This window comes from Furipterus horrens, unplaced genomic scaffold, assembly GCF_987537825.1.
Source record: "Furipterus horrens unplaced genomic scaffold, mFurHor1.1.pri manual_scaffold_13, whole genome shotgun sequence".
Lineage (NCBI taxonomy): Eukaryota > Metazoa > Chordata > Mammalia > Chiroptera > Furipteridae > Furipterus > Furipterus horrens.
Window position 1 is genome coordinate 56,744,339 of NW_028327183.1, and position 143,178 is coordinate 56,887,516.

Here is a 143,178-nt window from a genome sequence, read left to right on the forward strand (position 1 = left end):
AGGGGAAGGGCCCTGCTGAGGACAGATGTCCACACAGGCTGTAGGTCCAGTCCTCACACATGCACTTTCCCCGTGTTTGCTGGCCCTACCCTGGGTGTCAATCACAGTTCTGGAAACTTCCCTGCACTAGGGGACCGGTTTGCTCTACGGTCACGGGATGTGGCCTTCTCCATACCCCCCACTTCTCAGAGCCCTTCCTTCCTACAGGGAGAGGCAAAGAGAGCTCTGCCCAGGCTGTCTGTAAGTCTGGGTGCAGGGAGGGGCTGTCTGGGACCCCGGGACAGTGGAGGCTGAAGCCTGTTGAGGGCTTACCGCCCCCTGCCCCAGCTCTGCTGTCGTGTTCTCCCCCAGGCAGCGACAGCCCTTGGAACTCCACTCTGCCCCTTGCAGCTATTCATGGTGAGACCCTGAGGGCAGGAAGGGGGGGCATTGGGCCTGAGGGGCACAGCTGGGTGTCGGGGACTCTCAGAGTGGGATGCCCTGAGCAGACGGGGGGCTGAGGGAGGATGAGCACTTCTGAAACTGACCTGGCTGTGTTCACGGTGACTTTCTCTCCCCGCGTGACGTCGCTGCTCTGTAGGGGACTTGGTGCTAAAGCTCATTCAAGCTGGGACTGAAGCATCCCTGACCGCTGTCTGCAACCGGCATCAGACCATCATGTGAGCAGGTGGTCACCAGGACCCCCTCCCCCAGGGACCTACTTATTAGTAGGGTGTGGGCAACCACTCCTCTGGTTTAGGGAATTGTAGATCCGGCCTGAGCATGACGAGCCGCCAGCGTCCTGGCCGCGCCTGCCTCTAAGTCTCAACATAAGGCTGCGTACGGAACATGACTGACAACCACTCGGAGGACTGCCGTGGGAATTGGATCAAAGGGCGCTTGTTAAGCTCATGGTGCTTTAGAGCTTGCTCTGCTTTCCTTATCAACAATGTGGTGTGAGCTGTCTCCAGCAGGGAGTGTATGGGACCCTGCACCTGGTCCGAATGTTTTATAGACATTGACTCTAATCAGTCAGTGTGACTGCCAGATTTTTGTACTTTAGTCAGTGTGACTCCCAGATTTTTGTATTTTACCTGTTACTGTCAAACCTCTGAATGCGATAGACGGTTTACGAATTCTGTATCTTGTATGTGTCCTCCTCAATAAAAGGCATGAGGGATGAAGGTTTGGCTGCTGGTCTGCACTAGAGAGGCAGTCACTTCCTTCCCCCAGACATAACAAAGTGTCCTGGGTAAGTTTGTTCCGCCGTGGTCACGAAGCCTCTGCTGGACAGAGCGGCTTCCAGCCGAGCCTGGGGTGTGTGTGGCCCTTCCGCCATAGTAGGTGCAGATAAAACACAGCTTAGGGAATATGATCAATAATGTTGTCGTGACTGTGTATGGTGTCGGATAGGTGCTATAGATCTGGGGAGATTACTTCATAAGGTGTACGAATGTTTCATCCCTGTGCTTTGCCGCTGAAACTAACATAATATTTGATGTTGACTATAATTAAAAATTAAAAAATTATAAACTCATAGACACAGACAACAGTGTGGTAATTGTGTGGGGGTGGGGAGGGTACGGGTGGATAAATGGTGATGGAAAAAATATAAAGAAATAAAAATAATTATTTTACATGAAAAAAAGTGATAACTTTGCTCTTCATGCCCAACATTCTGACAGCCGTTTGTGGAGAAATATGAGTGTTTTGTAGCCAGCCCACAAGCGATCCTGGTCTCAGACACATTCGGGACCACGTGGCTCAGTGACAGGATAGGGCCCAGGTGGGGAAAGGACTTAAATCCACACTTACATATTTTTTCTGGGGAAGGAGAGGTAGGTCACGTATTGTCATGAGATACAGAAGGTACCGCCATCTTCTCTCCCGTGAGGGGTAGTCAAGTAGAAGGTTCAGAAAGTGGGTCTCAGTTCGGCATAATGAAAATATCTGAACGTTAACTCTGCAATGATTCCCGAGTGATTTCTTGGAACAAATAATGGAACCCAAAACTGTATTGTTATTATTATTATTATTATTTTTTTTTTTGCTGCAAAAGCTGTATTGTTTCCATTTGGTCCGCTGTGTGGGAAAGAACTCCTGGGTGGTTCAAAGGGTGTCCCGTGGTTTCAGGGAGAGAGTCAGGGAAAAGGCAGACAACAGGGGGTGCAGAGGAGCCCCCCAAAGGCTCCTGGGATCCACAGGCCACTGGTCTGTGGGGGAGCCTTTAGAAGAGACACTGGCCCAGCCCAGCCCAGCCTCAGGGCGGCCAGCCTGGGAGGTGAGTCAGGTGTCCCCCATCTTGTTGATGAGCTTCACCTGCTCGTCCAGGACGTGCTTCTCCAGGGCGACCCGGGGCTGAGGGGCTGTGTGGGCAGAGTGGGGCCTGGTTCAGGGGCTTCTCCACGGCCAAGGCGGCTTCCCTGGCGTCCTGGGTTTGACCCCATCATCTTGGAAGGCTCCCGTGTGTCCTGGAAACGCGGCTCCCGCGCTGGTTTTGCAGCTTTAAGGGACGCTCAGCACCGTCACGCACTTCCCCGGCGAACTCTCAGAAGAAGTGGCCCACGCCCTGCAGAGCCACGCTGTCCCTTTCGAAACAAGAGCCCAGAGGGAGGGGGTGCGGGAGGCCCACAGGTGCAGGGGGGCCGGGCGGTGGACGGCGGCCTCCACCTTGTGGGATAGTTCTGACACATCTGGGAGCTCATGGTTGATCAGTAATGAGAATTATGGTAACAAAACTCTGTTGGCTGGTCTCGGAGGCTGAGGATGGCTGAGATGAGTCCTAAGGTGGTGAACGGAAAACAGTTTGAGGGTGGCTGGAGAGAAGGCGGGTCCATGTCGGTTCGTCCAAACCCCGCTGAAGCAGGAGACGGATCCCAGGACCGCAGAGGGGACTGTCAGAACCCAGACTTCTCTAATGTAAACGTAGAAGGATTTCTGTGTGGGATACTGGGGCCTTGTTTTATTTCAGCAAAAGCCACAGAACAGACCTGAGGCCGAGAGCAGCCAGGACTGTGGGACTAGACATTAGAACGTACGGGAAGACCAGCGAGGGTCACACAGGACGACAGTGTGAGACCTGGGGACAGAGCTCAGACAAGAGCAGGAGCTGAAGGAGAGGGTCCTGGTGGGAAACACAGTGACCGGAGCTCCTGGCGCAGAGTGTCCTCCACCCCAACAGCGATGTGACTAAGCTCAGCTGCTCCCCAAGGAACATGGGACACTTTCTCAGACTTCTGCCCTCTGCTCGCGAGGGGTGACTCAGTCATGGCCATCACTGTCACCAGGCGGGCCTGAGGGCGCCATCTTGTGGTCCATCTCTGGTGTCATGTTCATTGTCCCCACGGTCTGACCCAGTGTCTCCGCAGTGCGTCACCTGCACAGACACCCCCGGAGGCGGCAGCACGTCCACACCCCGCAGCCACCACCGAGCCCTCCAGTGACCAGAGCCGCCCACACCGTCTCGATGCTGGGCGTCCCCTGGGTTTTATTCGCTGTGTTCCAGTTTTGTTGTTTATGCCACTGCATTTGTATGTTCTCATCCATGGCTAGTGCAGACGGCTCATGCTTGTCTGCATGTTTTCCCACTTTTAGTCGCTTCCTACTGATCCTCAGGGATCCTAGGGCTCCCGCGTTGTTGAAATCACAGTTCAAATGCTAATATACAGACAGCAGGATCGTGCCCTGCCTGGTGGGGCTCAGGGACTGAGCGCCGGCCAGAAAAATGTCACTACACAGCGGGTGTAGAATTGATTCCATAGATGAAGATAAGGAACCTGGCAGATTTAAAAAGTGTTTTTCTACATTATTTTGTGTCTTTATTTCACTCATATTTCTCCAAAGTCCTGTCATGTTACACAGAATCTGGATATAGCCTTATGGGTAGTTTCTCTTTTATTTTAATTTAAAAAAGTTTTTATCCTCACCCAAGAACATAGGTCATCAAAAGTTTCTTTTAGTTGTAGTAGAGCATATGTCCAGGTGGGTGGAAGCCTTTCCACTTCCATCAGCCACAGCAAGCAAGGTGGTTAAAGTAATCCTTGAACAAATTACCCCCAGATTTGCCTTACTTGAAAATATTGACTCAAGATAATGAGAGTCATTTTACCTCCCAAGTGTTAAAGGGCATTATGAATTCTCTAGACATCAAATGGGAATATCATACCCCCTGGTACCCTCCTTTTTCAGGTTGAGTAGAATGCATGAACCACACCCTAAAGAAACAACTAACTAAATTGATCTTGGAGACCAAGTTACCATGGACCAAGTGTCTTCCATTGGCTCTCCTCAGGATAGGACAGCTTCTAGGAAGGATATTGGGATATCACCCTACGAGTTCCTATATGGACTCCCTTACCTAGGAGAGAGGACTGAGCTACCCACCCGAGTGACCAAGGATCAGTCCTTAAAGAATTATATATTGGCTCTTTCATCTACCCTTGCCTCTCTCAAAGCGAAAGGCCTCCTTGCCCAGACCCCACCGCTCAAGTTCCCAGTTCACCTCTTTCAGCCTGGTGACAAGGTCCTGATCAAGTCCTGGAGAGAAGAGAAACTTCTGCCCACGTGGGAAGGACCATTTCAGGTGCTCCTGACCAGTGAGACTGCCGTGAGAACTGCTGAAAAGGGGTGGACTCATTACACTGGGGTAAAGGGACCCCTTGAAGAAAAGGCAGAGGCTAAATGGGAAGTAACCTTGGAGCAGGGGAGGGACCCTCTGAAGTTAACTCTCAGGAAAAATTCATGTCCCCCAGGTGGGGGAGTGGGCTCTTTATAATGCTCTGCTGGATAACAGTCTTTTTCCAGGGCACTCTGGGCTGGGTCAGGCCAATAACCCTAATAATTAATGTAACTGAAAGTACAAATCCCCAAACTCTGAAGTTTGATGCATGCCAAGTTTTGTCTTGTGGGAACCTTACTTATCAACACTGGCTGCCGTCTCTGGAAAAATATCTCTGTCCCTATCTGGAAAATAATGAAATTTTTACATATTTAGGGAACAGCCCTTGTCCTACCTGGGATGATGTCTGGTGGACAACGAAACCCGGTGGGCAAACGGCCGCTCCCCCTGAGCCAGTAAAACTGCTCCTGCCTCAAATAACTTTAAGCAAAGGAGCTCCTCCCCCAAAACTGCAAGCCTCCCCAGTGCAGCCCTCTTCTAACACTTAACTAGCCACAGGCCTTAAGTCAGGAACCCCATGTGGCTACCAGAGTTTACGGCCTAGGAGCTGATGTATCTGGCATAGATCCAGTAGGGTGGCTAGGTCTTCACTTAGTGACAACTCCTCCTTCCCTAGAAAATTTAACTTCCCCCAGCCGGACCTCAGAAATACTTCAGAAAAGACCCCAGAATGATCCAGCCAAGGTGAAAGTCTTTGAGGTATTAGATCTCAGATGAACCTTAGAGATAGAGACTGGGTACGGGGACACAAATGCTTGGGTAGAATGGGTCAAGTTTACCGTTAAATCCCTGCATAAAAGCAACTGTTATGCTCGTGCCTCAGGGAGACCCCAGGCACAGGTTGTACCATCTCCACTAGGCTGGGACTCTGACCCCTCGGGAACGGCTTGTATGCTCGCTCTCTACCAGGATGAGAATGCATGGGGAAACGAGACTTGCAGAAGCTTGTCTCTCCTCTTTCCCTCTATAAGGAGTAATGGGACTCAATCACTCCCTTCATACTCAGTGGGGCCCATGAATCACTCTTCTTGCCTCTCTAGGTGGGAAGCGAATTCGGGTACCCCTGTGGGAGAACTCCTAACATGCACTCATACCAGAGATGCGAGCCGCCTTCACAGTGGGACCGGCGACTCTATTCCCCTCCAAATCCCCAGAACAGATGTCTGGTGGTATTGTGGGCAGAGGAGTCTCTGGAAAATCCTACCTGACAGGTGGAGTGGAACCTGTGCCCTGGTTCAATTGGCTGTCCCATTTACCCTAGCATTTCCAAAACCGGTCCAGACTGCCCCTGTTAGGAAAAAGAGGTCAATGGCACCTGGTGGATCCTTCGACCCTCATATTTACATTGATGCTATTGGGGTCCCTAGAGGAGTTCCAGATAAGTTTAAGGCTAGAAATCAGATAGCAGCAGGGTTTGAGTCAGTCCTCTTCTGGTGGTCAACCATTAGTAAAAATGTTGATTGGATAAACTATATTTATTATAACCAGCAGAGGTTTATCAATTATACTAGGAATGTTATATGAGGAATGGCTCAACAATTAGATGCCACCAGTCGAGTGGCCTGGGTTAACAGGATGGCACTGGGTATGATGCTGGCAGAGAAGGGAGGGGTATGTGTAATGCTTTGGGGGCAGTGTTGCACCTTCATTCCTAATAATATAGCTCCTGATAGATCTATTACTAAAGCTCTTCAGGGACTGACAGTCCTGCAAATGAATTAGCAGAAAACTCAGGTTCAGACAATCCTATAACAGGATGGTTAGAGAACTAGTTTGGCAATTGGAAAGGAATGATATCTTCAGTTATAGTATCTCTCACAGTGGTAGCCAGCGTCCTCATAGCTTTAGGCTGTTGTATTATTTTATGCATCAGAGGTTTAGTTCAAAGGCTAATTGAGACTTCTCTAACTAAACAAATGCTGGCCACATATAATAATCTCCTCCTCCTAGAGGCCAGAGGAAACCCTCACTATGAAAAAGAAAGTCCATAAATCCTCCTTAGGTTTGAGAGGGCAAATAGAAAGGTTTGAGTAGTCAATTTCCCAAAAGTAAAAGGGGGAATTGTGAAGGAGAAAGAAAGTGACACTCAAATCGATAAGAAATGATTAGCCGCAAAAGGGAAATATAAGCAGCTTAAGAAAACTTTCAAGAGGGGCTAGAGACACAGATGTTCAGAGTTAAGGAACATTTATTATCTGAGAAACAACCAGAGTTAACCCAGAGTGTAAAGATCATAATGTTTATAACCTGGGAGTTAACCGAGTGGGAGGGACACCCATCATGGGAGATTTATCACTGGGAAATCTGCATGGTCAGCGAGTTAAGGAAACTTATGCATGAGCTCATCGATACCCTTATTGAGTCAATCGCCCTAGAGTGTAAGTCCAAAGTATCCAGTAGGAAAAACGGAGAGGAAAGGGAGGGGGAGGAGTGGGGGAGGGTTACTCGCATTAGGAGAAAAGCGGCCTGCTCTTTGACCTGGCGCGCCCTTTGTTAGGCTGCGACCGCCAGCACAGACTTGCAAATCTGTGAATAAACAACTGCATTGTTAACTGCTTAAGTCCTGTGTCCCGGTGTCTTATAGTGAGCATTCCTCACAGTCTGGGGCAGACCTTCCCTGTCTTCTTCTGGTCCCCCTGTCACCTGTATCCCATAGGTCCCCCTCTTTTGGTTGACTCCCTCATTTCCCTCACTTGGCCTGGTAGTATTTTCCAAAAGAGAATGTGGAAGGTTAACTATTAAAATCCTAAGCACATGAAGAAACCTTAGACTATCCCAGCCCTTACTCACATCTTGACCTGATGTAGCATTTTGAGTTGGAAATATTTTTTTCTTCAGAAATTGGAAGGCATTGCTTCAATGTTGTCTAGTCTCCAGGACCGTATTTGCCGCCTCTTGAAGTTTTCAAGCTCTTTTCCACCCTTTTTCTCAAATTCTATTGTGATGTGGCATGGTGTGGGTTGTTTTCATCTGCTGTGGGAAGAATTAGATTAGGCCATTGAAAATGTTAATTTTAATTTGTAAACTTTGAGAAATATTATTGAACATGTAAAAAGCCACTTCCTACTCATCCTTATTTTTAGACAGATATTATAAACTTGTTGGAACCCCTGGATTGACAGACTGTTGTCTTTTCTCCAGCTTGTAACGGACCCCACAGGCTGTTCAGGTATGAGGGGTGCGATTGTCCGCTCCCATCAGCGTAACTCCCAATACCAGAGTTTGGTGAAAAGGGAAGGACTTATTTATTTAAAGGCTGTACGGACTTAGATTAATGGCAGATTTCTGCTGCTAAGTCTTACATTGTTTGAAATGCCCAGAATATGTAGTCCTTTCTCCCCCTGCCAAACCAGGCTAGTTTCAGAACAGAAAAACCAGGGGTACCGTTTCCCTCTAGGAGAATAGAAGTCCGTGGCTCTGTATTTCCCAGACGCAGTTCAGCTTTATCAGCTGCCATCCATTCGTGCCTGGTTGGGGAGGTTTTGTCTGTGTCTCCGGGTTTTTCAGCTCTTAATCCAGAACCATGTGGTTCTCTTTCAACCCACGTGGTTCTCTCCTTATACCTTCTTGTAAACCGCATGGAGTTCCCCCTGTTTAATGGCTGCTGCCTTATTTTTAAACACCTGACAGTGGGCAGTGACCAGTCATGTGTGGGGACCATCTGGGGCCACTTGTAGAATTTTGCAAAGACCCCATAAGCTTTCATCACCATTCTATGGTCAAAGCCCCTCCCATCTCCTTGATGCCTTGAAAGGACCAAAACCTTTTGCATAACCAAGACACTAGCTCCCTGCCATAGATATGCAAAAGCATCTCTCAAGAAAAGGAGCTGTGCTTCCCTGAGTCCCACCCCCAACTCCCTAAACCACAGCTCTGGGGAATTGTGGGGACCCACTCTGTAACAAGCTTGCCCACACTCTGCCATTTCTATGACTTAATAGGGGCATAACTTGAATCTTTATTTTACCAATTGAATATTTCACCTCTGTAATGATATTTTAATATCCAAGAGATCTTCCCTGTCCTATGATTGTGTATAATTGTTTTACTTCATAGGCCACTATCCTCTACATCTTTCAGGTAATACTGAGGCCAGTGGAAGGGGATACGTAGGTTTACTTATTCGCTTTCATGATATCAGGAACCTTTCCTCACAGCACATGGCCCTGATTTACATTTCCCTTTGTCACTTCTGCTAATTATTTATCTCCGTCATGAGACATTGCCAGAGTCCTACTTTGCTTTGTGTTCTGTCTCCAGATTCTAAGTAACCCTAATATTTCAGAAGCTTTGAAATACAGACGCTGGATGATGAGCTTGACTGTGGTTTGAATGGCTATGTTACGCTGCCCCTTGATGTCCTCCTGAGCTCTTGAGGTTTTCGGCTGGGGGAGCGGCATGCAGTGGCGGCTTGTCTCAGGCTCACCCCTGACCCCAACTGCACCACCATCCCAGTTCCAAGGCCCTCTTTGTCTTAGACTTCCCAGTGAGCTGACGGCAGCCCTCCTCGGCTCACTTCTTCCCTATAACGTTTCCAGGGCCAAACTAGCGCTGCCTACGCTCTCCTGTTAACTTCCTCCACCCTAGTCCTTCCTTAGTTTCACTCCTACCGTGGATGCCTGTTGTGAAACTTTTCCAGAGAAAGTCCCTTACAGGACGCACCACACACAATAGAGAGGCCTGAGGCAGAACCAGTCAGGCCTGGGTCCTTCTGTGACAACTGCTGTCAAGGGACCCAGTGGAAATGAGTCATCAAGGCTCTGAGGGGAAACACCCTGAGCTCAACCGCAGCTCTATCACCCGCTGAACCTCTGTGAGTCCCCTTTCCCCTGTCTCCCACAGGATCCCATATTGTGTGCCTCGTGGGTCTGTTCTGAAGCTCACACAGATCACATGGTATTGCTGCCTGGGACACGCTAACTTTCCTCTGTTCATAGTTACCATCATTCTATTGATTAGAGCATTTAGAGACATTCCATCAGTTTGATTTTATAAAACCACAATACAAACAACGTCCTTCAATATATATATTTAAGGACATGTGTGATTATCTTCTTAGGATAAATTCCCAAATAAGGAACTCAAGTTGCTGAGACCCTTTGCACAAGCACCTTTCAGAAACATTGCACAGGTTTTCGTACCTTCAGCCTTTACAACAGTGTGCTTTCCACACCCTCTGGCTGACGCACTCATCTATTTTCATCTTACCGAACTGATAGATTTTAATTTGTTCCCCTCTTTCTTATTCCACATTCTCATTCTTGTTTACATGTCTTTATGATGAATAGAATTGTTTAACATTTGTGTTTCTTCTTTCCTGAATGGTTTCTTAATATTATTTATTTTTTGACTGAGTTGTATATCTTTTCATACATTGAATTTAAGAATCAGAAAAAGTAGCCCCAACATCGGGAGTAGGTTTAGCACTTAGAGTGAGGCCTGTGACAAACGCTCACAATAAAAACACCGGGACACAGGACTTTGGCAGCAAACAGGGTGTCTGTTTATTCACGGGTCTGCAGAGCCAGGCACAGGCAGGCAGGGTCATGCACGCGGAAGCAGAAAAAGCAAACTGGTTTATCCTAATGAGAGTACCCCTGTACCCTTCATTCCTCCTTCATTTTTCCATCAACTGAATATTCTGGAGTTACAATCGAATGTGATTAACTAAGGATAGTGATTAACTAAGGGTAATCTTGTGACGGGTCTGACTCCAGCTTTCACCCGAAGATCCCCTGCCTTGTCTGCTGAGTTGTCAAGCGACATCTTCCCATCTTTCTGTGTTTGGTGATGAATATCTCTCCTCCTTTGATCTCATAGACATTTGTGATGAGCTGTGGAATGTCATTTCCTGATTTGTATTATATTTTCCCTTTGTTTTGCTGTTGACTCAGAGACGGACCACTCAATCACGATTCAATTACAGTTGCCGTATATATGTTAATGATTTCCTACTGGTTTGAGAGTCACTAGCTTCTTTGTGCCCTGCAGACCCAATGGTGTTGGGAGCTGGGCAGGTGCTCACTGCTAGGCTGTGCTATTCACGTGCTGGAGATAAGTCACCTCACAGAACATGAGCATCGGACAAGGACATCCTGAGACCAGGGCGAAGTGACACAGGACAGCACCACGTTGCATCTTGTCTAAGCACAGACAAAGACACGGCACCGTGCGACTCACAAACCACCAAGTAGCTCCCGGGGCCTGCTAGCAGGAGCGAAGGCAGCATCTTCTCTATCACACCTTCATCCTCGGTCCATAGATACTTACTGAGATGCCCGTCACAGAATCGCTCCCACTTCCTTACATGCCAATCTAGGCTGAGCCTCAGCATCCACGGATTCCCCTGATATCGCCCATCCACAGCCAACATCCTGTGCGTGTTCTGTCCCACACCTTTCCACGAGGATGCATGCCCCCCACGGTGTGTCCTGTCCCTCACAGCAGTGATGAGCAAATCCAGCCATTTGCCCACCGGTGGTCCTGGTGGTCTTTGGAGGAAGAACTCTGACACACATCATCTCTTCTCTGTCAACTTTTATGTGTGTTTGAGTTGGATTATGGGCATGGGATTGTGTCGCCAGAGCGTGTGGTTGACATAGAAAAATTTTGTTTTCCCTCATGGTTTTTCATCTTTGGGTCTTGCTTAGAGAATTTTTCATTTCGCAATTGTAAAAACTTTATCTATATTTTCTCCCTAAGGGAGAGGTGTCCAGGAGAGAAGGGAAACAGAACTGTGTGAATTCTGGAGGACATATTGGGTGGAGTAATATGAAGGAATTCTAAGGAGAACTGCAAAGTTCACATCTTCTGCTTTATACTTTATAAGTATGTATGGGCCTACATGTATTTGATATCTGTTGTGTTTAAGAAATGTTTTCTCTTCAACTAAAGACTTTTGTGCCTGCTCATGTTTATGAGAATAACAAAAACTGCACCACGAGTCCCAGAGTGATGTGACCAAGGACTAGCTCCACGGATGAGTGTTTGTGACCATTTACAACCTTAGGGCATTAAATCACACTTTGGTTAATATCTGTACGCTCTAGCTGTTAAATACATATTAAGTAAACTTCCTTGGGTATGCTATATGTCGAGGATATATCTAAGAGCCTCACAGATGAAGGAAGACAAATGACGTCCATGTGAAGATAATTTTAATATACAATAATGTATGAGTCATACAGTATCTTTGAGGGAGATGGGCAGAGACTGAAAACTAAATACATTCTAGATAGGTGCTCTCTGATATGGGAGCTACAAGATACATATCACTTTTAAATTAAAATTAAATCATATTAAAAGTTCAACTGCTCTGCACACTAGCCACACTTCCAGGGCTCAACAGCCAGCTGCAGACTGTGGTTGCCGTTTTGGAAGTGAGGATGCGCAACAATCCCTTGGTCCAGAATGTTCTATTGGAAAGAACTGCGCTTCATGTTGCCTGGGCCTCAGGTCACAGCACGAGACCCATGAAAAATGAGAGGGCCAATATCGTTTCTCTGACAGACGACATCAGGTTTCTGTCCGGGACATGAATACATATTAAGCTGGTGTATAGTGAACCTATCACAGGTAGGTTACTTGTGGGTCTAGTGCCTTCAGGCACAGACTGTTTCCAGTTCTAAACAGAAAACACCTGTCCCCCACTTCCTTTCGCCACCCGAGGACACTCTCTGAAATCACATTTCCAGGGGGTCAGCTTTCTTCCAGAATAACACAGGGGCAAAGAAGAGTTTGGGGATGCAGGGATCCCCTCGCAGGCATAGGGATTCTAGGATGTGAAGAGGAAGCAAGGGAAGGGGCCAGTGGGGAGACTCTCCCTGTTTTATTCAGAAGGACCATTCTCATAATATAGTCTGTGGAACTGAAGTTTCTAGGATGCTTTTCACGGGATCTATGAGGTCAAAACTATTTTCCTAAGATTAAGGGCATGATTTGCCTTTTCACTCTGCTGGCATTTGCATGGAGGTAAACTTAGCAAGAACAGAGGTGAGGATACCCAACTGCAATAGCAGGTATTCTTCACTACGGCTCACTCACAAACTCAAAAACAAGGCCAGTGTCACTTAACGACATGGTTAGAGGATTGAACATTATCATCATTACTGAATCATCGTCCTTAAATATAAAACTTAACATATCTTGGCTTCCAGGCGAGTTGGCTGTGTAAGTGAATGTAATATTCTCATCACCCCATGACCAGATAAAAATTACAATTACACTACACCCACCACTCAGAACTCCCCATATCTACTGAACAGAAGTCCTCCAACTACAAAATAAAGAAGCCATAGCCAGACTGGCAGGCAGGCCAGAGATGCAGACTGGGCTAGTCCAACACTCACATGTGGGGAGTAAAAATCAAGAGGGCTATCTTGGCTGTGGAGGTCCCCGCAGAGGAGTGAGGAATCCCAGCCCCATACAAGCTTCCTCAGCCCAGGGTCTCAGAGCAGGAAGTCAGGTCTCTGCAACTTCTAGTTGTGAAGAGCAGCAGTGGTTGCAGCTGAGTGAGACGGAAGCATCTGGAGTCCCAGGCAGTTCCTCTTAAAAGGCCCGCATGCACATGGACATACTCTGAGCTCCAGAACTAGGACAGGAGCTCAGAAGGCACCAGGAACATACGAGAAGGAACTGAATTGTCTGGAATGAGAGTGAGAGCTGAGGGGCAAATTTCTCCCAGCTGAAGTACTGCCAGAGACCATTGTTCCTTTTCTGAGCCCCCCTCCCCCACCTTAGAGCAGGCAGGCAGACACCATATCCGAGTTTCCATCAACCTGGCTCACACTCTGCCCCACTCTCCTGATTCCATGAATCCCACTCCACCCAAATTGCAGGTCCACCCTGACCCTTTCAGTGATATTTCCATACAAACAGCTTTTCTTCGCTCACGCTGCGGATTTTCCTGAAATGCCTCAAACAAGCAGCACCTGGCCTAGGCATGCCCTTTATTTCTAGCTCAATGGCCCCATGCCCAGCGCTAGTGGCAGCTGGCCTTTCTTTGTAGCTTGGCCTCTCCCAGGCACCTCCAAGCTCAACACAGGTAGCAGCGATCTGCAGATTGCTTTGTAGTTCACACTGGGTGCCCTGGGGAGGGCACAGGTGCTGGCTGGCCATGGTCTGCACTTCCCAAGAGGTCCTCGAACAAGCACACCTGATGGACAGCCTCAGACCACAAAAAGCATCACTCACCCACCTCCACAGCAACACACTAAAGGGCAGCCTCAGCAGGCACTGGGGCCTCCGCGGCGACTGCAGCCAGTCCTTGCAGCCAATCAGCAGGTGGATAAATCCCCTCCATTGCCAACAGCAATCATGACTCAACTGCAACAGGAGAGCGCACACTTCCCACAAGGGGGGGAGTGCACCTGGAGTGCCCAGGTTGGGTGACTAGGGAGGCTGCACCACTGGACCCTAAGGACACCTACTACATAAGGACACACTGCCAAGACCAGGAGACTTAGCAGTTCAACTTAACACATAGGAACAAACACAGGGAGGTTACCTAAACGAGAAGACAAAGAAACATGTCCCAAATGAAAGAACAGAACAGAACTCTAGAAAAAGATCTAAAAGGAACGGAGACGAGTGAGCTACCAGATACAGAGTTTAAAACACCACTTGTAAGCATGCTCAGTGAACTTGGGGAGAGTAAAGGAGGTTCGTGTGAACCAGAAGAAAGATATAGGATACATAAAACTGGAGAAAGAAAAAATAAAGAAAACATTAAAATGAAAAATTCAATTACTGAAATGAAGAAAACATTACAGAGAATCAACAGGACAGGAGTTAAAGCACAGGATAAAAAAATAAGTTGGGAAGATAAGAAAGGAGAAAACACCCAAACAGAATAGCAAAAGGAAAAATATATACCAAAAAAATGAGGATAGTAGGAGGCATATCTGGGAAAATTTCAGGTGCACAAATAGTCACACCAAGGGGCTGCGCTAAAGAGAAGAGACAGAGCAAGGAATTGAAATCCTATTTTAAAAAATAATGACAAAAACTTCCCTACCTGGTTAAAGAAGTAGAGCTACAAGTCCAGAAAGTTAAGAATCTCAAACAAGATGAACCCAAAAACGCCACACCAAGGAACATCCTAATTAAAATGCCAAAGATTAAACACAAAGAGAGAATTTTAAAAGCACCAAGGTAAAAGCAGTTAGTTACGTACAAGGGAGCTCCCATAAGTCTGTCAGCTGATTTCTCAACAGAAACTTTTCATGTGAAAAGAGACTGGCAAAGCTTTCATTTTTAATCAAATGATAGCTAAAGAACTTCCCAGGCAAGAAAAAGCTACAAGAGTTTATCACCACCAAATGAGTATTGTGAGAAATGTTAAAGGGTCTTCTTTAAGAAGAAGAAGAAAAATAAGAATATATGAATAATAAAATGGCTATAAACTCATATTTATAAAAATTACTTTAAATAAAAATAAGTTAATTGCTGTCATCAAAAGACATACGGTGGCTGAATGAAAAACAAAAGAACTCTTACATATGCTGTCTACTAGAGACTCAGTTCAGATCAAAAGACAAACAGACTGAAAGTAAAGGGATGGCAGAAGACATTTTATGAAAAGGAAAAGTAGCAAACAAAAAAAGCTGGGTTAGCAATACTTAAACTAGACAAAATAGACTTTAAACAAAGGCAATAAACCAAGAGAGAAAGAAGAAGCCAGTAGTTTCATTTCGTGGTATTTATCTGAAGAAACCCAAAGCACTAAATCAAAAAGGCATATACATCTGTTTGTGCATTGCACTATTATTTACAAAAGTCAAGATGTGGAAGCTACCTACGTGTTCGTCAGTAGACAACCTGATACAGCAGTGGTGCATGTACACAACACAATATAACTCAGCCCCATGAAGAACAGAATAGAATCTCGCCTTTGGCAACAACATGGATGGAGGGTGTTGTGCTGAATGAAATGAGTCAGTCAGAGAAAGATAAATGCCAGGTGATTGTACTTACATGTGGAATCTAAAGAACAAAATAAATGATTAGGCTGAGCAGACAGACTCATAGGTACAGGGAGCAGACTGACGGCTGCTAGATGGGCGGGGGTTAGTGGGATGGGTGAAAAGGTGAAGGGGTTAAGAAGTACTGATTCGTAGTCACAGAACAGTCACAGGGGTATGAAGTCCGGCACAGGGGGTAGAGTCAGTAATGTTTTAATAACTCTGTACGGTGTCAGATGGATGCTATATTTCTCAGGGTGAGTGGTTCGTAATTTATAGAAATATATAATCACAGAGTTGTACACCTGAAACTAATATAATATTGTCCATCAACTATAATTTAAAAATAAGAAATATTTTTTAAAAAGAAGATAAATATATGTTGAATTCCTTATATCTTGAATTCTTAACTGTCCTTAATGAACACAGAATAAAAAAATAAATATGGAATGTCATGTTCACTCAGAGCATGGGCGACACAGAAACTGGGATTCCCGAGGTTCGTTACCTGGCACACACGTTCCCAAACACGAGTGTGAGCTTCCCCTCAAGAAGAGTCAGCTGGCACTGACAGCTGAATGTACTTGTTGTCTTGATAAAATGGAAGCTCTGAGGAGGAAACCAGGGATTTGGAGAACCTGTCTCACTCTGGAAGCCGGACAGCTTCCCAGCACTGACAGTTTTCCACTGGGACCTGTGGTAAAACGAACAAAGGTGACTCTTTGATAACGTGTCACTAACCGCCCCAACACTGGGAGATGCCATCACCTGGGGAAACAAGGCACGACCCTTAGACAACCAGGTGTCAGTACAGGGGCCGCACAAGCAACGTCACAGAACAGGACGTTCTCACTGTCCGGCGTCGGGTCCGCTCTGCACGGAGCCTTTCAGGACCTCCCGCCTGCGCAGCTTCGGTGAACGATCGGGGATGAGGATCCGCGCTCATCTGAGAGGTCAGTACAGTGCTCTCCCTGCGTGTGTGTGTGAGGCTGTGCACTTTTCCACGCACGGTCACCAGAATAACCGGTTAAACGTAGACGCAGATGTGAAAGTCCATTGGTGTTCCAATGGTGCTGACAGGTGCTGGGACTTGTAAAAATGCAAAATGTAGCAGATCCACTGTTCTCACTACTTTGTGCATTTAAGGAATAGTTATTTTTCATAAAAAATATTTCTGTTAACATGTAGGTTATTAATATCCTAAATGAATTATTTTTTCTGTTTTATCCCTTGCATGGTAATTGATAGATACACGTCACAGACAATTACTTTCTAAGACTGTACAGATGATCTGAAACCAAATGTTAGACTCACTGAATGAAATACCCGCTGGGCCAGAACTCAGGGAGACAGGGAGGCAGACAGATCTCTGAACTGTTAATTATGGTCTCCGACGCTGAGCTAAATCCGGCCGGCAGGATGGTTGGGCAGTAATGGACGGAGGACTGTAGCTCACTCTAACAGCTGACAGTGGGAAGTCTCATCCTCCTTTTATTAGGATTTCAAAAGTTACTAGAACGGCGGGTGAGACATTCCAGCCAAGAACAGGAGAATTTTACAAGTGAAAGAATCCTTACACAGTATCATTAATATGTAAAATACGGCCAGGGTAACTCCTGGTTTAGCTAGCACCTGTCAGGGAAGCAAGGCAGACCCACTAATCCTCAAGGCCAGCTCCGTTGTGAGACTTTATTAACAAGGAGGCAGACGGAGTACTCAACAGAACCCGCTGTTCCCAGGATTCCACGACTCAGTGGCCTCCACGGCCTAGAGCTGAAGGCGGAGACAAGAGCTGCTCATCGTCTCCTGGGTCATGGGACCACACCTGGGCGGAGGGGCATGAGAGTTTCCCACCCAGAGACCTGTCTTCCTACAACAGATCTCTGTGCGGGAGGAGGGGTCAGGGCAGCGTCCGGGGTCCGCAGGCCTGGCTCCCAGGGTCTCAGCCAAAGGACCGGGTCTGCGGAGGAGACTCTCATTGTTGGGGTGTCCCTATATCCCCCGGGCTTCCCCTCTGCATCTCACGGGTCTTTCTGCCTGGAAACTTATGACGCTCACGCATCTCTCACTCCCATTGGCTGTCCGAACTCTCAGGAGCCAATCAGCGTCACCGTGGTTCCGGGTATAAAGGTCTCACCTAGAACCCGAATTCCTTCTCCCCAGACGCTCGGGGTGCGTCATGGCGCCCCGACTCCTGCTCCTGCTGCTCTCGGGGGCCCTGGTCCTGACCGAGAGCTGGGCCGGTGCGTGCGGGGTCGGGAGGGAACGGCCTCTGCGGGGCAGGATTGAGGGGACCCGGCGGGGGCACGGGAGCCGGGAAGGCGCGTCTCCAACACCCCGGGTCCGGACCAGGGACCCCCGACGCCCGCCGCGACCCCGCCCCACCCTTTCTCCCGCCCCCTCCTCTCAGCCATCGCCCCTTTTCCGTCCCCGGGCCCGATGCCCCTACGGCCGACCGGGACCCAGGACGCGCGTCCTCCCGCCCCCAGGCACCCACACCCTGAGCTATTTCGGCACCTTCGTGTGGGGACCGGGCCGCGGGAAGTCCCGGTACCTCGGCGTCGGCTACGTGGACGACACGGTGTTCCTGCGCTACGACAGCGGAGCCGCGGGGTCGGGGATGGAGCCGCGGGTACCGTGGCTGGAGCTGCAGTGGGTGCAGCAGAGGGACCCCCAGTTCTGGGATGAGTGGACGCGGTTCCTCAAGGGCAGACAACACATGTTCCGAGCGATACTGAACAGGCAGCGCGCGAAGAACCACCAGAGCGAGGACGGTGAGCCACGCGCGCCCCGGTCCCGTGCAGGACGCCCATCCCCACAGGCCGGCCCGGGTCTCCCCGAGGCTGCGGGACTAGTCGGTTAGGGGGCACACCTGTCCTGGGGGCGGGGCTAAGCGAGCGGGGCTGACCTAGGGGCGGGGTCAGGGTCGCACATCGTCCAGGAAATGAGTGGCTGCATCGTGGGGTCGGAACTGCGCCTCCGCCGCGGGGAGAGTCAGTTTGCCTACAACGGCACCGACCACATCGCCCTGAAAGTGGACCTGAGCTCCGGGACCACGGCCGACACGGCGATCCAGGTCCCCGTGGGTCGCAATTTGATGGATGACTCTGAGGTGAAGATCTGGAGGCTTCAGGTGGAGGAGTTTTGCAACTACTGGCTCCACATCGTCCTGGAGAAGGGAAAGGAGACGCTGCTGCGGGCAGGTACCGAGGCGGGGGCCTCGTCTGTGGGCTGGGGGCGGGGGGCTTCCCGCAGGGAAAGTTTGAAAGGGGGTCAGTGTCGGAACCCCCTCCTGGTGGGCACAGGGAAGGGACCCCGAGCTCTCCTTATGCTGTGACTCACCCACGCACCCCGCTTTCTCTGAAGGACAATAAGGGGCCTGTCCTCTCCCTGAAAGAGCGCACAGCGGGTCCCTCACACCCTGCGGCCCCCGGGTGACCCGCACGCTCTCCCTCGTTCTCGGACTGAGACGTGGCCGCCTGGTGCCGTCTTTGCGGAGTCATTCAGCCGCCACCTAAGTCTGCGTTCTCCCCGTAGAGCCTGGAGACGCCTAGTCTAGGTTCTCGCCCTGATTCTGGAACTTTCCAAGAAGTGGGAGACTATCCCAGGTGCCCCTGTGGAGGCTGGTGTCTGGGTTATGCGCTCCCTTCCCCCACCCCAGCTGTCCTGTCCTCGTTCAGGGTGGTCAGGTGAGCGCTGCTGGAGTGTCCCATGACCAACACAAAGTTCCCGAATGTCCTCACCTGCCCCTCAGAGCCCCCAAAGACACACGTGACCCGCCACCCCGTCTCTGACCGTGAGGTCACCCTGAGGTGCTGGGCCCTGGGCTTCTACCCCGCGGAGATCGCCCTGACGTGGCAGCGCGACGGGGAGGACCAGACCCAGGACACGGAGCTGGTGGAGACCAGGCCTGCGGGGGACGGGACCTTCCAGAAGTGGGCGGCCGTGGCGCTGCCCCCTGGGGAGGAGCAGCGATACACGTGCAGTGTGCAGCACGGGGCGCTGCCGGAGCCCCTGACCCTGCGATGGGGTGAGGAGGGGGCGTGGGCACAGCGCCTCGTCTCGGGGCGTCCCTGAGCGGGGTGAGGACTCGGGCCTGAGGCTGGCCTCTCTCCTGCCCCTCGCAGAGCCCCCTGCTCAGACCGGCGTCATCACTGCGGCCATCGCCACTCTCCTGGGTCTCCTTGGGGCGGCGGCCGCTGGAGCTGTGATGTGGAGGAGGAAGCGCTCAGGTGGGCGGGGCGGGCTGCGTGTCCTGTGTCCCTGGGGGTCAAGCCCCGGGGGACTGTGCTGTGCCTGGTCAGTGCCCCATGGCATCCCCACACGGGTGCGTGCCCATCGGTCCTATTCGCTGACACTTAGTCTTCAGTGAGGCCCGTGGGACAGTGGAGCACAAATCTATCCCTGATGACTAGCGATGGGACTGAGTCCCAGCTGTCACAGGTCAGAGGGGAAGGTCCCTGCTGAGGACAGACGTCCAGACAGGCTGTAGGTCCAGTCCCCACACATGCACTTTCCCCATGTTTCCTGGTCCTACCCTGGGTGTTCAGTCACAGTTCTGGAAACTTCCATGCACTTTAGGGGTACGGGGTTCCTCTAGGGTCACAATGCAGCCATCCCCCTGCCCCAACTTCTCACAGAGCCCTTTCTTCCTACAGGGAGAGGCAGGGAGAGCTACACCCAGGCTGCCTGTAAGTCTGTGTGCGGGCAGGGGCTGTCTGGGACCCCGGGAGAGTGGAGGCTGGAGCCTGTGAGGGGGACTTACCTGCCCACAGCTCTGCTGTCGTGTTCTCCCCCAGGCAGCGACAGCCCTTGGAACTCCACTGTGCCCCTCACAGCTCCTCACGGTGAGACCCTGAGGGCAGGAAGGGGGGGGCATTGGGCCTGAGGGGAACAGCTGGGTGTCGAGGACTCTCGGAGTGGGACACCCTGAGCACACGGGGGGCTGCGGGAGGAGGAGCGCCTCTGAGACTGACCTGAATGTGTTCACGGTGACTCTCTCCCAGCGTGACGTCGCTGCTCTGTAGGGGACTTGGTGCTGAAGCTCATTCAGGCCTCCCCTTGGGACTGAAGCATCCCTGACCGCTGTCTCTGCATCCGGCATCGGACCGCGGCTGCATCCTTATTAGCGTCGTGTGAGGAGCTGGTCACCAGGCCCCCCTCCCCCAGGGACCTACTTATTAGTAGGGTGTGGGCAGCCACTCCTCGTGGTTTAGGGAGTTGTAGCCCCGGCCTGAGCATGACCAGCCACCAGCGTCCTGGCCGCGCCTGCCTCTAAGTCTCAACATAAGGCTGCGGAACATGACTGACAGCCACTCAGAGGGTTGCCATGGGAATTGGATCAAAGGGCACTTGTTAAGCCCATGGTGCTTTAGAGCTTGCTCTGCTTTCCTTATCAGCAATGTGGTTTGAGCTGTCTCTAGCAGGGAGTGTATGGGACCCTGCACCTGGTCCGAATGTTTTATAGACCTTGATGCTAATCAGTCAGTGTAACTTTCACATTTTTGTATTTCAGTCAGTGTGACTGCCAGATTTTTGTACTTCAGTCTGTGTGACTCACAGATTTTTGTATTTTACCTGTTACTGTCAAACGCCTGAATGCGATAGACGGTTTATGAATTTTAACCTTGTATCTCTTGTATGTATCCTCCTCAATAAAAGGCATGAGGGATGAAGGTTTGGCTGCTGGTCTCCACTAGGGAGGCAGTCACTTCCTTCCCCCAGACGTAACAAAGTGTCCTGGGTAAAAGTTTGTTCCGCTGTGGTCACGAAGCCTCTGCTGGACAGAGCGGCTTCCAGCCGAGCCTGGGGTGTGTGTGGCCCTTCCACCATAGTAGGTGCAGATAAAACACAGCTTAGGGAATATGATCAATAATGTTGTCGTGACTGCGAATGGTGTCGGATGGGTACTAGAGATCTGGGGAGATTACTTCATAAGGTGTACGAATGTTTCATCACTGTGCTTTGCCGCTGAAACTAACATAATATTTGATGTTGACCAAAATTAAATTATAAACTCACAGACAACAGTGTGGTAATTGTGTGGGGGTGGGGAGGGTACAGGTGGATAAATGGTGATGGAAAAAATATAAAGAAATAAAAATAATTATTTTACATGAAAAAAAGTGATAACTTTGCTCTTCATGCCCAACATTCTGACAGCCATTTGTGGAGAAATATGAGTGTTTTGTAGCCAGCCCACAAGCCATCCTGGTCTCAGACACATTCGGGACCACGTGGCTCAGTGACAGGATAGGGCCCAGGTGGGGAAAGGACTTAAATCCACACTTACATATTTTTTCTGGGGAAGGAGAGGTAGGTCACGTATTGTCATGAGATACAGAAGGTACCGCCGTCTTCTCTCCCGTGAGGGGTAGTCAAGTAGAAGGTTCAGAAAGTGGGTCTCAGTTCAGCATAATGAAAATCTCTGAACGTTAACTCTGCAATGATTCCTGAGAGATTTCTTGGAACAAATAATGGAACCCAAAACTATTATTATTATTATTATTATTATTATTATTATTATTATTATTATTATTTGCTGCAACAGCTGTATTGTTTCCATTTGGTCCAATGCGTGGGAAAGAACTCCTGGGTGGTTCAAAGGGTGTCCCGTGGTTTCAGGGAGAGTCTCAGGCAAAAGGCAGACAACGGGGTGCAGAGGGGCCCCCCAAAGGCTCCTGGGATCCACAGGCTTCTGGTGGTGCTTGAGGGGGAGTCTTTAGAAGACACACTGGCCCGGCACAGCCCAGCCTGGGAGCAGCCAACCTGGGAGGTGAGCCAGGTGTCCCCCATCTTCCTGATGAGCTTCACCTGCTCGTCCAGGATGTGCTTCTCCAGGGCGACCCGGGCCTGAGGGGCTGTGTGGGCAGAGCGGGGCCTGGTTCAGGGGCTTCTCCACGGCCAAGGCGGCTTCCCTGGCGTCCTGGGTTTGACCCCATCATCTTGGAAGACTCCAGCGTGTCCTGGAAAAGAACGCGGCTCCCGCGCTGCTTTTGCAGCTTTAAGAGACGCTCAGCACCGTCATGCATTTCCCCGGCCAACTCTCAGAAATGGCTCACGCCCTGCAGAGCCACGCTGTCCCTTTCAAAACAGGAGCCCAGAGGGAGGGGGTGCGGGAGGCCTGCAGGTGCAGGGGGGCCGGGCGGTGGACGGCGGCCTCCACCTTGTGGGATAGTTCTGACACATCCGGGAGCTCATGGTTGATCAGCAATGAGAATTATGGTAACAAAACGCTGTTGGCTGGTCTCAGAGGCTGAGGATGGCTGAGGTGGGTCCGAAGGTGGGGAACGGAAAACAGTTTGAGGGTGGCTGGGGAGAAGGCGGGTCCGTGTCGGTTCGTCCAAACCCTGCTGAAGCAGCAGACGGATCCCAGGACCGCGGAGGGGACTGTCAGAACCCAGACTTCTCTAATGTAAACGTAGAAGGTTTTGTGTGTGGGATACTGGGGCCTCGTTTTATTTCAGGAAAAGCCATAGAACAGACCTGAGGCCAAGAGCAGCCAGGACTGTGGTACTAGACATTAGAACGTACGGGAAGACCAGCCGGGGTCACACGGGACGACAGTGTGAGAGACCTGGGAACAGAGCTCAGACAAGAGAAGGAGCTGAAGGAAGGGCCCAGCAGGAAACACGGTGACCAGCGCTCCTGGATGGGTCCCTCCACCCCAACAATGTCATGACTAAGCTCGGCTGCTCCTCAGGGGACATGGGACACTTTCTCAGACTCCTGCCCTCTGCTCGTGAGGGGTGACTCGGTAATGGCCATCACTGTCACCAGGCGGGCCTGAGGGCGCCATCTTGTGGTCGGTCTCTGATGTCACGTTCCTCGTCCCCATGGTCTGACCCAGCGTCTCCGCGGTGCGTCACCTGCCCAGACACCATCAGAGGCGGCAGCACATCCACGCCCCCCGCAGCCCCCACAGAGGCCTCCAGGGACCAGAGCCGCCCACACCGTCCCGATATTGGGGGTCCCCTTGGTCACCTTTTATTCACTGCATTCCATTTTTGTTTTTTATGTCAGTGCATTAGTATATTCTCATCCATGGCTAGTGCAGACCGCTCATGCTTGTCTGCATGTTTTCCCACTTTTAGTCCCGTCCTATTGATCCTCAGGGATCCTAGGGCTCCCGCGTTGTTGAATTCAGTTAAAATGCTAAATATATAGACAGCACAATCGTGCCCTACCTGGTGGGGCTCAGGGACTGAGCGCCGGCCAGAAAAATATTACTACACAGCAGGTGTAGATTTGATTTCATAGATGAAGATAAAAAACCTGGCAGATTTAAAAAGTGTTTTTCTACATTATTTTGTATCTTTATTTCACTCATATTTCTCCAAAATCCTGTCATGTTACACAGAATCTGGATATTGTCTAATTGGTAGTTTCTCTTTTATTTTTAATTTTTATTAAAAAAATTTTTTATCCTCATTCAAGGACATTTTTTCATCATTTTTAGGGAGAGAGGAAGGGAAATAGGAAAAGATCAATGGGAGAGAAGCATCAGCTGGTTGCCTCTCATTCTCACTCTGATGGGGGATTGAACCTGCAGCCCTTTGATTACAGGATGACACTCAATCAAGTGAGCCACACCGGCCAGGGCTAGATTCCCCTTCAACCTGGATTTTATTTGCACGGATGACCCTCAGTAAAGTCTGTGACTTGGGTGGGTGAAATCATATTAAGGAAGCTGTAGAAACCATCTTTGTATTTGTATCTCAGGTGTTTAGTGTTCACAATTGAAATACAGAGACTGAGGGCTTCATTTCTATTTGTTCTCTTAGCTTCTTTCTCTTTGTTACTCCTTTGGTCTTCCTTTAAGGCAGTCCAGCATTTTTTAATATTCTATTTTTAAAATTAATAGCATGGAGGTATACCAATGTTTATTGACTGTTGTAGCCATTATACTCTAGTTAGAACTACTGTTGTTGGTGGGAATGCATAATGGTCCAGCCACTCCAAAAATCAGTTAATTAACTTCTCAAAAAAATAAACAAAAACCTCACCGTGGCCAGGTGGCTCAATTGCTTGGAGTGTCCTCCTGTACACCAAAAGGCTGGGGGTTCGATTCCCGGTCAGGGCACATGCCTAGGTTGTGGGTTTGATCCCGTCAGGATGTGTACGGGAGGCACAGATTGATCTCTCTTTCTTTCCTCTCTCTCTCTCTCTCTCTCTCTCTCTCTTTCTCTCTCTCTCTCTCTCTCTCTCTCTCATCAATAAACATGTCCGTGGGTGAGGATTAAAGAAAAAGATGAAATGCTGCTATTTGTGACGACATGGATGGATCTTGAGAGTATCATGGTCAGTAGAGTAAGTCAGATGGAAAAGGACAAGAACTGTAGGATTTCACTCAGATGTGAGCTATGAAACAAAAGCATCAAAGGGAAAAACAAAACAAATGAACTCAAAGACACAGACAACAGTGTGGGGGTCACCAGAGGGAAGGGGGTGGGGGAGGAAGGAGAAGGTAAGGGGGTCAGATACATGGTGATGGAGGAGATGTGACTTGGGGTGGTGAGCACACAGAGGAGCGTAGAGAGCATGTGTTATAGAATCGTACCCTAGTTTATGTTACTAAGCAATGTCACTCCCACACATTTTTAGAAATTACAAAAATTAACCTTAATCCAGAAACTCTTACTGATCACCGAGAAAATGCAAACTACACATTAACTATAAAAAGTTGGAAATAGAGACAAGAAGTAACAAACGGCTAACACATGCATACTCAGAGTAGTGCCCCTTCTAGTTCAGAGGAAGACAGATTCAGGAAACCCATGAGAAAGCACTGCAGTGCGGCCAGATGGATTTGGAGTGGACGTTAAAGCAGTGATGTTTCCATGGGACAGTAAATAGTACTAAAACTTCTAATAAATTTACACATGTTAACTCAGCATTTCTATTATTTATTTTCATGCTGGTCAGAATGTCTGCCATCAATAAATCAACAAACAACAGGTGCTGGTGAGGATGCGGAGAAACGGGAACCCTAGTGCACTGTTGGTGGGAATGCAGATGGTGCAGCCACTGTGGAAACCAGTGTGGAATTTCCTCAAACAACTAAAAATGGAACTGCCTTATGACCCAGCGATTCCACTGCTAGGATTATACCTGAAAAATCTGAAACCCCAATTCTGAAGAACCTATGCACCCATATGTTCACAGCAGCACTGTTTACAATAGCCAAGTGCTGGAAACAGCCTAAGTGCCCATCAGTGGGTCGTCGTCGGCAGCCGTCCGTCTCGAGAGACGATGGTGTAGCTTCTTAAGAGTCTATCTGCACCGCCGAGAATGGCTGTGCAGTCCAACTCGGGAGTGACACGGTATCTGTCTCCTCCCCTGTTGAATCGACATCTTGTGATGACGCTGGAGTGTCCTCTCCAGTGAAGCTGAAGCTACAGAGCTTGGGCAGGGTGATATGGAGGGTCTGCTGTTGCCCATCAGTGGGTGAGTGGATAAAAAAACCCGGTGTCACATTTACACAGTGGAGTACTATGCAACTGTAAAAAGGAAGGAACGCTTTTGTGACAGCATGGATGGACCTGGAGATTATTATACTAAGTGAAATAAGCCAGTCAGAGAAAGACACATACCATTTAATCTCACTAATATGTGGAATCTAATGAACAAAATAAACTGAAAAACAAAATATAAACAGAGGCACGAATACATGGACCGGACTCACAGCTGTCAGAGGGGAAGGGGAAGGGAAGACTGGATGAAAGAAGGGGGCGGGATCAGCCAAAGGACGTACATGCATTACCCGTAGACACAGTCAACAGGGCTGTGATGGCCAGAAAGAAGGTTAGGGGATGAGGACGGGCTGCAGGTGGGCAAAGGGGGAGAAAATGGGGACATCCGTAATAGTATCAACAATAAAAATAAAGTTAAAAAAAGAAGATTTCCTGATACGAAACCATTTAAGCCATGTCAGCAAAACCCAGTCTACCTCACTCCACCAGCCTGAGCACAGGTCACTTCCTGTAAAATGCCTCTGGTAACCGTAAAGGAAACTTTAAGTCGTGTTCCTAAACATGGTATCAGGCACGCACTGTTAACCAAATGCCCCGCTATGGGACCTTGCCCCCCCCGTAGTGATCAGTCCCTGTAAAGAGTGAACAACATCCCCGTCTTCACCCTCTAAGCCGCCCTGTATTTTCATTGCCTCCCAGCCTCGCGTCGGTTTGGGATTTGAAAAGTTCCGGTGTGTGAAATGCTCCTATCTGCACAGTAAACACTTACTAAGTACTATTTCACTAATCTGGTGGTTTAAATTTTGCTGTTTTTGGATTTTTTAAAATAGTCCCAATGCCCAGAAATACCCACAGGTGTTAAGCTAGAAACTGGGTTTTTAGATTTATTTTTCTATTACAGTAGACAGTGAATCTTATGTCAGCTCCAGGTGTACAGCATAGTGATTAGACATATTTTTAATTTAAAAAGCGACGCCCCCTGAGAGGTCCAGCACCCACGTGGGCCGATCGTTAGTTATTACAATATTATTGACCGTGTTCCTTACACGGTACTTTGCTTCCCTGGGGCTGTTCTGCAGCTGCCAACCTGCACCGCTTAATCCCTCCACCTTTTCCCTCAGTCCCCCACCCCCTGTCCAGTCTGGCAGCCAAGAGTCTGTTCTCCGTGTCTATGAGTCTGTTTGTGTTTCGTTTGTTCATCTAGGAAACAGTGTTTTGTTAGAATTCCCCCCGAAAATCTCAACGAGCAGCCAAACTCAAGAACCAGGCCCTTAGAGCTCAAGTGAGCGTCCCTGGAAATACGAGAAGCTGTATCTGACTGTTTAAAATACCTCACCTCGCGCTCGCTTCGGCAGCACATACACTAAAGCTGGAATGACACAGAAGATTTGCATGGCCCCTGCACAAGGCTGACACGCAAATTCGCAAAGCGTTCCATATTTTTACTAAAGAGTCTCTGCTCAGCAGAAGAAAACATCAGCAAGATGAAAAGGGGACCAATCACATGGGAAAACATATTTGCCAATGGTACCTCACACAAGGGATTGATCTCCAAAATATATGAAGAACTTATAGGACTCAGCACCAAGAAAACAGACAGTCCAATTAAAAAATGGGCAAAGGGGGGGACCAAGATGGCCGCGGAGTAGGAACAGTGTTCTCAGCTCGCTCCTGTTAAGGAGACAATCCAGGAGGAACAAACTCGGGGAGGAATGACTGAGTGAGTGGGAATATCTGATAACGTGAATGGGGAGGAGATCATGGGAGCAGCGTGGAGGGGGGTGGAGGGGTTTATCACAAACTGCAGGCTGAGTCATTCTGAGACTCCGTGCGTTTGCAGTATCAAGCCGGAGAGCTCACTAGCCGGGAGGGAATTCTTGTAGGGAGTTAGGGAGAGGATTTGGCCGAAAAAGCCAGAGGAGGGAGAGAACAGTGAACAATCAGGACTGGGAGAAACTGTGTGATCTGAGTCTAGAGAGAAACATCCTCAGCTGCAACCTCCGACCGAAAGCTCGGCATCCCGGGCGCACCCAGCACTTGCGCTAGGGCCCTACAGAACAAAGGGACAGTTTGGGGGCAAGGAGAACGGCAGCACAGAAAAGCTGCTGCGGAACTCCGGACCGGGGGAGAACTGTGTCCTTGAAATCAGTGTTTGCTCTTTAGTCGCGCTAGAATCCCACAGAACAAAAGGCGGGTTTGGGGCTAAGAGAGAAATAGGGCGCGCAGGGTGTGTAGGTAGGGAAGAGGGCGGAGGCGGAGGTTCTGGAGTGGAGACAGTTTTAGGGCAAGGAGAAGGGCCCGCAGGGAAGGGCTGCTGCGGAGCTCCAGACCGGCAGAGAGCCCCGGGGCAGGAGAGTGCTGCGCTGACCAACCACACTAGAATCCCACAGAACAAAGGGACGGTGCTGTGGCGGGAAGAAAGATAGAGCGCGCAGGCCGATAGACAGGGAAGCCAGCGGAAGCGGTAGCTCGGAATAGAGACAGTTTTGGGGCAAGGAGAAGAGCACAGGCAGGAAAGCCACTGCAGAGCTCCAGACTAGGGGAGAGGCCCTGGGCAGGAAAGGGCCACTGGGCCCGGCACTTTCACCGACTGTGCCAGAGTCCTGCAGAACAAAAGGACGATCTTGAGACAGGGAGAGAGGTGGGGTGCGCAGGCATATAGACAGGGAAGAGAGCAGAAGCTGTAGCCGGGGAATAGAGACAGGACTGGAGGCAGGGCGGGGATTGCTGGCAGGCACAGGCTGGACCAACAGAGGGAAGGAGTAGCTGGACAAGCCTGAGGAGGGCTGAGGCTGCCTCAGGAGGGGACAACTAAAGGCAGCTCACAGCAGAGCGGTGGTAGGCCCAAGAAAAAAAGACTAGCAACCCCAGAATCAAGCAGAACCCTCCCACAGCCAGCCAACCAACCAGAAAAGATTTGAAACTCATGGAATTTTGAATAGGAGCAGACTCAGGAAGGAAGCAAGGAAAAACCAAAAAACAAACAAACCAAAAATACCCAGAGACTGTGCCTAAAAGTTGAATTGAGTTAAAATCCTCATTCTTTTATCTCTCACTCTCTCTCTAACTACCCCTACCGTCAGTCCCTTCTTATTCTCACTCCTTTTCTCCCCTCCCCTTCCCTCCCTTCTCTCCCCTTAGCATTCTCCCCTGCATCCTATTCTCAGTTAATTTTATAATTTTAAGTTCTCTCCCTTTCTCACCCTCTCCTTTCTCTGCGCTACGCATCTTCAACTTTATTAAATTTCTTTCTTTATTTTGTCCCCCTTCAGTCTACATTCATTTTTCTTTCATCTCTTGTCCTTATTTTCCTTCTCTCCCTATACATAATCTCTCTCTCTCCCTATTACACTTTATATTCTAATCTCTTAATATTCAAATTATAATTCTAATCTATCCCCCTCTCCCTTTACTCTCCCATTCTTACCCCTTCTCTTTTTCTACCCCATCCCCCCACTTCTTTCCCTACCTCTCGTATTTCTCTCCTTCATCCTATCTTTTGTCAACTCTTCAATTTCAATCCTCCCCTCCCTAATATCTCCTCTTCCTCCTGATTTCCTTCCCTCCTCTGAGCTCTTTTCCTCCCAAATCCTCTTGCTTTCCTATCTCCTATTCCTCTCTCTCTAAATTCACCTTTTCTCTCTATCTTGAAACTTTATATCATGTTTTAATCTCCTAATCTTTTTTATAATATATAATTTAAAAAAGAATTTTAATCCAGTCCCCTCTCTTCTACCTCCCCTTCTTCTTTCGTTCTCTCTCCTACCCTTCTCTTCTCTACTTTCTCTCTCTCTTTCCTCTCTCCCTTCCTGTCTTGCTATTTTATACTCTGTATTTTTATCCTTAAAAAATTCTCTCTCAATCTATTTCCTACCTTCTAACCTCCCCAGCCCTCTCTTTCAATTTCTGGCTGTCTGTCTACCTGGATGTCTGTTGTGTCTACCCTACCTCCCACGCTAATCATATAGTATATACCGATTATATAATCCTAATACTATACACTTCCACTTTCTCACTCCACACTGTAACCCTCCCCTCCTTTTCAAACATACAGTGTAAGTGTTAATTGCTCTCTTACATAACCTTGATCCCAATTGCTAATATTAATATTCTATCAACTTCCAGCTCAAAAATTACCCTTCCTTCATTTAAAACAACTCCTTTCTGTTTCTCCTACGAAATAAGAGTCCCAGTATCTCCACAAGTATATTAACACTGAAAAGCAATTCGCTTCGGTCTTGTGGAAAGATCCACTAACTAATTCCTGGCATGGCCCAGACCCAGTACTTATCTGGGGCCGAGGATCAGTGTGCATCTACTCTAAAGACATGAAGTCTGCCAGATGGTTACCGGAACGTCTGGTTAAACAAATAAATAACAAGCCTGACACAATAAATAACTGCATAACTAAACCCAGGGACAAGGATTTGCCCTGAGGAAAATTTCCCTATTTTCTATTTCAGGACATGTTCAAGAAGAACGTAATCCTGCTGCTCGGGATACTACTGCATTTTTGCCCGGACATAGAAGGTGGCCTTGGGGGGCCGCAACATGGAGAACCCTATCTTGCATTATTCGGGCCCCCCTGCAGCTGTGGGGGAGGTATTGCCACCAATTACGCCACACCCAGTCACTATACCAAAATTGTGGCACAAAAAAGGCCTATGTCATATATGACATGACCTTTGCAGGGGTCTCTGAACAGAGGTGGTATTGTGTAAATAAGACTCTTGTCATACCCGCTACCAATGGCAAACCAGGAGCATGTCCCTAGGAATGCACCACCATCTATAATCAGATGCATTCTACCTGTTATGAGTCAGTACAGGAATGTACCTCCTCTAATGTCATTTATTTTACTGCCATACTACAGAAAGTGCAAAATGCTATTGACCAAGGAGATTGGGGGTCCAACCCTTCACCAATTGGGTCTACTAAGTATCTGCAGGCCTCTTGCCAAGGCACTGTTGGAAAGCCAGTATGCTGGCATAAGAAGGCCCCTGTACATGTTTCTGATGGTGGTGGTCCTCAAGATAGAATAAGAGAAATTGAAGTGCAAAAACAAATAGAACACCTCATAAGAAGCCTGTATCCAAAAATCAATTACCACCCTCTGGCGTTACCTAAACCACGGGGTATAGATCTAGATACCCAGACCACTGACATCTTGACGGCCACCCACAGAGCTCTTATCATCTCCAACCCCCAACTAGCTGCAGACTGCTGGCTATGCATGACTTTAGGCACGCCTATGCCTCTAGCCGTTCCTGCGAATATCATCACCTTTAATAAGTCTCATCAAAATTGTAGCCCCAGCTTGCCCTTTAGAGTACAGCCCATGTATTTTCCTGCTTCCCTCTGCCTCCAAGGTAAGTCTCAAAATAATAGCTTTGATATTCATGTTGGATTTGTTGAATTTGCTAACTGTAGTAGCATCAGAGAAGGAAAACTCTGACTCCAAAAAACCTCCGCTGCCTTGCGGCATACCTCTTCTGGGGAAAGGCTAAGGGAGTAAACCCCGACAGAAAATCCGGAGCCGGAGTCCCTAAGGCGGTTTGACGTTGTAGTCAACACCGGCAACTCCTGCGGCGCACCTGAAGCCAAGCTGTATTGACTCCGTCTTTCCCTTGGACCCTTCAGCTGCGAAGAGAGGGGGTGGTCTGCTGCATGGGCAACAGCAGACCCTCCATATCACCCTGCCCAGGCTCTGTAGCTTCAGCTTCACTGGAGAGGACACTCCAGCGTCATCACAAGATGTCGATTCAACACGGGAGGAGACAGATACCGTGTCACTCCCGAGTCGGACTGCATAGCCATTCTCGGCGGTGCAGATAGACTCTTAAGAAGCTACACCATCGTCTCTCGAAACAGACGGCTGCCGACGACGACGATTAACACGGGCCCATTTGCAGCCTATAGTGGGATTGTATTTGGGGGAGACATTGGAGGGTGTGGGTTTCTTGCCTGGGTTGTGTAATTATGTTTTAGCAGCACCTTCACAAAAGATCTCAAGACAAGGTGGGCAGAGTGACTCTCAATCAACTAACCAGAGAAAAAGATCCACCAAAAAGTAGCTGAAATACAACCAGACAGATTAAAGAAATATCATCAAGGACAACACAGACGGAGATCCAGGAGGGTGGAGGAGTAAGTGGAAGCTACACTAACCCCCTCCCAGGACCAGCCAGTGCTGACTCAGCCCCAGTACAGCAGACAGACTATCCCCCTCCAAGTGGTGTCATACTAAGGGGAAATAAAAGCCCAGCCTACAGGAATTAAGTTGCCACACCCACGGTCCTTAAGCCTGACGGCTGATCACACATTGAGTATAGTAACAACTAAAGAGGAGAGACAAAGGCAGTAGATCCCTGGAAGTCTCCAACAGGCTGCCTAGGGCCAGTCTGGTACATGATCTGACGCTACCAGAGGCAGATCCAGGAAGAACTGATCATTCCAAGAAGCACCAACAAACAAAAGGAATCACAAAAATGGGGAGACAGAGAAACAACCCCCAATCAAAAGGAAAAGTAGAATCCCCAGAAAGAGTGCTAAATGAAATAGAGGGGAGCAAAATATCAGATACAGAATTTAAAACATGGATTATGGAGAAGCTAAATGAGATCAGTGGAAACTACAAAGAACTCCAGAAAAACTACAGTGAACTCCAGAAGAACTATAAAGAACTTACTGAGAATTATACCAGCATCAAAAAGGACATGGAAGCTATCAATAAGAGCCAGGAGGAAAGGAAGAATACGATATCTGAATTGAAGAACACAATAGAAGGAATTAAAAGCAGGCTAGAGGAAGCAGAAGATCGGATCAGCGAGCTGGAGGACAACGTACACAAAAACTCCCAGACAATGCAACAAAATGAAAAAAGACTGAACAAGACTGAAGAGGTTCTAAGACAGCTGCAGGACAACATGAAACGTAACAATATCCGTATCATTGGAATTCCAGAAGGAGAAGAAGAAGAGCAAGGGATAGAAAACCTCTTTGAAAAACTAATAACAGAAAACTTCCCTCACATGAGGAGAGAAAGAGTCACGCAAATCCAGGAGGCACAGAGGGTCCCAATGAAGATGAACCCCAACAGGCCCACCTCAAGACACATCATAATTAAAATGGCAACATTCAAAGACAAAGAGAGAATCCAAAAAGCAGCAAGAGGGAAACAACTAATAACATACAAGGGAGCCCCAATAAGGCTATCCTCAGATTTCTCAGCAGAAACACTACAAGCAAGAAGAGAATGGCAAAAAATATTCCAAGCAATGAAAAACAAAGGCCTACAACCAAGAATACTCTACCCAGCAAGGTTCTCATTCAAAATGGAAGGCGAAATAAGGAGTTTCTCAGACAAAGGAAGACTAAAAGAATACATCTCCACCAAACCAGCAATGCAAGAGATGCTAAAGGGTCTGCTCTAAGAAGATAAAGAAACAGAGAGAAACAGAGAAGAACACGAGTACAAAGGGGGAAAATGACAATGAATAAGTACTTATCAGTAATAACCTTAAACGTAAATGGATTAAACGCTCCAATTAAAAGACATAGGGTAGCTGAATGGATTAGAAAGAATGACCCACATATATGCTGTCTACAAGAGACCCACCTTAGAACAAAATATCTACACAGACTGAAAGTAAAGGGATGGAAAAATGTATTCCAAGCAAATGGACATGAAAAAAAAGCCGGGGTAGCAATACTTATATCAGACAAAACAGATTTCACAGCAAAGTCCATAAAAAGAGACAAAGAAGGGCATTTCATAATACTTAAGGGAAAAATCCATCAAGAAGATATAACCCTTATAAATATATATGCACCCAACTTAGGAGCACCCAAATATGTAAGGAAAATTTTGAAAGACTCCAAGAAAGATATAGACAGCAACACACTCATCGTAGGGGACTTTAACACCCCATTGTCAACAATGGACAGATCTTCGAAACAAAGAAACACCAAAGATATTGAGACACTGAACAACACTTTAGATCAAATGGACTTAGTCGATATATATAGAAGTTTACACCCCAAAGAAGCAAAATATACATATTTCTCAAGTGCACATGGAACATTTTCAAAGATAGACCACATGGTAGGACACAAAACAAGCCTCAACAAATTCAAGAAAATTGAAATTATATCAAGCATCTTCTCAGATCACAATGCCTTAAAATTGGAAATCAACCTCAAGGAAAAAACTCAAAAACATTCAAACTCATGGAGAATGAATAACATGCTATTAAATAATGAATGGGTTAACAATGACATCAAGGAAGAAATCAAAAAGTTCCTGGAAACCAATGATAATGAACACACAACAACCCAAAACCTATGGGATACAGCGAAAGCAGTCTTAAGAGGAAAGTTCATAGCAATACAAGCCTACCTAAAAAAGCTAGAAGAATCTCTAATAAAAAATTTAACCCTACAGCTACAAGAACTAGAGGAAGAACAACAAGCAAAACCCAGATCAAGTAGAAGGAAGGAAATCATCAAGATCAGAGCAGAATTAAATGACATAGAGTCTAAAGTAACAATTCAAAAGATCAACAAAAGTAGGAGCTGGTTCTTTGAAAAGATAAACAAAATTGACAAGCCTTTAGCCAGGCTCATCAAGAAAAAAAGAGAGAGAACCCAAATAAATAAAATCAGAAATGAAAGAGGAGAAATCACAACTGATACCACAGAAATACAAAGACTTATAAGAAATTATTACGAACAACTGTATGGCAAGAAATTTGACAACCTAGAGGAAATGGACAGATTCCTGGAAAACTATAGTCTGCCCAAACTGAATCAAGAAGAAGCAGAAAGTCTGAATAGACCAATAACAGGTAGCGAAATTGAAGTAGTAATCAAAAAACTCCCAGCACACAAAAGCCCAGGACCAGATGGCTTCACAAGTGAATTCTACAAAACATTTAGGAAAGAACTAACTCTTATCCTCCTCAGACTATTCCAAAAGATACAAGAAGAGGGAAGACTCCCAAAGTCGTTCTATGAAGCCAGTATAACCCTAATTCCAAAACCAGGTCAAGACACAACAAAGAAAGAAAACTACAGGCCAATATCGCTGATGAACATAGATGCTAAAATCCTCAACAAAATATGGGCAAACCGGATCCAGCAACACATTAGAAAGATCATACACCATGATCAAGTAGGATTCATCCCAGGGATGCAAGGATGGTTTAATATTCGCAAATCAATAAACGTGATACACCACATAAACAAAATGAAAGACAAAAACCACATGATCATATCAATAGATGGGGAAAAAGCATTTGATAAAGTACAACACCCATTTATGATAAAAACTCTCAGCAAAATGGGAATAGAGGGAGCATACCTCAACATAATAAAGGCCATATATGAGAAACCTGAAGCCAACATCATACTCAATGGGCAAAAACTGAGAGCATTCCCCCTGAGATCAGGAACAAGACAAGGATGTCCGCTCTCTCCACTCCTATTCAACATAGTCTTGGAAGTTCTAGCCACAGCAATCAGACAAGAAAGAGAAATAAAAGGCATCCAAATTGGAAAAGAGGAAGTAAAACTGTCATTATTTGCAGATGACATGATAGTGTACATAGAAAATCCTTTAGACTCCACAAAAAAACTACTCAATCTAATAAGTGAATTCGGCAAAATAGCAGGACACAAAGTCAATATTAAGAAATCGAAGGCATTTTTATACACCAACAATAAAAACTCAGAGATAGAAACTGAAAGAAAAATCCCATTTACCATAGCAACAAGAAAAATAAAATACCTAGGAATAAACTTAACCAAAGAGGTAAAAGACCTGTACACAGAAAACTACATAACACTGAAGAAAGAAATTAAAGAAGATACAAATAAATGGAAGCGTATACCATGCTCATGGATGGGAAGAATCAACATCATTAAAATGTCCATACTACCCAAAGCAATTTATAGATTCAATGCAATCCCTATTAAAATACCAGCAACATATTTCACAGACCTAGAACAAATACTTCAAAAATTTATATGGAACCAAAAAAGAGCCCGAATAGCCACAGCAATTTTGAGGCAGAACACAGTAGGAGGAATCACAATACCTGATATCAAACTATACTACAAGGCCACGGTAATCAAAACAGTCTGGTACTGGCATAAAAACAGACATATAGATCAATGGAACAGAATAGAGAGCCCAGAAATAAGCCCAGGTTCATATGGTCAACTAATATTTGACAAAGGGGGAAAGAACATCAAATGGAGTGAAAAGAGCCTCTTCAACAAATGGTGTTGGGAGAACTGGACAGGGACATGCAAAAAAATGAAACTAGACCACCAGCTCACACCATACACCAGAATAAACTCAAAATGGATCAAAGACTTAAATGTAAGCCGTGACACCATAAAAGTCCTAGAGGAAAAAATAGGCAGGAAAATTTCAGATATCCCACGTAGCAACATTTTCACTGATATATCTCCTAAGGCAAGGGAAATAAAGGAAAGAATAAACAAATGGGACTACATCAAACTAAAAAGTTTCTGCTCAGCTAAAGAAAACATCAGCAAGATGCAAAGGAAACCAACCATATGGGAAAATATATTCGCCAATGACATCTCAGACAAGGGATTGATCTCCAAAATATATAAAGAACTCATACGACTCAACACCAAGAAGACAGACAACCCAATTAAAAAATGGGCAAAGGACCTGAACAAACACTTCTCCAAAGAAGACATACAGAGGGCCCATAGACATATGAAAGTATGCTCAACATCACTAGCCATCAGAGAGATGCAAATTAAAACCACAATGAGATACCACCTCACACCAGTCAAAATGGCCAACATCAACAAATCAACAAACAACTTGTGCTGGAGAGGATGCGGAGAAACGGGAACCCTGGTGCATTGCTGGTGGGAATGCAGATTGGTGCAGCCACTGTGGAAAACAGTTTGGAATTTCCTTAAAAAACTAAAAATGGAACTGCCTTTTGAACCAGCAATTCCATTGCTAGGATTATATCCAAAAAATCCCGAAACACCAATTCAAAAGAACCTATGCACCCCTATGTTCATAGCAGCACTATTTACAATAGCCAAGTGCTGGAAACAACCTAAATGCCCATCTGTAGATGAGTGGATCAAAAAACTATGGTACATTTACACAATGGAATTCTATGTAGCAGAAAGAAAGAAGAAACTTCTACCATTTGCAACAACATGCATGGAACTAGAGAAAATTATGCTTAGTGAAATAAGCCAGGCAACAAAAGAAAAATACCTTATGCTGTCACCTATTACAGGAAACTAATGAACAACACAAACAAATGAGCAAAATTGAACCAGAGGTATGTAAACAAGAAGTAGACTAACAGTAACAAGGGGGGCGGGGGGGGGAGGAAAAGAAAGGTGTAAGGGGAAGGGTCAAGTTAAAAAATATATATATATATGAATGACCCACAGACAGGGGCAACTGAGTGGGGACTAAATGTGGTGGAAGGGAGGGACAGGGTGCAGGGAAACAAGAGGGCTAAAAATGTGAGACAACTGTAATGGAAAAACAAACAAAAAATTTTTTTAGTGGGGGAAAAATGAAAATATGAAGAATGGAAATGCCAGATCAATGAATATTAGGACAAAGATTTTCCTTCACGTTGTATATTTTTCTCCCTATTTGATCCCTCCAGAGTTTGGCATTCTAAACAAGTAAGTAATGACATAAGTTCCTTTGCATAGAACTAATAAGACCAGTTGTCAACAGAGGTTCCTTTTTTTTTTTTTTTTTTTTTTGACTAAGTCTTTGACTGGAATGTCAAGCCTAAAGGAAACATACTTGGGCTCAGATTGTTACCAGAAAGCCCTGAGGAACTGGGAATGACTTTCAAAGGTAATAAAAGCCCGTGAGATAAAAGGCCTGGTACCATGGTTGGTTGTGCGGTCCACAGCAATCTTTCCAGGGAAGGAACGAAGGTTGTTTTCCTGAAAGATGGCTAGAAGGGACCTTAAGGCACAAGGAAAAACCAAGAAGACTTGGAAAAAACAGGTGTGTACAGGCAAGGATGAATGCCAGATATGTGGCTCAGCTTCTGTGCCCTGAAGAACAAACTGAAGGTCACCCCAAATATTCCCTGGGTAAGTTCCAGCAAAGCAGAACTAAAGATCATAAGTGATCATTTGCTGCTCTTGTTATGTTTATGCAAACGAACAGGATAAATTAAAAATAGACTTAATGTAGTCCCTTTAAAGACAAGGAGGGTAACCTTAGGGAGAAAGATTATTATTCAAGGAAAATCACAATGATCAGTAGTAGAGTATAAAACAGGGCAACTAACCATCTTAAAAGTTTCTTCTCCAGATTTAGAGACTTGTTTGCGGGATATGTTACATAAATTAACACGCGTTTTTTGTTTTCAAAGGGCATAAGCCTATGACCGCATTACCTGAGTGATTGTCTGTATGCATAAGCCCCACTTAATCCTCTCTGCAGCGCTGCCTCCTGAGATGCAACGGTTTGGCTGAACTAAATGGCTGGGTTGGGGAAGAATGGGGTGGTCTGTGGGCTTCACTTTAAAACGGGTTTCTCTTTTCTATCCTAATGGCTTGGACAGAAAAGGCCCAGAGGTCTGAGAGGGGGAAAACCTAAACTATTTACCTCAGCCCAAACTAAGTATAATGGGCAAAAGGGTTTTGGACAGGTGAGATGTGCCTAGCACACCTTCTTACAAAGAAGCCCTTTTTTTTTTTTTTTTTTTTTTTTTCCTAATATGGAACATTGAAAAATTAATCCCTGCCTTTTGTCATCTAGTAGTTAAGGATTGAATGATGTCTTTTAACCCTTTTCGCCCAATCTGTTGCCCCAAGAACACAACAAGGACACCAGCCTGTTAAACCAAGCACGCCGTTGACCGGAGACAGCCTACTGACCTGGAGTCTGCACGATCCTTCCCCATGTGGGAAGGCCACCCTCCCCTCCACACCCCCACTCTTATTAGGGTTTTCTGGACCCAAGGGTAGGTAGGACGACGACCATGTCCAGCTTGAAGCAGCTAGAGGAGCCTGAGACCTTCGCCCATTGTCCTTTACAAGATTACAAAGGGTCCTAATATTTGAGAGGGGGGGGATAGTTAATTTTTATGAACCAGGGGTATGGACTTGGGGGGGATTGCTGGGGGAGGGAGGTGCTGGGTGGAGGGGAGCAAGGGGGAGAAAATTGGAACTGTTGTAACAATATAATCAATAAAAAACATTTAAAAAATGAATAAATAAATAAATAATGGGCAAAGGACCTGAACAAAGACCTCTCCAAAGAGGACATAGAGAGGGCACAAAGGCATATGAAAAGAAGCTCAACATCACTAGCCATCAGAGAGATGCAAATAAAAACCACAGTGAGATACCAGCTCACACCAGTAAGAATGGCCATCATCTACAAATCAATAAACAACTTGTGCTGGTGAGGATGCGGAGAAAAGGGAACACTAGTGCACTGTTGGTGGGAATGCAGACTGGTGCAGCCATTGTGGAAACCAGTATGGAATTTCCTGAAAAAACTAAAAATAGAACTGCCTTATGACCCAGCATTTCCACTGCTAGGATTATACCCAAAGAACCCTGAAGCACCAATTCAAAAGAACTTATGCACCCCTATGTTTATAACAGCGCTATTTACAATAGCCAAGTGCTGGAAATAGCCTAAGTGCCCATCAGTGGGTGAGTGGATAAAAAAACCCAGTGGTCCATTTACACAGTGGAGTACTATGCAGCAGAAAGAAAGAAGGAACTCCTGCCATTTGTGACAACATGGATGGAAGTAGAGAGAATTATGCTTCACGAAATAAGCCAGGCAGTGAAAGAAAAAATACCGTATGATATCACCTGATACAGGAGACTAATGAACATCACAAACAAATGAACAAAATTGAGCAAAGAACAAAGTAACTGTTATGAAGGGGGAGAGGAGTAAGTAGGGGAAGGGTTTAGTAAAGGAACTAATATAAATAACCCTCCTTTACCTCTAAAAATAAATAAAGTCTTTTGTTAAGTTGTTTTTTGTATTATACATGGCATTTTAAAGCTAATTTTTAGCTATTTTCAGTGGGAAGATTTGTCCATACAGTGAGCTGAGTTTTTCAGGAAGGGGATTTCTAAGGCAAAATGGTTCATCCTAGAGGACAAGGTTAGAATCTGAACCTTAAATTGCGATCTGAGGATGATCTGTGAGGAGGCATATGAGTGTAGGACTTTCAATAGAACTTGTTCTTTGAAAACATGATTCCTGCACATGCGAGAGAATTCGAAAGGCTCTCACGAACACACAAAATGAAATAGGTCACACGGTCCCCTTGCTTCTTCAGTCACTGAAGTCTTCTATCCACAAAACATCACCGTGAATCACTTCTGATTTCTCATCCCGGGAAAATATGTCCGTGCATTAACGGGTGCTGTTATGTCTGTAAGAGAAGCTCAGGCCACAGACTGGGAGAACACATTTGCAAACCACTTGTGTTAGATGATGCATAAGAATCCTCCTACTCAACAAATAACACAATAAAAATAGATCAAAATCCCAGACTCTTCACCAAAAGATCTATGCCAGCCCTGGCCAGGTGGCTCAGCTGGTTGGAGCATCATCCCATGCACCAAACGGTTGTGGGTTCGATCCCTGGTCAGGGCACAGACGTAGGTTTAGTGTACAATCCTTGGTCCAGGCACCCACAGGAGAAAACTAATCTATGTTTCTCTCGAACATCATTATTCCTCTCTATCCCCTCCCTGCTCTCTGAAAGCAATGGGGGAAAAAAAAATGTTCTTGGGTGAAAACCAAAAAATAAAAGAAAAGAAAAGAAAGGAAAACAAAAAAGAAAAAAAAAAGGAAAGGAAAGTTTATTTAAGGACGTGGCACTGTAAGGGACAGATAAAAGTGACTCTCAAACCCGTAAGAAATGGTTAGCAGCAAGAGAGTAATGTAATCTTGAGCAACTGTAATTTAGCAATAGAGGTTCTGGAGACATAAACAGTCAGAGTTAACCGAGTGTGAAAGGCACCCATCATGGAATATTTATCACTTGGGAATTATTCATGGTTAATGAGTTAAGGAAACTTATTTATGAGTTAATTACTACCCTTAGTTGATTTAGTCAATCGCATAGATTGTAACTCCCGAGTACCCAGTAGGAAAAAATGGAGAAGAAGGGGAGGGGGAGGAAGGGGGTGGTTTACTCGCGTTAGGATAAAAACGTCCAGCTCGGTTCTGGTGGCGCCCACCCTTCGATCTGGCTGCGCCCAGAGCTGCAGATCTGTGAGTAAACAACCGCCTCATTTACTGCTGAAGTCCTGTGTCCCGGTGTTTTCTTGTGAGCGTTTCCCACAGTTTGGGGGCTCGTCCTTGATCCTCCGCCTGTGTGCGGGAAGGGCTCTGAGCCAAGGCGGGGAGACGCGTCCTACCCGCTTTTGGGTCGCCCGCTTGACTCAGGGCCCACCCGCCTCAGTGTCTGGAAATGACCCGAGACTTCTTGTTGGGACAGCGGTGGACCGACGCAGGGGGGAAACAAAGGCAAGCACCGTGGCAACCAGGCAACCTCGTGCGCGGGACAAGGTACGAAAATTAAACTTAAGTACCGCCTCGGTGGTTGGGCAGCCTCGGGGAGCTACTTGTGTGTGTGAGGCTGAGACCTGTCTCAAGACACGAAGCGAGTGCCGAGTCCCGACCCGCGGTTCCGTTCTCCCGTGAGGGAAACAGCTGGAGACGGACAAAGTGACTCTCGGGCTGTGAGCAACGAGTCTCTGTAACGGGGGTTGGGTACATGGGGCGTGGGCAGAGGTTGTCCGGTACAGGGGGAATGAGCTCACGGGGTTTTCATCTAATAAGTCTCTGGCAGAGGAGGTTGAGAACACAACCAGATTCAGCCAAAGGAAGCAGCTGAGGATGGGAAATGGAAATTTTAGGCCTAGAGGTGGGGCCAACGAAGGCCCCACGGACATTCCACCCAACAGTCCATTAGGGAAAATGTTAGAGCACTGGGGAGAGGATCCCCGGACCAAAAGTAAGGAAAAACAGACAAGGGTAAAATATTGTTGTCTCATCTGGCCAAAGGAACCCATTAAGGGATAATCTCTTTTCTGGCCCCAACTTGGGTCTGATGAGTATTGGGTTTGTCAAGCCCTGGTCTTATATGTGAGTGATCAGGCCTCAGCTTCTAAGGAAGAGAAGGAATATGCTCTCTGCTGGTTACTACCAACCAGTAACTCCACAGGTCTCCTCCCTGTAAATGAAAAAGAAGATAAAGCCTGGGACCCTCTGTCCTGCCTCCCGCTGCCTTACGGCCCTGGCCAGCCGGCGGCCAACTGGGCAGAGGCACTGCGGACAGATAGTACAGACAGGACAGGACAGGGACACCTAGCAGATACTCCACCAGTACCCACCCCCATAACACCTACGGTGCTAGTGGGAACTTATTCTAGATTAAGAAAGGAATTAGAACAATGTAAGCAAGACCTAAAGAACTTCCACATTCCCTCAGAGCAGCCGATGTTTCCCCTCAGGGAGGTCCCCATAGGTTCACGGCAAATTGGACATGTCAGTGCTCCTTTAACCAGCACTGAAGTCAGAAATTTCAAGCGTGAGATGAAGTGCTTGATGGAGGACCCCCTCGGACTGACAGAACAACTAGACCAGTTCCTTGGACCCTGCATATACACCTGGATGGAGTTAATGTTCATCCTAGACATCCTTTTCAGTGGAGAAGAGGGGAATGAGCAGATGGGCTGCTATGAGGAAATGGGAAAGAGAACACCCTCCTGGTCCAGGAGTTGTCCCAGCTGAACAGAAGTTCCCCAGTGTAGATCCTGAGTGGGATCATCACAGGCCAGCAGATAGGACTCAGATGAGAGACATTAGGCATCTCATCATCCGGGGAATTAAAGAGTCCATCCCTAGAGCACAGAATGTCTCAAAGGCATTCGAGATACAGCAAGGAAGAGATGAGGCTCATCTGTGTTCCTACAGAGGCTCAGGGACCAGATGAGAAAGTGTTCCGGCCTAGATCCAGAGGACGCTGTAGGGCACGGACTCTTAAAGGTCACCTTTGTAATGAAAAGCTGGCCAGATATTAGTGAGAAATTACGGAAGGTAGACAGATGGGATGAAAGAACGATAGAGGAGCTCCTCAGGGAAGCTCAGAAAGTGTGAGTTAGGAGAGAGGAGGAGAAGCAGGAGCAGAAGGCCCGGATCAGGGTCTCAACTGCTGAGCAAGTCATCCAGGGGAAGCAAGGACTAGAAACGCCGAACAGAAGAGGGCACCAGAGGCCCAAACAAGGGAAGTTGCCAACTGGCAATGGGAAAAGAAAGTCTTTTACGCCTGGGAATTGTTACAGGTGTGGGAAACCAGCCATATCAGGCGGGAGTGTCCTGACCTCCAGGAAGAGACAGATCTTACAAACCTCATGACTTTTGATGAGGAGTAAGGGTGTCAGGGGCTCTTTTTAAGCAGGTCCCACCAAGAGCCCTTGATAAACTTAAAGGTGGGACCTCATAAGGAAGAAACTACATTTTTAATAGATACTGGGGCAGCCATATCATCTTTAACTTTTTGACCCCAAGGAATAGACTTCTCTGAGGAAAAGATATTAGTGTCAGGGGTAAAGGGGATGGATTTCACATGGCAGTTTTCTGGCAAATGCAACCACAGTTAGGAGAAGAATTAATTAAAGTGTCTTTTCTATGTGTCCCTGAGACAGGAATAAATTTGTTAGGCTGAGACTTAATTGTCAGGCTAGGCCTAGACTTAAGGTAGAAGAGGGACAAACTAAGGTCAAGCTACAGCTCTTAACTGAAGCAGAAAAACAGCAGATTGACTCTATAGTGTGGGCTAATGAAGGAAATCAAGGGGGGATGAAGATTGCTCCATTTGAAATTGAACTACAAAAACTGGGGGAAACTGAAGAACTAGAAATTGAAAAAACCTGTGAAAAGATAATGAAGCAGAACTTTCCTAACTTGGGGAAGGAAATAGACTTACAGGTCCAGGAAGCACAGAGAGTTCCACAAAAACTGGACCCAAGGAGAACCACTCCAAGACACATTATAATCAAAATGTCAACAATTAAGGATAAAGAGAGAATCTTCAAAGCAGCAAGAGAGAAGAAGAGAATTACAGACAAAGGGGTCCCAATAGGACTATCAGCTGATTTCTTAAAAGAAACTGCAGGCAAGAAGGGATTGGCAAGAAATATTCAAAGGAATGAAAAGCAAAAACCTACAACCATGAATACTCTATTCAGCAAAACTGTCATTCAGAATAGAAGGGCAGAGAAAGTGCTTCCAGGACAAAGTAAAACTGAAGGCGTTCATCAGATCCAAACCACAGTTACATGAGATGGTAAAAGGACTTGTATAGGAGAAGGAGGATAAAAACTATGAACATTAAAATGAAAACTGTGTCACAACCACCAACAACAGAAGCTAGAGAGGGGGAAGGGGGGATGGGGGGAGATGGTACAGGAATTGAGAAGCACAGTAGGAGGGAGTGGAGTAGATAGGAAGTTGTTGAGAAGAACTATATGCACAACCAATGGGCATGGACTAAGGGGGGGGGGACTGGAGGGAGGGGGGTAACTGGGTGGAGGGGAGCAAAGGGAAGAGAAATCGGGACAACTGTAACAGCATAAACAATAAAGCATATTAGAAAAAACAACAACAGAGGAAACTGCCTGCACATGCCAGTACCCCATTTCCAATGAGGGAAGAAAAGACTTACAGCCTGTTATTCCTAAGCTCCTGCAGGATGGGCTCTGGAGCCATGTATGTCCCCCTATAGTACCCCCATGCTCCCCATAAAGAAATCTGATGGCAGCTACCGGCTGGTAAAGGGCCTAAGAGCCATAAACCAACTCGTCTGGACCTGCCATCCTGTCATCCCTAACCCTTACAACCTCCTTAGAAAATCCCCTATGGACATAAGTGGTTTAGTGTGATAGATCTCAAAGATGCATTTTGGGCTTGCCCCCTCGCTCTAAAAAGCAGAGACTTGTTTGCCTTTGGATGGGATGATCCATCCATGGGAAGGAAACAGCAATATTACTGGACAGTCCTGCCCCGGGGCTTTACAGAAGCTCCAAATCTGTTTGGCCAAGCTCTTGAAGAAACCCTTACAGAATTCCTTCCTGTGGGACGCACTCAATTACTACAATATATGGATGACTTACTCCTCTCTGGTCCTGATCAAGAGGAGGTGAGACTCAATATTATTTCTCTTCAAAACTTCTTAGGTCAGAAGGGATTGCGTGTGTCTAAGGAGAAACTGCAATTTGTAGAACAAGAGGTAAAATATTTAGGCCGTCTAATAAGTGCAGGGAAGAGAAAAATCAGCCCTGAGAGGATAGCCGCTATGACTACACTTCCCTTACATCGGACTAAGCGAGAATTAAGGACATTTTTAGGGCTAACAGGATATTGCAGGCTCTGGACACAGTCATATGCTCAGAAAACCAGACTATTGCATTCAAAACGGTTAGAACAAGAACCAGATCCTCTTCAGTGGACGACTGAGGGGATAAATATGGTTAATGAGCTAAAACAAGCTCTAGTAACGGCCCCAGTTTTAGCCCTTCCTTCCTTAGAGAAAGCTTTCCACCTCTTTGTCACGGTGGATTGGGGCACGGCACTCGGGGTTCTGGCTCAGGAGTGGGCTGGAAAGAAACAACCTGTTGCCTATCTCTCCAAACTCCTTGATCCAGTTTATCGGAGTGGCCAGAGTGTATCCAGACGGCGGCCGCTACAGCTTTGTTAGTAAAAGAAAGCAGGAAATTAACTTTTGGAGGGCTTCTCACTGTAACCTTCGCTCATCAAGTCAGGACAATTCTAAACCAGAAGGCAGGGCGGTGGTGAACTGACTCAAGGATTCCTAAGTATGAGGCCATCCTCCTAGAAAAGGATGACTTATCTCTCTCTCAAAGCCCAAATGTGAACCCTGCTGGCTTCCTTTGGGCAGGAGAAGAGGGGACTCGGGAGGCTTTAGAGCATAACTGCCTTGATGTCATAGAATACCAGACTAAGGTCACACCGGATTTGAGAGAAAAGCCCTTACAGGGTGGACAGTCCCTTTTCATCGGTGGCTCTTCCCGAGTCATCATCGTCATCATCATCGGCAGCCGTCCGTCTCGAGAGACGATGGCGTAGCTTCCTGAGAGTCTATCTGCACCGCCGAGAATGGCTGTGCAGTCCGACTCGGGAGTGACAATCCCTGCCGCACTTGTTACAGGTGAAGGCAGATGGCCGTTGTTGCAGCTGTTGACGCTGCTTCCGCCTCGATCTTTTCTGGGCCGCCTCCTCGTTGCGCGCAGCCTCTGCGCGTGACGTACCTTGCCTGACCGCGAGCCTCCAGGCTAGGCGGTCGTCTGCTTGAACTTCCCATGTGTTGAGATTGATGGAGCATTGTGTCATGTCCTTTTTGCAGATGTCTCTGAACCGCAGTTTTGGGCGCCCTGTCATCCTCTGGCCTTCTGCTAGCTCGCCGTAGAGGAGGTCTTTGGGAATACGGCCTGCATCCATTCTTTTGACATGGCCGAGCCACCTGAGGCGTCTCTCACTAAGAACTGCATGCAAACTGCTCATGTTGGCTCGCTTCAGCACCTCGGTGTTGGGAACCTTATCCTGCCAGGCGACATGCAGGACGCGTCGCAGGCACCTCATGTGGAAGCTGTTGAGTTTCCTTTCGTGCCTTGCGTAGGTGGTCCACGTCTCGCTGCCATAGAGGAGAGTGCTGAGTATGCAGGCTTGGTAGATGCACAGTCTGGTTTTCTCATTGAGGCTGGAATTGTTCCACACTCGCCGGTTCAGTTTGGCCATAACTGTGGCTGCCCTGGCGATTCTCCGGTTGACCTCCAAGTCAACTGACAGAGAGCTCGAGATGGTGGACCCGAGGTAAGTGAAGTCGTTGACAACCTCCAGGGTGTATCCGTCGATGGTGATGCATGGGGGAGTCCCCGTGCCTTGAGCCATAACGTTCGTCTTCGTCAGGCTGATGGCTAGTCCGAACTCCTTGCATGCGTGGGAAAGGCAAGTGACTAGCTGCTGGAGTCCCTCTTCGGAGTGTGATGTCAAAGCTGCGTCGTCGGCGAAGAGCATCTCACGGATGAGCACCTCTTTGACTTTGGTCTTGGCTCGAAGATGGGCCAGGTTGTAGAGCTTGCCATCGGATCTGGTGTGAATGAAGACACCCTCGCTGCAGTCCTTAAAGGCGTATTGGAGGAGCATGGAGAAGAACATTCCGAACAGCGTAGGCGCGAGGACGCAGCCCTGCTTTACTCCGCTGCTGACTGGGAAGGCCTCAGAGGTTGCGCCGTTGTAGGACACCGTGCTGTGCATGTTGTCGTGAAAGGACATGACCACAGCAAGCAGATGTGGTGGACAGCCAATCTTCCGTAGCAAGCTGAAGAGTCCGCTTCGACTGACCAGATCAAACGCCTTCGTGAGGTCGATAAAGGCGAGGTAGAGTGGTTTATGCTGCTCGTGACACTTCTCCTGCAGCTGGCGTAGGGAGAAGATCATGTCCACTGTTGATCGGCCAGCTCTGAAGCCACACTGGGACTCTGGGTAGACGCGGGAAGCAAGGGTCTGCAGGCGGGCAAGAGCGACCCCGGCGAATACTTTGCCGACGACGCTGAGGAGAGAGATGCCCCGGTAGTTGTTGCAGTCGCTGCGGTCTCCTTTGTTCTTGTACATGGTGATAACGTTGGCGTCTCTCATATCCTGGGGGATGTAACCCTCCTTCCAGCAGAGACAGAGTAGATGGTGGAGCGGCTGTAGCAGGACTGGTTTCCCGCTCTTTAGGATTTCTGGAGGGATTCCGTCGCTTCCTGGTGCTTTCCCGCAAGCAAGGCGGTCGATGGCTTTGCCGAGCTCTGCCGCAGCAGGTGGGGTGTCTAGCTCCTCCATGACTGGTAGGTCTGGGATGGCGTTAAGAGCAGTGTCTGTTACGGTGTTCCTCGTTGCGTACAGCTCGAGGTAGTGCTCGGTCCACCGCCGCATTTGCTGTTCCTGGTCAGTGATGACCTCACCTGTCTTGGACTTAAGGGGGGCGATCTTGGAGGGGATTGGGCCTGTTGCCTTCTTGATACCCTCATACATTCCTCGTGCATTGCCTATATCGGCGGCTTCCTGAATGCTTCTGCACAGGTTTAGCCAATAGGTGTTGGCACAGTGGCGGGCGGTCTTCTGGACTTTGTTCCTGGCAGCCCGTAGAGCTTGAAGTGTACTGGGAGTGGGCGTGGCCTTGTAAGCCAGTAGGGCCTTCCTCTTAGCCTCGATCGCGAGTTCCATTTCTTCCCAGTGAGCCTCGTACCAGTCAGCGTTCTTCCGCTCTTTCTTCCCGTAAGCAATAATGGCGGAGTTGTATATGGCATCGCGGAGACATGACCAATTGGATTCGATAATGTCGTCTGCCGCCATTCCCTCGCCGAGTGCATCTTCCATCCTGTTGATGAATTGCTGGGTCTTAACTGGGTTGCTGGCACAACTGGTGTTGATGCGTGGGCGACCCTTCATCTTGGAGTGGTGCAACCTCTTCGGCATTATGCGCACCTTGCTTACCACGAGGGCATGGTCCGTGTCGCAGTCTGCACTGTGGTAGCTGCGGGTGAGGAGGGTGCTGCCAATATCCGTTCTTCTGGTGATGACGAGGTCAAGCTGGTGCTAGTGGCGGGAGCGGGGGTGCCTCCATGACACCTGGTGGATCTCTTTGCACTTGAAGAATGTGTTTGTCACGCACAGGCCGTGGTGACACGAAAGCTCAAGCAGTCGCTGACCATTCTCATTGATCTTTCCTCTCCCAAAGTTTCCGAGGCAGGTGGGCGAGGCCATGTGGTCGGCTCCTACTCTTGCGTTGAAGTCTCCAAGGAGATAAAGAGCGTTACTTCTGGGGATCTTGGATAATGCTTCGTCCAGTGCATGGTAGAACTGTTCTTTCTCTTCGGTGGTGGCGCAGAGGGTTGGGGCGTACGCGCTAAGAATGCTGACTGGGCCGAAAGTTGTTGACAATCGGAGGGTAAGTAATCTCTCTGTGCCTCCTGTGGGTGGCTCTATGGAGTTAACAAGCGTGTTCTTCACAGCGAACCCAACACCGTGCTGTCTTGGTTGGTCCGGAGACTTCCCTTGCCAGTAGAAGGTGTAGTTGGTTTCTCTGATAGTTACGTTGTCGGCCAACCGGGTCTCCTGTAGAGCCGCAATGTCGATGTTTAGTCGTGCCAGTTCCCTGTCGATGACGGCGGTTTTCCTGGCACCATTGATCCACGGAAGGTCTGCAGTAAGTCCGGGACACATGGTCCTGATGTTCCAGCTAGCGAGGCGAAGAGCTGGAGGCTTCTTTCTTGTTGTTTGCTTGGAATTACCTGGTGCGAGTGTTTGTGGCCCACTTTTCAAGAGACGCCTCTCTGATCCCCACGCACCCAGTGGGGCAGGTGAGCCATGGCGAGACGGCACCTAATTGGCTGGGGGCTGCCCAGCTTGAGGCGGGCGGTAGCTGTCCAGTGAGGTGCGATGACCTCTCCCACCGTCAGAGGAGACCCCTGGCGCTCGTTTCCTTCGCCAATCGGATGAGCTTATAACCGGTAACTGTCTCCTCCCGTGTTAAGTCAACATCTTGCGATGACGCTGGAGTGTCCTCTCCAGTGAAGCTACAAAGCCTGGGCAGGGTGATATGGAGGGCCAGCTGTTGCCCATGCAGCAGACCCCCCCTCTCTTCGCAGCTGAAGGATCCAAGGGGAAAGACAGAGTCAATACAGCTTGGCTTCAGGTGCGCCGCAGGAGTTGCCGGTGTTGACTACAACGTCAAACCGCCTTAGGGACTCCGGCTCCGGATTTTCTGTCGGGGTTTACTCCCTTAGCCTTGCCCCTGGAGAGGTATGCCACAAGGCAGCGGAGGTTTTTTGGAGTCAGAGTTTTCCTTCTCTGATGTGCCCTGACTGGAAGATCGAACCAGCGACACTTAGCTCGCAGGCCGACGCTCAATCCACTGAGCCAAACCAGCCAGGGGGAAGACTCAACCAATGAATGCATAAATAAGTAGAACAACAAATCAATGTTTCTTTCTTCCTCTCTCTCTCTAAAAATCAGTAAATTAAAAACATTTTAAAACTATATGAAGAAAAAAATAATTTAAACTATGCAGAGCATGCTTGCTATTCTGCTCAATGATTGTAACCCAGAACAAACACAAAACGACAGCGTTTTACTGTTCTCTAGGTGGTCTCACTTGCCATGTGCCCCTCGTATAAGCACCTTGCTGTGCTGTCAGAATCTCATGTTTAGAGTCATTTATTTTTCCCACAACATGGACCATAAATACAAACTACTACTTCATCTGGTGTTTAACAATAAAACGTAATTTGTTCCAATAGTAAAGGAAAAATGATGTGTTGGACTTTGAGAAATGGTATGTCTGTATTTTATATTTTATGGGCAAGTGTAGAGATTTCCAAGATTCTGACTAAATGATATTTGTGTCTTCTGTGAATCTGTGTATTGACAGCAAATTTAAAATCCTTGTGGCAAGAAGCAAAAACAGCAAACTATTAAACAATTCTAGGATACTGATTTGAGGAAATGAAGGGTTTATTATCCTATATGTTAATGTCACCACTGTATTCAACAAATCTTTTTTTTCTACCAATCACTGTTCAAGGTAATAATTAAGAAGACAGTTAATATGCTACCCTGTCCCAAAATATTTCATAGTCTAGGAAAATATAGTAATCCTAACCCTAATGTGACAAATGGAAGTCCATTTTTATTATTTTTATGAAATAATTTCAACCCGCAGACCTTCTGAAATATTTGAACACCCCCTTAAAAATCTAGACCACACACTGAAAACCACTGCTCTGTAGTTACACGTATTAAATAGTAAGAGGAGATATAGCTCCAGGAAAAATAACTGGGTCATAGGAAGACAATGATGGCAAGGAGATTTATTTTTCCTTGTATACCCTTTGTACGTTATGAATTTGATCATGTTTGTATGTATTATTTTTATCTTTAAAATATTAAATGATTAAAAAATAACTGATATCAAAAGTGGCTAAGAATACTATTTAGAAATATGACGGTAAATACCAGAAAAGAAAATTTTAAGAGTGGAAAGTGTTTTTGCTTAGGAAGTAGAACTAGGGGATTAAGAGGGTTGCATAGAAGACTGCTGTTTTTCAGTATAAGCCTTCTGGACTGACTTTTTAAACCATGAACAGATAGTAATTGGTTCAAAAATAAAAATCTTTCAAAATACTGTTTGGAAATATGCATGGACATACTCATGAGAGAATACTCAGACATACTCAGGTGAGAGAATGTCTGTGAAATATACCAAGATGTATAACTAACTACCTGAAATAATGTGCCTGTGAGTTTTCACTAATATAGAAATATTATTCTATATTATAATAAAAGAATTTCATTCATAAAGCTAGTTCAAGAACAATAATTTCCTTCAGACCAGAAAATCTTATGACTTAAAAACACTTTTAAGTATGTAAACCTTAAGTCATTTTTTAAATTAGGTGGTTAAAGCCTACCCTAAACACACCTCCACACACACGGTAAAATAACCTTTTTATTTTATTCCTTCAATTTCACTTTGTCACAATTAAAATCAAATCAGAATCACTTATTTGAAAAAGTAGAAAAATAAAATAGTTGCTTTTTGAAGGCGATTATGACTAGGGGTGGTGAAAACACAATACAGTATATAGATTATAGAATTGAACATCTGAAGCCTATACATTTTATTAACCAATGTCACCTCAATAAATTCAATTAAAAAGTAAAAACAAAAAAATAGTTGCTTTTTGGCAAATATAATAAACTACTAACTCTTATGCAATTATTACTTCATAAACAAACTCTTTGTAGAAATATAAACCCACTATCAAAATCTAATTTAAATTTAGTTTCTCAGAGGATGTCCTGATCCATGAAAGAAGAGATTATTGCTATATATAAATAGATAACTCACTAGCAAGTTGGATTTCCCACTAAATGGAACCAGGGCTTCTTGGGGAATGGCTGATTCCAGGATTGAGGCAGAAAGGATCAAGAAAACTTGGAACATGTTGATGTGCCAGAAAGGAAATACTCAAAAAAATTTAAGAGATTGTGTGAAAAAGACACGGAGACAGGGCGAAAAATTGCCCAGTGAACAAATGTGGGACAACTGGAGCATAAAAAAATAAAGGCAGTAATGGACTGTAACCCACTGAATAAAATAGGAAGTACATATATCCGTATTGATAATAGAAATAAAAGGATGCTTCTTCCTACAACAGAGTGCCTACTGATAAGTAGAGGACAGGGAGGAGTTAGAAAAATAACCATTTTGCAACAAAGTAAATACCAGTACAGGAAAGAATCATCAATAGATGCTAAATCCAAGAGGCAAATTTGATGAGGATGCAGAAGATCTACTTAGAAGCAGGACATCTGCACTATCTCAAAGTTATTCCCAAAGATGCTCATTAGGTGCAAGGGGAAAAATAATAACTATTCTGTGAAGAAACCAGACAACACGGTGACCAGGTAATTAAAAATTAACATCACCAACGAAAGAGAACAATGACATGTGCTTTTGTATCATACATTGAAAAGAATACAAAATTTCTGGCTGAAGATGTTTAACCCAAATCTAATTATGAGGAAACATCAAACAAATCCAAATCGAAGAATATTTTATAAAATATATAGCCTATACTCTTCAAAAATGTTAATGTAATGAAAGAGAAAGGCTAAGGAGCTATTTCAGATTAAAGGCAACTAAGTTACAACGATTAAATGCAATCTGAGATCTGGACTGAATCCTATGGGGAAAATGCTGTGAAGAAACAAATGCTATTATTGAGACAAATTTACAAAACTGGAATAGGGTCTATAAGTTAAGTTTTCATATTATCAATATTAAGTTTCTGAAATCAGTAACTATACTGTGATAATGCAAGAAAACACAATACACAGTGAAGATTAATCAATGGGAAAAGGCATAATGGATATGCCATCATTGATGGGGATTCTCAAGTGCTTTCTGAGGGAGGGAGGCTGCCTAATAATTGGTCTGCACAGACATGTGAACTCTATGCTTTAGGGCAGGCATTGAAATTACTAAAGGACCAGGAAGGAACCATCTATACGAACTCTAAGTACGCCTATGGGGTAGCCCATACCTTTGGAAAAATTTGGCTAGAACGAGGACTAATAAATAGCGGGGGGAAAGAACTAGTACATGAAAGACTAGTCAAGTCAGTCCTGGATGGCCTCCTACTCCCTGCAGAAGGTGCTATAGTCCACATCAATGGACATCAGACCGGGGGCTCATATGAAGCTAGGGGAAATAGGCTGGCGGATAATGCTGCAAAGCAGCCTGCGTTGCAGGGAGAAAGTAAAGTCCTCTACCTGGTTCCGTGTCTCCCGCTGCCCCGTGTCAATAGCTCCTACCTTTTCCTTGGAGGAAATAAGGAGATTAACTCAGATAGGAGCCTCAAAAGATGCGACTGGGAAGAAACTCCCAGAGGGGAGGGAGATGCTGAATAAGCAGGTCCTCAGGGAAATTAAGATAACACTGCAACGAGGCAGCCATTGACCTCAGGCCCTCTGTGACACAGTCAGTCCTCAGACAATATGGGGGATTTGGGATTTACACTATAGCTAAGCAGGTCTGCCATGGATGCCTCATATGCCAGAAGGTGAACAAACAGGCAATACGAAAGGTGCCAGCTGGGGGAAGGCTGCCGGGACTCAGGCCCTTCCAGAGCATTCAGGTTGACTTTACTGAAATGCCAAAGGTGGGTCATCAGAAATTCCTCTTAGCTATAGTAGATCATTTCTCTGGGTGGATAGAGGCCTTTCCACTTCTATCAACCACAGCAAGCAAGGTGGTTAAAGTAATCCTTGAACAAATTATCCCCAGATTTGCCTTACTTGAAAATATTGACTCAGACAATGGGAGTCATTTTATCTCAAGTTCATTCCGCTACTGCCTCAGAGTCTAAGTCTTCGTGAGTATGTATTTGAACCCATCAAACAGTCAACCACTTTCATCTCTGCAGACACCTGTCCACAGCCCTCGGTCCTGGCACACCTGGGGCCGGGTGGACATCCTGGACGTCCTTCACATCATGTGGGGCAACGCTTGCCTGTCTTGCTCTGGTCCCCCTGTCACCTGGATCCCATAGGTCCCCTCTTTTGGTTGACTCCCTCATTTCCGCCACTTTGCCTGGTAGTGTTTTCCGAACGAGAACATGGAAAGTTAATTATTAAAACTCTAAACACGTGAAGAAACTTTAGGCTATCCCAGCCCTTACTTATATCGTGAATTGATGTAGGGTTCTGTGTAGGAAATATGTTTTTCTTCAGAAATTGGAAGGCATTGCTTCAATGTCTTCTAGTCTCCAGGCTCATAATTGCTGCTTCTTGAAGCTTTCAAGGTCTCTTCCACCCTCTTTTCTCAAATTCTAATGTAATGTGGTGTGGTGTGGGGTGTTTTCATCTGCTGTGGGAAGAATTAGATTAGGCCACTCAAAGTGTCAATTTTTATCTGTAAACTTTGAGAAATATGCTTGAACATGTAAAAAACCATTTTCTACTCATCATTATTTTTAGACAGATTTTATAAACTTGTTGGAACCACTGGTTTGACACACTGATGTGTTTTATCCAGTTCGTAAGGGCCCCCGAGGCTATTCAGGTATGAGGGGCGTGACTGTCCGCCGCCATAAGCATAACTCCCAATACCAGAGTTTGGTGAAAGGAAAGGTCTTGCTTATTTAAAGGCTGTATGGACTTAGATTAATGGCAAATTTCTGCTGTTAAGTCTTACTTTCTTTAAAACACCCAAAACGCATAGTTCTGCCTCCCCCTGCCAAACCAGGTTAGGTTCAGATCAGAAAAGTCAGGGGTACCGTTTCCCTCTAGGAGAATAGAAGTCCGTGGCTCTGTATTTCCCAGACGCAGTTCAGCTTTATCAGCTCCCATCCTTTTGTGCCTCATTGGGGAGGTTTTTCCTGGGTCGAGGTGATTTTCAGCTCTTAATCCAGAACCATGTGGTTCTCTTTCAGTCCACGAGGTTTTTCCCTTCTACCTCCTTGTAAACCGCATGGAGTTACCCCTGTTTAATGGCTGCTGCCTTATTTTTAAACACCTGGCTGTGGCCTGTGACCAGTCCATGTGTGGGGACCAGTTGTGGCCACTTGTAGAATTTTGCAAATGCCCCATAAGTTTTTTGTCACCATTCAATGATCAAAGTCCTTCCCTTCTCCTTTTGCGTTGAAAGGACCAAAGCCATTTGCAATACCAAGGCACTAGCTCCCCACTATAGATATGCAGACATCTCTCAAGAAAAACGGCTGTGCTCCTCTGAGTCCCACCTCCCACTCCCTAAACCATGGTCTCTGCGGAATTGTGGGGACCCTGCTCTGTAACAAGCTTTGCCCACATTATGCCATTTGTATGACTTAATAGGGGTATAACTTGAATCTTCCAGTTCACCCATTGAATTTTTCACTTCTATAAAAATATTTTAATTTCCCAGAGATATTTCCTGTCCTATGATTGTGTATAATTGTTTTGTTCCATGGGCCACTATTCTGTACATCTTTCAGACAATACTGAGGCCAGTGGAAGGGGACACGTAGGTTTGGTTATTTGCTTTCATGATACCAGGAACCTTTCCTCACAGCACATGGCCCTGACTTACATTTCTCTTTGTCATTTATGCTAATTGCCTATCTCCCTCATGACACATTGCCAGGGTCCTACTCTTGCTTTGCTTTCTGTCTACAGATTCCAAATAACCCTGATACATCAGAGGCCTTGAAATACAGACACTTTATGATGAAATTGATTGTGGGTTAGATGGCTAACTTACGCTGCCCCTTGACGTCCTGAGCTCTTGAGATTTTCAGCTGAGGCGAGCAGCAGGCAGTGGCCGCTTGTCTCAGACTCACCCCCGACCCCTACCCCACCCCCACCCCATCTCCAAGACCCTCTTTGTCTTAGACTTGCCAGTGAGCTGACGGCAGCCCCTCCTTGGCTCACTTCTTCCCTGTAACGTTTCCACAATCAAACCAGCGCTGCCTACGCTCTCCCGTTACTCCCTCCACCCTAGTCCTTCCTTAGTCTCACTCTTCCTCTGGACGCCTATTGTGAAACTTTTCCAGAGGAAGTCCCTTACAGGACACACCACACACCACACACCACACACCACACACCACAGGCAAGCTTGAGGCAGAACCACTCAGGCCTGGGTCCTCCTGTGACAACTGCGGTCAAGGAACCCAGTGGAAATGAGTCGTCAAGGCTCCAAGGGGAAACACCCTGTGTTCAACCACAGCCTGACCACCCCTGGACCTCTGTGAGTCCCCTCTCCCCTGTCTCCCATAGGATCCCATGTTGTGTGTCTCGTGGGTTTGCTCTGAAGCTCACACAGATCACATGGTATTGCTGCCTGGTACACGTTAACATTCCTCTGTTCATAGTTACCATCACTCTACTGATTAGAGCATTTAGATACATTCCATCTGTTTCCTCTTATAAAACCACAATACAAGCAACATTCTTCAATGTATATATTTAAGGATATGCAAGATTATCTCCTTGGAATAAATTCCTAAAAGACGCATTTCAATAGCTGAGACCTTTTGCAAAAGCACCTTTCTGAAATATAGTACAGGTTTTCAATCCCTTCAATCTTTACAACAGTATGTTTTCTCTACCCTTTGGTAGATGCACTGATTTTTTTTTTCATCTTGCCGAAGTGATAGATTTTACTTTATTCTTCTCTTATTCCACATTCTCATTCTTGTTTACATGTCTTTATGACAAATAGAATAGTTTAACATTTGCATTTCTTCATTTACGAATGGTTTCTTACTATTCTCTATTTTTTGACTGAGTTGTAAATATTTTTAAATATTGAATTTAAGAAGGTTGAAAAAGTAGCCCCAACATTGGGAGTAGGCCTAGAACTTCGGGTGAGGCCTGTGAGAAACACTCACAATGAAAACAGCGGGACACAGGACTTTGGCAGCAAATGAGACATTTGTTTATTCACGGGTCTGCAGAGCCCGGCACCGCCAGCCAGGGTCAGGCAGCCAAAGTAGAAAAGGCAAACTGGTTTTCTCCTAAATGCGAGTAACCCTGCACCCTTCTCTCCTCCCCCGTTTTTCCGTTAACTGGATATTCTGGAGTTAAAAATAATGCGATTAACTAAGAGTAGTGATTAACTAAGGGTGATCTGGTGATGGGTCTGTCTGCAGCCGTCCCTTGAAGATTTCCTACCTTATTTGCTGAGTTGTCTAGTGACATCTCCCCATGTCCCTGTGTTTGGTGATGAACATTGTCCACCCTTTGGTCTCAGACAATTGTGATGAGCTATGGAATGTCATTTCCTGATTTGTATAATTATATTTTCCCTTTGTTTTGCTGTTGACTCAGAGACAGACTCTCTGGTTCACAACTTAATTACAGTTGCCCTTATCTGTTAATGATTTCCTACTGGTATGAGAGTCACTAGCTTCTTTGTGCCCTGCAGACCCAATGGTGTTGGGAGCTGGGCAGGTGCTCACTGCCAGGCTGTGCAATTCACGTGTTGGACATAAGTCACCTCACAGGACATCAGCATCGGACAAGGACATCCTGAGACCAGGGCGAAGTGACACAGGACAGCACCAGGTTGCATCTTGTCTAAGCACAGACAAACACACGGCACCGTGCGACTCACAAACCACCAAGCAGCCCCCGGGGCCTGCTAGCAGGAGCGAAGGCAGCTTCTTTCCTATCACACCCTCATCCTCGCTCCGTAGATACTTACTGAGGTGCCCGTCACAGAATCGCTCCCACTTCCAAATGATGCCAATCTAGGCTGAGCCTCAGCATCCACGGATTCCCCCCACGATTGCCCATCCACAGCCAACATCCTGTGCGTGTTCTGCCTCACACCTTCCCACGAGGAGGCCCGTGTCCCTGAGGTGTGTTTTCTCCCTCACAGCAGTGATGAGCAAATCCAGTCGTTTGCCCACCGGTGGTCCTCGTGGTCTTTGGAGGAGGAACACTGACACACGTGACCTCTTCTCTGTCAACATTCCTTATGCGTCTTTGAGTTGGAGTATGGGCACGGGTTTGTGTTTCCAGAGCACGTGGTTCACATGGAAAAGTTTTGTTTTCCTTCATGGTTTTTCATCTTTGGGTCTTGCTTAGAGAATTTTTTATTTCGCAATTGTAAAAACTTCATCTATATTCTCCCGAGGGGAGAAGGGTCCAGGAGTGAAGGGAAACAGAACTGTGTGAATTCTGGGGGACATATTGGGTGGGGCAATATGTAAGGAATTCTAAGGTGAACTGCAACGCTTATATCTTTGCTTTAAACTTTTATGAGTATGTTTGGGCCTACATGTATTTGATATATGTTGTGTTTAATAAATATTTTCTCTTCAGCTAAAGACTTTTGTGCCTGCTCATGTTTATGAGATTAACGAAAACTGCACCACGAGTCCCAGAGTGATGTGCGCAAGAACTAGCTCCACAGATGAGCGTTTTTGACCATTTACAACCTTAGAGCATTAATCACATTTTGGTTAATATCTGTATGCTCTAGCTGTTAAATACATGTTAAGTAAGATTTCTTGGGTAAGCTATATGTTGAGGATATATCTAAGACCCTCACAGATGAATGGAGACCCATGATTTCCATGTGAAAATAATTTCAGTGTACAATTATCTATGAGTCTTACAATATTTTTTGGGGGGGTGGGCAAGTGTGGAAACTCAATACATTCTATATGGGCACTCACTGATATGGTATCTACAAGATACATATGGTTTTTAAATTAAAACTAAATAATATTAAAACTTCAACTGCTCTGCGCACTAGTCACACTTCCAGGGCTCAACTGCCAGCTGCAACCAGTGGCTGCTGTTTTGGAAGTGAGGATGCACAACAATCCCTTGGCCCAGAATGTTCTATTGGACAGAACTGCACTTCATGTTGCCTGGGCCTCAGGTCACAGCACCAGACCCATGAATAATGAGAGGGCCAATATCCTTTCTCTGACAGATGAAATCAGGTTTCTGTCCGGGATGTGAATACATATTAAGCTGGTGTATAACAAACCAAAGTAGGTTACCTGTGAGTCTGGTGCCTTCAGACACAGACTGTTCCCAGTTGTAAACAGGAAACACCTGTCCCCCCACTTCCCTTCGCCAACCGAGGACACTCTGAAATCACACTTCCAAGGGGTGAGTGTTCTTCTAGAAGAACACAGGGGCAAAGCAGAGTTTGGCGGTGCAGGGATCCCCCCTCAGGCAGTGGGATTCTAGGATGTGAGGAGGAAGCAAAGACAGGAGCCAGTGGAGAGACTCTCCCTGGTTTATCCAGAAGAACGATTCTCATAATGTGGTCTGTGGAACTGAAGTTTCTAGGATGCTTTTCATAGGATCTATGAGGTCAAACCTATTTTCCTAAGATTAAGGGCATCATTTGCCTTGTCACTGTGCTGGCATTTGCATGGAGGTAAACTTAGCAAGAAAATAGGGTAGGATACCAAACTGCAGTAGGGGGTATTCTGCACCACAGCTCACTCACAAACTCAGAAACAAAACCAGTGTCACTTAATGACATGGTTAAAGGATTGAACATTATCATCATTACGGAATCGTGATCCTTAAATAAAAACGTTAACATGTCTTGGCTTCCAGTCAGGTTGGCTGTGTAGGTGAATGTAATATTCTCATCATCCCATGACCAGATAAAAATTACAATTACACTACACCCACCACTCAGAACTCCCTGATTTCTACTGAACAGAAGTCCTGCCACTACAAAGTAAAGAAGCCATAGCCAGACTGGCAGGCTGGGCAAAGATGCGAACTTGGCTGATCCCACACCCACATGTGGTGACTAAAAATCAAGAGGGGTATCTCGGCTGCAGGGATCCCCCATGAGGAGTGAGGAATCCAAGCCCCATACAAGCTTCCTCAGCCCACAGTTTCAGTGCAGGAAGACAGCTCTCTGCAACTTCTAGTTGTAAAAACCAGCAATGGTTGTGGCTGAGTGAGACGGAAGCATCTGGAGTCTAGGCATTTCCTCTTAAAAGGCCTGCATGCACATGGACTTACTCTGAGCTCCAGAACTGGGACAGGAGCTCAACAGGCACCAGAAACATACAAGAAGCAACTGAATTGTCTGGCATTAGGGCAAGAGCTGAGGGGCAACTTTCTCCCAGGCAGAAGTAATACCATTGTTCCTTTTCTGAGCCCCCCGCCCCCACCTTAGAGCAGGCGGGCAGACACCATATCTGAGTCTCCATCAACCTGGCTCACACTCTGCCCCACCCTCCTGATTCCCTGAAACTGAAACCCACCCAAATTGCAGGTCCACCCTGACCCTTTCAAGTGAAATTTCCATACAAATAACTTGTCTTGGCTCATACTGTGGATTTTCCTGAAATGTCTCAAAGAAGCAGCATCTGGCCTAGGCATGCCCTTTATTTCTACCTAGTGGTCCTAGGACCAGCGCTAGTGACAGCTGACCTTGGTTTGTAGCTTGGCCTCTCCCAGGCACCTCCAAGCCCAGCACAAGTAGCAGCGATCTGCAGATTGCTTTGCAGTTCACACTGGGTGCCCTGGGCAGGACACAGGTGCTGGCTTTCCCTGGTCTGCATCTCCCAAGAGGTCCTGAGCCAGCACACCTGATGGGCAGCTTCAGACCACAATAAAGCATCACTCAACCACCTCCACAGCAACACACTAAAGGGACTGTATCAGCAGGCACGGGAGACACCACAGCGATTGCAGCCAGTCCTTGCAGCCGATCAGCGAGTGGGTAAATCCATTCTATTGCCAACAGCAATCCTGACTCAACTGCAACAGGAGAGCACACACTTCCCACAAGGGGGAGTACACCTGGAGTGCCCAGGTTTGGTGACCAGGGAGGCTGTACCACTGGGCCCTAAAGGACTCCTAGTACATAAGGACACACTACCAAGACCAGGAGTTACAGCAGCTCTACCTAACACAGAGAAACAAACACAGGGAGGCTGCCTAAATGAGGAGACAAAGAAACATGTCCCAAGTGAAAGAGCAGAACAAAACTACAGAAAAAGAACTAAACAGAATGGAGACAAGCAATCTACCAGATTCAGAGTTCAAAACACGGGTTATAAGCATGCTCAGTGAACTTGGGGAAGAGTAAAGGAAGTTAGTGTGAACTACTACAAAAAATTGGAGAAATAAAAAATAAAGAAAACATTATAAATAAAAAATTCAATCACTGAAATGAAGACTACATTACAGAGAATCAACAGTACAGGAGTTGAAGGACAGGATGAAAAAACAAGTTGGGAAGATAAGGAAGCAGAAAACACCCAAACAGAAGAGCAAAAGGAAAAATATATACCAAAAAATGGGGATATATAAGGCGTCTCTGGAACAACTTCAAGTGCACCAACATCCACATCATGGCCTGCCCTCAAGAGAAGAGAGAGCAAGAAATTGAAATCCTCCTTAAAAAATAATGACAAAAACTTCCCTACCTGATTAAAGAAGTAGAGATACAAGTCCAGAAAGTGAAGAGTCCCAAACAAGATGAACTCAAAAACACCACACCAAGAAACATCCTAATTAAAATGGCAAGAATTAAACACAAAAAGAGAATCTTAAAAGCACCAAGATAAAAGCAGTTAGTTACCTACAAAGGAGCTCCAATAAGACTGTCAGCTGATTTTTCAACAGAAACTTTTCAGGTGAAAAAAGACTGGAAAAGCTTTCATTTTTAATCAAAGGACAGATAAAGAACTTCCCAGGCAAGAAAAAGCTAAGAGTTTATCACCACCAAACCAGTATTATGAGAAATGTTTTAAGGGTCTTCTTTAAGAAGAATGAAAATAAGAAAATATGAATAATAAAATGGCTATAAATACATACCTATCAACAATCACTTTAAATAACAATAAATTAGTTGCTCTCATCAAAAGAAATATGGTGGCTGAATGAATAACAAAACAACCCTTACGTATGCTGTCTGCAGAGACTCAATTCAGATCAAAAGACAAACGCAGACTGAAAGTAAAGGGAAAGCAAAAGGTACTTTATGAAAAGGAGGACAAACAAATAAAAAAGCTGTGTTAGAAATACTTATACCAGACAAAATAGACTTTAAGTGAAGGCTATAAAACAAGAGAGAAAGGAGGACCTAGTAATTCTATTTTGTGGTATTTATCTGAAGAAACCCAAAACATGAAATCAAAAGGACATATACATCTGTTTGTTCATTGCTCTACTAGTTACAAAAGCCAAGATGCGGAAGCTACCTACGTGTTCATCGATAGACGACCTGATACAGCAGTGGTGCATGTACACAACACAATATAACTCAGCCACACACAGAACAGGATACAATCTCGCCTTTGGCAACAACATGGATGGAGGGTGTTGTGCTGAATGAGATACGTCAGTCAGAGAAAGACAAATGCCAGGTGATTGTACTTACATGTGGAATCTAAAGAACAAAATAAGTGATCAGGCTGAACAGACAGACTCATAGATATAGGGAGCAGACTGATGGCTGCTAGATGGGAGGGGGTTAGTGGGATGGGTGAAAAGGTGAAGGGGTTAAGAAGTACAGACTGGTAGTCACAGCACATTCAGGGGGGTATGAAGTCCAGCACAGGGAATAGAGTCAGTAATGTTGTAATAACTGCACGGTGTCAGATGGGAGCTATATTTCTCAGGGTGATCAGTTCGTAATTTATATAAATGCCTAATCACAGAGTTGTACACTTGAAACCAATATAATATTTATTGTACATCAACTGTAATTGAAAAATAAAAAATATTTTTAAAAAGATAAATTTATCTTGAATTTATTATACAGATGGATTAATTTCTTAACTGTCCTTAATGAACACAGAGAATTAAAAAAATAAAGTATTTCTTATGATGACCAGGAAAGCACACAAACACGTTTGTTACTTTCGCGAGTGTTATGAGCCAAGGACAGGAACCTGTGTGGGCTGAGCAGCCTCTTTTATATGGAATGTCATGTTCACTCAGAGCGTGGGTGACACAGAAACTGGGATTCCCGAGGTTTGGTTACGTGGCACACACGTTCCCAAACACGAGTGTGAGCTTCTCCCTCAAGAAGAGTCAGCTGGCACTGACAGCTGACCGTACTTGTCTTGATAAAATGGAAGCTCTGAGGGGGAAACCAGGGATCTGGAGAACCTGTCTCACCGTGGGAGCCAGGCAGCTTCCCGGCGCTGACAGTTTTCCAGTGGGACCTGCGGTGAAACGAACAAAGGTGACTCTTTGATAACGTGTCACTAACCGCACCAACACTGGGAGATGCCATCACCCGGGGAAACAAGGCACGACCCTTAGACAACCAGGCGTCAGTACAGGGGCCGCACAAGCAACGTCACAGAACAGGACGTGCTCACTGTCCGGCGTCGGGTCCGCTCTGCACGGAGCCTTTCAGGACCTACCGCCTGCGCAGCTTCGGTGAACGATCGGGGACGAGGATCCGCGCTCATCTGAGAGGTCAGTACAGTGCTCTCCCTGCGTGTGTGTGTGAGGCTGTGCACTTTCCCACGCACGGTCACCAGAATAACCGGTTAAACGCAGACGCAGATGTGAAAGTCCATTGGTCTTCTAATGGTGCTGACAGGCGCTGGGACTTGTAATAATGTAAAATGTAGCAGATCCACTCTTCTTGCTACTTTGTGTATTTAGGAAATAGTTATTTTTCATAAAAATTATTTCTGTTAACGCGTAGGTTATTAATTTTATTCTAAATGAATTATTTTTTGTTTTATCCCTTGTACGCTAAAATTGACAGATATAACCACACAAACAAAGTTATTTTGTAAGACTGTATAGATATTTGGAAACTAAAATGTTAGACTCACTGAATATAACTCAGGGAGACAGGGAGGCAGAGAGATCTCCGTGCAGGAGGAGGGGTCAGGGCAGCGTCCGGGGTCCCCAGGCCTGGCTCTCAGGATCTCAGCCAAAGCACCGAGTCTGGGAAGGAGGCTCTCATTGTTGGGGTGTCCCTGTATCCCCCGGGCTTTCCCTTTGCATCTCATGGGTCCATCTGCCTGGAAACTTATGACGCTCACGCAGCTCTCACTCCCATTGGCTCTCCGGACTCTAAGGACCCAATCAGCGTCACCGTGGGTCCGGGTATAAAGTCCTCACTCAGAACCCGAATTCCTTCTCCCCAGACGCTCGGGGTGCGTCATGGCGCCCCGACTCCTGCTCCTGCTGCTCTCGGGGGCCCTGGTCCTGACCGAGGGCTGGGCCGGTGCGTGCGCGGTCGGGAGGGAGCGGCCTCTGCGGGGCAGGAGCGCGGGGACCCGGCGGGGGCGCGGGACTTGGGGTTCAGAACCCTAACCCCGGACGCCCGACTCCTGACGCGCCCAGGCCCACCCCTTCTTCTGCTCCCTCCTCTCAGTCACCGCCCCCTTTTTCTGTCCGCAGGTGCAGCAGCCCCTACTGCCGACCCGAACCCGGGTCGCTCGCGCGTCCTCCCGCCCCCAGGCACCCACATCCTGAGACACTTCAGCACCTTCGTGTCGGGACCGGCCGCGGGAAGTCCCGGTACCTCGACGTCGCCTACGTGGACGACACGGAGTTCGTGCGGTACGACAGCGGCGACCCGATCCCGAGGCTGGTGCCGCGGGAACCGTAGCTGGACCTGCAGTGGGTGCAGCAGGTGGACCCCCAGCTGTGGGACGAGTGGGCGCGGTTCCTCAAGGTCACCGAACAGTATTCCCGAGAGATACTGAACAGGGAGCGCACCCGGAACAACGAGAGCGAGGACGGTAAGCCGCGTGCGCCCGGGTCCCGGCAAGATCTCCAACCCAACGGGCCTCCCGGGGTCTCCCCGAGTCCGCGGGACTAGTCGGGTCCGGGGGACACCTGTCCGCGGGGCGGGGCTAAGTGAGTGGGACTGACCTAGGGGCGGGGTCAGTGTCGCACACCTACCAGGGAACGTGTGGCTGCTTCGTGGGGTCGGACCTGCGCCTCCTCCGCGAGTACACTCACATCGCCTACGACGGCACCGACTACATCGTCGTGAAAGCGGACCTGAGCTCCGGGACCACGGCCGACATGGTAGTCCAGGTCCCTGTGGGTCGCAATTTGGTGACGGACTCTCGAGTGGAGCGCTGGATGCTTCAGTTTGGGATGATTTGCAACCGCTGGTCCCACATCTTTCAGGAGAAGGGGAAGGAGACGCTGCTGCGGGCAGGTACCGAGGCGCGGGCCTCTGTCTGTGGGCTGGGGGCAAAGGGGGAGCGTCCCGCAGGGAGAGTTGGAAAAGGGGGTCAGTGTCGGAGGGTCCCGTGACCAACACTAAGTTCCCGAATGTCCTCACCTGCCCCTCAGAGCCCCCGAAGACACACGTGACCCGCCACCCCGTCTCTGACCGTGAGGTCACCCTGAGGTGCTGGGCCCTGGGCTTCTACCCCGCGGAGATCGCCCTGACGTGGCAGCGCGACGGGGAGGACCAGACCCAGGACATGGAGCTGGTGGAGACCAGGCCTGCGGGGGACGGGACCTTCCAGAAGTGGGCGGCCGTGGCGCTGCCCCCTGGGGAGGAGCAGGGATACACGTGCCGTGTGCAGCACGGGGGGCTGCCGGAGCCCCTGACCCTGCGATGGGGTGAGGAGGGGGCGTGGGCACAGCGCCTCGTCTCGCGGCGTCCCTGAGCGGGGTCAGGACTCGGGCCTGAGGCTGGCCTCTCTCCTGCCCCTCGCAGAGCCCCCTGCTCAGACCGGCGTCATCACTGCGGGCATCGCCATCGCTGCTGTCCTGGGTCTCCTTGGGGCGGCGGCCGCTGGAGCTGTGACGTGGAGGAGGAAGCGCTCAGGTGGGCGGGGCGGGCTGCGTGTCCTGTGTCCGCGGGGGTCAAGCCCCGGGGGACTGCGCTGTGCCTGGTCAGTGGCCCGTGGCATCGCCGCACGGGCGCGTGCCCATCGGCCCTATTCGCTGACACTTACTCTTCAGTGAGGCCCGTGGGACAGTGGAGGACAAATTTATCACCTGATGACTAGCGACGGGACTGAGTCCCAGCTGTCACAGGTCAGAGGGGAAGGTCCCTGCTGAGGACAGACGTCCAGACAGGCTGTAGGTCCAGTCCCCACACATGCACTTTCCCCGTGTTTGCTGGTCCTACCCTGGGTGTTCAGTCACAGTTCCAGAAACTTCCCTGCACTTTAGGGGTAGAGGTTCCCTTAGCGTCATAGAATGCAGCTTCCCCCTGCGCCCCAACCCCCCCCATCTGCCCCCAGAACCCTACAGTGAGTCAGGGAGAGCTACACCCAGGCTGCCTGTAAGTCTGGGTGGAGGCAGGGGCTGTCTGGGATCCCGGGAGAGTGGAGGCTGGAGACTGAGGGGGGCTCACCTGCCCCATAGCTCTGCTGTTCTGTTCTCCCCCAGGCAGCGACAGCTTGCGGCACCCCACTGTGTCCCTCACAGCTCTTCATGGTGAGACCCTGAGGGCAGGAAGAGGGGGCATTGGGCTGAAGGGCATAGTTGGGTTTCAGGGACTCTCGGAGTGGCACGCCCTGAGCACACGGGGGGCTGCGGGAGGATGAGCACCTCTGAGACTGACCTGAATGTGTTCGCGGTGACTCTCTCCCAGCGTGACGTCGCTGCTCTGTAGGGGACTTGGTGCTAAAATAAAGCTCATTCAGGCCTCCCCTTGGGACTGAAGCATCCCTGACCGCTGTCTCTGCAACCGGCATCGGACCGCGGCTGCATCCTTACCAGCGTCGTGTGAGGAGCTGGTCACCAGGCCCCCCCCCCCCTCAGGGACCTACTTATTAGTAGGGTGCAAATAAAATACAGGTTAGGGAATAGGATCAATAATGTCGTGACTACATATGGTGTCAGATTGGTACTAGAGATATTGGAGAGATTGCTTAATAAGCTGCATAAATGTTTCATCCCTGTGCTTTGCAGCTGACACTAATATAATATTCTATGTTGACTGTAATAAAGAAAACTTAAAAGTTGAACTCATGGACACAGACAACCATGTGGTAATTGCATGGGGGAGGGTGGGTGGAGGTGGGGAGGGTACAGGTGGATAAATGGTGGTGGAAAAAAATAAAGAAAGAATAAGAAAATAATTATTTTACATTAAAAGAAGTGATAACTTGGCCTTCATGCCCAACATTCTGACAGTTTTTTGGGGAGAAATGTGAGTATTTTGTAAGCAGCCTACAAGCCATCCTGGTCTCAGACAGATTCGGGACTACGCAGCTCAGCGATAGGGTTGGGTCCGGGTAGGGAAAGGACTTAAATCCATATTATATAGTTTTTTCTGGGGGAGGAAATGTAGTTCACGTATCGCCACAAGATACGGAAGGTACAGCCGTCTTCTCTCCCATGAGGGGTGGTCAAGCAGAAGGTTTAGAAAGTGGGTCTCAGTTCAACATAATGAAAATCCCCAAATATTCACTCTGCAATGATCCCCAAGTGATTACTTGGAACAAAAAATGGAACCCAATTTTCTTTTGCTGCAAAAGCTGTATTGTTTTCATTTGGTCCAATGCATGGGAGAGGACTCCTGGGTGGTTCAAAGGGTGTCCCGTGGTTTCGGGGAGAGGCTCAGGCAAAAGACAGACACCAGGGGGTGCAGAGGGGCCCCCCAAAGGCTCCTGGGATCCACAGACTCCTAGTCATGCTTGAGGGGGAGCCTGGGGGCGGCCAGCGTGGGGGGTGAGCCAGGTGTCCCCCATCTTCTTTATGAGCTTCACCTGCTCGTCCTGGACGTGCTTCTCCAGGGCGACCCGGGGCTGAGGGGCTGGGTGGTCAGAGCGGGGCCTGGCTCAGGGGCTTCTCCACGGCCACGGCGGCTTCCCTGGAGTCCTGGGTTTGACCCCATCATCGTGGAAGGCTCCAATGTGTCGTGGAAAAGAACGCGGCTACCGCGCTGGTTTTGCAGCTTTAAGGGACGCTCAGCACCGTCATGCATTTCCCCGGCCAACTCTCAGAAGAAGTGGCCCACGCCCTGCAAAGCCACGCTGTCCCTGTCAAAACAGAAGCCTAGAGGGAGGGGGTGCGGGAGGCCTGAAAGTGCAGCGGGGATGGGCGGTGGATGGCAGCCCCCACCTCGGTGGGATAATTCTAACAAGTCTGGGAGCTCATGGTTGGTCGGCAATGAGAATTATGGTGAAAAAACGGCGTCGGCTGGTCTTGGAGGCTGAGGTGGGTCCGATGGCAGTGAAATAGAAAGTTTGGAGGGTGGCTGGAGAGAAGGCGGATCCCTAGTCTGTTCTGTCCAAACCCTGTTGAGCAGGAGACGGATCCCAGGACCACGGAGGGCCCTGTCGGAACCCAGACTTCCCAATTGAAACATAAGAGGATTTCCATGTGGGGTACCGGGGGCTCGTTTTATTTCAGGAAAAGCCACAGAACACACCTGAGGCCAAGAGCAGTGAGAGCCGTGGGACTAGAATGCACAGGAAGACCAGCCCAGGTCACACAGGAGGACATGGCGAGGGACTTGGGGACAGTTCAGCCCCTGGATCACATGGGATGACAGTGTGAGACCTGGAGACAGAGTTCAGACAAGAGGAGGAGCTGAAGGAAGGACCCTGGTGGGAAACATGGTGATCAGAGCTCCTGACACAGAGTGTTCCTCCACCCAAACAATGATGTGACTAAGCTCAGCTGCTCCCCAGTGGACATGGGACACCTTCTCAGCCTCCTGCCCGCTGCTTGTGAGGGGTGACTCAGTAATGACCATCACTGTCACCAGGCGGGCCTGAGGGCGCCATCTTGTGGTCGGTCTCTGATGTCACGTTCCTCGTCCCCACGGTCTGACCCAGTGTCTCCGCGGTGCGTCACCTGCCCAGACGCCACCGGAGGGGGCAGCACATCCACACCCCGCAGCCCCCATAGAGCCCTCCAGGGACCGGAGCCGCCCACACCGTCCCGATGCTGGGGGTCCCCTTTGTCACCTTTTATTCGCTGAATTCCATTTTTGTTTTTTATGTCAGTGCATTAGTATATTCTCATCCATGGCTAGTGCAGACGGCTCATGCTTGTCTGCATGTTTTCCCTCTTTTAGTCCCGTCCTACTGATCCTCAGGGATCCTAGGGCTCCCGCGTTGTTGAAGTCACAGTTAAAATGCTAAATATACAGACAGCAGGATCGTGCCCTGCCTGGTGGGGCTCAGGGACTGAGCGCCGGCCAGAAAAATGTCACTGCACAGCGGGTGTAGATTTGATTCCATAGATGAAGATAAGGAACCTGGCAGATTTAAAAAGTGTTTTTCTGCATTATTTTGTATCTTTATTTCACTCATATTTCTCCAAAATCCTGTCATGTTACACAGAATCTGGATATTGTCTAATGATTAGTTTCTCTTTTATTTTAATTTTAATTTAAAAAAATTTTTATCCTCACCCAGAGACGTTTTTTCATCACTTTTAGAGAGAGAGGAAGGGAGATAGAGAAACATCGATGGGAGAGAAGCAGCATCAGTTGGTTGCCTCCCATTCGTACCCTGATGGGGGATTGAACCTTCAGCCCTTGGATTACAGGATGACACTCAATCAGGTGAGCCACACCGGCCAGGGCTAGATTCCCCTTAAACCTAGATTTTACTTGCACGGCTGACCCTCAGTAAAGTCTGTGACTTGGGTGGGTGAAGTCATATTAAGGAAGCTGTAGAAACCATCTTTGTATTTGTATCTTGGGTGTTTAGTGTTCACGATTGAAATACAGAGACTGAGGGCTTCATTTCTATTTGTTCTCTTAGCTTCTTTCTCTTTGTTACTCCTTTGGTCTTCCTTTGGGGCAGTCTGGTATTTTTTTAATATTCTATTTTTAAAATTAATAGCGTAGAGGTATACCATTTTTTATTGACTGTTGTAGCCATTATACTCTAGTTACAACTACTGTTGTTGGTGGGAATGCGTAATGGTCCAGCCACTCCAAAAATCAGTTAACTAACTTCTAAAAAAGATAAATAACTCACCCTGGTCGGGTAGCTGTTTGTTGGAGTCTCCTCCCATACACCAAAAGGTTGGGGGTTCAATTCCCAGTCAGGGCACATGCCTAGGTTGTGGGTTTGATCCCCAGTCAGGGTGTGTATGGGAGGCACAGATTGATGTCTCTCTCTCTCATCCATAAACATGTCCATGGGTGAGGATTAAAGGAAAAGATGAAATGCTGCTATTTGTGACGACATGGATGGATCTTGAGAGTATCATGGTCAGTAGAGTAAGTCAGACAGGAAAGGACAAGGACTGTAGAATTTCACTCCGATGTGAGCTATGAAACAAAAAGCATCAAAGGGAAAAGCAAAACAAATGAACTCAAAGACACAGACAACAGTGTGGGGGTCACCAGAAGGAAGGGGGTGGGGGAGGAAGGAGAGGGTAAGGGGGTCAAATACATGGTGATGGAGGAGACGTGACTTGGGGTGGTGAGCACACAGAGGAGTGTACAGAGCATGTGTTGTAGAATCGTACCCCAGTTTATGTTACTAAACAATGTCACTCCCACACATTTTTAGAAATTAAAAAAAATTAACCTTAATCCAGGAACTCTTACTGATCACCGAGAAAATGCAAACTACCCATTAACTACAAAAGTTGGAAATAGAGACAAGAAGTAACAAATGGCTAACACATGCATACTCAGAGTAGCGCCCCTTCTAGTTCAGAGAAAGACATATTCAGGAAACCCATGAGAAAGCACTGCAGTGCGGCCCGATGGATTAGGAGTGGACGTTAAACCAGTGATGTTTCCATGGGTCAGTAAATAGTATTAAAACTCCTAATAAATTTAAACATGTTAACTCAGCATTTCTATTATTTATTTTCATGCCTGTCAGAATGTCTGCCATCAATAAATCAACAAACAATGGGTGCTGGTGAGGATGTGGAGAGAAGGGAACACTGGTGCACTGTTGGTGGGAATGCAGACTGGGGCAGCCACTGTGGAAACCAGTATGGAATTTCCTCAAACAACTAAAAATGGATCTGCCTTATGAGCCATCAGTTCCACTGCTAGGATTACATCCAACGAATCCTGAAACCCCAATTCTGAAGAACCTATGCACCCCTGTGTTCATAGCAGCACTGTTTACAATAGCCAAGTGCTGGAAGCAGCCTAAGTGCCCATCAGTGGGTGAGTGGGTAAAAAAACCCGGTGGCACATTTACACAGTGGAATACTATGCAGCGGTAAAAAGGGAGGAACGCTTTTGTGACAGCACGGATGGACCTGGAGATTATTATACTAAGTGAAATAAGCCAGTCAGAAAAGACAGGTACCATTTGATCTCACTCACATGTGGAATCTAATGAACAAAATAAACTGAAAAACAAAATAGAAACAGAGACACGGATACATGGAGCAGACTGACAGCTGTCAGAGGGAAGGGGGAGGGACTGGATGAAAGAAGGGGCCGGGATCAGCCAAAGAACATACATGCAGGACACATAGACACAGTCAGCAGGGCGGTGACGGCCAGAGGGAAGGTTAGGGGGGCAAGGACAGGCTGGAGAGGGACAAAGAGGGAGAAAATGGGGACACCTGTAATGGCGTCAACAATAAAAATAAAGTTAAAAAAAGAAAATTTCCTGATACGAAACCATTTAAGCCACATCAGCAAAACCCAGTTTAGCTCACTCCACCGGCCTGAGCAGAGGTCACTTCCTGTAAAATGCCTCTGGTAACCATAAAGGAAACTTTAAGTCGTCTTCCTAAACGTGGCATCAGGCACTCACTGTTAACCAAATCCCCCGCTATGGGGACCACCCCCCGTAGTGATCAGCCCCTGTAAAGGGTGAACAACATCCCCGTCTTCACCCTATAAGCCGCCCTCTATTTTCATTGCCTCCCAGCCTCACGTCGGTTTGGGATTTGAAAAGTTCCAGTGTGTGAAATGCTCCTATCTGCACAATAAACACTGACTAAGTACTATTTCACTTATCTGGTGGTTTAAATTTTGCTATTTTTTGGATTTTTTAATATAGTCCCAGTGCCCAGAAATACCCACAGCTAGTAAGCTGTAAACTGGGTTTTTTAAATTTATTTTTCTATTACAGTAGACAGCGAATCTTATGTCAGCTCCAAGTGTACAGCATAGTGATTAGACATATTTTTAATTTAAAAAGCGACGCCCCCTGAGAGGTCCAGCGCCCACGTGGGCCGATCGTTAGTTATTACAATATTATTGACCATGTTCCTTACATGGTACTTTGCGTCCCTGGGGCTGTTCTGCAGCTGCCAACCTGCACCCCTTAATCCCTCCACCTTTTCTCTCAGTCCCCCAGCCCCTGTCCAGTCTGGCAGCCAACAGTCTGTTCTCCGTGTCTATGAGTCTGTTTCTGTTTTGTTTGTTCATCTAGGGAACAGTGTTTTGTTAGAATTTCCCCAGAAAATCTGAACAAGCAGCCAAACTCAAGGGCCAGGGCCTTAGAGCTCAAGTGAGCGGCCCTGGAAATACGAGAAGCTGTATCTGACTGTTTAAAATACCTCACCTCGCGCTCACTTCGGCAGCACATACACTAAAGCTGGAACGACACAGAAGATTTGCATGGGCCATGCAAAAGGAAGACACGCAAATTCGCAAAGCGGTCCATATTTTTACTAAAGAGTCTCTGCTTAGCAGAAGGAAACATCAGCAAGATGAAAAGGGGACCAATCACATGGGAAAACATATTTGCCAATGATGCCTCAGACAAGGGATTGATCTCCAAAATATATGAAGAACTTATAGGACTCAGCACCAAGAAGACAGAGAGTCCAATTAAAAAATGGGCAAAGGACCTGAACAAAGACCTCTCCAAGGAGGACATAGAGAGGGCACAAAGGCATATGAAAGGAAGCTCAACATCACTAGCCATCAGAGAGATGCAAATAAAAACCACAGTGAGATACCAGCTCACACCAGTCAGAATGGCCATCATCAACAAATCAACAAGCAACAAGTGCTGGCGAGGATGTGGAGAAAAGGGGACCCTACTGCACTGTTGGTGGGAATGCGGACTGGTGCAGTCATTGTGGAAACCAGTATGGAATTGCCTGAAAAAACTAAAAATAGAACTGCCTTATGACCCAGCTGTTCCACTGCTAGGATTATACCCAAAGAACCTTGAAGCACCAATTCAAAAGAACTTATGCACCCCTATGTTTATAACAGCGCTATTTACAATAGCCAAGTGCTGGAAACAGCCTAAGTGCCCATCAGTGGGTGAGTGGTACATTTACACAATGGAGTACTATGCAGCAGAAAGAAAGAAGGAACTCCTGCCATTTGTGAAAACATGGATGAAAGTAGAGAGAATTCGTCAGCAGCCGTCCGTCTCGAGAGACGATGGTGTAGCTTCTTAAGAGTCTATCTGCACCGCCGAGAATGGTTGTGCAGTCCGACTCGGGAGTGACACGGTATCTGTCTCCTCCCGTGTCGAATCGACATCTTGCAATGACGCTGGAGTGTCCTCTCCAGTGAAGCTGAAGCTACAGAGCCTGGGCAGGGTGATATGGAGGGTCTGCTGTTGCCCATGCAGCAGACCCCCCCTCTCTTTGCAGCTGAAGGATCCAAGGGAAAGACGGAGTCAATACAGCTTGGCTTCAGGTGTGCCGCAGGAGTTGCCGGTGTTGACTACAACGTCAAACCGCCTTAGGGACTCCGGCTCCGGATTTTCTGTCGGGGTTTACTCCCTTAGCCTTTCCCCTGAAGAGGTATGCCGCAAGGCAGCGGAGGTTTTTTGGAATCAGAGTTTTCCTTCTCTGATGTGCCCTGACTGGAAGATCGAACCAGCGACACTTAGCTCGCAGGCCGACGCTCAATCCACTGAGCCAAACCAGCCAGGGTATAGAGAGAATTATGCTTCGTGAAATAAGCCAGGCAGCGAAAGAAAAAATACCATATGATATCACCTGATACAGGAGACTAATGAACAACACAAACAAATGAACAAAATTGAGCAAAGAACAGAGTAACTGTTATGGAGGGGGAGAGGAGTAAGCAGGGGAAGGGTTTAGTAAAGGAACTAATATAAATAACCCTCCTTTACCTCTAAAAATAAATGTCTTTTTTTAAGTTGTTTTATATATTATACATGGCATTTTTAAGCTAATTTTTAGCTATTTTCAGTGGGAAGATTTGTCCATACAGTCAGCTGAGTTTTCAGGAAAGGACTTTCTAAGGCAAAATGGTTCATCCTAGAGGACAAGGTTAGAATCTGAACCTTAAATTGCGATCTGAGGATGATCCATGAGGAGGCTTATGAGTGCAGGACTTTTAATGGGACTTGTTCTTTGAAAACATGATTCCTGCACATGCAAGAGAATTCAAAAGGCTCTCACGAATACACAAAATGAAATAGGTCACACGGTCCCTTTGCTTCTTCAGTTACTGAAGTCTTGTATCCACAAAACATCACCGTGAGTCACTTCTGATTTCTCATCCCGGGAAAATATGTCCGTGCATTAACGGGTGCTGTTATGTCTGTAAGAGAAGCTCAGGCCACAGACTGGGAGAACACATTTGCAAACCACTTGTGTTAGACGATGCGTAAGAATCCTCCAACTCAACAAGTAACGCAATAAAAATAGATCAAAATCCCAGACTCTTCACCAAAGGATTCATGCCAGCCCTGGCCAGATAGCTCAGCTGGTTGGAGCATCATCCCATGCACCAAACGGTTGTGGGTTCGATCCCTGGTCAGGGCACAGACATAGGTTTACTGTACAATCCTTGGTCCAGGCACCCACAGGAGAAAACTAATCTATGTTTCTCTTGAACATTATTATTCCTCTCTATCCCTTCCCTGCTCTCTGAAAACAATGGGGGAAAAAAATGTTCTTGGGTGAAGACCAAAAAAAAAAAAAAAAAAAAAGAAAAGAAAGGAAAACAAAAAGAAAAAAAAAGGAAAGTTTTTTTAAGAACGTGGCACTTAAGGGACAGATAAAAGTGACTCTCAAACCCGTAAGAAAAGGTTAGCAGCAAGAGAGTAATGTAATCTTGAGCAGCTGTAATTTAGAAATAGAGGGAGTGGAGACATAAACAGTCAGAGTTAACCGAGTGTGAAGGGCACCCATCACGGAATATTTATCACTTGGGAATTATGCATGGTTAATGAGTTAAGGAAAGTTATTTATGAGCTAATTACTACCCTTAGCTGGTTTAGTCAGTCGCATAGATTGTAACTCCCGAGTACCCAGTAGGGAAAAGTGGAGAGGAAGGGGAGGGGAAGGAAAGGGGAGGTTTACTCGCGTTAGGATAAAAACGTCCAGCTCGGTTCTGGTGGCGCGCACCCTTTGATCTGGCTGCGCCCAGAGCTGCAGATCTGTGAGTAAACAACCGCCTCATTTACTGCTGAAGTCCTGTGTCCCGGTGTTTTATTGTGGGCGTTTCCCACAGTTTGGGGGCTCGTCCTTGATCCTCCGCCTGTGTGCGGGAAGGGGCTCTGAGCTAAGGCGGGGAGACGCGTCCCACCCACTTTTGGGTGGCCCGCTTGACTCAGGGCCCACCCGCCTCAGTGTCTGGAAATGACCCGAGACTTCTTGTTGGGACAGCAGTGGACCGACGCAGGGGGGAAACAAAGGCAAGCACCGCAACAACCAGGGAACCTCGCGCACGGGACAAGGTACGAAAATTAAACTTAAGTACCGCCCGGTGGTTGGGCATCCTCGGGGAGCTGATTGTGTGTGTGAGGCTGAGACGTGTCTCAAGATATGGAGCGAGTGCACAGTCCCGATCCGCGGTTCTGTTCTCCTGTGAGGGAAACAGCCGGAGACGGACAAAGTGAATCTCGGGCTGTGAGCAACGAGTCTCTGTAACGGGGGTTGAGTACACAGGGCATGCGCAGAGATTCTCCGGTACAGGGGGAGTGAGCTCACGGGGTTTTCATCTAATAAGTCTCTGCTAGGGGAGGTTGAGAACACAACAGGGTTCAGCCACAGGAATCAGCTGAAGATGGGAAATAGAAATTCTAGGCCCAGGGAAATTCAAAGGGGTGGGGCCAAGGAAGGCCCACAGACATTCCACCCAACAGTCCATTAGGGAGAATGTTAGAGCACTGGGGAGAGGATGCCTGGGCCAAAAGTAAGGAAAAACAGACAAGGGTAAAATATTGTTGTCTCCTTTGGCCAAAGGAACCCATTAACGGACAATCTGTTTTCTGGCCCCAATTTGGGTTTGATGAATCTTGGGTTTGTCAAGCCCTGGTCTTATATGTGAGTGATCAGGCCTCAGCTTCTAAGGAAGAGAAGTAATATGCTCTCTGCTGGTTACTACCAACCAGTAACTCCACAGGTCTCATCCCTGTAAACGAAAAAGAAGATAAAGCCTGGGATCCTCTGTCCTGCCTCCCACTGCCTTACGGCCCTGGCCAGCAGTGGCCAACTGGGCAGAGGCACCGCAGACAGACAGTGCAGATGGAAGAGGCCAGGGACACCTAGCAGATACCCCACCAGTACCTGCCCCCAGGATACCTTCCCACTGGTGGAAACTTACTCTAGATTAAGAAAGGAATCAGAACAATGTAAGCAAGACCTAAAGAACTTCCACATTCCCTCAGAGCAGCCAATGTTTCCCCTCAGGGGGGTCCCCATAGGTCCAGGGAAAATTGGACATGTCACTGCTCCTCTAACCAGCACTGAAGTCAGAAATTTCAAGCGTGAGATGAATGAAGTGCTTGATAGAGGACCACCTCGGACTGATGGAACAACTAGACCAGTTCCTTGGACCCTGCATATACACCTGGATGGAGTTAATGTCCATTCTAGACATCCTTTGGGGTGGAGAAGAGGGGAATGAGCAGACGGGCTGCTATGAGGATATGGGAAAGAGAACACCCTCCTGGTCTGGGAGTTGTCCCGGCTGAACAGAAGTTCCCCAGTGTAGATCCTGAGTGGGATCATTACAGGCCAGCAGATAGGACTCAGATGAGAGACCTTAGGCATCTCATCATCCGGGGAATTAAAGAGTCCGTCCCTAGAACACAGAATGTCTCAAAGGCATTCGAGATACAGCAAGAAAGAGATGAGGCTCATCTGTGTTCCTACAGAGGCTCAGGGACCAGATGAGAAAGTATTCTGGCCTAGATCCAGAGGACGCTGTGGGGCAGGGACTCTTAAAGGTCACCTTTGTAACAAAAAGCTGGCCCGATATTAGTAAGAAATTACAGAAGGTAGATGGATAGAATGAAAGAACGACAGAGGAGCTTCTCAGGGAAGCTCAGAAAGTGTGCGTTAGGAGAGAGGAGGAGAAGCAGAGGCAGAAGGCCCGGATCATGGTCTCAACCGCTCAGCAAGTCATCCAGGGGAAGCAAGGACTGGAAACGCCGAACAGAAGGGGTCGCCAGAGGCCCAAACAAGGGAAGCCGCCGACCGGCAATGAGAAAAGAAAGTCTTTTATGCCTGGGAATTGTTACAGGTGTGGGAAACCCGCCATATCAGGCGGGAGTGTCCTGACCTCCAGAAAGAGACAGATCTTACAAAGCTCATGACTTTTGATGAGGAGTAGGGGTGTCAGGGGCTCTTTTTAAGCAGGTCCCACCAAGAGCCCTTGATAAATTTAAAGGTGGGACCTCATAACTAAGAAACTACATTGTTGATAGATACCAGGGCAGCCAGATTATCTTTAACTTCTTGACCCCCAAGGAATAGACTTCTCTGAGGAAAAGATGTTAGTGTCATGGGTAAAAGGGGAAGGATTTCAAGTGCCAGTTTTTCGGCAAATGCAGCCACAGTTAGGAGAAGAATTAATTAAAGTGTCTTTTCTATATGTCCCTGAGGCAGGAATAAATTTTTTAGGCCGAGACTTAATTATCAGGTTAGGCCTAGATCGGGGTAGAAGAGGGACAAACTAAGGTCAAGCTACATCTCTTAACTGAAGCAGGAGAACAGCAGATTGACTCTATAGTTTGGGTAACGAAGGAAATTAAGGGGGGGCTGAAGATTGCTCCATTTGAAATTTAACTGCAAAGACCGGGGAAACTGTCTGCAGATGCCAGTACCCCATTTCCAATGAGGGAAGAAAAGACTTACAGCCTGTTATTCATCAGCTCCTGCAGGATGGGCTTCTGGAGCCATGTATGTCCCCCTGTAGTACGCCCATCCTCCCCATAAAGAAATGTGACGGCAGCTTCCTGCTGGTCAAGGACCTAAGAGTCATAAACCAACTCGTCTGGACACACCATCCTGTCATCCCTAACCCTTACACCCTCCTTAGAAAATCCCCTTTGAACATAAGTGGTTTAGTGTAATAGATCTCAAAGATGCATTCTGGGCTTGCCCCCTCGCTCTAAAAAGCAGAGACCTGTTTGTCTTTGAATGAGAGGATCCATCCATGGGAAGGAAACAGCAATATCACTGGACAGTCCTGCCCCGGGGCTTTACAGAAGCTCCAAATCTGTTTGGCCAAGCTCCTGAAGAAACCCTTACAGAATTCCTTCCTGTGGGACGCACTCAGTTACTGCAATATGTGGATGACTTACTCCTCTCTGGTCCTGATCAAGAGGAGGTGAGACTCTCTACTATTTCTCTCCTAAACTGCTTAGGTCAGAAGGGATTGCGTGTGTCTAAGGAGAAACTGCAATTTGTAGAACAGGAGGTAAAATACTTAGGCCATCTCATAAGTGCAGGGAAGAGAAAAATCAGCCCTGAGAGGATAGCCGCCATTACTACTCTTCCCTTACCTCGGACTAAGTGAGAATTAAGGAAATTTTTAGGGTTAACAGGGTATTGCAGGCTCTGGATAGAATCATATGCTCAGAAAACCAGACTGTTGTATTCAGAACTGTTAGAACAAGAACCAGATCCTCTTCAGTGGAAGACTGAGGATAAATATGGTTAATGAGCTAAAACAAGCTGTAGTAACTGCCCCAGTTTTAGCCCTTCCTTCCTTAGAGAAACCTTTTCACGTCTTTCTCACAGTGGATCAGGGCACGGCACTCGGGGTTCTGGCTCAGGAGTGGGCTGGAAAGAAACAACCTATTGCCTATCTCTCCAAACTCCTTGATCCAGTTTCTTGAGAGTGACCGGAGTGTATCCAGACGGCGGCCGCTACAGCTTTGTTAGTTGAAGAAAGCAGGAAATTAACCTTTGGGGGGCCTCTCACTGTAACCATTGCTCATCAAGTCAGAACAATTCTAAACCAGAAGGCAGGGTGGCGGTAAACTGATTCAAGGATTCTTAAGTATGAGGCCATCCTCCTAGAAAAGGATGACTTATCTCTCTCTCAAAGCCCAAATTTGAACCCTGCTGGCTTCCTTTGGGCAGAAGAAGAGGGGACTCGGGAGGCTTTAGAGCATAACTGCCTTGATGTCATAGAATACCAGACTAAGGTCAGACCGGATTTGAGAGAAAAACCCTTATAGGATGGACAGTCCCTTTTCATCGATGGCTCTTCCCAAGTCGAGTCGAGTCGGCAGCCGTCCGTCTCGAGAGACTATGGTGTAGCTTCTTAAGAGTCTATCTGCACCGCTGAGAATGGTTGTGCAGTCCGACTCGGGAGTGACACGGTATCTGTCTCCTCCCGTGTTAAATCGACATCTTGCGATGACGCTGGAGTGTCCTCTCCAGTGAAGCTGAAGCTACGGAGCCTGGGCAGGGTGATATGGAGGGTCTGCTGTTGCCCATGCAGCAAACCCCCCCACTCTTCGCAGCTGAAGGGTCCAAGGGAAAGACGGAGTCAATACAGCTTGGCTTCAGGTGCGCCACAGGAGTTGCCGGTGTTGACTACAACGTCAAACCGCCTTAGGGACTCTGGCTTCGGATTTTCTGTCGGGGTTTACTCCCTTAGCCTTTCCCCTGAAGAGGTATGCCGCAAGGCAGCGGAGGTTTTTTGGAGTCAGAGTTTTCCTTCTCTGATGTGCCCTGACTGGAAGATCGAACCAACGACACTTAGCTCGCAGGCCGACGCTCAATCCACTGAGCCAAACCAGCCAGGGTTCTTCCCAAGTAATCAATGGGAAAAGGCATAATGGATATGCCATCATTGATGGGGATTCTCAAGTGCTTTCTGGGGGAGGGAGGCTGCCTAATAATTGGTCTGCACAGACTTGTGAACTCTGTGCTTTAGGGCAGGCATTGAAATTACTAAAGGACCAGGAAGGAACCGTCTCTACAGACTCTAAGTACGCCTATGGGGTAGCCCATACCTTTGGAAAAATTTGTCTAGAACGAGGACTAATAAATAGCCGGGGGAAAGAACTAGTCCCAGATGAAGGGAGATGCTGAATAAGCAGGTCCTCAGGGAAATTATGATAACACTGCATCAAGGCAGCCATTGGGGACCTCAGGCCCTCTGTGACACCGTCCTCAGACAATATGGGGGATTTGGGATTCACACTATAGCTAAGCAGGTCTGCCATGGATGCCTCATATGACAGAAGGTAAACAAATAGGCAGTACGAAAGGTGCCGGCTGGGGGAAGGTCACCAGCACTCAGGCCCTTCCAGAGCATTCAGGTTGACTTTACTGAAATGCCAAAGTTAGGTCTGCAGTGTTGAATATGGTCGGGGATGCTGAGATAATTCCAGCAAGCAGGATGAGTGACCAGCTACGAACGGAGGGCTGTGGCTCGCTCAGGCCATCAGCAAAGAGCGAGAAGCCTCACCGTCCTTTTATTAGGATTTCAAAAGTTACTAAAAATAGAACAGGGGGTGTGAGCTTTACAGTCAACCATAAAAGAATCTTTACAAGTGAAAGAATTCTTACAATGTATTATTAATGTGTAAAATACAACCAGGGTAACTTATGTTTTAGATAGTACCTATCAGGGATACAAAGCAGACTCACTAATCCTCAAGGCCAGCCCCAATTTAAGACTTTATCTACAAGGAGGCAGATAGAGTACTTAACAGACCTCTTTGTTCTCAGGATTCCATGACCCAGTGGTGTGAACAGCCTAAAGCCACAGGCGGAGACAAGATCAGCTCATCTCCTGAGTTACAGGAAACCTGGGCAGAGGGGAATGGAAAAATGCCCCTACCCAGAGATCTGTGTTCCTGCAACATAGGTCATCAAAAGTTTCTTTTAGTTGTAGTAGAGTATTTCTCCGGGTGGGTGGAAGCCTTTCCACTTCCATCAGCCACAGCAAGCAAGGTGGTTAAAGTAATCCTTGAACAAATTATCCCCAGATTTGCCTTACTTGAAAATATTGACTCAGACAATGGGACTAATTTTTCCTCCCAAGTGTTAAAGGGCATTATGACTTGTCTAGACATCAAATGGGAATATCATACTCCCTGGAATGCTCCTTCCTCAGGCCGAGTAGAACCCATGAACCAGACCCTAAAGAAACAACTAACTAAATTGATCTTGAAGACCAAGTTACCATGGGCCAAGTGTCTTCCATTGGCTCTCCTCAGACTCAGGACAGCGCCTAGGAAGGATATTGGGATATCACCCTATGAGTTCCTATATGGACTCCCTTATCTAGGAAAGAGGACTGACCTACCCACCCTAGAGACCAAGGATAAGTTCTTAAAGAATTATATATTGGCTATTTCATCAACCCTTGCATCTCAAGGTGAAAGGTCTCCTTGTCCAGACCCCACCACTTGAGTTCCCAGTTCACTGCTTCCAGCCTAGTGATTAGGTCTTGATCAAGTCCTGGAGAGAAGAGAAACTTCAGCCCACGTGGGAAGGACCATTCCAGGTGCTCCTGACCACCGAGACTGCCAAGAGAACTGCTGAAAAGGGGTGGACTCATTACACTAGGGTAAAGGGACCCCTAGAAGAAAAGGCAGAGACTAAGTGGGAAGTAACCTCGGAGCAGGGGAGGGACCCTCTGAACTTAACTCTCAGGAAAAAGTCATGTTCCCTAGGTGGGGGTGTGGGCCCTTTATAATGCTCTGCTGGATAACAGTCTCCTTCCAGGGCACTCTGGGCTGGGTCAGGCCAATAACCCTAATTATTAATGTAACTGAAAGTACAAATCCCCAAACTCTGAAGTTTGATGCATGCCAAGTTTTGTCTTGTGGGGACCTTACTTATCAACGCTGGCTGTCATCTCAGGAGAAGTATCTCTGTCCCTATCTAGAAAACAATGGGATTCTTACATATTTAGGGAACGTCCCTTGTCCTACATGGGATATCTGGTGGACAACGAAGCCCGGTGGACAAATGGCCACACCCCCTGAGCAAGTAAAACTGCTTCAGCCTCAAATAACTTTAGGCAAAGGAGCTCCTCCCCCAAACTGCCAGCCTCTCCAGTGCAACCCTCTTCTTCTGACACTGAACCAGCCACAGGTCTTAAGTCAGGAACCCCATGTGGCTACCAGAGTTTACGGCCTAGGAGCTGATGTATCTGGCATAGATCCATTAGGGTGGCTAGGTCTTCACTTAGTGACAACTGCTCCTTCCCTAGAAAATCTCACTTTCCCCACCCAGACTTCAGAAACACCTCAGAAAAGACCCCAGAATGATCCAGCCAAGGGAAAAGTCTTCAAGGTATTAGGTCTCAGACAAACTCTAGAGATAGAGACTGGGTACGGGGACACAAATGCTTGGGTAAAACGGGTCATATCAACTGTTAAATCCCTGAATAAAGGCAACTGTTATGCTTGTGTCTCAGGGAGACCCCAGGCACAGATCATACTGTTTGCACTAGGCTGGGACTCTGACCCCTCAGGAATGGCCTGTATGCTCGCTCTCTACCAGGATGAGAATGCATGGGGAATGAGACTTGCAGAAGCCTGTCTCTCCTCTTTCCCTCTATAAGGAGTAATGGGACTCAATCCCTCCCTTCATACTCAATGGGACCCATAAATTACTCTCGTTGCCTGTCTAGGTGGGGAGTGAATTCGGACACCTCTTTGGGAGAATTCAAACATGCACTCATACCAGAGATGTAAGCCACCTTCACAGTGGGGCAGGTAATTATATTCCTCTTTGAATCTTCAGAGCAGATGTCTGGTGGTATTGTGGTCAGAGGAGCCTCTGGAAAGTCCTGCCTGACAGATGGAGTGGAATCTGTGCCCTGGCTCAATTGGCTATCCCATTTACCCTAGCATTTCCCAAACCAGACCAGGCTAAAGTTGCTAGGAAAAAGAGGTCAGTGGTGCCTGGTGGATGATTTGACCTTCATATCTACATTGATGCTATTAGGGTCCCTAGAGGAGTTCTGGATGAGTTTAAGGCTAGAAATCAGATAGGAGCAGGGTTTGAGTCAGTCCTCTTCTGGTGGTCGACCATTAATAAAAATGTTGATTGGATAAATTGTATTTATTATAACCAGCAGAGGTTTATCAATTATACTAGGGATGCTATAGAAGGAATAACTCAACAATTAGATGCCACCAGTTGAGTGGCCTGGGAGAACAGTATGGCACTGGATATGATGCTGGCATCGAAGGGAGGGGTATGTGTAATCCTCAGGGGGCAGTGTTTCCCCTACATCCCTATTAATACAGCTCCTGATGGATCTATCGCTAAGGCCCTGCAGGGATTGACAACCCTAGCAAATGAATTAGTGGAAAACTCAGGTATAGACAATCCTATAACAGGATGGTTAGAGAATTGGTTTGGCAATTGGAAAGGAATGATTTGTTCAGTTATAATATTTCTCATAGTGGTAGCAGGTGTCCTCACAGCTTTAGGCTGTTGTATTATTCCCTGCGTCAAAGGTTTAGTTCAAAGGCTGATTGAGACTGCACTAACTAAACAAATGCTGGCAATGTATAATAATCTCCTCCTCCTAGAGGTCAGAGGAAACCTTCGCTATGAAATAGAAAGTCAAAAGCCCTCCTTAGGAATTCCGGCTAAGATGGAGGTGTAGAAAGACACCCTCCTGCATCTCCCTCCACAACAAAGAAGGAATACAACTATCTCAAAACTAGAAACAACGAGAAGTTTCAGAAAATCAAACTGCATGGAAGTCCAGTCTTGTTCTGGTACCCCTGTCACCTGTATCCCATAGGTCCCCCTCTTTGATTGACTTCCTCATTTCCCTCACTTTGCCTGGTAGTATTTTCCAAAAGAGAATGTGGAAAGTTAACTATTAAAATCCTAAACATGTGAAGAAACTTTAGGCTATCCCAGCCCTTACTCACATCTTGACTTGATGTAGCATTTTGAGTTGGAAATATTTTTTTCTTCAGAAATTGGAAGACATTGCTTCAATGTCTTCTAGTCTCCAGGACCGTATTTGCTGCCTCTTGAAGCTTTCAAGTTCTTTTTTACCCTCTTTCTTAAATTTTATTGTGATGTGGCGTAGTGTGGGTTTTCGTCTGCTTTGGTAAGAATTAGATTAGGCCATTAAAAATGTCAATTTTTATCTGTAAACTTTGAGAAATATTCTTGAACATGTAAAAAGCCATTTCCTACTCATCATTATTTTTAGACAGATGTTATAAACTTGTTGGAGTCCCTAGATTGACATACTGATGCCTTTTCTCCAGCATGTAATGGACCCGATGGGCCGTTCAGGTATGAGGGGCGTGATTGTCCGCCGCCATAAGCATAACTCCCAATACCAGAGTTTGGTGAAAGGAAAGGACTTGCTTATTTAATAGGCTGTACGGACTTAGATTAATGGCAAATTTCTGCTGTTAAGTCTTATTTTGTTTGAAACACCCAAAACACATAGTTCTTCCTCCCCCTGCCAAACCAGGTTAGTTTCAGAACGGAAAAGTCAGAGGTAACATTTTCCTCTAGGAGAATAGAAGTCTGTGACTTTGTATTTCCCAGACGCAGTTCAGCTTTATCAGCTGCCATCCATTTGCGGTTCATTGGGAAGGTTTTGTCTGTGTTGCGGTGTTTTTCAGCTCTTAATCCAGAACCATGTGGTTCTCTTTCAACCCACGTGGTTCTCCCCTTCTACCTACTTTAAACCACATGGAGTTCCCTGTGTTTGATGGCTGCCAACTTATTTTTAAACACCTGACTGTGGCCTGTGACCAGTCCGTGTGTGGTGACCAGTCGCGGCCACTTGTAGAATTTTGCAAAGACCCCATAAGCTCTTCATCACCATCCTACAGTCAAAGCTCCTCCCATCTTCTTGATGCCTTGGAAGGACCAAAACCATTTGCATAACAAAGACACTAGCTCCCCGCCATAAATATAAAAAGGCATCTCTCAGGAAAATAGCTGTGCTCTCTGGGGCCCCACCCCCACCCCGCTCCCTAATCCACAGGCTCTGGGGAATTGTAGAGACCACACTCTGTAACAGGCTTTGCCATTTCTATGACTTAATAGGGGTATAAATTGAATCTTCAACTCACTCATTGAATTTTTCACTACTATAATGATATTTTAATTTCTAAGAACTCTTTCCTGTCCTATGATTGTGTATAACTATTTGCTTCGTAGGCCACTATCCTCTACATCTTTCAGACAACACTGAGACCAGCAGAAGGGGACACGTAGGTTTGGTTATTCGCTTTCATGATATGAGGACCCTTTTCTGACAGCACATGGCCCTGACTTACATTTCTCTTTGTCATTTCTGCTAATTTCCTGTCTCCCTTGTGACACATTTCCAGTCCTACTCTTGCTTTGCATTCTCTCTTCAGATTCTTACTGACACTGATACATCGAAGGCCTTGAAATACAGACGCTGGTTGGTGAAATTAATTGCAGTTTGAATGGCTAAGTTACGCTGCCCCTTGACGGCCTCCTGAGCTCATGAGATTTTCAGCTGGGGGGAGCAGCAGGCAGTAGCGGTTAGTCTCAGGCTTACTCCCGACTCCTACCCCACCCCACCCCATCTCTAAGGCCCTCTTTGTCTTAGACTTCCCAGTGAGCTGACGGCAGCCCCCGCTTGGCTCACTTCTTCCCTATAAATTTTCCAGGACCAAACCAGCACTGCCTACGCTCTCCCGTTACGTTATCCACCCTAAGTCCTTCCTTAGTCTCACTCTTCCCCTGGATGCCTTTTGTGAAACTTCCAGAGGAAGTCCCTTACAGGACACACCACACACCACACACCACACATCACACACCACACACCACGTACAGGCCTGAGGCAGAACCGCTAAGATCTGAGTCCTCCTGTGACAACTGCTGTCAAGGGACCCAGTGCAAATGAGTCATCAAGGTCCAAGGGGAAATACCCTGTGTTAAATTGCAGCCTGACCACCCCTCGACCTCTGTGAGTCTCCTTTCCCCTGTTGTCCACAGGATCCCACAGGATCCCATATTGTGTGCCTCGTGGGTTTGCTCTGAAGCTCACACAGAGCACATGGTATTGCTGCCTGAGACAGTTAACATTCCTCTGTTCATAGTGACCATCACTCTACTGATTAGAGCATTAAGATACATTCCATCTGTTTGCCTTTATAAAAGCAACATCCTTCAATGTATATATTTGAGGACATGTGTGATTATCTTCTCAGGATAAATTCCTAAAAGAGGAATTCAAATTGCTGAGACCCTTTGCACAAGCACCTTTCAGAAGCATTGCACAGGTTTTCATCCCTTCAACATTTACAGCAGCGTGTCTTCCCCACCCTCTGGCTGACGCACATTTTTTTTTCATCTTTGCTGAACTGATAGATTTTAACTTATTCCTCTCTTTCTTATTCCACATTCTCATCCTTGTTTACATGTCCTTATGACAAATAGACTTGTTTAACATTTGTGTTTCTTCATTTACAAATGGTTCCTTAATATTCTTTATTTTTTGACTGAGTTGTAAATATTTTTAAATATTGAATTTAAAAAGGACGAAAAAGTAACCACAACAGGTCTAGCACTTAGAGTGAGGCCTGTGAGAAATGATAGAAAAAGCAAACTGGTTTATCCTAATACAAGTAGCCCCTACCCTTCCCGACTGCCCTGTTTTTCCATTAACTGGATACTCTGGGGTTATAATCTAACGCGATTAACTGAGGGTAATCTGGTGATGAATCTATCTCCAGCTTTCACTTGAATTTCCCTAAATTGTTTCGCTGAGTTGTTTAGTGACATCTTCCCATTTCCCTGTATTTGGTAATGACTATCTTCCCCCCTTTGACCTCAGAGACATTTGTGATGAGCTGCAGAATGTTATTTCCTGATTTGCATAATTATATTTTCCCTTTGTTTTGCTGTTGACTTGAAGACCGACCCCTGGATTCATGACTCAGTTATAGTTGCCTTATCTGTTAATGATTTCCTACTGGTTTGAGAGTCACTAGCTTCTTTGTCCCTTACAGACACAATGGTGTTGGGAGCTGGGCTCATGCTCACTGCTAGGCTGTGCTATTCATGTGTTGGGCATGTCACCTCACAAATCATCAGCATCGGACAAGGACATCCTGAGACCAGGGCAAAGTGACACAGGACAGCACCACGTTGCATCTTGTCTAAGCACAGACAAAAACAAGACACTGTGCGACTCACAAACCACCAAGCAGCCCCCAGGACCTGCTAGCAGGAGCGAAGGCAGCTTCTTTTCTATCACACCTGCATCCTCACTCCATCGATACTTACTGAGGTGCCCAGTCACAGAATTGCTCCCACTTCCTAATGACGCCAATCTAGAGTTAGCTTCAGCATCCACGGATTCCCCCCAAGATCACCCATCCACAGCCAACATGCTGTGCGTGTTCTGTCTCACACCTTCCCACGAGGATGCCTGCCCCCCACGGTGTGCGCTCTCCCTCACAGCAGTGATGAGCAAATCCAGCCTTTTGCCCACTGGTGGTCCTCGTGGTCTTTGGAGAAGGAACGCTGACATACGTCACCTCTTCTCTGTCAACATTCCTTATGTGTCTTTGAGTTGGATTATGGGCACAGGCTTGTGTCTCCAGAACGTGTGGTTGACATAGAAAAGTTTTATTTTCCTTCATGGATTTTCATCTTTGGGTCTTGCTTAGAGAATTTTTCATTTTGCAATTGTAAAAACTTCATCTATATTTTCTCCCGAGGGGAGAAGAGTCCAGGAGTGAAGGGAAACAGAACTGTTTGAATTCTGGGGGACATATTGGATGGGGCAATATGTAAGGAACTCTATGTTTGAACTGCAACGCTTATATCTTCTACTTTATAGTCTATAAGTATGTATGGGCCTAAATGTATTAACTATATATTGTGTTCAATAAATATTTTCTCTTCAAGTAAAGACTTTTGTGCCTGCTCATGTTTATGAGATTAACAAAAACTGCACCAAGAGTCCCAGAGTGACGTGCCCAAGGACTAGCTCCAGGGATGAGCGTTTGTGACCATTTACAACCTTAGGGCATTAATCACATTTTGGTTAATATCTGTGCACTCTAGCTGTTAAATACATATTAAGTAAAATTTCTTGGGGATGCTATATGTTGAGGATATATCTAAGACCCTCACAGATGAAGGAAGACAATGACTTTCATGTGGAGATAATTTTAATATACAATAATCTATGAGTCTTACAGTATCTTTGGAGAGATGGGCAGAAACTGAAAACTAAAAACATTCCAGATAGTCAGTCTTTGGTATGGTAGCTACGAGATACATATGGCTCTTAAATTAAAAGTAAATAATATTAAAAGTTCAACTGCCATGTGCACTAGTCACACTTCCAGGACTCAACAGCTAGCGGCAGCCAGTGGCTGCCATTTTGGAAGTGAGGATGCAGAACGATCCCTTGGTCCAGAATGTTCTACTGGAAGGAACTGCGCTTCATGTTGCCTGGGCCTCAGGTCACAGCACCAGACCCATGAAATATGAGAGGGCCAATATCCTTTCTCTGACAGACGACATCAGGTTCCTGTCCGGGACATGAATACATATTAAGCTGGTGTATAATGAACCAAAGTGGGTTACCTGGGTCTGGTGCCTTCAGACACAGACTGTTCCCAGTTCTAAACAGGAAACACCTGTCCCCCCACTTCCCTTTGCAGAATGAGGACACTGTCTGAAATCACACTTCCAGGGGGTGAGTGTTCTTCTAGAAGAAGACTGGGGCAAAGCAGAGTTTTGGGGGTGCAGGCATCCCCCCTCAAGCAGAGGGATTCTAGGACGTGAGGCGGAAGCAAAGGCAGAGGCCAGTGGGGAGACTCACCCTGGTTTATCCAGAAGGACCATTCTCATAATGTGGTCTGTGGAACTGAAGCTTCTAAGATGTTTTCCATGGGATCTATGGGGTCAAACCTATTTTCCTAAGATTAAGGTCATGATTTGCCTTTTCACTGTGCTGGCATTTGATGGAGGTAAACTTAGCAAGAAAATAGGGTAGGATACCCAAATGCAGTAGGGGGTATTCTTCACCACGGCTCACTCACAAACTCAGAAACAAAACCAGTGTCACTTAACGACATGGTTAAAGGATTGAACATTACCATCATTACTGAATCATCGTCCTTAAATCAAAAATTTAACATGTCTTGGCTTCCAGTCAAGTTGGCTGTGTAGGTGAATGTAGTATTCTCATCACCCCATGACCAGATAAAAATTACAAGTACACTACACCCACCACTCAGAACTCCCTGATTTCTACTTAACAGAAGTCCTGCAACTACAAAATAAAGAAGCCACATGAAGACTGGCAGGTGGGGCAGAGAAGCAGAATGGGCTGGCCGCACACCCACATATGGGGACTAAAAATCAAGAGGGCTATCTCGGCTGTGGAGGTCCCCCCTGAGAAGTGAGAATTCCCGGGCCCATACAAGCTTCCTCAGCCCAGGGTTTCAGTGCAGGAAGTCAGGCCTCTGCAACTTCTGGTTGTAAAGAGCAGCAATGGTTGCAGCTGAGTGAGACGGAAGCATCTGGAGTCCCAGGCAGTTCCTCTTTAAAGACCCACATGCACATGGACTTACTCTGAGCTCCAGAACTAGGACAGAAGCTCAAAAGGCACCAGAAACATACGAGAAGCAACTGAGTTTTCTGGCATCAGACTGAGAACTGAGGGGCAACTTTCTCCCAGACGAAATACTGCCGGAGGCCATTGTTCCCATGTCATAGGCATGCCCTTTATTTCTAACTAAGTGGCCCCAGGCCCAGCGCTAGTGACAGCTGGCCTTGGTTTGTAGCTTGGCCTCTCCCAGGCACCTCCAAGCCCAGCACAAGCAGCAGCGTTCTGAAGATTGCTTTGTAGTTCACACTGGGTGGCCCTGGGCAGGACATAGGTGCTGGCTGGCCATGGTCTGCACCTCCCAAGGCGTCCCGGGTCAGCACACCTGATGGGCAGCTTCAGACCACAAAAAGCATCACTCACCCACCCCCACAGCAACACACTAAAGGGCAGTCTCAGCAGGCACTGGAGCCTCCGCGGCGACTGCAGCCAGTCCTTGCAGCCGATCAGCAGGTGGATAAATCCCCTCCATTGCCAACAGCAGTCATGACTCAATTGCAACAGGAGAGCGCACACTTCCCACAAGGGGGAGTACACCTGGAGTGCCCAGGTTTGGTGACCAGGGAGGCTGTACCACTGGGCCCTACAGGACACCCACTACATAAGGACACACTACCAAGACCAGGAGTTACAGCAGCTCTACCTAACACAGAGAAACAAACACAGGGAGGCTGCCTAAATGAGGAGACAAAGACACTTGTCCCAAATGAAAGAACAGAACAAAACTCCAGAGAAAGAACTAAACAGAACGGAGACAAGCAATCTACCAGATTCAGAGTCTGAAACACCAGTTGTAAGCATGCTCAGTGAACTTGGGGAAGAGTAAAGGAAGTTAGTGTGAACTACAAGAAAGAGATAGGATACACAAAACTGGAGAAAGAAAATATTATAAATGAAAAATTCAATTACTGAAATGAAGGATGCATTGCAGAGAATCAATGGTACAGTAGCTGAAGCACCGGATGAAAAAAGAAGTTGGGAAGATAAGGAAGCAGAAAACACCCAAACAGAAGAGCAAAAGGAAAACAAAAAACAAAAAACTGAGGATATATAAGGCATCTCTGGAACAACTTCCAGTGCACCAACATTCGCATCACAGGGCTGCCCTAGAGAGAAGAGAGAGCGACCAAGAAATTGAAATTCTATTTTAAAAAATGATGACAGAACTTTCCCAACCTGGTTAAAGATGTAGAGCTACAAGTCCAGAAAGTGAAGAGTCCCAAATAAGATGAATCCAAAAAGGCCACACCAAGAAACATCATAATTAAAATGCCAAATATCAGACCCAAAGAGAGAATTTTAAAAGCACCAAGAAAAAAGCAGTTAGTTACCTACAAGGGAGCTCCCATAAGTCTGTCAGCTGATTTCTCAACAGAAACTTTTCAGGTCAAAAGAGACTGGCAAAGCTTTCAATTTTAATTGAAGGACAGATAAAGAGCTTCCCAGACAAAAAAAGCTAAAAGAGTTTATCACCACCAAACCAGTACTATGAGAAATGTTAAAGGGTCTTCCTTAAGAAGAAGAAGAAAAATTTTTAAAATATAAATAATAATGGCTATAAATACATACCAATTATTTCATTATTAAATAAAAATAAATTATTTGCTCTAATAAAAATACATATTGTGGCTGAAGGAATAACGAAAAAACCCTCACATACTCTGTCTGTAAGAGACTCAACTCAGATCAAAAGACAAACACAGACTGAAAATAAAGGAATAGAAAAAATATTTTATGAAAAGGAAAACAAACAAATTTCAAAAGCTGGGTTAGCAGTACTTATACCAGACAAAATAGACTTGAAACAAAGGCTATAAAACAAAAAAGAAAGAAGGACCCAGTAATATAATTTCATGGTATTTATCTGAAGAAACCCAAAACAGTAAATCAGAAAGACATATACTTCCATTTGTGCATTGCAGTATTATTTACAAAAGCGAAGATATGAAAGCTATCTAGGTGTTCATCAACAGATGACCTGATACAGCAGCGGTGCATGTATGCAACATAATATAACTCAGCCACACACAGAACAGGATAGAATCTCGCCTTTGGCAACAACATGGATGGAGGGTGTTGTGCTGAATGAGATACGTCAGTCAGAGAAAGACAAATGCCAGGTGACTGTACTTATATGTGGAATCTAAAGAACAAAATAAATGAACAGTCTGAGCAGACAGACTCATAGATACAGGGAACAGACTGATGGCTGCTAGATGGGAGGGGGTTAGTGGGATGGGTGAAGAGGTGAAGGGATTAAGAAGTACAGACTGGTAGTCACAGCACAGTCACGGGGGTAAAAGTCCAGCACAGGGAGTAGAGTCTGTAATGTTGTAATAAATCCGTACGGTGTCAGATGGGAGCTATATTTCTCAGGGTGATCGGTTTGTAATTTATATGAATGTCTAATCACAGAGATGTACCCCTGAAACTAATATAATATGTAGATCAACTGTAATTTAAAACTTTAAAAAAATTTTTTCAAAAGAAGATAAATATATCTTGAATTCATTATACAAGTGGATTAATTTCTTAACTGTCCTTATGAACATGGAGAATAAAACAATAAAAATTTTTTCATGATGACCAGGAAAGTATACAGACTCACTTCTGCTACATTTGTATTATGAGCCAAAGTTAAGAACGTGTGTGGGCTGAGCCAGGCTTTTTTATAAGAATGCCATGTTCACTCAGAGCGTGGGTGACAGAAACTTCGATTACGGACATTTGGTTACGTGGCACACGCATTCCCAAAATGAGTGTGAGCTTCTCCCTCAAGAAGAGTCAGCTGGCACTGACCGCTGACCGTACTTGTTGTCTTGATAAAATGGAAGCTCTGAGGAGGAGACCAGGGATCTGGAGAACCTGTCTCACGGTGGAAGCCAGGCAGCTTCCCGGCGCTGACAGAGTTTTCCAGTGGGATCTGCGGTAAAACGAACAAAGGTGACTCTTTAATAACGTGTCACTAACCGCACCAACACTGGGAGATGCCATCACCCGGGGAAACAAGGCACGACCCTTAGACAACCAGGCGTTAGTACAGGGGCCGCACAAGCAACGTCACAGAACAGGACGTGCTCACTGTCCGGCGTCGGGTCCGCTCTGCACGGAGCCTTTCAGGACCTCCCGCCTGCGCAGCTTCGGTGAACGATCGGGGACGAGGATCCGCGCTCATCTGAGAGGTCAGTACAGTGCTCTCCCTGCGTGTGTGTGTGAGGCTGTGCACTTTTCCACGCACGGTCACCAAAATAACAGGTTAAACGCAGACGCAGATATGAAAGTCCATTGGTCTTTTATTGATGCTGATAAGTGCTGAGGACTTGTAAAAATGTAAAATGTAGCAGATCCACTGTTCTCACTACTTTGTGTATTTAGGGAATATCTTTCATAAAAATTATTTGTTAACATAGGTTATTAATATTATTCTAAATGAATTATTTTTTCTGTTTTATTCCTTGCATGGTAAGTATTGATAGATATGTCACACAAACAAAATTATTTTGTAAGACTGTATAGATGATCTGAAACCAAAATGGTAAGAGTCAATGAATAGCTCTGACTGGTGTGGCTCAGTGGTTTGATTGCTGGCCTGTGAACCAAAGAGTCACTGGTTCGATTCGCAGTCAGGGCACATGCCTGGGTCACAGACCAGATCCCCATTTGGGGGCGCGCGAGACGCAATCACACATTGATGTTTCTTTCCCTCTTTTTCTCCCTCTCCTCTCCTCTGTCTAAAACTAAATAAATAGTAAAATTTTTTAAAAAGGTCACTGGATAAAACACCCCCTGGGTAAGGACTCAGGGAGACAGCCTGGCAGAGAGATCTCCGTGCACGAGGAGGGGTCAGGGCAACGTCCGGGGTTCCCAGGCCTGGCTCTCAGGGTCTCAGCCAAAGCACCGAGTCTGGGGCGGAGACTCACATTCTTGGGGTGTCCCCATATCCCCCGGGCTTCCCCTCTGCATCTCATCCTTCTGCCTGGATACTTATGACGCTCACGCAGTTCTCACTCCCATTGGCTGTCCGGACTCTAAGGAGCCAATCAGCGTCACCGTGGTTTCGTGTATAAAGTCCTCACTCAGAACCCCAATTCCTTCTCCCCAGACGCTCGGGGTGGGTCATGGCGCCCCGACTCCTGCTCCTGCTGCTCTCGGGGGCCCTGGTCCTGACCGAGAGCTGGGCCGGTGAGTGCGCGGTCGGGAGGGAACGGCCTCTGCGGGGCAGGAGCGCGGGGACCCGGCGGGGGCGCGGGACCCGGGAAGGCGCGTCTCCAGCACCCCAGGTTCGGACCACGGACCCCCTTCTCTCACCGTGACCCTGCCTCACCCCTTCTCCCGCCCCATCCTCTCCATCACCGCCCACCGGGCCCGCAGCCCCTATGGCCGATGGGGACCCAGGACGCGCGTCCTCCCGCCCCCAGGCACCCACACCATGAGCTATTTCGGCACCTTCGTGTCGGGACCGGGCCGCGGGAAGTCCCGGTACGTCAGCGTCGGCTACTTGGACGACACGGAGTTCGTGCGCTACGACAGCGGCGCCGCGGGGTCGGGGATGGAGCCGCGGGTACCGTGGATGGACCTGCAGTGGGTGCAGCAGAGGGACCCACAGTTCTGCGATGAGTGGACGCGGTTCCTCAAGGGCAGACAACACATGTTCCGAGCGAGCCTGAACAGGCAGCACGCGAAGAACCAGAGCGGGGACGGTGAGTCACGCGCGCCCGGTCCCGGGGCGCCCATAACCGCAGGCCGGCCGGGGTCTCCCCGAGGCCGTGAGACTAGCCTGGTCGGGGGCACACCTGTCCTGGGGGCGGGGCTAAGCGAGCGGGGCTGACCTAGGGGCGGGGTCAGGGTCGCACACCGTCCAGGAAATGAGTGGCTGCATCGTGGGGTCGGACCTGCGCCTCCTCCGCGGGTACAGGCAGTTCGCCTACGACGGCACCGACCACATCACCCTGAAAGTGGACCTGAGCTCCCGGACCACGGCCGACACGGCTGTTGAAGTCCCTGTGGGTCGCAGTTTCATGCAGGACTCTGAGGTGAAGATCTGGAGGCTTCAGGTGGAGGAGTTTTGCAACCGCTGCCTCCACTTCTTCCAGGAGAAGGGGAAGGAGACGCTACTGCGGGCAGGTACCCAGGCGCGGGCCTCGTCTGTGGGCTGGGGGTGGGGTGGGGCTTCCCGCAGGGAGAGTTGGAAAAGGGGGTCAGTGTCCGAATCCCCCTCCTGGTGGGGACAGGGAAGAGACCCCGAGCTCTCCTTATGCTGTGACTCACCCGCGCGCCCCGCTTCCTCTGAAGGACAATAAGGGGCCCGTCCTCTCCCTGAAAGAGCGCACAGCGGGTCCCTTACACCCTGGGGCCACCGGGTGACCCCGACGCTCTCCCTCGTTCTCGGACTGAGACCTGGGGGCCAGGCCCCGGCTTTGCGGAGTCATTCAGCCGCCACCTGAGTCTGCGTTCTCCCCTTAGAGCCTGGAGACTCCTGCTCCAGGTTCTCGCCCTGATTCTGGAACTTTCCAAGAAGTGGGAGACTATCCAGGTGCCCCTGTGCAGGCTGGTTCCTGGGTTCTGTGCTCCCTTCCCCCACCCCAGCTGTCCTGTCTGTGCTCAGGGTTGTCACGTGAGCGCAGCTGGAGGGTCCCCATGAGCAACACTAAGTTCCCAAATGTTCTCACCTGCCATTCAGAGCCCCCAAGGACACACGTGACACGCCACCCCGTCTCTGACCGTGAGGTCACCCTGAGGTGCTGGGCCCTGGGCTTCTACCCCGCGGAGATCTCCCTGACCTGGCAGCGCGACGGGCAGGATCAGACCCAGGACATGGAGCTGGTGGAGACCAGGCCTGCGGGGGACGGGACCTTCCAGAAGTGGGCGGCCGTGGCGGTGCCCCCTGGGGAGGAGCAGCGATACACGTGCCGTGTGCAGCACGGGGGGCTGCCGGAGCCCCTGACCCTGCGATGGGGTGAGGAGGGGGCGTGGGCACAGCGCCTCGTCTCGGGGCGTCCCTGAGCGGAGTGAGGACTCGGGCCTGAGGCTGGCCTCTCTCCTGCCCCTCGCAGAGCCCCCTGCTCGGACCAGCGTCATCATCGTGGCCATCACTGCGGGCATCGCTGCTGTCCTGGTTATCATTGTGCTGGCGGCCGCTGGAGCTGTGACGTGGAGGAGGAGGTGCTCAGGTGGGCGAGGCGGGATGCGTGTCCTGTGTCCGCGGGGGTCAAGCCCCGGGGGACTGTGCTGTGCCTGGTCAGTGGCCCGTCACATCCCGGCACGGGCGCGTGCCCATCGGCCCTATTCGCTGACACTTACTCTTCAGTGAGGCCCGTGGGACAGTGAGGACAAATCTGTCACCTGATGACTAGTGACAGGGACTGAGTCCCAGTTGTCACAGGTCAGAGGGGAAGGTCCCTGCTGAGGACAGACGTCCAGACAGCCTGTATGTAGGTCCAGTCCCCACTCATGCACTTTCCCCGTGTTTGCTGATCCTACCCTGGGTGTTCAGTCACAGTTCTGGAAACTTCCCTGCACTTTAGGGGTACGGGGTTCCTCTAGAGTCACAGGATGCAGCCTTTCCCCTGCCCCCACTTCTCACAGAGCCCTTCCTTCCTACAGGGAGAAGCAAGGAGATCTCCGCCCAGGCTGCCTGTAAGTCTGGGTGCAGGGAGGGGCTGTCTGGGACCCCAGGAGAGTGGAGGCTGAAGCCTGTTGAGGGCTCACCGCCCCCCGCCCCAGATCTGCTGTTGTGTTCTCCCCCAGGCAGTGACAGCTTGCAGCACCCCTCTGTGTCCCTCACAGCTCCTCACGGTGAGACCCTGAGGGCAGGAAGGGGGTGCATTGGGCCTGAGGGGCACAGCCGGGTGTCGGAGACTCTCAGAGTGGGACGCCCTGAGCAGACGGGGGGCTGAGGGAAGATGAGCACCTCTGAGACTGACCTGGCTGTGTTCGCGGTGACTTTCTCTCCCTGTGTGACGTCGCTGCTCTGGAGGGGACTTGGTGCTAAAGCTCATTCAAGCTGGGACTGAAGCATCCCTGACCGCTGTCTCTGCAACCGGCATCAGACCGTCATGTGAGGAGCTGGTCACCAGGTCCCCCTCCCCCAGGGACCTACTTATTAGTAGGGTGTGGGCAACCACTCCTCTGGTTTAGGGAATTGTAGACCCGGCCTGAGCGTGACGAGCCGCCAGCATCCTGGCCGCGCCTGCCTCTAAGTCTCAACATAAGGCTGCGGAACATGACTGACAGCCACTCAGAGGGTTGTCATGGGAACTGGATCAAAGGGCGCTTGTTAAGCTCATGGTGCTTTAGAACTTGCTCTGCTTTTCTTATCAGCAATGTGGTGTGAGCTATCTCCAGCAGGGAGTGTATGGGACCCTGCACCTGGTCCGAATGTTTTATAGACCTTGACTCTAAACAGTCAGTGTGACTGCCAGATTTTTGTATTTTACCTGTTACTGTCAAACGCCTGAATGTGATAGACGTTTATGAATTTTGTATCTTGTATGTGTCCTCCTCAATAAAAGGCATGAGGGATGAAGGTTTGGCTGCTGGTCTCCACTAGAGAGGCAGTCACTTCCTTCCCCCAGACATAAAGAAATGTCCTCGGTAAAAGTTATTTCATCAGACATAACACAGTGTCCTGGGTAAGTTTGTTCCACCGTGGTCACGAAGCCTCTGCTGGACAGAGCAGCTTCCAGCCGAGCCTGGGGTGTGTGTGGCCCTTCCGGCATAGTAGGGTGCAGATAAAACACAGCTTAGGGAATATGATCAATAATGTTGTGATGACTGTGTATGGTGTCGGATGGGTGCTAGAGATATGGGGAGATTACTTCATAAGGTGTATGAATGTTTCATCACTATGCTTTGCCACTGAAACTAACAATGTTTGATGTTGACTATAATTAAAAATTAAAAAATTATAAACTCACAGACACAGACAACAGTGTGGTAATTGTGTGGAGGTGGGGAGGGTACGGGTGGATAAATGGTGATGGAAAAAATATAAAGAAATAAAAGTAATTATTTTACATTAAAGAAAGTGATAACTTTGCTCTTCATGCCCAACATTCTGACAGCCATTTGTGGAGAAATATGAGTGTTTTGTAGCCAGCCCACAAGCGATCCTGGTCTCAGACACATTCGGGACCACGTGGCTCAGTGACGGGATAGGGCCCAGGTGGGGAAAGGACTTAAATCCACACTTACATATTTTTTCTGGGGAAGGAGAGGTAGGTCACGTATTGTCATGAGATACAGAAGGTACCGCCGTCTTCTCTCCCGTGAGGAGTGGTCAAGCAGAAGGTTCAGAAAGTGGGTCTCAGTTCGGCATAATGAAAATCTCTGAACGTTAACTCTGCAATGATTCCCGAGTGATTTCTTGGAACAAATGGAATCCAAAACTGTATTATTATTTTTTTATTATTATTTTTTTTTTGGCTGCAAAAGCTGTATTGTTTCCATTTGGTCCAATGCGTGGGAAAGAACTCCTGGGTGGTTCAAAGGGTGTCCCGTGGTTTCAGGGAGAGTCTCAGGCAAAAGACAGACAACAGGGGGTGCAGAGGGGCCAACCAAAGACTCCTGGGATCCACAGGCTCCTGGTGGTGCTTGAGGGGGAGCCTTTAAAGGAGACACTGACCCGGCCCAGCCCAGCCTGGGGATGGCCAGCCTGGGCGGTGAGCCAGGTGTCCCCCATCTTCTTGATGAGCTTCACCTGCTCGTCCAGGACGTGCTTCTCCAGGGCGACCCGGGGCTGAGGGGCTGTGTGGGCAGAGTGGGGCCTGGTTCAGGGGCTACTCCACGGCCAAGGGCGGCTTCCCTGGCGTCCTGGGTTTGACCCCATCATCTTGGAAGGCTCCCGTGTGTCCTGGAAAAGCACGTGGCTCCCGCGCTGGTTTTGCAGCTTTAAGGGACGCTCAGCACCGTCATGCTTCTCTCCGGCCAACTCTCAGAAGAAGTGGCCCACGCCCTGCAGAGCCGCGCTGTCCCTTTCGAAACAGAAGCCCAGAGGGAGGGGGTGCAGGAGGCCCACAGGTGCAGGGGGACCGGACAGTGGACGGCGGCCTCCACCTTGTGGGATAGTTCTGGTCAATCCGGGAGCTCATGGTTGATCAGCAATGAGAATTATGGTAACAAAACGCTGCTGGCTGGTCTCTGAGGCTGGGGATGGCTGAGGTGGGTCCGAAGGTGGTGAACGGAAAACAGTTTGAGGGCGGCTGGGGAGAAGGCGGGTCCGTGTCGGTTCGTCCAAACCCCGCTGAAGCAGCAGACGGATCCCAGGACCGCGGAGGGCACTGTCGGAACCCAGACTTCTCTAATGTAAACGTAGAAGGATTTCTGTGAGGGGTACTGGGGCCTTGTTTTATTTCAGGAAAAGCCACAGAACAGACCTGAGGCTGAGAGCAGCCAGGACTGTGGGACTAGACATTAGAACGTACGGGAAGACCAGCGAGGGTCACACAGGACGACAGTGTGAGACCTGGGAACAGAGCTCAGACAAGAGCAGGAGCTGAAGGAAAGGGCCCTGTTGGGAAACACGGTGACCAGAGCTCCTGGCACAGAGTGTCCGTCCACCCCAACAGCGATGTGACTCTGAGCTCAGCTGCTCCCCAGGGGACACGGGACACTTTCTCAGCCTCCTGCCTGCTGCTCCTGAGGGGTGACTCGGTAATGGCCATCACTGTCACCAGGCGGGCCTGAGGGCGCCATCTTGTGGTCGGTCTCTGATGTCACGTTCCTCGTCCCCATGGTCTGGCCCAGCGTCTCCGCGGTGCGTCACCTGCACAGACACCACCGGAGGCGGCAGCACATCCACACACCCCGCAGCCCCCACAGAGGCCTCCAGGGACCGGAGCCGCCCACACCGTCCCGATGCTGGGGGTCCCCTTTGTCACCTTTTATTCGCTGCATTCCATTTTTGTTTTTTATGTCAGTGCATTAGTACATTCTCATCCATGGCTAGTGCAGACGGCTCATGCTTGTTTGCATGTTTTCCCACTTTTAGTCCCGTCCTACTGATCCTCAGGGATCCTAGGGCTCCCGCGTTGTTGAAATCACAGTTCAAATGCTAATATGCAGACAGCAGGATCGTGCCCTGCCTGGTGGGGCTCAGGGACTGAGCGCCAGCCAGAAAAATGTCACTACACAGCGGGTGTGGATTTGATTCCATAGATGAAGATAAGGAACCTGGCAGATTTAAAAAGTGTTTTTCTACATTATTTTGTATCTTTATTTCACTCATATTTCTCCAAAGTCCTGTCATGTTACACAGAATCTGGATATAGCCTTATGGGTAGTTTCTCTTTTATTTTTAATTTTTATTTAAAAAAATTTTTTATCCTCACCCAGGGACGTTTTTTCATCACTTTTAGAAAGAGAGGAAGGGAAACAGAGAAACATCGATGGGAGAGAAGCAGCATCAGTTGGTTGCCTCCCATTCGCACCCTGATGGGGGATTGAACCTGCAGCCCTTTGATTACAGGATGACACACAATCAAGTGAGCCACACCGGCCAAGGGCAAGATTACCCTTCAACCTGGATTTTATTTGCACGACCAACCCTCAGTAAAGTCTGTGACTTGGGTGGGTGAAGTCATATTAAGGAAGCTGTAGAAGCCATCTTTGTATTTGTATCTCGGGTGTTTAGTGTTCACGATTGAAATACAGAGACTGAGGGCTTCATTTCTATTTGTTCTCTTAGCTTCTTTCTCTTTGTTACTCCTTTGGTCTTCCTTTAGGGCAGTCTGGTATTTTTTAATATTCTACTTTTAAAATTAATAGCGTGGAGGTATACCATTTTTTATTGACTGTTGTAGCCATTATACTCTAGTTAGAACTACTGTTGTTGGTGGGAATGCATAATGGTCCAGCCACTCCAAAAATCAGTTAACTAACTTCTAAAAAAGATAAATAACTCACCCTGGCCAGGTGGCTGTTTGTTGGAGTCTCCTGCCATACACCAAAAGGCTGGTGGTTCAATTCCCAGTCAGGGCACATGCCTAGGTTGTGGGTTTCATCCCCAGTCAGGGTGTGTATGGGAGGCACAGATTATGTCTCTCTCTCTCTCTCATCAATAAACATGTCCGTGGGTGAGGAATAAAGGAAAAGATGAAATGCTGCTATTTGTGACAATAGGGATGGATCTTGAGAGTATCATGCTCAGTAGAGTAAGTCAGACAGAAAAGGACAAGGACTGTAGGATTTCACTCCGATGTGAGATATGAAACAAAAAGCATCAAAGGAAAAAACAAAAAAATGAACTCAAAGACACAGACAACAGTGTGGGGGTCACCAGAAGGAAGGGGGTGGGGGAGGAAGGAGAGGGTAAGGGGGTCAGATACATGGTGATGCAGGAGACGTGACTTGGGGTGGTGAGCACACAGAGGAGTGTACAGAGCATGTGTTGTAGAATCGTACCCCAGTTTATGTTACTAAGCAATGTCACTCCCATACGTTTTTAGAAATAAAAAAATTAACCTTAATCCAGGAACTCTTACTGATCACCGAGAAAATGCAAACTACCCATTAATTATAAAAGTTGGAAATAGAGACAAGAAATAACAAACGGCTAACACATGCATACTCAGAGTAGCGCCCCTTCTAGTTCAGAGAAAGACAGATTCAGGAAACCCATGAGAAAGCACTGCAGTGCGGCCCGATGGATTAGGAGTGGACGTTAAACAAGTGATGTTTCCATGGGACAGTAAATAGTATTAAAACTCCTAATAAATTTACACACGTTAACTGAGCATTTCTATTATTTATTTTCATGCCTGTCAGAATGTCTGCCATCAATAAATCAACGAACAACAGGTGCTGGCGAGGATGCGGAGAAAAGGGAACACTGGTGCACCGTTGGGGGGAATGGAGACTGGTGCAGCCACTGTGGAATCTAAAGAACAAAATAAATGAACAGGCTGAGCAGACAGACTCATAGGTACAGGGAGCAGACTGATGGCTGCTAGATGGGAGGGGGTTAGTGGGATGGGGTTAGTGGGATGGGTGAAGAGGTGAAGGGGTTAAGAAGTACAGGTTGGTAGTCACAGCACAGTCACGGGGGTGTGAAGTCCAGCACAGGGAATAGAGTCAGTAATGTTGTAAAACTCTGTACGGTGTCAGATGGATGCTATATTTCTCAGGGTGAGTCGTTCGTAATTTATATAAATATCTAATCACAGAGTTGTATACCTGGAACTAATATAATATTGTCCATCAACTATAATTTAAAAATAAGTAATACTTTTTAAAAAGAAGATAAATATATGTTGAATTCCTTATATCTTGAATTCTTAAGTGTCCTTAATGAACACAAAATAAAAAAATAAATATGGAATGTCATGCTCACTCAGAGCATGGGTGACACAGAAGCCGGGATTCCTGAGGTTGGTTACCTGGCACACACGTTCCCAAACACCAGTGTGAGCTTCCCCTGAATAAGAGTCAGCTGGCACTGACCGCTGACCGTACTTGTCTTGATAAAATGGAAGCTCTGAGGGGGAAACCAGGGATCTGGAGAACCTGTCTCACCGTGGGAGCCAGGCAGCTTCCCGGCGCTGACAGTTTTCCAGTGGGACCTGCGAACAAAGGTGACTCTTTAATAACGTGTCACTAACCGCACCAACACTGGGAGATGCCATCACCCGGGCAAACAAGGCACGACCCTTAGACAACCAGGCGTCAGCACAGGGGCCGCACAAGCAACGTCACAGAACAGGACGTGCTCACTGTCCGGCGTCGGGTCCGCTCTGCACAGAGCCTTTCAGGACCTCCCGCCTGCGCAGCTTCGGTGAACGATCGGGGACGAGGATCCGCGCTCATGTGAGAGGTCAGTACAGTGCTCTCCCTGCGTGTGTGTGTGAGGCTGTGCACTTTTCCACGCACGGTCACCAGAATAACAGGCTAAAAGCAGACGCAGATAGGAAAGTCCATTGGTCTTTTATTGATGCTGATAAGTGCTGAGACTTGTAAAAATGTAAAATGTAAGCAGACCCACTCTTCTCACTACTTCCTGTATTTAGGAAATAGTTATTTTCATAAAAAGTTATTTCTGTTTACATGTAGGTTATTAATACTATCCTAAATGAATTATTTTTTCTGTTTTATCCCTTGCATGGTAATTGATAGATACACGTCACAGAAAATTACTTCCTAAGACTGTACAGATGATCTGAAACCAAGATGTTAGACTCACTGAATGAAATAGCCGCTGGGCAGGAACTCAGGGAGACAGGGAGGCAGAGAGATCTCTGAACTGTTAATTATGGTCTCGGACGCTGAGATAAATCCGGCCGGCAGGATGATTGGCCAGTAACGAACCGAGGACTGTGGCTCGCTCTGACCGACAGTGGAGAGCGGGAAGCCTCATTCTCCTTTTATTAAGATTTCAAAAGTTCCTAGAACAGGGGGTGTGACATTCCAGCCAACAACAGGGGAATTTTACAAGTGAAAGAATTCTTACCAAGTGTCATTAATATGTAAAATACAGCCAGGGTAACTCCTGGTTTAGCTAGCAGCTGTCAGGGAAGCAAGGCAGACCCACTAATCCCCAATGCCGGCTCCGTTGTAAGACTTTATTAACAAGGAGGCAGATGGAGTACTCAACAGAACCCGCTGTTCCCAGGATTCCACGACTCAGTGGCCTCCAGGGCCTAGAGCTGAAGGCGGAGACAAGAGTTGCTCATCAACTCCTGGGTCACGGGACGACACGTGGGCGGAGGGGCCTGAGAGTGCCCCACCCAGAGATCTGAGTCCCTGCAACAGATCCGTGCGTGAGGAGGGGTCAGGGCACCGTCCGGGTCCTCAGGCCTGGCTCTCAGGGTCTCAGCCAAAGGACAGAGTCTGGGGCGGAGGCTCTCATTGTTGGGGTGTCCCCATATCCCCCGGGCTTCCCTTCTGCATCTCACAAGTTCTTCTGCCCGGATACTTATGACGCTCTCGCAGCTCTCACTCCCATTGGCTGTCCGGACTCCAAGAAGCCAATCAGCGTCACCGTGGATCAGGGACTAAAGTCCTCACCTGTGCGCGATTTCCTTCTCCCCAGACGCTCGGGGTGGGTCATGGCGCCCCGACTCCTGCTCCTGCTGCTCTCGGGGGCCCTGGTCCTGACCGAGAGCTGGGCCGGTGCGTGTGCGGTCGGGAGGGAACGGCCTCTGCGGGGCAGGAGTGCGGGGACCCGGCGGGGGCGCGGGAGCCGGGGAAGGCGCGTCTCCAGCACCCCGGGTTCAGACCCCAGACCCCGGACCCCCTTCTCCCGCCCCCTCCTCTCCATCACCGCCCCCCGGTCCCGCAGCCCCTACGGCCGACCGGGACCCAGGACGCGCGTCCTCCCGCCCCCAGGCACCCACACCCTGAGATATTTCGGCACCTTCCTGTTGGGACCGGGCCGCGGGAAGTCCCGGTACGTCGGCGTCAGCTACGTGGACGACACGGAGGTCCTGCGCTACGACAGCGGCGCCGTGGGGACGAGGCTGGTGCCGCGGGAACCGTGGCTGGACCTGCAGTGGGTGCAGCAGGCGGACCCCCAGCTGTGGGACGACTGGACGCGGTTACTCAAGTACAGAGAACAGCTGTCCCGAGCGATACTGAACAGGCTGCGCGCGAAGAACCTCCAGAGCGAGGACGGTGAGCCACGCGCGCCCGGGTCCCGTGCAGGACGCCCATCCCCACGGGCCGGCCCGGGTCTCCCCGAGGCTGCGGGACTAGTCGGGTCGGGGGTACACCTGTCCTGGGGGCGGGGCTAAGCGAGCGGGGCTGACCTAGGGGCGGGGTCAGGGTCGCACACCTTACAGGAAATGAGTGGCTGCTTCGTGGGGTCGGACCTGCGCCTCCTCCATGGGTACAGGCAGTTAGCCTACGACGGCACCGAATACCTCACCATGAAAGTGGACCTGAGCTCCGGGACCACGACCCACAAGACTGTCCAGGTCCCCGTGGGTCGCAATTTGATGGATGACTCTGAAGTGAAGCACTGGAGGCTTCGTGTGGAGGAGTTTTGCAACCGCTGCCTCCACATTTTCCTGGAGAAGGGGAAGGAGACGCTGCTGCGGGCAGGTACCCAGGGACGGGCCTCGTCTGTGGGCTGGGGACGAGGGGGCTTCCCACAGGGAGAGTTGGAAAAGGGGGTCACTGTCGGAACCCCCTCCTGGTGGGGACAGGGAAGAGACCCCGAGCTCTCCTTATGCTGTGACTCACCCGCACGCCCCGCTTTCTCTGAAGGACAATAAGGGGCCCGTCCTCTCCCTGAAAGAGCGCACAGCGGGTCCCTCACACCCTGTGGCCCCCAGGTGACCTCGACGCTCTCCCTCGTTCTCGGACTGAGACCTGGCGGCCCGGCCCCGGCTTTGCAGAGTCATTCAGTCGCCCTCTGAGTCTGCGTTCTCCCCTTATAGCCTGGAGACGCCTAGTCTAGGTTCTGGCCCTGATTCTGGAATTTTCCAAGAAGTGGGAGACTATCCAGGTGCCCCTGTGCAGGCTGCTGCCTGGGTTCTGTGCTCCCTTCTCCCATCCCAGGTGTCCTGTCTGTGCTCAGGGTGGTCACGTGAGCGCTGCTGGAGGGTCCCGTGACCAACGCAAAGTTCCCGAATGTTCTCACCTGCCCCCCAGAGCCCCCAAAGACACACGTGACCCGCCACCCCGTCTCTGACCGTGAGGTCACCCTGAGGTGCTGGGCCCTGGGCTTCTACCCCGCGGAGATCTCCCTGACCTGGCAGCGCGACAGGCAGGACCAGACCCAGGACATGGAGCTGGTGGAGACCAGGCCTGCGGGGGACGGGACCTTCCAGAAGTGGGCGGCCGTGGCGGTGCCCCCTGGGGAGGAGCAGCGATACACGTGCCGTGTGCAGCACGGGGCGCTGCCGGAGCCCCTGACCCTGCGATGGGGTGAGGAGGGGGCGTGGGCACAGCGCCTCGTCTCGGGGCGTCCCTGAGCGGGGTGAGGACTCGGGCCTGAGGCTGCCTCTCTCCTGCCCTCGCAGAGCCCCCTGCTCAGACCAGCGTCATCACTGCGGGCATCCCTGCTGTCCTGGGTCTCCTTGGGGCGGCGGCCGCTGGAGCTGTGACGTGGAGGAGGAAGCGCTCAGGTGGGCGGGGCGGGCTGCGTGTCCTATGTCCTCGGGGATCAAGCCCCGGGGGACTGCGCTGTGCCTGGTCAGTGGCCCGTGGCATCCCCACACGGGCGCGTGCCCATCGGCCCTAATCGCTGACACCCTTCAGTGAGGCCCGTGGGACAGTGGAGGACAAATCTATCACTGGTGACTAGCGACAGGGACTGATTCCCAGCTGTCACAGGTCAGAGGGGAAGGTCCCTGCTGAGGACAGACGTCCAGATGGGCTGTAGGTCCAGTCCCCACACATGCACTTTCCCCGTTTTTGCTGGTCCTACCCTGGGTGTTCAGTCACAGTTCCGGGAACTTCCGTGCACTTTACGGGTACGGGGTTTCTCTAGGGTCACAATGTAGCCATCCCCCTGCCCCCACTTCTCACAGAGCCCTTCCTTCCTACAGGGAGAGACAGGGAGAGCTACGCCCAGGCTGCCTGTAAGTCTGGGTGCAGGGAGGGGCTGTCTGGGACCCCAGGGGAGGGGAGGCTTAAGCCTGTTGAGGGCTCACACCACCCCCACAGCTCTGCTGTCGTGTTCTCCCCCAGGCAGCGACAGCCCTTGGAACTCCACTGTTCCCCTTGCAGCTCCTCATGGTGAGACCCTGAGGGCAGGAAGGGGGGGCATTGGACCTGAGGGGAACAGCTGGGTGTCGAGGACTCTCGGAGTGGGACACCCTGAGCACATGGGGGGCTGAGGGAGGATGAGCACCGCTGAGACTGACCTGAATGTGTTCACGGTGACTCTCTCTCCCAGCGTGACGTCGCTGCTCTGCAGGGGACTTGGTGCTGAAGCTCATTCAGGCCTCCCCTTGGGACTGAAGAATCCCTGACCACTGTCTCTGCAACTGGCATCGGACCGCGGCTGCATCCTTATCAGCGTCGTGTGAGGAGCTGGTCACCAGGCCCCCCTCCCCCAGGGACCTACTTATTAGTAGGGTGTGGGCAACCACTCCTCGTGGTTTAGGGAATTGTAGCCCCGTCCTGAGCATGACCAGCCACCAGCATCCTGGCCGCGCCTGCCTCTAAGTCTCAACGTAAGGCTGCGGAACATGACTGACAGCCACTCAGAGGGTTGCCATGGGAACTGGATCAAAGGGCGCTTGTTAAGCTCATGGTGCTTTAGAGCTCGCTCTGCTTTCCTTATCAGCAATGTGCTGTCAGCTACCTCTAGCAGGGAGTGTATGGGGCCCTGCACCTTGTCTCTGAATGATTTACAGACCTTGACGCTAATCAGTCAGTGTGACTCCCAGATTTTTGTATTTCTGTCAGTGTGACTCCCAGATTTTTGTATTTCAGTCAGTGTGACTCCCAGATTTTTGTATTTTACCTGTTACTGTCAAACCTCTGAATGTGATAGATGTTTATGAATTTTGTATCTTGTATGTGTCCTCCTCAATAAAAGGCATGAGGGATGAAGGTTTGGCTGCTGGTCTCCACTAGAGAGGCACTCACTTCCTTCCCCCAGACATAAAGAAATGTCCCGGGTAAAAGTTATTTCATCAGACATAACATAGTGTCCTGGGTAAGCTTGTTCCGCCGCGGTCACGAAGCCTCTGCTGGACAGAGCAGCTTCCAGCCGAGCCTAGGGTGTGTGTGGCCCTTCCGCCATAGTAGGTGCAGATAAAACACAGCTTAGGGAATATGATTGATAATGTTGTCGTGACTGTGTATGGTGTCGGGTGGGTACTAGAGATCTGGGGAGATTACTTCATAAGGTGTACGAATGTTTCATCCCTGTGCTTTGCCGCTGAAACTAACATAATATTTGATGTTGACTATAATTTAAAAATTATAAACTCACAGACACAGACAACAGTGTGGTAATTGTGTGGGGGTGGGGAGGGTACGGGTGGATAAATGGTGATGGAAAAAATATAAAGAAATAAAAATAATTATTTTACATGAAAAAAAGTGATAACTTTGCTCTTCATGCGCAACATTCTGACAGCCGTTTGTGGAGAAATATGAGTGTTTTGTAGCCAGCCCACAAGCCATCCTGGTCTCAGACACATTCGGGACCACGTGGCTCAGTGACGGGATAGGGCCCAGGTGGGGAAAGGACTTAAATCCACATTATATTGTTTTTTCTGGGGAAGGAAATGTAGTTCACGTATCACCACAAGATACGGAAGGTACCGCCGTCTTTTCTCCCGTGAGGGTTGGTCAAGCAGAAGGTTTAGAAAGTGGGTCTCAGTTCAGCATAATGAAAATCTCTGAACGTTAACTCTGCAATGATTCCCGAGTGATTTCTTGGAACAAATAATGGAACTCAGTTTTCTTTTCTTTCTTTCTTTTTTTCTTTCTTTCTTTCTTTTTTTTTTTTTTTTGCTGCAAAAGCTGTATTGTTTCCATTAGGTCCAATGCACAGGAGAGGACTCCAGGGTGTTCAAGGGGTGTTCAGTGTTTCAGGGAGAGACTCAGGCAAAAGACAGACACCAAGGGGTGCAGAGGGGTCCCCCAAAAGCCTCTGGGCTCCACAGGCTCCTGGTCGTGCTTGAGGAGGAGCCTTTCGAAGACACACTGGCTCGGCCCAGCCCAACCTGGGGGCGGCCAGTCTGGGAGGTGAGCCAGGTGTCCCCATCTTCTTGATGAGCTTCACCTGCTCGTCCAGGACGTGCTTCTCCAGGGCGACCCGGGGCTGAGGGGCTGTGTGGGCAGAGCGGGGCCTGGTTCAGGGGCTTCTCCATGGCCAAGGCGGCTTCCCTGGCGTCCTGGGTTTGACCCCATCATCTTGGAAGGCTCCAGTGTGTCCTGGAAAAGCACGTGGCTCCCGCGCTGGTTTTGCAGCTTTAAGGGACGCTCAGCACCGTCATGCTTCTCCCCAGAAGAAGTGTCCCACACCCTGCAAAGCCACGCTGTCTCTGTTGAAATAGCCCAGGGCGAGGGAGTTGTCGGCGGCCCGCAGGTGCAGGGGGGCCGGGCCGTGGACCGCAGCCTCCACTTGGTGGAATAATTATGACAAATCTGGGAGCTCTGGTTGCTCAGTAATGAAGAATTATGGTTAAAAAAAAAAACACAACTCTCTTGGCTGGTCTCGGAGGCTGGGGATGGCTGAGGTGGGTCCAAAGGTGGGGAACGGAAAACAGTTTGAGGGCGGCTGGGGAGAAGGCGGGTCCGTGTCGGTTCGTCCAAACCCCGCTGAAGCAGCAGACGGATCCCAGGACCGCGGAGGGCACTGTCGGAACCCAGACTTCTCTAATGTAAACGTAGAAGGATTTCTGTGAGGGGTACTGGGGCCTTGTTTTATTTCAGCAAAAGCCACAGAACAGACCTGAGGCTGAGAGCAGCCAGGACTGTGGTACTAAACATTAGAACGTACGGGAAGACCAGCGAGGGTCACACAGGATGACAGTGTGAGACCTGGGGACAGAGTTCATACAAGAGCAGGAGCTGAAGGAAAGGGCCCTGGTGGGAAACACAGTGACCCGCGCTCCGGGCGCAGAGTGTCCTCCACCCCAACAGCGATGTGACTAAGCTCAGCTGCTCCCCAGGGGACACGGGACACTTTCTCAGACTTCTGCCCTCTGCTCGTGAGGGGTGACTCAGTCATGGCCATCACTGTCACCAGGCGGGCCTGAGGGCGCCATCTTGTGGTCCATCTCCGATGTCACGTTCATTGTCCCCACGGTCTGACCCAGTGTCTCCGCGGTGCGTCACCTGCACAGACACCCCCGGAGGCGGCAGCACGTCCACACCCCGCAGCCACCACAGAGCCCTCCAGTGACCAGAGCCGCCCACACCGTCTCGATGCTGGGGGTCCCCTGGGTTTTATTCGCTGTGTTCCAGTTTTGTTGTTTATGCCACTGCATTTGTATGTTCTCATCCATGGCTAGTGCAGACCGCTCATGCTTGTCTGCATGTTTTCCCACTTTTAGTCCCGTCCTACTGATCCTCAGGGATCCTAGGGCTCCCGCGTTGTTGAAATCACAGTTCAAATGCTAATATGCAGACAGCAGGATAGTGGCCTCCCTGCTGGGGCTCAGGGACTGAGCGCCGGCCAGAAAAATGTCACTACACAGCGGGTGTAGAATTGATTCCATAGATGAAGATAAGGAACCTGGCAGATTTAAAAAGTGTTTTTCTACATTATTTTGTGTCTTTATTTCACTCATATTTCTCCAAAGTCCTGTCATGTTACACAGAATCTGGATATAGCCTTATGGGTAGTTTCTCTTTTATTTTAATTTAAAAAATTTTTTATCCTCACCCAAGAACATAGGTCATCAAAAGTTTCTTTTAGTTGTAGTAGAGCATATCTCCAGGTGGGTGGAAGCCTTTCCACTTCCATCAGCCACAGCAAGCAAGGTGGTTAAAGTAATCCTTGAACAAATTACCCCCAGATTTGCCTTACTTGAAAATATTGACTCAAGATAATGAGAGTCATTTTACCTCCCAAGTGTTAAAGGGCATTATGAATTCTCTAGACATCAAATGGGAATATCATACCCCCTGGTATCCTCCTTTTTCAGGTTGAGTAGAATGCATGAACCACACCCTAAAGAAACAACTAACTAAATTGATCTTGGAGACCAAGTTACCATGGACCAAGTGTCTTCCATTGGCTCTCCTCAGGATAGGACAGCTTCTAGGAAGGATATTGGGATATCACCCTACTAGTTCCTATATGGACTCCCTTACCTAGGAGAGAGGATTGAGCTACCCACCCTAGTGACCAAGGATCAGTCCTTAAAGAATTATATATTGGCTCTTTCATCTACCCTTGCCTCTCTCAACGCGAAAGGCCTCCTTGCCCAGACCCCACCGCTCGAGTTCCCGGTTCACCTCTTTCAGCCTGGTGACGAGGTTCTGATCAAGTCCTGAAGAGAAGAGAAACTTCTGCCCACGTGGGAAGGACCATTTCAGGTGCTCCTGACCACTGAGACTGCCGTGAGAACTGCTGAAAAGGGGTGGACTCATTACACTAGGGTAAAGGGACCCCTAGAAGAAAAGGCAGAGGCTAAATGGGAAGTAACCTCGGAGCAGGGGAGGGAACCTCTGAAGTTAACTCTCAGGAAAAAGTCATGTCCCCCAGGTGGGGGAGTGGGCTCTTTATAATGCTCTGCTGGATAACAGTCTTTTTCCAGGGCACTCTGGGCTGGGTCAGGCCAATAACCCTAATAATTAATGTACCTGAAAGTACAAATCCCCAAACTCTGAAGTTTGACGCATGCCAAGTTTTGTCTTGTGGGAACCTTACTTATCAACACTGGCTGCCGTCTCTGGAAAAATATCTCTGTCCCTATCTGGAAAATAATGAAATTTTTACATATTTAGGGAACAGCCGTTGTCCTACCAGGGATGATGTCTGGTGGACAACGAAACCCGGTGGGCAAACGGCCGCTCCCCCTGAGCCAGTAAAACTGCTCCTGCCTCAAATAACTTTAAGCAAAGGAGCTCCTCCCCCAAAACTGCAAGCCTCCCCAGTGCAGCCCTCTTCTAACACTTAACTAGCCACAGGCCTTAAGTCAGGAACCCCATGTGGCTACCAGAGTTTACGGCCTAGGAGCTGATGTATCCGGCATAGATCCAGTAGGGTGGCTAGGTCTTCACTTAGTGACAACTCCTCCTTCCCTAGAAAATTTAACTTCCCCCAGCCGGACCTCAGAAATACTTCAGAAAAGACCCCAGAATGATCCAGCCAAGGTGAAAGTCTTTGAGGTATTAGATCTCAGATGAACCTGAGAGATAGAGACTGGGTACGGGGACACAAACGCTTCGGTAGAATGGGTCAAGTTTACCGTTAAATCCCTGAATAAAAGCAACTGTTATGCCTGTACCACAGGGAGACCCCAGGCACAGGTCGTACCATTTCCACTAGGCTGGGACTCTGACCCCTCGGGAACGGCCTGTGTGCTCGCTCTCTACCAGGATGAGAATGCACGGGGAAACGAGACTTGCAGAAGCTTGTCTCTCCTCTTTCCCTCTATAAGGAGTAAGGGGACTCAATCCTTCCCTCCATACTCAGTGGGGCCCATGAATTACTCTCCTTGCCTGTCTAGGTGGGAAGCGAATTCAGGCACCCCTGTGGGAGAACTCCTAACATGTACTCCTACCAGACATGCGAGCCGCCTTCACAGTGGGGCCGGCGACTCTATTCCCCTCCGAATCCCCAGAACAGATGTCTGGTGGTATTGTGGGCAGAGGAGTCTCTGGAAAATCCTACCTGACAGGTGGAGTGGAACCTGTGCCCTGGTTCAATTGGCTATCCCATTTACCCTAGCATTTCCAAAACCAATCCAGACTGCCCCTGTTAGGAAAAAGAGGTCAATGGCACCTGGTGGATCCTTTGACCCTCATATTTACATTGATGCTATTGGGGTCCCTAGAGGAGTTCCAGATAAGTTTAAGGCTAGAAATCAGATAGCAGCAGGGTTTGAGTCAGTCCTCTTCTGGTGGTCAACCATTAATAAAAATGTTGATTGGATAAACTATATTTATTATAACCAGCAGAGGTTTATCAATTATACTAGGAATGCTATAGGAGGAATAGCTCAACAACTAGATGCCATCAGTCGAGTGACCTGGGAGAACAGGGTGGCACTGGGTATGATGCTGGCAGAGAAGGGAGGGGTATGTGTAATGCTTGGGGGCAGTGTTGCACCTTCATCCCTAATAATACAGCTCCTGATGGATCTATCACTAAAGCTCCTCAGAGACTGACAACCCTAGCAAATGAATTAGAAAAAATTCAAGTATAAACAATCCTATTACAGGATGGTTAGAGAATTGGTTTGGCAATTGGAAAGGAATGATTTTTTCAGTTATAGTATCTCTTATAGTGGTAGCCAGCATCCTCACAGTTTTAGGCTGTTGTGTTATTCCCTGCATCAGAGGCTGATTGAGATTTCTCTAACTAAACAAATGCCGGCCACATATAATAATCTCCTCCTCCTAGAGGCCAGAGGAAACCCTCACTATGAAAAAGAAAGTCAATAAATCCTCCTTAGGTGTGAGAGGACAAATAGAAAGGTTTGAGTAGTCAATTTCCCAAAAGTAAAAGGGGGAATTGTGAAGGAGAAAGAAAAGTGACACTCAAATCAATAAAAATGATTAGCCGCAAAAGAGAAATATGATAAGCAGGTTAAGAAAACTTTAAAGAGGTGCTAGAGACACAGATGGTCAGGATTAAGGAATATTTATCATCTGAGAAACAACCAGAGTTAACCCAGAGTGTAAAGGACATAATATTTATAACTTGGGGGTTAACCGAGTGGAAGGGGCACCCATCATGGAAAATTTATCACTGGGAAAAATGCATGGTCAGTGAGTTAAGAAAACTTATGTATGAGCTAATTAATACCCTTAGCTGATTTAGTCAATCGCCTTAAATTGTAAGTCCAAAGTATCCAGTAGGAAAAACGGAGAGGAAAGGGAGGGGGAGGAGTGGGGGAGGGTTACTCACATTAGGAGAAAAGCTGCCTGCTCTTTGACCTGGCGCGCCCTTTGTTAGGCTGCACCCGGACTTGCAAATCCATGAATAAACAACTGCCTTGTTAACTGCTTAAGTCCTGTGTCCCGGTGTTTTATTGTAAGCATTTCTCACAATCTGTTCTGTTGTGGAATTCTCTAGATCTATTTTTGACCAATAAGGCCTAGGAAAGTTCACCTGTAAACTGGTCGAGGAGAATTCCTTTTGAAACGCAGGACCCAGGAAGGGTCATTCAGGGCTGATGAGTGTTCCAGCCTGAGCAAGTGAACATGCCTCTGCCAAAGGCCCGTCTCTCTACAAGGCCAGTGGACCTACTGGAGAGAGAAGGCCTAGCTATCTGTGTTTTGAATTATTGCTCTGTTGATGCTCTGAAAGGAAAAATTGAGGTTTTCCAGAGAAAGTTAAAACTTCACATGAAAGAAAGTAAACAAGGGAGAGTGTAAGACAATGGAAGTGAAGAAAGTTTGTGAGAAGTATCTAGAAGTTCCGTTGAAAGTTTTTAAGAATGGAAGGTATAATGAATGGAAATGCAGTTTGGAAGGACAAGGATTTTCCTTCATGCTTTTATATTTTTCTCCCTACCTGATTGATCCCTCCAGTATTTGGCATTCTAAAGATGTAAGCAATGACATAAGGTTTCTTTGCATAAAACTAATAAGACCAGCTAATGGTGGTTTTGTCAACTGAGGCCTTGACTGGGATGTCATGCATGAAGGGGGCATGCCTAGCCCTGAGGAATGGGAATTGACTTTCAAGGCTAATAAAAGCCAAGGAGGAAAAAGCCTGATACCCTGGTTGTTTGTGTGGTTCATGACAATTTTTTTAGGGATGGAATGAAGGTTGCTTTCCTGAACTATGGCTAGGAGAAACCTTAATGCACTTATGAAAAACATGGGTTTTATAGGCAAGGCCAGATGACAAGTGTGTGGCTCAGCTTCTGTGCCCAGAAGGGCAGATTGAAAGTCAACCTGAATGTTCCTAGTGTGAGTCCCAGCAAAGCAGACTTAAAGGTTGTATGTAATCAATTGCTGCTCTAGTTGTCTTTATGCAAATAAACAGGCTCAATTAGAACTGGACTGAATGCAGTCCCTTTACTAACAAGGAGGGTAATCTTAAGGAGAAAAAATTATGATTTGAGAAAAATCAGAATGCTCAGTTCAGCTAATTGTCTTTAAAAGTTTGTTTTCATTTAGAAGTTAAAACTAGGTTTGTAACATCATCAGAAATGTTCAATCTACAGACAAGGAGGACCTGTCAGATTGCCTCTGTTAAATATCATTCCAGCAAAGGCCCTGTAACTGAATGTCTCCACAGTCCTACAGATTCAGAGACTGGTTTGTGGGTTATGTTATGCGATTTAACATGTATGTTCTCCCTTCTGCTTTGATAGGGCATAAGCCTATGATCTCATTACCTGAGTGATTGTCTGTACGAATAGGCCTCACTTAAGAACCTTGTCTGCATCACTGCCTCCTGAGACTCAACAGTTTGGCTGAACTAAGTGGTTGGGTTGATGAAGTATGAGGTGGTCTGTGGGCTTCACTTTAAAACTGGTTTCACTTTTATGCCCCATAGCTTGGACAGAAAGAGCCTAGGGGTCAGAGAGGGGAGAATCTGAAAACACTCCCCTCAGCCCAAACTAACTTTAGTGGACAAAAGAACTTTGAACAGATGTGATATGTCTTGCATACTCTCTGAAAAAGAAGACAAATTTTTTTATAATGGAGGACATTAAACACTAATCCCTGCCTGTTGTCATCTAGTGGTTATAATTTTTTTAATTAATTAATTAATTTGTTAGTGTATTTATTTTTAGAGAGAGGTGGTAGGAGAAAGAGAGGGAGAGAAACATCACTGTGTGGTTGACACTCACTCATGCCACACACTGGGGACCTGACTAGGAATCGAACCAGCGACACTTGGCTCTCAGTCCAATGCTCAATAGTGGTTATAATTTTAATGATGCCTTTTAACCCTGTTGCCAAATCTGTTGCCGCAGAATACGACAAGGATGCCAGTTTGTTCATCAGTGCCAGCCCTTGGAAACCAAGCATGCTGCTGCCTGGGAACAGCCAACTGACCTGACCTGGACTTTGCAAAGTCCTTCCTGATGTGGGAAGGCCAACCTCCCCTCCTCATTCCTACTCTATTAGGAATTTCTAGACCCAAGGGTAAATAGAACGATGGCCATGTCCAGCTTGAAGCAGCCAGGGGAACACAAGACCTTTGCCCATTGTCCTTTATAAGATTATAAAGGGTCTTAAGTCTGAGAACGGAAATTGTTACAGATGAAGGTCCTCAGGAGTTCCCCAGAGCCTGTGGTTGGGTGATAGAGGAAGAAGACAGCTTTTGGGGTGCCTTTACATGGCTACGGCTGGTAGCTAGTGTCTTGGTTATACAGGTGGCCTTGGTTCTTCCAAGGCCCCAAGGAAATGGGAGGGATTTTAACTTATCACTAAGGCTCTGCAGGGACTGACTACACTAGCAAGTGAACTAGTGGAAAACCCAGGCATTGACAATCCTATAACAGGATAGTTAAAAAAAATTGCTTTGGCAATTGAAAAGGAATGATCTCATCAGCTCTCGAATCCCTCATAGTGGTAGCAGGCATATTCCCTGAATCAGAGGTGGAGCTCACAGGCTGATTGAGACTGCATTATCTAAACAGACGCTGGCAACTTTTCAGAATTTCCTCCTCCTAGAGGCCAAAGGGAATCCTTGCTGTGAGGAAGAAAGTTGAGAAATCCTTCTTAGGTCTGAAGGGATAAATAAAAAGGTTTGAGTAGTCAATTTCCCAAAAGAGAAAGGGAGGATTGTAAGGGGCAAGGAAACTGGTGGCTCCAAAGCCAGTAGAAAATAATTAGTAGAAAAGGACAAATGTAATTAAATCTTGAATCAGAGGGTCTCCAAGCCACAGTTAACAGGATCAGCACACTTACAAGTCAGAAAGGGGCATTCCGCAGCTCAGCACAAATGCTTCTGAGGGCAAAGGATCTCTGAGATCAAAGTGGGGAGATATTCATCACCAAACTCAGGGAAATGGGAAAATGTAGCCACACAGCCCAGCAAACAAGATAGGGAATTTCAGCGAAGAGCTGGAGACAGACCTATAACCAATTGCCCTGAGTTAATGATCACCCTCAGTTAATTTAGTGAATCATGTTAGATTGTAACTTGGGAATATCCTGCATGGAAAAAGGGAGTAGAAGGAAGGGAAGAAGTGAAAAGCAGGGTGGGAGGGAGTTTACTTGTGTTGGGATAAAAACGGCCAGCTCCATTTTGTCAGAGCCTGCATGCCCCTGGCTGGCTGTGTGCCCAACTCTGAAGACTTGTGAATAAACACCTCTTTTTGCTGCTGAAGGCCTGTGTCCCGGTGTCTTATAGTGAGCATTTCTCACAATCTGGGGCAGACCTTCCCTGTGTAGTTCTGGTATCCCTGTCACCTGTATCCCATAGGTCCCCCTCTTTTGGTTGACTCCCTCATTTCCCTCACTTGGCCTGGTAGTATTTTCCAAAAGAGAACGTGGAAGGTTAACTATTAAAATCCTAAGCACATGAAGAAACCTTAGGCTATCCCAGCCCTTACTCACATCTTGACCTGATGTAGCATTTTGAGTTGGAAATACTTTTTTCCTCAGAAATTGGAAGGCATTGCTTCAATGTCTTCTAGTCTCCAGGACCGTATTTGCCGCTTCTTGGTGCTTTCAAGCTCTCTTCCACCCTCTTTCTCAAATTCTATTGTGATGTGGTGTGGTGTGGGTTGTTTTCATCTGCTGTGGGAAGAATTAGATTAGGCCATTGAAAATGTTAATTTTTATCTGTAAACTTTGAGAAATATTATTGAACATGTAAAAAGCCACTTCCTACTCATCCTTATTTTTAGATAGATATAATAAACTTGTTGGAACCCCTGGATTGACAGACTGATGACTTTTCTCCAGCTTGTAACGGACCCCACAGGCTGTTCAGGTATGAGGGGTGCGATTGTCCGCCGCCATAAGCATAACTCCCAATACCAGAGTTTGGTGAAAAGGGAAGGACTTGTTTATTTAAAGGCTGTATGGACTTAGATTAATGGCAGATTTCTGCTCTTAAGTCTTCCATTGTTTGAAATGCCCAGAATATATAGTCCTTTCTGCCCCCTGCCAAACCAGGCTAGTGTCAGAACAGAAAAGCCAGAGGTACCGTTTCCCTCTAGGAGAATAGAAGTCTGTGGCTTCGTATTTCCCAGACGCAGTTCAGCTTTATCAGCTGCCATCCATTCGTGCCTGGTTGGGGAGGTTTCCCCTGTGTTGCGGGGTTTTTCAGCTCTTAATCCAGAACCATGTTGTTCTCTTTCAACCCATTGGTTCTCCCCTTCTACCTGCTTGTAAACCGCATGGAATTCCCCCCGTTTAATGGCTGCCACCTTATTTTTAAACACCTGACAGTGGGCTGTGACCAGTCATGTGTGCAGACCAGTCACAGCCACTTGTAGAATTTTGCAAAGACCCCATAAGCTTTCATCACCATTCTATGGTCAAAGCCCCTCCCATATCCTTGATGCCTTGGAAGGACCAAAACCTTTTGCATAACCAAGACACTAGCTCCCTGCCATACATATGCAAAAGCATCTCTCAAGAAAAATAGCTGTGCTTCCCTGAGTCCCACCCCCAACTCCCTAAACCACAGCTCTGGGGAATTGTGGGGACCCACTCTGTAACAAGCTTGCCCACACTCTGCCATTTCTATGACTTAATAGGGGCATAACTTGAATCTTTATTTTACCAATTGAATATTTCACCTCTGTAATGATATTTTAATATCCAAGAGATCTTCCCTGTCCTATGATTGTGTATAACTGTTTTACTTCATAGGGCACTATCCTCTACATCTTTCAGGTAATACTGAGGCCAGTGGAAGGGGACACGTAGGTTTACTTATTCGCTTTCATGATATCAGGAACCTTTCCTCCCAGCACATGGCCCTGATTTACATTTCTCTTTGTCACTTCTGCTAATTATTTATCTCCGTCATGAGACATTGCCAGAGTCCTACTATTGCTTTGTGTTCTGTCTCCAGATTCTAAGTAACCCTAATATTTCAGAAGCTTTGAAATACAGACGCTGGATGATGAGCTTGACCGTGGTTTGAATGGCTATGTTACGCTGTCCCTTGATGTCCTCCTGAGCTCTTGAGGTTTTCGGCTGGGGGAGCGGCAGGCAGTGGCAGCTTGTCTCAGGCTCACCCCTGACCCCAACTGCACCACCATCCCATCTCCAAGGCCCTCTTTGTCTTAGACTTCCCAGTGAGCTGACGGCAGCCCTCCTTGGCTCACTTCTTCCCTATAACGTTTCCAGGGCCAAACTAGCGCTGCCTACGCTCTCCTGTTAACTTCCACCACCCTAAGTCCTTCCTTAGTTTCACTCCTACCACGGATGCCTGTTGGTGAAACTTTTCCAGAGAAAGTCCCTTACAGGACGCACCACACACAATAGAGAGGCCTGAGGCAGAACCGCCCAGGCCTGGGTCCTTCTGTGACAACTGCTGTCAAGGGACCCAGTGGAAATGAGTCATCAAGGCTCTGAGGGGAAACACCCTGAGCTCAACCGCAGCTCTATCACCCCCTGAACCTCTGTGAGTCCCCTTTCCCTGTCTCCCACAGGATCCCATGTTGTGTGCCTCGTGGGTCTGCTCTGAAGCTCACACAGATCACATGGTATTGCTGCCCGGGACACGCTAATGTTCCTCTGTTCATAGTGACCATTGTTCTATTGATCAGAGCATTTAGAGACATTCCATCAGTTTGCTTTTATAAAACCACAATACAAACAACATCCTTCAATATATATATTTAAGGACATGTGCGATTATCTTCTTAGGATAAATTCCCAAATAAGGAACTCAAGTTGCTGAGGCTCTTTGCACAAGCACCTCTCAGAAACATTGCACAGGTTTTCGTACCTTCAGCCTTTACAACAGTGTGCTTTCCACACCCTCTGGCTGACGCACTCATCTATTTTCATCTTACCGAACTGATAGATTTTAATTTTTTCTCCTCTTTCTTATTCCACATTCTCATTCTTGTTTACATGTCTTTATGATGAATAGAATTGTTTAACATTTGTGTTTCTTCTTTCCTGAATGGTTTCTTAATATTATTTATTTTTTGACTGAGTTGTAAATCTTTTCATACATTGAATTGAAGAATCAGAAAAAGTAGCCCCAACATCGGGAGTAGGTGTAGCACTTAGAGTGAGGCCTGTGACAAACGCTCACAATAAAAACACCGGGACACAGGACTTCGGCAGCAAACAAGGTGTTTGCTTATTCCCGGGTCTGCAGAGCCAGGCACAGGCAGGCAGGGTCATGCACGCGGAAGCAGAAAAAGCAAACTGGTTTATCCTAATGAGAGTACCCCTGTACCCTTCATTCCTCCTCCAGTTCTCCATCAACTGAATACTCTGGAGTTACAATCGAATGTGATTAACTAAGGATAGTGATTAACTAAGGGTAATCTTGTGACGGGTCTGACTCCAGCTTTCACCTGAAGATCCCCTGCCTTGTCTGCTGAGTTGTCAAGCGACATCTTCCCATCTTTTTGTGCTTGGTGATGAATATCTCTCCCCCTTTGATTTCATAGACATTTGCGATGAGCTGTGGAATGTCATTTCCTGATTTGTATTATATTTTCCCTTTGTTTTGCTGTTGACTCAGAGACGGACCCCTCAATCACGATTCAATTACAGTTGCCATATATATGTTAATGATTTCCTCCTGGTTTGAGAGTCACTAGCTTCTTTTTCCCTTACAGACACGATGTTGTTGGGAGTTGGGCTGGTGCTCACTGCTAGGCTGTGCTATTCACAGGTTGGACATAAATCACCTCACAGAACATCAGAATCAGACAAGGACATCCTGAGACCAGAGCGAAGTGACACAGGACAGCACCACGTTGCATCTTGTCTAAGCACAGACAAAGACAAGGCACCGTGCGACTCACAAACCACCAAGCAGCCCCCGGGGCGTGCTAGCAGGAGCGAATGCAGCTTCTTTCCTATCACACCCTCATCCTCGCTCCATAGATACTTACTGAGGTGCCCAGTCACAGAATCGCTCCCACTTCCTAACGACGCCAATCTAGAGTGAGCCTCAACATCCACAGATTCCCCCGATATCGCCCATCCACAGCCAGCATCCTGTGCGTGTTCTGTCTCACACCTTCCCACAAGGATGCCTGCCCCCCACGGTGTGTCCTGTCCCTCACAGCAGTGATGAGCAAGTCCAGCCATTTGCCCACTGGTGGTCCTCGTGGTCTTTGGAGGAAGAACTCTGACACACATCATCTCTTCTCTGTCAACTTTTTTTATGTGTGTTTGAGTTGGATTATGGGCATGGGATTGTGTCACCAGAGTATGTGGTTGACATAGAAAAATTTTGTTTTCCCTCATGGTTTTTCATCTTTGGGTCTTGCTTAGAGAATTTTTCATTTCACAATTGTAAAAACTTTATCTATATTTTCTCCCTAAGGGAGAGGTGTCCAGGAGTGAAGGGAAACAGAACTGTGTGAATTCTGGAGGACATATTGGGTGGAGCAATATGAAGGAATTCTAAGGAGAACTGCAAAGTTCACATCTTCTGCTTTATACTTTATAAGTATGTATGGGCCTACATGTATTTGATATATGTTGTGTTTAAGAAATGTTTTCTCTTCAACTAAAGACTTGTGTGCCTGCTCATGTTTATGAGAATAACAAAAACTGCACCACGAGTCCCAGAGTGATGTGCGCAAGGACTAGCTCCAGGGATGAGCGTTTGTGACCATTTACAACCTTAGGGTATTAATCACATTTTGGTTAATATCTGTACGCTCTAGTTGTTAAATACATATTAAGTAAACTTCCTTGGGTAAGCTATATGTTGAGAATATATCTAAGACCCTCACAGATGAAGGAAGACAAATGACGTCCATGTGAAGATAATTTTAATATACAATAATGTATGAGTCATACAGTATCTGTGAGGGAGATGGGCAGAGACTGAAAACTAAATACATTCTAGATAGGTGCTCTCTGATATGGGAGCTACAAGATACATATCACTTTTAAATTAAAAGTAAATCATATTAAAAGTTCAACTGCTCTGCATACTAGCCACACTTCCAGAGCTCAACAGCCAGCTGCAGCCAGTGGTTGCTGTTTTGGAAGTGAGGATGCGCAACAATCCCTTGGTCCAGAATGTTCTATTGGAAAGAACTGCACTTCATGTTGCCTGGGCCTTGGGTCACAGCACCAGACCCATGAAAAATGAGAGGGCCAATAGCCTTTCTCTGACAGACGACATCAGGTTTCTGTCCGGGACATGAATACATTGGTAGGTTACTTGTGGGTCTAGTGCCTTCAGGCACAGACTGTTCCCAGTTCTAAACAGAAAACACCTGTCCCCCACTTCCTTTCGCCACCCGAGGACACTCTCTGAAATCACACTTCCAGGGGGTCAGCTTTCTTCTAGAATAACACAGGGGCAAAGAAGAGTTTGGGGATGCAGGGATCCCCTCGCAGGCAGAGGGATTCTAGGATGTGAAGAGGAAGCAAGGGCAGGGGCCAGTGGGGAGACTCTCCCTGGTTTATCCAGAAGGACCATTCTCATAATGTGGTCTGCGGAACTGAAGTTTCTAGGATGCTTTTCACGGGATCTATGAGGTCAAAACTACTTTCCTAAGATTAAGGGCATGATTTGCCTTTTCACTCTGCTGGCATTTGCATGGAGGTAAACTTAGCAAGAAAATAGGGTAGGATACACAAATGCAGTAGGGGATATTCTTCACCACGGCTCACTCACAAACTCAAAAACAAGGCCAGTGTCCCTTAACGACATGGTTAAAGGATTGAACATTATCATCATTGCTGAATCATCGTCCTTAAATATAAAACTTAACATATCTTGGCTTCCAGGCGAGTTGGCTGTGTAAGGGAATGTAATATTCTCATCACCCCATGACCAGATAAAAATTACAACTACACTACACCCACCACTCAGAACTCCCCGTATCTACTGAACAGAAGTCCTCCAACTACAAAATAAAGAAGCCATAGCCAGACTGGCAGGCAGGCCAGAGATGCAGACTGGGCTAGTCCAACACTCACATGTGGGGAGTAAAAATCAAGAGGGCTATCTCGGCTGTGGAGGTCCCCCCAGAGGAGTGAGGAATCCCGGCTCCATACAAGCTTCCTCAGCCCAGGGTGTCAGAGCAGGAAGTCAGGTCTCTGCAACTTCTAGTTGTAAAGAGCAGCAGTGGTTGCAGCTGAGTGAGACGGAAGCATCTGGAGTCCCAGGCAGTTCCTCTTAAAAGGCCCGCATGCACATGGACATAATCTGAGCTCCAGAACTGGCACAGCAGCTCAGAAGGCACCAGGAACATACGAGAAGGAACTGAATTGTCTGGCATCAGGGCGAGAGCTGAGGGGCAAATTTCCCCCAGCTGAAGTACTGCCAGAGACCATTGTTCCTCTTCTGAGCCCCCCGCCCCCACCTTAGAGCAGGCGGGCAGACACCATATCCAAGTCTCCATCAACCTGGATCACACTCTGCCCCACCCTCCTGATTCCCTGAACCCCACTCCACCCAAATTGCAGGTCCACCCTGACCCTTTCAGTGATATTTCCATACAAACAGCTTCTCTTCACTCACGCTGTGGATTTTCCTGAAATGCCTCAAACAATCAGCACCTGGCCTAGGCATGCCCTTTATTTCTAGCTCAGTGGCCCCATGCCCAGCGCTAGTGGCAGCTGACCTTGGTTTGTAGCTTGGCCTCTGCCAGGCACCTCCAAGCCCGGCACAAGAAGCAGCGATCTGCAGATTGCTCTGTAGTTCACAGTGGGTGCCCTGGGCAGGGCACAGGTGCTGGCTGGCCATGGTCTGCACCTCCCAAGAGGTCCCGAGCCAGCACACCTGATGGACAGCCTCAGACCACAAAAAAGCATCACTCACCCACCTGCACAGCAACACACTAAAGGGCAGTCTCAGCAGGCACTGGGGCCTCCATGGTGACTGCATCCAGTCCTTGCAGCCGATCAGCAGGTGGATAAATCCCCTCCATTGCCAACAGCAGTCATGACTCAACTGCAACAGGAGAGCGCACACTTCCCACAAGGGGGAGCGCACCTGGAGTGCCCAGGTTGGGATACAGGGAGGCTGTACCCCTGGACCCTACAGGACACCCACTACATAAGGACACACTGCCAAGACCAGAAGACTTAGCAGTTCAACTTAACACATAGGAACAAACACAGGGAGGTTGCCTAAGTGAGGAGACAAAGACACATGTCCGAAATGAAAGAACAGAACAAAACTCTAGAAAAAGATCTAAAAGGAACGGAGACAAGTGATCTACCAGATACAGAGTTTAAAACACCAGTTGTAAGCATGCTCAGTGAACTTGGGGAAGAGTAAAGGAAGTTAGTGTGAACTATAACAAAGAGGAAGGACACATAAAACTGGAGAAAGAAAAAATAAAGAAAACATTATAAATGAAAAATTCAATTACTGAAATGAAGAAAACATTACAGAGAATCAACAGGACAGGAGTTAAAGCACAGGATGAAAAAATAAGTCGGGAAGATAAGAAAGGAGAAAACACCCAAACAGAATAGCAAAAGGAAAAATATATACCAAAAAAATGAGGGTTGTATAAGGCATATCTGGGACAATATCAAGTGCACAAATATTCACACCAAGGGGCTGCGCTAAAGAGAAGAGACAGAGCAAGGAATTGAAATCCTATTTAAAAAAATAATGACAAAAACTTCCCTACCTGGTTAAAAAAGTAGAGGTACAAGTCCAGAAAGTGAGGAATCCCAAACAAGATGAACCCAAAAAGGCCACACCAAGAAACATCATAATTAAAATGCCAAAGATTAAACACAAAGAGAGAATTTTAAAAGCACCAAGATAAAAGCAGTTAGTTACCTACAAGGAGCTCCCATAAGTCTGTCAGCAGATTTCTCAACAGAAACTTTTCAGGTCAAAAGAGATTGTCAAAGCTTTCATTTTTAATAGAAGGACAGCTAAAGAACTTCCCAGGCAAGAAAAAGCTGCAAGAGTTTATCACCACCAAACGAGTATTGTGAGAAATGTTAAAGGGTCTTCTTTAAGAAGAAGAAGAAAAATAAGAATATATGAATAATAAAATGGCTATAAACTCATACTTATAAAAAATTACTTTAAATAAAAATAAATTAATTGCTGTCATCAAAAGACATATGGTGGCTGAATGAAAAACAAAAGAACTCTTACACATGCTGCCTACTAGAGACTCAGTTCAGGTCAAAAGACAAACGCAGACTGAAAGTAAAGGGATGGCAGAAGACGTTTTATGAAAAGGAAAACAAACAAAGAAAAAAAGCTGGGTTAGCAGTACTTATACCACACAAAAGACTTTAAACAAAGGCAATAAACCAAGAGAGAAAGAAGAACCCAGTAATTTCATTTCATGATATTTATCTGAAGAAACCCAAAGCACTAAATCAAAAAGACATATACATTTGTTTGTTTATTGCAGTATTATTTACAGAAGTCAAGATATGGAAGCTACCTAAGTGTTCGTCAACAGATGACCTGATACAGCAGTGGTGCGTATATGCAACACAATATAACTCAGCCACACACAGAACAGGATAGAATCTCGCCTTTGGCAACAACATGGATGGAGGGTGTTGTGCTGAATGAGATACGTCAGTCAGAGAAAGACAAATGCCAGGTGATTGTACTTACATGTGGAATCTAAAGAACAAAATAAATGAACAGGCTGAGCAAACAGACTCATAGGTACAGGAAGCAGACTGACGGCTGCTAGATGGGAGGGGGTTAGTGGGATGGGTGAAAAGGTGAAGGGGTTAAGAAGTACAGGTTGGTAGTCACAGCACAGTCACGGGGGTATGAAGTCCAGCACAGGGAGTAGAGTCAGTAATGTTGTAATAACTCTGTATGGGGTCAGATGGGTGCTATATTTCTCAGGGTGAGTGGTTCGTAATTTATATAAATATCTAATCACAGAGTTGTATACCTGGAACTAATATAATATTGTCCATCAACTGTAATTTAAAAATAAGAAATACTTTTTAAAAAGAAGATAAATATATCTTGAATTCCTTATATCTTGAATTCTTAACTGTCCTTAATGAACACAGAATAAAAAAATAAATATGGAATGTCATGCTCACTCAGAGCATGGGTGACACAGAAGCTGGGATTCCTGAGGTTTAGGTAACTGGCACACACGTTCCCAAACACGAGTGTGAGCTTCTCCCTGAAGAAGAGTCAGCTGGCACTGACCGCTGACCGTACTTGTCTTGATAAAACGGAAGCTCTGAGGGGGAAACCAGGGATCTGGAGAACCCGTCTCACCGTGGAAGCCAGGCCGCTTCCCGGCGCTGACAGTTTTCCAGTGGGACCTGCGGTGAAACGAACAAAGGTGACTCTTTGATAACGTGTCACTAACCGCACCAACACTGGGAGATGCCATCACCCGGGGAAACAAGGCACGACCCTTAGACAACCAGGCGTCAGTACAGGGGCCGCACAAGCAACGTCACAGAACAGGACGTGCTCACTGTCCGGCGTCGGGTCCGCTCTGCACGGAGCCTTTCAGGACCTACCGCCTGCGCAGCTTCGGTGAACGATCGGGGACGAGGATCCGCGCTCGTCTGAGAGGTCAGTACAGTGCTCTCCCTGCGTGTGTGTGTGAGGCTGTGCACTTTTCCACGCACGGTCACCAGAATAACAGGTTAAACGCAGACGCAGATGTGAAAGTCCATTGGTCTTCTAATGGTGCTGACAGGTGCTGAGACTTGTAAAAATGTAAAATGTAAGCAGACCCACTCTTCTCACTACTTTGTGTATTTAGGAAATAGTTATTTTTCATAAAAAGTTATTTCTGTTTACATGTAGGTTATTAATATTATCCTAAATGAATTATTTTTTCTGTTTTATCCCTTGCATGGTAATTGATAGATACACGTCACACAAAATTACTTCCTAAGACTGTACAGATGATCTGAAACCAAGATGTTAGACTCACTGAATGAAATAGCCGCTGGGCCAGAACTCAGGGAGACAGGGAGGCAGAGAGATCTCTGAACTGTTAATTATGGTCTCGGAGCTGAGATAAATCCGGCCGGCAGGATGATTGGCCAGTAGCGAACGGAGGACTGTGGCTCGCTCTGACCGACAGTGGAGAGCGGGAAGCCTCATCCTCCTTTTATTAGGATTTCAAAAGCTACCAGAACAGGGGGTGTGACATTCCAGCCAACAACAAGAGAATTTTACAAGTGAAAGAATTCTTACCAAGTGTCATTAATATGTAAAATACGGCCAGGGTAACTCCTGGTTTAGCTAGCAGCTGTCAGGGAAGCAAGGCAGACCCACTAATCATCAAGGCCAGCTCCGTTGTAAGACTTTATTAACAAGGAGGCAGACGGAGTACTCAACAGAACCCGCTGTTCCCAGGATTCCACGACTCAGTGGCCTCCACGGCCTAGAGCTGAAGGCGGAGACAAGATTAGCTGATCATCTCCTGGGTCACGGGACGACACGTGGGAGGAGGGGCCTGAGAGTGCCCCACCCAGAGACCCGTCTTCCTGCAACAGACCGAACGTCCCGGGAGGCGGGGTCAGGGCAGCGTCCGGGGTCCGCAGGCCTGGCTCTCAGGGTCTCAGCCAAAGCACCGAGTCTGGGGTGGAGACTGTCACTGTTGGGGTGTCCCCATAACACCGAGTTTCCCCTCTGCATCTCACGGGTCCTTCTGCCTGGAAACTTAGACGCTCACGCAGCTCTCACTCCCATTGGCTGTCCGGACTCCAAGAAGCCAATCAGCGTCACCGTGGTTTTTTGTATAAAGTCCTCACTCAGAACCCGAATTCCTTCTCCCCAGACGCTCAGGGTGCGTCATGGCGCCCCGAGTCCTGCTCCTGCTGCTCGCGGGGGCCCTGGTCCTGACCGAGAGCTGGGCCGGTGAGTGCGCGGTCGGGAGGGAACGGTCTCTGCGGGGCAGGAGCGCGGGGACCCGGCGGGGGCGCGGGACCCGGGAAGGCGCGTCTCCAGCACCCCGGGTCGGACCCCGGACCCCCTTCTCCCGCCCCGTCCTCTCCATCACCGGCCCCTTTTCCGTCCCCCGGGCCCGCTGCCCCTACGACGGATCGGAACCCAGGACGCGCGTCCTCCCGCCCCCAGGCACCCACACCCTGAGATATTTCAGCACCTTCGTGTGGGGACCGGGCCGCGGGAAGTCCCGGTACCTCAGCGTCTGCTATGTGGACGACACGGAGGTCCTGCGGTACGACAGCGGCGCCGCGGGGTCGGGGCTGGTGCAGCAGAGGGACCCACAGCTGTGGGACGAGTGGGCGCGGTTACTCAAGGGCAGAGAACTCATGTTCCGAGCGATACTGAACAGGCAGCGCGCGAAGAACCAGAGCGAGGACGGTGAGTCACGCGCGCCCGGGTCTCGTGCAGGACGCCCTTCCCCACCGGCCGGCTGGGGTCTCCCCGAGGCTGCGGGACTAGTTGGGTCGGGGCTACACCTGTCCTGGGGGCGGGGCTCAGTGAGCGGGGCTGACCCAGGGGCGGGGTCAGTTTCGCACACCATCCAGGAAATGAGTGGCTGCTTCGTGGGGTCGGACCTGCGCCTCCTCTGCGGGTACAGTGTGTTAGCCTACCACGGCACCGACTACCTCACCCTGAAACTGAACCTGAGCTCTGGGACCACGGCCCACACGGCGATCCAGGTCCCCGTGGGTCGCAGTTTCATGCAGGACTCTGAAGTGAAGCACTGGGGGCGTCAGATGCAGACGTTCTGCAACCGCTGCCTCCACATCGTCCTGGAGAACGGGAAGGAGACGCTGCTGCGGGCAGGTACCCAGGCGCGGGCCCCGTCTGTGGGCTGGGGGGGGGGCAACTTCCCGCAGGGAGACATGGAAAAGGGGGTCACTGTCGGAATCCCCCTCCTGGTGGGGACAGGGAAGAGACCCTGAGCTCTCCTTATGCTGTGACTCACCCGCGAGCCCCGCTTTCTCTGAAGGACAATAAGGGGCCCGTCCTCTCCCTGAAAGAGCGCACAGCGGATCCCTCACACTAGATGACCCCCATGCTCTCCCTCGTTCTCGGACTGACACGTGACGGCCCGGCCCCGGCTTTGCTGAGTCATTCAGCCGCCCTCTGAGTCTGCGTTCTCCCCTTAGAGCCTGCAGACGCCTACTCTAGGTTCTGGCCCTGATTCTAGAACTTTCCAAGAAGTGGGAGACTAACCCAGGTGTCCCTTGCAGGCTGGTGTCTGGGTTGTGCGCTCCCTTCCCCCACCCCAGTTGTCCTGTCAGTGCTCAGGGTGGTCACGTGGGCACTGCTGGAGGGTCCCAAGTCCAACACAAAGTTCCCGAATGTTCTCACCTGCCCCTCAGAGCCGCCAAAGACACACGTGACCCGCCACCCCCGTCTCTGACCGTGAGGTCACCCTGAGGTGCTGGGCCCTGGGCTTCTACCCCGCGGAGATCACCCTGACGTGGCAGCGCGACGGGGAGGACCAGACCCAGGACATGGAGCTGGTGGAGACCAGGCCTGCGGGGGACGGGACCTTCCAGAAGTGGGCGGCCGTGGCGGTGCCCCCTGGGGAGGAGCAGCGATACACGTGCCGTGTGCAGCACGGGGCGCTGCCGGAGCCCCTGACCCTGCGATGGGGTGAGGAGGGGGCGTGGGCACAGCGCCTCGTCTCGGGGCGTCCCTGAGCGGGGTGAGGACTCGGGCCTGAGGCTGCCTCTCTCCTGCCCTCGCAGAGCCCCCTGCTCAGACCAGCGTCATCACTGCGGGCATCCCTGCTGTCCTGGTTATCATTGTGCTGGCGGCCGCTGGAGCTGTGACGTGGAGGAGGAAGCGCTCAGGTGGGCGGGGCGGGCTGCGTGTCCTATGTCCTCGGGGATCAAGCCCCGGGGGACTGCGCTGTGCCTGGTCAGTGGCCCGTGGCATCCCCACACGGGCGCGTGCCCATCGGCCCTAATCGCTGACACCCTTCAGTGAGGCCCGTGGGACAGTGGAGGACAAATCTATCACTGGTGACTAGCGACAGGGACTGATTCCCAGCTGTCACAGGTCAGAGGGGAAGGTCCCTGCTGAGGACAGACGTCCAGATGGGCTGTAGGTCCAGTCCCCACACATGCACTTTCCCCGTTTTTGCTGGTCCTACCCTGGGTGTTCAGTCACAGTTCCGGGAACTTCCGTGCACTTTACGGGTACGGGGTTTCTCTAGGGTCACAATGTAGCCATCCCCCTGCCCCCACTTCTCACAGAGCCCTTCCTTCCTACAGGGAGAGACAGGGAGAGCTACGCCCAGGCTGCCTGTAAGTCTGGGTGCAGGGAGGGGCTGTCTGGGACCCCAGGGGAGGGGAGGCTTAAGCCTGTTGAGGGCTCACACCACCCCCACAGCTCTGCTGTCGTGTTCTCCCCCAGGCAGCGACAGCCCTTGGAACTCCACTGTTCCCCTTGCAGCTCCTCATGGTGAGACCCTGAGGGCAGGAAGGGGGGGCATTGGACCTGAGGGGAACAGCTGGGTGTCGAGGACTCTCGGAGTGGGACACCCTGAGCACATGGGGGGCTGAGGGAGGATGAGCACCGCTGAGACTGACCTGAATGTGTTCACGGTGACTCTCTCTCCCAGCGTGACGTCGCTGCTCTGCAGGGGACTTGGTGCTGAAGCTCATTCAGGCCTCCCCTTGGGACTGAAGAATCCCTGACCACTGTCTCTGCAACTGGCATCGGACCGCGGCTGCATCCTTATCAGCGTCGTGTGAGGAGCTGGTCACCAGGCCCCCCTCCCCCAGGGACCTACTTATTAGTAGGGTGTGGGCAACCACTCCTCGTGGTTTAGGGAATTGTAGCCCCGGCCTGAGCATGACCAGCCGCCAGCATCCTGGCCGCGCCTGCCTCTAAGTCTCAACGTAAGGCTGCGGAACATGACTGACAGCCACTCAGAGGGTTGCCATGGGAACTGGATCAAAGGGCGCTTGTTAAGCTCATGGTGCTTTAGAACTCGCTCTGCTTTCCTTATCAGCAATGTGCTGTCAGCTACCTCTAGCAGGGAGTGTATGGGGCCCTGCACCTTGTCTCTGAATGATTTACAGACCTTGACGCTAATCAGTCAGTGTGACTCCCAGATTTTTGTATTTCTGTCAGTGTGACTCCCAGATTTTTGTATTTCAGTCAGTGTGACTCCCAGATTTTTGTATTTTACCTGTTACTGTCAAACCTCTGAATGTGATAGACGTTTATGAATTTTGTATCTTGTATGTGTCCTCCTCAATAAAAGGCATGAGGGATGAAGGTTTGGCTGCTGGTCTCCACTAGACAGGCAGTCACTTCCTTCCCCCAGACATAAAGAAATGTCCTGGGTAAAAGTTATTTCATCAGACATAACATAGTGTCCTGGGTAAGCTTGTTCCGCCGCGGTCACGAAGCCTCTGCTGGACAGAGCAGCTTCCAGCCGAGCCTAGGGTGTGTGTGGCCCTTCCGCCATAGTAGGTGCAGATAAAACACAGCTTAGGGAATATGATTGATAATGTTGTCGTGACTGTGTATGGTGTCGGGTGGGTACTAGAGATCTGGGGAGATTACTTCATAAGGTGTACAAATGTTTCATCCCTGTGCTTTGCCACCGAAACTAACATAATATTTGATGTTGACTATAATTTAAAAATTATAAACTCACAGACACAGACAACAGTGTGGTAATTGTGTGGGGGTGGGGAGGGTACGGGTGGATAAATGGTGATGGAAAAAATATAAAGAAATAAAAATAATTATTTTACATGAAAAAAAGTGATAACTTTGCTCTTCATGCGCAACATTCTGACAGCCGTTTGTGGAGAAATATGAGTGTTTTGTAGCCAGCCCACAAGCCATCCTGGTCTCAGACACATTCGGGACCACGTGGCTCAGTGACGGGATAGGGCCCAGGTGGGGAAAGGACTTAAATCCACATTATATTGTTTTTTCTGGGGAAGGAAATGTAGTTCACGTATCACCACAAGATACGGAAGGTACCGCCGTCTTTTCTCCCGTGAGGGTTGGTCAAGCAGAAGGTTTAGAAAGTGGGTCTCAGTTCAGCATAATGAAAATCTCTGAACGTTAACTCTGCAATGATTCCCGAGTGATTTCTTGGAACAAATAATGGAACTCAGTTTTCTTTTCTTTCTTTCTTTTTTTCTTTCTTTCTTTCTTTTTTTTTTTTTTTTTGCTGCAAAAGCTGTATTGTTTCCATTAGGTCCAATGCACAGGAGAGGACTCCAGGGTGTTCAAGGGGTGTTCAGTGTTTCAGGGAGAGACTCAGGCAAAAGACAGACACCAAGGGGTGCAGAGGGGTCCCCCAAAAGCCTCTGGGCTCCACAGGCTCCTGGTCGTGCTTGAGGAGGAGCCTTTCGAAGACACACTGGCTCGGCCCAGCCCAACCTGGGGGCGGCCAGTCTGGGAGGTGAGCCAGGTGTCCCCATCTTCTTGATGAGCTTCACCTGCTCGTCCAGGACGTGCTTCTCCAGGGCGACCCGGGGCTGAGGGGCTGTGTGGGCAGAGCGGGGCCTGGTTCAGGGGCTTCTCCATGGCCAAGGCGGCTTCCCTGGCGTCCTGGGTTTGACCCCATCATCTTGGAAGGCTCCAGTGTGTCCTGGAAAAGCACGTGGCTCCCGCGCTGGTTTTGCAGCTTTAAGGGACGCTCAGCACCGTCATGCTTCTCCCCAGAAGAAGTGTCCCACACCCTGCAAAGCCACGCTGTCTCTGTTGAAATAGCCCAGGGCGAGGGAGTTGTCGGCGGCCCGCAGGTGCAGGGGGGCCGGGCCGTGGACCGCAGCCTCCACTTGGTGGAATAATTATGACAAATCTGGGAGCTCTGGTTGCTCAGTAATGAAGAATTATGGTTAAAAAAAAAAACACAACTCTCTTGGCTGGTCTCTGAGGCTGGGGATGGCTGAGGTGGGTCCAAAGGTGGGGAACGGAAAACAGTTTGAGGGCGGCTGGGGAGAAGGCGGGTCCGTGTCGGTTCATCCAAACCCCGCTGAAGCAGCAGACGGATCCCAGGACCGCGAACGGCCCTGTCGGAACCCAGACTTCTCTAATGTAAACGTAGAAGGATTTCTGTGAGGGGTACTGGGCCCTTGTTTTATTTCAGGAAAAGCCACAGAACAGACCTGAGGCCGAGAGCAGCCAGGACTGTGGAACTAGACATTAGAACGTACGGGAAGACCAGCCAGGGTCACACAGGACGACAGTGTGAGACCTGGGAACAGAGCTCAGACAAGAGCAGGAGCTGAAGGAAAGGGCCCAGCAGGAAACACGGTGACCAGCGCTCCGGGCGCAGGGTCCCTCCACCCCAACAGTGATGTGACTAAGCTCAGCTGCTCCCCAGGGGACACGGGACACTTTCTCAGCCTCCTGCCCTCTGCTCGTGAGGGGTGACTCAGTCATGGCCATCACTGTCATCAGGCGGGCCTGAGGGCGCCATCTTGTGGTCAGTCACTGATGTCACGTTTGTCGTCCCCATGGTCTGGCCCAGGGTCTCCGCGGTGCGTCACCTGCCCAGACACCCCCAGAGGCGGCAGCACATCCACACCCCCCGCAGATGCCACAGAGGCCTCCAGGGACCAGAGCCGCTCACACAGTCCCATGCTGGGGGTCCCCTTTGTCACCTTTTATTCGCTGCATTTCATTTTTGTTTTTTATGTCAGTGCATTAGTATGTTCTCATCCATGGCTAGTGCAGACCGCTCATGCTTGTCTGCATGTTTTCCCTCTTTTAGTCGCTTCCTACTGATCCTCAGGGATCCTAGGGCTCCCGCGTTGTTGAAATCACAGTTCAAATGCTAAATATGCAGACAGCAGGATCGTGCCCTGCCTGGTGGGGCTCAGGGACTGAGCGCCGGCCAGAAAAATGTCACTACACAGCGGGTGTAGATTTGATTCCATAGATGAAGAAAAGGAACCTGGCAGATTTAAAAAGTGTTTTTCTACATTATTTTGTATCTTTATTTCACTCATATTTCTCCAAAATCCTGTCATGTTACACAGAATCTGGATATAGCCTTATGGGTAGTTTCACTTTTATTTTAATTTTAATTTAAAAAAATTTTTATCCTCACCCAGGGACGTTTTTTCATCACTTTTAGAGAGAGAGGAAGGGAGATAGAGAAACATCGATGGGAGAGAAGCAGCATCAGTTGGTTGCCTCCCATTCGCACCCTGATGGGGGATTGAACCTGCAGCCCTTGGATTATAGGATGACACTCAATCAAGTGAGCCACACCGGCCAGGGCTAGATTCCCCTTCAACCTGGATTTTATTTGCACGGCCGACCCTCAGTAAAGTCTGTGAATTGGGTGGGTGAAGTCATATTAAGGAAGCTGTAGAAACCATCTTTGTATTTGTATCTCAAATGTTTAGTGTTCACGATTGAAATACAGAGACGGAGGGCTTCATTTCTATTTGTTCTCTTAGCTTCTTTCTCTTTGTTACTCCTTTGGTCTTCCTTTGGGGCAGTCTGGTATTTTTTAATATTCTATTTTTAAAATTAATAGCGTGGAGGTATACCATTTTTTATTGACTGTTGTAGCCATTATACTCTAGTTAGAACTACTGTTGTTGGTGGGAATGCATAATGGTCTAGCCACTCAAAAAAACAGTTAATTAACTTCTAAAAAAGAAATAAATAACTCACCCTGGCCGGGTGGCTGTTTGTTGGAGTCTCCTCCCATACACCAAAAGGCTGGGGGTTCAATTTCCAGTCAGGCCACATGCCTGGTTGTGGGTTTCATCCCCAGTCAGGGTGTGTATGGGAGGCACAGATTATGTCTCTCTCTCTCTCATCAATAAACATGTCCATGGGTGAGGATCAAAGGAAAAGATGAAATGCTGCTATTTGTGACGACATAGATGGATCTTGAGAGTATCATGCTCAGTAGAGTAAGTCAGACAGAAAAGGACAAGGACTGTAGGATTTCACTCCGATGTGAGCTATGAAACAAAAAGCATCAAAGGGAAAAACAAAACAAATGAACTCAAACACACAGACAACAGTGTGGGGGTCACCAGAAGGAAGGGGGTGGGGGAGGAAGAGGGTAAGGAGGTCAAATACATGGTGATGGAGTAGACATGACTTGGGGTGGTGAGCACACAGAGGAGCGTACAGAGCATGTGTTATAGAATCGTACCCCAGTTTATGTTACTAAGCAATGTCACTCCCATACATTTTTAGAAATTAAAAAAATTAACCTTAATCCAGGAACTCTTACTGATCACCGAGAAAATGCAAACTACCCCATTAACTACAAAAGTTGGAAATAGAGACAAGAAGTAACAAACGGCTAACACATGCATACTCAGAGTAGCGCCCCTTCTAGTTCAGAGAAAGACAGATTCAGGAAACCCATGAGAAAGCACTGCAGTGCGGCCAGATGGATTAGGAGTGGACGTTAAACCAGTGATGTTTCCGTGGGACAGTAAATAGTGTTAAAACTCCTAATAAATTTACACACGTTAACTGAGCATTTCTATTATTTATTTTCATGCCTGTCAGAATGTCTGCCATCAGTAAATCAACAAACAACACGTGCTGGCGAGGATGTGGAGAAAAGGGAGCACTGGTGCACTGCTGGTGGGAATGCAGGCTGGGGCAGCCGCTGTGGGAAACAGTGTGGAATTTCCTCAAACAACTAAAAATGGAGCTGCCTTATGACCCAGCGATTCCACTGCTAGGATTATACCCAAAGAATCCTGAAACCCCAATTCTGAAGAACCTATGCACCCCTGTGTTCATAGCAGCACTGTTTACAATAGCCAAGTGCTGGAAGCATCCTAAGTGCCCATCAGTGAGTGAGTGGGTAAAAAAAACCCGGTGGCACATTTACACAGTGGAACACTATGCAGCGGTAAAAAGGAAGGAACGCTTTTGCGACAGCATGGATGGACCTGGAGGTTATTATACTAAGTGAAATAAGCCAGTCAGAAAAGACAGGTACCATTTTATCTCACTCACATGTGGAATCTAATGAACAAAATAAACTGAAAAACAAAATAGAAACAGAGACAGGGATACATGGAGCAGACTGACAGCTGTCAGAGGGGAGGGGGAGGGACTGGATGAAAGAAGGGGCCGGGATCAGCCAAAGAACATACATGCAGGACACATAGACACAGTCAGCAGGGCAGTGACGGCCAGAGGGAATGTTAGGGGGGCGAGGACAGGCTGGAGAGGGACAAAGAGGGAGAAAATGGGGACACCTGTAATGGCGTCAACAATAAAAATAAAGTTAAAAAAAGAAAATTTCCTGATACGAAACCATTTAAGCCACATCAGCAAAACCCAGTTTAGCTCATTGAACCGGCCTGAGCACAGGTCACTTCCTGTAAAATGCCTCTGGTAACCGTAAAGGAAACTTTACGTCGTCTTCCTAAACGTGGCATCAGGCACTCACTGTTAACCAAATCCCCTGCTATGGGGACCCCCCCCTAGTGATCAGCCCCTGTAAAGGGTGAACAACATCCCCGTTTTCACCCTATAAGCCGCCCTCTATTTTCATTGCCTCCCAGCCTCACGTCGGTTTGGGATTTGAAAAGTGCCAGTGTGTGAAATGCTCCTATCTGCACAATAAACACTGACTAAGTACTATTTCACTTATCTGGTGGTTTAAATTTTGCTATTTTTTGGATTTTTTAATATAGTCCCAATGCCCAGAAATACCCACAGCTGGTAAGCTGTAAACTGGGTTTTTTAAATTTATTTTTCTATTACAGTAGACAGCGAATCTTATGTCAGCTCCAAGTGTACAGCATAGTGATTAGACATATTTTTAATTTAAAAAGCGACGCCCCCTGAGAGGTCCAGCGCCCACGTGGGCCATCTGTAGTTATTACAATATTATTGACCATGTTCCTTACATGGTACTTTGCGTCCCTGGGGCTGTTCTGCAGCTGCCAACCTGCACCCCTTAATCCCTCCACCTTTTCTCTCAGTCCCCCAGCCCCTGTCCAGTCTGGCAGCCAACAGTCTGTTCTCCGTGTCTATGAGTCTGTTTCTGTTTTGTTTGTTCATCTAGGGAACAGTGTTTTGTTAGAATTTCCCCAGAAAATCTGAACAAGCAGCAAAACTCAAGGGCCAGGGCCTTAGAGCTCAAGTGAGCGGCCCTGGAAATACGAGAAGCTGTATCTGACTGTTTAAAATACCTCACCTCGCGTTTGTTACGGCAGCACATACACTAAAGCTAGAATGACACAGGGCAGGTCAGCATGGCCCCTGCACAAGGGTGACACACAAATTTGTGAAGCGTTCCATATTTTTACTAAAGAGTCTCTGCTTAGCAGAAGGAAACATCAGCAAGATGAAAAGGGGACCAATCACATGGGAAAACATATTTGCCAATGATGCCTCAGACAAGGGATTGATCTCCAAAATATATGAAGAACTTATAGGACTCAGCACCAAGAAGACAGAGAGTCCAATTAAAAAATGGGCAAAGGACCTGAACAAAGACCTCTCCAAGGAGGACATAGAGAGGGCACAAAGGCATATGAAAGGATGCTCAACATCACTAGCCATCAGAGAGATGCAAATAAAAACCACAGTGAGATACCAGCTCACACCAGTCAGAATGGCCATCATCAACAAATCAACAAACAAGTGCTGGCGAGGATATGGAGAAAAGGGGACCCTACTGCACTGTTGGTGGGAATGCGGACCGGTGCAGCCATTGTGGAAACCAGTATGGAATTGCCTGAAAAAACTAAAAATAGAACTGCCTTATGACCCAGCAGTTCCACTGCTAGGATAATACCCAAAGAACCCTGAAGCACCAATTCAAAAGAACTTATGCACCCCTATGTTTATAACAGCGCTATTTACAATAGCCAAGTGCTGGAAACAGCCTAAGTGCCCATCAGTGGCGAGTGGATAAAAAAACCCAGTGGTACATTTACACAATGGAGTACTATGCAGCAGAAAGGAAGAAGGAACTCCTGCCATTTGTGACAACATGGATGGAAGTAGAGAGAATTATGCTTCATGAAATAAGCCAGGAAGCGAAAGAAAAATACCATATGATATCACCTGATACAGGAGACTAATGAACAACACAAACAAATGAACAAAACTGAGCAAAGAACAGAGTAACTGTTATGGAGGGGGAGAGGAGTAAGTAGGGGAAGGGTTTAGTAAAGGAACTAATATAAATAACCCTCCTTCACCTCTAAAAATAAATAAAGTCTTTTTTTAAGTTGTTTTATATATTATACATGGCATTTTTAAGCTAATTTTTAGCTATTTTCAGTGGGAAGATTTGTCCATACAGTCAGCTGAGTTTTCAGGAAGGGACTTTCTAAGGCAAAATGGTTCATCCTAGAGGACAAGGTTAGAATCTGAACCTTAAATTGCGATCTGAGGATGATCCATGAGGAGGCTTATGAGCGCAGGACTTTTAATGGGACTTGTTCTTTGAAAACATGATTCCTGCACATGCAAGAGAATTCAAAAGACTCTCACGAATACACAAAATGAAATAGGTCACACGGTCCCTTTGCTTCTTCAGTCACTGAAGTCCTGTATCCAAAAAATGTCACCGTGAGTCACTTCTGATTTCTCATCCCGGGAAAATATGTCCGTGCATTAACGGGTGCTGTTATGTCTGTAAGAGGAGCTCAGGCCACAGACCGGGAGAACACATTTGCAAACCATTTGTGTTAGACGATGCGTAAGAATCCTCCAACTCAACAAATAACGCAATAAAAATAGATCAAAATCCCAGACTCTTCACCAAAGGATTCATGCCAGCCCTGGCCAGATAGCTCAGCTGGTTGGAGCATCATCCCATGCACCAAAAGGTTGTGGGTTCGATCCCTGGTCAGGGCACAGACATAGGTTTACTGTACAATCCTTGGTCCAGGCGCCCACAGGAGAAAACTAATCTATGTTTCTCTTGAACATTATTATTCTTCTCTATCCCTTCCCTGCTCTCTGAAAACAATGGGGGAAAAAAAATGTTCTTGGGTGAAGACCAAAAAAAAAAAAAAAAAAAGAAAAGAAAGGAAAACAAAAAAGAAAAAAAAAGGAAAGGAAAGTTTTTTTAAGAACGTGGCACTTAAGGGACAGATAAAAGTGACTCTCAAACCCGTAAGAAATGGTTAGCAGCAAGAGAGTAATGTAATCTTGAGCAGCTGTAATTTAGAAATAGAGGGAGTGGAGACATAAATAGTCAGAGTTAACCGAGTGTGAAGGGCACCCATCACGGAATATTTATCACTTGGGAATTATGCATGGTTAATGAGTTAAGAAAACTTATTTATGAGTTAATTACTACCCTTAGTTGACTTAGTCAATCGCATAGATTGTAACTCCCGAGTATCCAGTAGGAAAAAATGGAGAAGAAGGGGAGGGGGAGGAAAGGGGGGGTTTACTCGCGTTAGGATAAAAACGTCCAGCTCAGTTCTGGTGGCGCGCACCCTTTGATCTGGCTGCGCCCAGAGCTGCAGGTCTGTGAGTAAACAACCACCTCACTTACTGCTGAAGTCCTGTGTCCCGGTGTTTTCTTGTGAGCGTTTCCCACAGTTTGGGGGCTCGTCCTTGATCCTCCGCCTGTGTGCGGGAAGGGGCTCTGAGCCAAGGCGGGGAAACGCATCCTACCCGCTTTTGGGTCGCCCGCTTGACCCAGGGCCCACCCCCCTCACAGTGTCTGGAAACGACCCGAGACTTCTTGTTGGGACAGCAGTGGATCGACGCAGGGGAGAAACAAAGGCAAGCACCACGGCAACCAGGCAACCTCGTGCACGGGCCAAGGTACGAAAATTAAACTTAAGTACTGCCTTGGTGGTTGGGCAGCCTCGGGGAGCTACTTGTGTGTGTGAGGCTGAGACGTGTCTCAAGACACGAAGCGAGTGCCGAGTCCCGACCCGCGGTTCCGTTCTCCCGTGAGGGAAACAGCTGGAGACGGACAAAGTGACTCTCGGACTACGGACAACGAGTCTCTGTAACGGGGGTTGGGTACACGGGGCGTGGGCAGAGGTTCTCAGGTACAGAGGGAATGAGCTCACGGGCTTTTCATCTAATAAGTCTCTGGCAGAGGAGGTTGAGAACACAACCAGATTCAGCCACAGGAATCAGCTGAGGATGGGAAATGGAAATTCTAGGCCCAGGGAAATTCAAAGGGGTGGGGCCAAGGAAGACCCCATAGACATTCCACCCAACAGTCCATTAGGGAGACTGTTAGAGCACTGGGGAGAGGATCCCCGGACCAAAAGTAAGGAAAAACAGACAAGGGTAAAATATTGCTGTCTCATCTGGCCAAAGGAACCCATTAAGGGGCAATCTGTTCTCTGGCTCCAACTTTGGTCTGATGAATCTTGGGTTTGTCAAGCCCTGGTCTTACATGTGAGTGATCAGGCCTCAGCTTCTAAGGAAGAGAAGGAATATGCTCTCTGCTGGTTACTACCAACCAGTAACTCCACAGGTCTCCCCCCTGTAAATGAAAAAGAAGATAAAGCCTGGGACCCTCTGTCCTGCCTCCCGCTGCCTTACGGCCCTGGCCAGCGGTGGTCAACTGGGCAGAGGCACCGCAGACAGACAGTGCAGATGGAAGAGGCCAGGGACACATAGCAGATACCCCACCAGGACCCGCCCCAAGGATGCCTACGCACTGGTGGGAACTTATTCTAGATTAAGAAAGGAATTAGAACAATGTAAGCAAGACCTGAAGACCTTCCCAATTCCCTCAGAGCAGCTGATGTTTCCCCTCAGGGAGGTCCCCATAGGTCCAGGACAAATTGGACATGTCAGTGCTCCTTTAACCAGCACTGAAGTCAGAAATTTCAAGCGTGAGATGAAGTGCCTGATAGAGGACCGCCTCGGACTGGCAGAACAGCTAGGCCAGTTCCTTGGACCCTGCATATACACCTGGATGGAGTTAATGTCCATTCTAGACACCCTTTACAGTGGAGAAGAGGGGCATGAGCAGACGGGCTGCTATGAGGAAATGGGAAAGAGAACACCCTCCCGGTCCGGGAGTTGTCCCAGATGAACAGAAGTTCCCCAGTGTAGATCCTCAGTGGGATCATTACAGGCCAGCAGACAGGACTCAGATGAGAGACCTTAGGAGTCTCATCATCAGGAGAATTAAAGAGTCCGTCCCTAGAGCACAGAATGTCTCAGAGGCATTTGAGATACAGCAAGAAAGAGATGAGGCTCATCTGTGTTCCTACAGAGGCTCAGGGACCAGATGAGAAAGTATTCTGGCCTAGATCCAGAGGACGCTGTGGGGCAGGGACTCTTAGATCCAGAGGACGCTGTGGGGCAGGGACTCTTAAAGGTCACCTTTGTAACAAAAAGCTGGCCAGGTATTAGTAAGAAATTACAGAAGGTAGATGGATAGAATGAAAGAACGACTGAGGAACTCCTCGGGGAAGCTCAGAAAGTGTGCGTTAGGAGAGAGGAGGAGAAGCAGAGGCAGAAGGCCCGGATCAGGGTCTCACCCACTGAGAAAGTCATCCAGGGGAAGCAAGGACTAGAAACGCCGAACAGAAGGGGTCGCCAGAGGCCCAAACAAGGGGAGCCGCCGACCAGCAATGGGAAAAGAAAGTCTTTTACGCCTGGGAATTGTTACAGGTGTGGGAAACCCGCCATATCAGGCGGGAGTGTCCTGACCTCCAGAAAGAGACAGATCTTACAAACCTCATGACTTTTGATGAGGAGTAAGGGTGTCAGGGGCTCTTTTTAAGCAGGTCCCACCAAGAGCCCTTGATAAATTTAAAGGTGGGACCTCATAAGGAAGAAACTACATTGTTAATAGATACCAGGGCAGCCAGATCATCTTTAACTTCTTGACCCCCAAGGAATAGACTTCTCTGAGGAAAAGATATTAGTGTCAGGGATAAAGGGGATGGATTTCAAGTGCCAGTTTTCCGGCAAATGCAACTACAGTTAGGAGAAGTATTAATTAAAGTGTCTTTTCTATATGTCCCTGAGGCAGAAATAAATTTTTTAGGCTGAGACTTAATTATCAGGTTAGGCCTAGATCGGGGTAGGAGAGGGACTAATTAAGGTCAAAATCCATCTCTTAACTGAAGCAGGAGAAGAGCAGATTGACTCTCGTCGGCAGCCGTCCGTCTCGAGAGACGATGGTGTAGCTTCTCAAGAGTCTATCTGCACCGCCGAGAATGGCTGTGCAGTCCGACTCGGGAGTGACACGGCATCTGTCTCCTCCCGTGTTGAATTGACATCTTGCGATGACGCTGGAGTGTCCTCTCCAGTGGAGCTGAAGCTACAGAGCCTGGGCAGGGTGATATGGAGGGTCTGCTGTTGCCCATGCAGCAGACCCCCCCTCTCTTCGCAGCTGAAGGGTCCAAGGGAAAGACGGAGTCAATACAGCTTGGCTTCAGGTGCGCCGCAGGAGTTGCCGGTGTTGACTACAACGTCAAACCGCCTTAGGGACTCCGGCTCCGGATTTTCTGTCGGGGTTTACTCCCTTAGCCTTTCCCCAGAAGAGGTATGCCGCAAGGCAGCGGAGGTTTTTTGGAGTCAGAGTTTTCCTTCTCTGATGTACCCTGACTGGAAGATCGAACCAGCGACACTTAGCTCGCAGGCCGACGCTCAATCCACTGAGCTAAACCAGCCAGGGCAGAGATGCAAATTAATCTTGAGTTTATTATTGTATGTCTTTTCACTATACAATAACACCATGATTGACTCTATAGTTTGGGTAACGAAGGAAATTAAGGGAGGACTGAAGATTGCTCCATTTGAAATTTAACTGCAAAGACTGGGGAAAGTGTCTGCAGATGCCAGTACCCCCATTTCCAAGGAGGGAAGAAAAGACTTACAGCCTGTTATTCCTAAGCTCCTGCAGGATGGGCTTCTGGAGCCATGTATGTCCCCCTATAATACCCCCATGCTCCCCATAAAGAAATCTGACGGCAGCTACCGGCTGGTCAAGGACCTAAGAGTCATAAACCAACTCGTCTGGACCCACCATCCTGTCGTCCCTAACCCTTACACCCTCCTTAGAAAATCCCCTTTGAACATAAGTGGTTTAGTGTAATAGATCTCAAAGATGCATTTTGGGCTTGCCTCCTCGCTCTAAAAAGCAGAGACTTGTTTGCCTTTGAATGGGAGGATCCATCCATGGGAAGGAAACAGCAATATCACTGGACAGTCCTGCCCCAGGGCTTTACAGAAGCTCCACATCTGTTTGGCCAAGCTCTTGAAGAAACCCTTACAGAATTCCTTCCTGTGGGACGCACTCAATTACTACAATATATGGATGACTTACTCCTCTCTGGTCCTGATCAAGAGTAGGTGAGACTCTCTACTATTTCTCTCTTAAACTTCTTAGGTCAGAAGGGATTGCGTGCGTCTAAGGAGAAACCGCAATTTGTAGAACAGGAGGTAAAAAACTTAGGCCGTCTCATAAGTGCAGGACAGAGAAAAATCAGCCCTGAGAGGATAGCCACCATTACTACTCTTCTCCTACATCAGACTAAGCGAGAATTAAGGAAATTTTTAGAGCTAACGGGCTATTGCAGGCTCTGGATAGGGTCATATGCTCAGAAAACCAGACTATTGCATTCAAAACGGTTAGAACAAGAACCAGATCCTCTTCAGTGGAAGACTGAGGATAAATATGGTCAATGAGATAAAACAAGCTCTAGTAACGGCCCCAGTTTTAGCCCTTCCTTCCTTAGAGAAACCTTTCCACCTCTTTGTCACAGTGGATCAGGGCACAGCACTCGGGGTTCTGGCTCAGGAGTGGGCTGGAAAGAAACAACCTATTTCC

At 48.1% G+C, this 143,178-nt stretch overlaps 3 protein-coding genes, 3 non-coding genes and 1 pseudogene across 7 annotated transcripts in view; all 7 read left to right on the forward strand.

The window, feature by feature from the left end:
* Window positions 1-17,758: 17,758 nt before the first annotated feature.
* LOC149995547 (patr class I histocompatibility antigen, A-126 alpha chain-like) lies at window positions 17,759-66,716 on the forward strand. Its single transcript, XM_090259259.1, has 6 exons — window positions 17,759-17,861; window positions 18,108-18,392; window positions 18,543-18,821; window positions 19,373-19,648; window positions 65,879-65,989; window positions 66,559-66,716. The coding sequence occupies exons 1-6, from the start codon at window positions 17,798-17,800 to the stop codon at window positions 66,714-66,716; spliced, it is 1,173 nt and encodes a 390-aa protein (XP_090115385.1). The 5' UTR covers window positions 17,759-17,797.
* Window positions 27,430-27,534, forward strand: LOC149995548 (U6 spliceosomal RNA). Its single transcript, XR_016507986.1, has one exon. It is a non-coding gene; the product is annotated as a U6 spliceosomal RNA (small nuclear RNA).
* Window positions 66,717-72,629: 5,913 nt separating the features above from the next.
* LOC149995549 (U6 spliceosomal RNA) lies at window positions 72,630-72,734 on the forward strand. Its single transcript, XR_016508001.1, has one exon. It is a non-coding gene; the product is annotated as a U6 spliceosomal RNA (small nuclear RNA).
* Window positions 72,735-93,963: 21,229 nt separating this feature from the next.
* LOC149995550 (patr class I histocompatibility antigen, A-126 alpha chain-like) lies at window positions 93,964-96,753 on the forward strand. The gene is made up of 7 exons (XM_090259260.1): window positions 93,964-94,039; window positions 94,276-94,557; window positions 94,703-94,981; window positions 95,538-95,813; window positions 95,911-96,027; window positions 96,461-96,493; window positions 96,605-96,753. Exons 1-7 carry the CDS (start codon window positions 93,976-93,978, stop codon window positions 96,751-96,753), a joined length of 1,200 nt encoding a protein of 399 aa, XP_090115386.1. The 5' UTR covers window positions 93,964-93,975.
* Window positions 96,754-103,835: 7,082 nt separating this feature from the next.
* Window positions 103,836-106,189, forward strand: LOC149995551 (patr class I histocompatibility antigen, A-126 alpha chain-like). Its single transcript, XM_090260870.1, has 5 exons — window positions 103,836-103,960; window positions 104,177-104,461; window positions 104,612-104,890; window positions 105,443-105,718; window positions 105,814-106,189. Exons 1-5 carry the CDS (start codon window positions 103,897-103,899, stop codon window positions 106,032-106,034), a joined length of 1,125 nt encoding a protein of 374 aa, XP_090116996.1. The 5' UTR covers window positions 103,836-103,896; the 3' UTR covers window positions 106,035-106,189.
* A 21,582-nt stretch (window positions 106,190-127,771) lies between these two features.
* Window positions 127,772-143,178, forward strand: part of LOC149995552 (class I histocompatibility antigen, B alpha chain-like) — a 24,175-nt pseudogene continuing 8,768 nt past the window's right edge. Inside the window, exons 1-2 of the transcript XR_016507608.1 lie at window positions 127,772-128,252; window positions 128,795-129,071. The product of XR_016507608.1 is annotated as a class I histocompatibility antigen, B alpha chain-like (transcript). The remainder of the gene's footprint in view (window positions 128,253-128,794; window positions 129,072-143,178) is intronic.
* Window positions 136,597-136,703, forward strand: LOC149995553 (U6 spliceosomal RNA). The gene has a single exon (XR_016507997.1). It is a non-coding gene; the product is annotated as a U6 spliceosomal RNA (small nuclear RNA).

Bases quoted from the DNA above. Each gene is read 5' to 3' on its own strand.
- LOC149995547 (XM_090259259.1), top strand. From the start codon at position 17,798: ATGGCGCCCCGACTCCTGCTCCTGCTGCTCTCGGGGGCCCTGGTCCTG. The intron at 17,862-18,107 runs GTGCGTGCGGGG...TCCCGCCCCCAG, and splicing joins CCTGACCGAGAGCTGGGCCG to GCACCCACACCCTGAGCTAT. The intron at 18,393-18,542 runs GTGAGCCACGCG...GGGCGGGGTCAG, and splicing joins GAACCACCAGAGCGAGGACG to GGTCGCACATCGTCCAGGAA.
- LOC149995550 (XM_090259260.1), top strand. From the start codon at position 93,976: ATGGCGCCCCGACTCCTGCTCCTGCTGCTCTCGGGGGCCCTGGTCCTG. The intron at 95,814-95,910 runs GTGAGGAGGGGG...TGCCCCTCGCAG, and splicing joins GCCCCTGACCCTGCGATGGG to AGCCCCCTGCTCGGACCAGC. The intron at 96,494-96,604 runs GTAAGTCTGGGT...GTTCTCCCCCAG, and splicing joins GATCTCCGCCCAGGCTGCCT to GCAGTGACAGCTTGCAGCAC.
- LOC149995551 (XM_090260870.1), top strand. From the start codon at position 103,897: ATGGCGCCCCGACTCCTGCTCCTGCTGCTCTCGGGGGCCCTGGTCCTG. The intron at 103,961-104,176 runs GTGCGTGTGCGG...TCCCGCCCCCAG, and splicing joins CCTGACCGAGAGCTGGGCCG to GCACCCACACCCTGAGATAT. The intron at 104,462-104,611 runs GTGAGCCACGCG...GGGCGGGGTCAG, and splicing joins GAACCTCCAGAGCGAGGACG to GGTCGCACACCTTACAGGAA.